The following is a 144,179-nucleotide window of genomic DNA, read 5'->3' on the forward strand; positions in this document are numbered from 1 at the left end:
GTGGTATTTTGATATGACAGCTTGCGATGATTAATGCATTATTACAGATTACAGTGGAAACAACATGATTCAAACAGATATGGATATAAATCCAAGCTGTTATTCATAAGCTGTATCTTTGTGCCTCAGTTTCCTCATTGTAAAATATAGACAATGTGATACTATTGTCTCCTATTGTCATTTATTTATTCAACAGTTATTTATACAGTGCTTTGTATATATCAGGTGCTCAACAAATAATTGCTATGCTCTGAAGCTACAATGGCATTTAAAAACAGACATGATCCTTTCCTTCCTGGAGCTTATGGTATGCAAAGAGACAGATAAGAATGAATGAATCTCACAAATTTATGTTAATTTGTAATTACAATCAGTGCTACAGCTTCTGTTGAAAAGGTATGTCTCCTCCAAGGCCACACCATCTTTCTAGGGCAGGCTTCTACCAATGAGTGGTCAATGCAGGAATATAAGGCCAAGCTTGCTCGCTCCAATTCAGGACAATGCTGAAGGGCCATCCCAGCTTCAGAGCTTTTTGTGGAGTTGGTTAAGTCCTTATTATGACCCCACTGCAGCTCAACTTCTCCCTCTCCCTAATGCTGTTTCTTTCCTTTCCCTCAAAAGTATTGACCACCAGGACACTCCCTAACAAACTTCCGTGTGCTAATCTCCACCTCAGTCTTCTTCCCAGGGGCCAAACATGCAAAAGCAAGTTTGTATGGAATAAATGTAAACATGTTCTGCAATCAAGGGTGGGAAGTCAAGATTCTTCAGCTGAACCTGGGGAGTGGGATATGGGCCCCCACAACCCATTTCTCATCTACTGGTAAACTAGCAGCCAGCAGGCACAGAAGAACCAGGATGGATAGGCAGGTGAGGCTATTCATTGTCCTGACACCAACCAGTCACAGGTCTTGTTTTAACATTTCAGGAAGTGCAATGGTCAGATGTGCTGGGTCAAGGCCTGAAATTGGAAAATAAAAAACATCATGTGTACCTTAACCCTACCTATCTAGAGTGTAAGAGTCAGTTGAAAAGACTGTGACACATTCACAGAAAGAAGCAAGGAGATGGACAGAATAAATAGCCTAGAAACAGCTCCAAGATAAAAAAAAGAACTGAAAAGGAAAAGGTAGGTTATTCAGCACTTTTGGAAAAATAATGTTAGAAAAAAATGCTTAGTTATTTGGAAAAAAGAGTAAAGTTAGATTTTCAATTCCCACTATAATAAATGAAATGAATTAAATGTAAAAGAAAGAAGGTGGATGTAAAACAGAAATTGATTAAAAAAATAGAAAAACTAAAGAAAATATCAAGGGCAGGATGAGTTATCTCTCTTTATGAATTAAAGAATTGGAAGAAATAACAAAAAAATACCCCATACTTGTGTAAGTCTGTCAAATTAGTATAAATCAAAGTGAAAGTAAAACAACAATTACGAAAAAATAAACGCTACAAATAGAATAGAAAAAGACTTAATACCCTTAATATAGAAAAATAATGTATAAATTAGTAAGAAAAATAGCAATAGTATGATTTAAAATAGGAAAGAATATTGATAGGCAATTCACAAAAGGACGATAAAAGGGCTATTAAATATACATAAATGTTTATCATTACTAATAAAAAATAAGTCATAACAATGTAACTATATCAAATCAGCAAATATCTTTAAAATGATTTTACCTATTGCTAATCATTTATCAACAGTAATTGGCACATTTTCACTTCCAAGAATTATCCTTGAGAAATAAACAGAGATAAAGATAAAAGCTTTATTTTTAGAAAATTTATCTGAGTGCTAATTAAAAAAAATTAATTAGAAACAACCTAACACTTCAACAATAGGTAAAGGTGAAATAAATTGTGGTATCTATATACAGTTCTGATGAAGGCTTTGATGTTTTCTAGACTTCTAATAAATAATAGAAATGAAGAAAACGAAGTATTTATAGATATATTCAGTATATGCATCTTATATGATTGATAGTGATTCAAGGAAAATCAAGGGAATGATTATTTAATAAAAATCAATTTTTATTGATTTCTGTGTACTTTAAAAATTTATTCAACATACTTTTGGTGAGTACCTTCTATGTCTCAGGTACTGGCGGGGATACTGTGTAAGCTGCTTTGGACTGTATGGGTCCTTTGGATCTGTAGCTTATGATATGCAACCATATGATATGGTGCTAAACTATGAGGGTAGAACCACACCCAGAGAAGATGTGACTGTCACACTTGGAGTAGTCCTGAGATGAATATTGGGAGCTGAAGTTTCAAGCTAAGGGATTTTCAGCCAATACAATGAAAGCAAAGAACAGTAGACCACAGCAGGCAAAGAACAGACAAATAGTGGTTTGGGGTATTTTGGGAGACAGTATACTATCTCTTGTGCCTGGATTTTTATGTATTCCCATCTAGTTCCATTGCTTGTACAATCTTATTCTGTGTGCAATGAGAGAAACATTGCAGGTCTTTGTACTAATTAGGACGATGTCTTTGAGTAGCAAGGGGCAGGAACCAAATTGAACCAGCTTAAACAAAAAATGGAAAACAATGAGCAACTGCTGTTTTAGCCTAGATTATGTGCAGGTGGATTGTCTGGGAATATAATCCCAGGGAACAGAAGTGAGGGAGAGGAAGAGTGAAACAAAAGTAGGGAAAGATAATACATAGATGTATTATTAAGTTTCCATTTTACATGTGACTGGTGCTGGATACCAGGAGACCTTTTGAGGCATGTTTAAAAATGTGTTTCAGAACTGTCAGCCCAGGGAATAAAAAAATGGTACATACTTATCCATTGGATTCCATTCATTATTAATTATGGTGCCCCATAGGCATTAACTTCCCCTGCACTTCTGAATTGTACCTGCACAAATACTGAGGGGATCCCACAGGTGTTTCATACAATAGTGTCAGAGGAGCAAATGAGAGATGTAGGCTGAGGCAAGGTGCTATCAGTTTGCACCTACATGAAGATGGTTGAAGTCTGAAAAGAACTAGCCCCATATATAAGAGGCAGGGCTTTGAGTATTTGGAGTGATGTACAAGAGATGTCCTATATATAAGTCTGTGTGACTCAAAGAAGAGCAAAGACACAGAAAGGCAGAAATAGAGCTAAACCTCAAAGCAACTGCAACCAGATATTCAAACTCCATCTGGACTTTCTCAGACTCAAATCTCTGTAACTTTTTGGTTGGGCTTCACCTTTTTTGTTTCCCTGTAGGTAGTTTTATCTACAGGGAAAAATCTTATCTCGTAATGGCTTCTACACATTTCGCATTTTACAATTTCAGCTTCAGTAAACAAACTGATAAGCTTAAACCCACGTCTAAAATTCCTAAGGCACAGCTTCCTTGGCCTATTTTAGGTCAGGTATCCATTCTTGAACTAATGTGAATATGGTTAAAGAGAGATTTCATGTAAAGACATAAGGACACTCGTGGAAACCATATAATACGGTAGGGGAGAATCCGTTTCCAAAAGAAGAGCAAGATATCAAGCAGACAATACCAGAAATATGTATCTCATGTCATAAGTGAGGAGGTGCCAGGAAGAGAAAACATTTGATAAAGGATGTAAAGTCTGGAAGTACCTATAGCAAAAGATAAAAATAAAACAAATCAGTCTGAATTAAGCCAGGAGTTAGTGACAAGGAAAAGGATAGAAGTTATATTAATGAGGAATAATTAATAGGCCTTGTGACCCATGTTAGTTTTACATGGCACCCTTATTGTCTCCATTAACAGGAACTTATGCAACAAGCATGTATCTACTTATATATGGTTTTAGAGATGAAGTCCCCTGTCGCCCAGGGCTGGAGTGCAGTGACTATTCAAAGGTGCTGTCATACCTCACTGCAGCCTCAAACTCCTGAGCTCGAGTGATCCTCCCTCCTCAGCAGTCATGTGCCACCACATCCAGCTGCAACAAACATTTATGGTACTATGTGCCAAGTACTGTAAGAAGTGTTGAGGCTGCCAGATGCATAAGACACAGTCTATCCCCTCAAAAAGCAGACATTCATGTGACTTAGCAACACAATACCTTAGCAAATCATGTGACTTAGCAACAGCAATACCTCCTTTTTAAGGAAAACTTTGATTAATGCTTTGAGATCTCTAGCTTCCTGATATTGAATCTAGTTAACAGAATATTAGTGCACACACTCTTCTTTACAGAAGGTCAAATTCTGAGTTTGGGAGCTCTTCATTTGGATTTATTGCTTCATGTCTGATGATAAAAATACCAGAATCAGGGACATGGAATTTGGGCATAGCATAATAAGAAAGCATTGAAACTTGACAGTAATTCTCATTATTTGATTTTTTTTTCTCTTGGATTTTGTCTGGCTTCAAATAATAATGGACAATCTAGTTATTATATTTCATCCATATTCCTGGGTCATGACAGTTATCCCACACCTATTCTATACAGTAAAGCATTGTCAACTAGGACTTCATTTGTCTTTTTCTTGTTGAATACCTAATCATTCTTTAAGACCTACTTCAAATATAAGCATTTATATAAAGCCTTCTGGAAGTCAAATCAATTTCTCTCTCTTCTAGGGTCCCATGTCATCTTCTGTCAATTGAATTGTAATTATTTGTTTGTAATATTTGTCTCTCTCCCTCTAAACACTGAGTTTTTTAAAGGCAGGAACCTCTTCTTATTAATCTTTATTTCCCCAGGACTCAGCACAGTACATGTCATATAGAAAGTTCTCTGGTCTTGGGGAGGAGTGGATGCTGAATTCAGGACATTCCCTCTTTCAGATTAACAGTGCAAAGATGCTCAGTCTAAGTCACCAAAGTTTTCACGACTTTATTCTAAATGAACAAAAGATCCTTGAGAGGTTTCAGTGCAGTTGGCCAACTAACTAGAATGTCACTGATATATCAGACTCTGTATATCAAAAGAACTACTATGTGTTTTTGGTTAAGTTTGACAGCTTCTATGAGAAATTCTATAAGGAATTATAGCATTTGCACAAGACCAAGATAAGGGAAATCAAATATAAATCATGTTATAGTATTCCCATTATTTTTACTATTATTTTATTTTTTAGGAATTAGAGTCTCTGACCTCAGAGAAATTTGTGGTCTTTCTCAAAAGATGCCATCAGGAAAACAATACACAGTAAAAACAAAACATGAAACATAGAAAGCCTTCTGCAGAGGTGAGAGGCGATTTTTTTTCACACATTTTCCCCAACTGATAAGTGATAGGGCACACTGCTAAATCTCCTCTGTTCATTTGAAGGGTGTTTCACATAATAGTAATTTAAACCTATTGTTACCTTGATTTCAGTCCTGAAGGCAGAGTAGTTGTAAACTACTAAGTTAAAAAACAAAAGCAGCTATATACAGTGTAATAATAGCTGAAAAGAACAGTTTTCCAAAAGTGAAAATAGAAAAACTAAAGGATAATCATCACAGTAACAATAGCTTCAATTTATGAGTGGCCTACTGTGTGCCTGACACCACTATCGGTGTTTGTAGTAGGGCATCATTAAAGCTCAAATCGCTCATACAGAAACTGGTTATATTTTTACAGATGGGAAAACCAAAGCTCAGGAGGATAAATAATTTACCAAATTTCACATTAGAAGTAGAAGAGCAGATATATAGATATGTACAACATGAATGAATCTCATAGCTATGGAGTTGAGAAAAAAAAGCCAGCTATGAAAGATGACACAATGAGTACATTTACATAAAGTTCAAAAACAGGCAAAACTAATCAATGCTCAAAAAAGTGTAGAGAGTAGCTACTTTTGTAGAGTGGAGTTTTACTCAGAGGGAGTGTCAGGGAGCCTTCTGGATGACTGGAAATATTCTATATCTTGACATGGGTGGTAGTTCAAAAGTGTATACATATGTGAACACTCATTCAGCTGCACAAAGATTTGTACTCTTTGCTGTATATAGGTTATATCTCAATTAAAAATTTAAACAGTAAAAGTAAGGGTGGAGAAAATGAGTTTAGCTCTATTTAGTTCCAAAGGCCCTCTCATTCCATTAGACACTCTTTCTGCAGTCAGTTTCAAGTTTTAAGTTAAACATAGACTCTCACTCATTTTTCCAGTATACTGCACAAAGAAATCTCCACAGATAATTTAATAAACTATTGTATATAAGTTAATGTAGCAGAATTGTATATTACAAGGAGATTGGTTAGGAAAAGATGATATAGTAAGCTGGGATAACTTTATAAAAAGTTTTGTGAACTTTGTAAAGGAAAGAGTTGGATTTTATTTATATGGGGAACCACTGAGGATATATTTGTTCATTTGTTTCAATTGACAAATAAAAGTTGTATATATTTATAGTGCACAACATGATGTTTTGATATATGCACACATTGTGTAATGACTAACTCATGTTATTTAACATATGCATTATCTCATGTATTTGAGATCTCTGGCTTCATGACATTGAATCTAGTTAACAGAATATTAGCACGCACACTCTTCTTTATAGAAGGTCAAGGTCTGAGTTTGAGGAGCTCTTCATTTGGATTTAATGCTTCATGTCTGATGATAAAAATACCAGAATCAGGGACATGGCATTTGGGCATAGCATAGTAAGAAAGCATTGAAACTTGATAGTAATTCTCAGTATTTGATTTTTTGTGTGTGTGATGGAAATACAATCTATTCTCTTAGCAATTTTCAAATATGCAATATATCGTTACTCACTGAAGTCACTATGATATACAACAGATCTCTTAAACGTATTCCTCCTGTATCAATGAAATTTTGTGTTTTTTTTTTTTTTTTTTTTTTTTTTTTTTGAGACAGAGTCTCACTTTGTTGTCCAGGCTAGAGTGAGTGCCGTGGCGTCAGCCTAGCTCACAGCAACCTCAAACTCCTGGGCTTGAGTGATCCTTCTGCCTCAGCCTCCCAAGTAGCTGGGACTACAGGCATGCGCCACCATGCCCGGCTAATTTTTTATATATATATCAGTTGGCCAATTAATTTCTTTCTATTTATAGTAGAGACGGGGTCTCGCTCTTGCTCAGGCTGGTTTTGAACTCCTGACCTTGAGCAATCCGCCCGCCTCGGCCTCCCAAGAGCTAGGATTACAGGCGTGAGCCACAGCGCCCGGCCAAATTTTGTGTTTTTTAACTAACATCTCCCCAATGATCTCAACCCCTGCCTCACATAACCACTATTTTTTTTTTTTTTTTTTTTTTTTTTGAGACAGAGTCTCGCTTTGTTGCCCAGGCTAGAGTGAGTGCCATGGCGTCAGCCTAGCTCACAGCAACCTCAAACTCCTGGGCTCGAGTGATCCTTCTGCCTCAGCCTCCCAAGTAGCTGGGACTACAGGCATGCGCCACCATGCCCGGCTAATTTTATATATATATATCAGTTGGCCAATTAATTTCTTTCTATTTATAGTAGAGACGGGGTCTCGCTCTTGCTCAGGCTGGTTTTGAACTCCTGACCTTGAGCAATCCGCCTGCCTCGGCCTCCCAAGAGCTAGGATTACAGGCGTGAGCCACAGCGCCCGGCCACATAACCACTATTTTACTCTATTTCTATGAGTTTGGCTTTTTTACACTGCATGTGCAAGTGAGATCATGTGGTATTTTTCTTTCTGTGCCTGGCTTATTTCATGGAGCATGGTGTCCTCCAGGTTCTTCAGTGATGTCACAAAGGACAGAATTCCCCCCCCCTCCTTTTTTTTTGAGACAGAGTCTCACTCTGTTGCCAGGCTAGAGTGCTGTGGCGTCAGCCTAGCTCACAGCAACCTCAAACTCCTGGGCTCAAGCAATCCTCCTGCCTCAGCCTCCTGAGTAGCTGGGACTACAGGTATGCACCACCGTGCCCAGCTAATTTTTTCTATATTTTTAGTTGGCCAATTAATTTCTTTCTAGTTTTGGTAGAGATGGTGTCTTGCTTTTGCTTAGGCTGGTTTCGAACTTCTGACCTTGAATGATCCGCCCGCCTCAGCCTCCCAGAGTGCTAGGATTACAGGCGTGAGCCACCGCGCCCGGCTAGAATTCCACTTTTCAATGCTGAACAGTATTCCATTGTATACATATGCCACATTTTCTTTATCCATTCATCTGTTGATAGACACTTAGGTTGACTTCATACCTTGGCTATTATGAATTATGCTTCAATGAACATAGGAGTGCAAATATCTCTTCAACATACTGATTCCATATCCTTTGAGTATATAGTCGGCAGTGAGATTCCTAGATCATATAGTAGTTCTATTTCTAATATTTCAGGGAACCTCCTTACTGTTTTCCATGATGGCTATACTAATTTACATTCCCACCAACAGTGTACAAGAGTTCCCTTTTCTCCACATTCTCACTAACACTTATTAGCTTTTTTCTTTCTGATAATAGCAATTTTAACAGATGTGAGATAATATCTCATTGTGGTTTTTAATTTGAATTGCCCTGATGATTAGTGACATTGAACATTTTTTATATACCTCTTGGCCATTTGTGTGTCTTCTTTTGAGAAATGTCTGTTCAGGTCCTTTGCCCATTTAAAAAATTCAGTTAATTGTTTTCTTGCTATTGACTTGAGTTCCTGATGTATTTTGGATACTACCTCTTATCAGAAGTATGCTTTGCAGATATAGTCTCCTATTCCATAGCTTGTCTTTTACTGAGGTATTTTATATAAGAAATTTTATGATCATATTTGCTGTCATGGGTGAAATGGATTAGAGAGAAAGGGTGGGGTGAGGAAATGGCTAGGAGCAGAGAGCCAATAATCTCTGCAAAAGTGGGGAGATCTTGGACTAAGAGTTATGACAGTGTGGTTGGTAGATGAAATAAACACATGTTAAGAAAGGCGAACTGAATAGATAATCAGATCAATCAGATGTGGGGAATGAGGGACAGATGAGAGCTGATTGAAGTGGATGGGGGGCTGATTCAGATTGAAGCAGGCTCTATTTAACCACCAGTGAAATAGGAACAAAGTATATTGCTAAAGCTAGGCACATTGTCAGGGCTCTAGCCAACTGATTTAGGATTCAGGGAAGGGTTTTAATCCTTGTAAAAAAAAAAACAAAACTTGATTATTGTTATGGGTTGAATTGTGCCTCCCCAAATTCCTACATTGAAGTCCTAACCTCTAGTACATCAGAACATGACTGTATTTGGAGATAGGGTCTTTAAAGAGGTAGTTTAGTCAAAGTGATGTCATTAAGGTATTCATTAGTGTGGACCTAATCCAATATGGCTAGTGTCCTTACAGGAAGACATTAGGACACACAGACACACGGAGGGAAGACCATATTAAGACAAATGTATACAGACAGGGAGAAGAGGGCCATCTGCAAACCAAGAAGAGATGCCTCAGAAGAAAACAACCCTATGGACACCATGATCTCAGACTTCTAGCCTTCAACTGTGAGAAAATAAATTTCTCTTGTTTAAGCTCCCTGGGCCGTGATACTTTGTTATGGCAGCCATAGAAAATAATACAAGTGTCGCTAATACAAATGTCAACCTGGACCTACCTAAGTCCATTCAAATCAGAGAGGGCACAGGCCATGAGGACTGGGTGCTAAGTCACACAGCTCAGAAAGCAGGCAGGGCCACCAAGGACCCTTGATCAGTGCTCTTATAGGCAAGAACTGGTTCTAAACTCCATACATGGGTAGTGATGGGGCTTCTAATGTTATTTAAAATTTGGTTCTCACTTTAATTCTGATGCTGGGCAGAGTCAGAAGCAAGCATGAACTGATCAACTATCTCAATTTCAAAAATAATTAACTGTATAGCAACATGTAGCAAAAAGGAATGTTAGATCTAGTCAGAATTGACTTGATAAACAATTAAGATATTTGTTCCTACTTGCACATTCTTTGGATATTAGCTTAAGAAAAAATATATAGACACACATCTGTGTGTGTGTGTGTATTTTTAATGTCCAGTCTACATACTAAATACTTTACCTTCACATGCTCTACTATGGTTCAACCACTATTCTTGCTCCCCTGGGTTGCTGCAACTTCCTCCTAATTGGTCTTTCTGTGTCAGTAGGCCCCCTCCCCTCTGCCCCTCCTCCTCCCCAATGAGGATCATTTTAGGCATGAATAGGCACATTGCCACGATTTTCTTGTTTGTATACATTTCTCAAGGAAAGAGATCATCTAGAGATCTTGATAACTTGTCCTAGTCTCCTAAGTCCAATTATGAAGTATAGATCCTTCCTTTGCAATCATTCTCACATCCTTTCTTTCCTTTTACATTTCTACATATCCTAATTCAGGCTCTTGTCAGACCATGCCTGAACTACTGCAATATCCTCCTTAGTTGTTTGCTTACCTCTTAGCTCTTTCTTTGCTACCTAAATTTATTCATTCAGTCAACCTAAATTATAAAAAATTGATAAAACACCTTTAGAAAATTTTGGGTACATGCTATTTTTCTATGTTACCCTTTAATAGCTCCCAACTGCTTATAGTAACAAACTCAAACACTCCTCAGCCTAATGGTTAAGGCTGTGGGAAAATGGCCTTTTTCAGCACAACCTCATTTATAACCGCCCTAACTTCCCAAATCCTCAAACACATTGCCACCTACCAATCCCCCCACACACCTGCCACACAGCCCTGTGCTTCCCATCCCTGTGCTTTTGCTCATATGGTTCCACTCCTTAGCCTCCACCTCTTCTATGTTGCACCTGTCTTTTGAGAATAGCTCAAATTCCAGATGCTTTTGTTCTCATTTTTTCTCCCAGCGTGGCATGCCTTCTTCTCTGCCTACCCATGCTACCCATTTCTTAAGGCCAAGCATAATTTCTAACTTATATTTGAAGTATTCCTAACTATCATGGCATTCAATCCTTTGACAAAGGCTACTACAGGGCAATTAGGTGCCAGATGCTGTCTGAGTCCTAGGGATCATGGTTGGATAACACACAGTGCTTAATTTCGAGGGTGATGTGCTCTCCCTTCTCTTTAAGCTTCTATTGCAGTTACTACTCAAAGAATTGTATATTAATAATGTGATACTTCATGAAATTTCTTCTTTTTCCAATTGCTAATTAAATTTCTATGGTTCAATTTTTTAAAACATGATTTATCTTCTCTAGTTAGGTTGTAAAGACTCTGTTTCCCCTCAAAATATCTAGTTTAATTTGAGAGTGGAGAGAGATACCCTATTATGTATTAGTCTCTTTTTGCTAGTTCTTCTCATGGTTCTTCTAAAATGGTCTAGTGTCCATTTTATGGGCCACAGAAAATCCATGATTTTACAGATATTATTATTTAGCATAAGACCAAAATAGTGCTTATTTAAGTTTTTTTTAAAATGAGTTGACTTAAATATGAAATATTAAATAGTAACATTTCAAATGATAGTTATGGGAAAAACTGCAGAAGTGGTCCTTCAAATGTGTTATATGATAATACATTTATTCCCTACAACAACCTTGCAAATTAGAAACTACAGTTCAGTAACACGTTGGAACTTATTCAAGTCACAAAGCTAATAGGTTGTGCTACAGGATTCAAGTGAAGTTCTCTCTGACTGAAGCTCTCCACACTTTCCCCCTTCACCGTGATACTCTCTTGTAGATAGACAGATTTAGTTTAATTACTTGAATATGGGTGCCTGACCTGTGTTTTTACACTGCACCTCATCTTCTCAAAAGATTTGCTTCAGTTTTCTAAATTAAATCCTTCACCTCCAGAAAAATAAAAGGTGCACCAGAGCAAATTTAGTGTGTTTCTAAGCACATTTATAAAACATACATGGAAAAGGAGTTGATTTCCTGGCTGGCTGAGTGAAACGTTAATTCTGCACCTTGGCACCTCAACCTACAGCTGTAATAAGGGCCGTTATGCCCAAATAGGCCCTTAAACGGAAGACCTGCTGAGCAGAGACCCACTTTCCCAGCCCTGCTCAACTGCCTCAGCTTTTCTGCCAACTGACCAGGCGGAAGCAGCAGCAGGGGAGGAGGGACTGTAGGTAGGTGGGGAGGGGATCATTTTGAAAGCCCTAAATCCCTCGCAGGGAAGAAGCAGCTGCTCCTTGTTTTTCTAAACATCTGTCCCAGGCCGCACCTCACCCTTTTGAGGCTGGAGCCAGTTAAACGTGGATTTGACAAAGAAGCACTTCTGAAGACTTGTTTGGGAGTTGAAATGACCTCAAGTGCCACCCAGAAAGTTTCTTTCATTGACAAGAGGGCAGTTAGGGGTCTTAAGCCGCATGGCTATTACCTTCCTTCATTTTTCTCACAAAACATACAGCTTTAATTGACGGAGGCAGGATTTGTGACATCGCCCAACTCGGACTGTACGTCCTGGGATATTATTTTACAAAACGGAGGTACAGCTAGCGCCCACATTTTAATTTTTGCCCCCAGGAGAGCCACAAGCCTCTGATTTGGAAGAGAAATTATACTGCACACACTATACCATCTTTATGGTAGTACAAGCTGTGCACATCTTGTGCGTGCGGCGTTTATCGCATTTAACAGCGTGTTGCTTTCATCTGACTCCCGTGCCAACACTGCTCCTTGAGAAAGAAGGGGGACCTTATTTTTATTGTTATTTTTTCCCCTAGTATTCAGAATCGTGGCTGGAACCTGGCAGCCGTGAAATAGACTTTTGTAAATGAATGAACATTAATGAAGAAAAAATAAAGGAAGGAGGCGATTCATTTGGTTTGGTGTAGGGGGCGGGGCTCGGCCTGTGATCTGGTCGCCAAGGGAGGCGCAGTCGCAAAGTCCTACGGGTCCGGCTCGCGTCATCACAGCGCTGCCGCGGTTCCACCCGCTGGGACTCCAGCCTCCCAGAGCGAGGGGGCGCGCGTCTGGACATGGTCCCGCCCAAGACGCGCGCAGCCACGCCCCATTCCCCGGGTCTTTCGCTCCGCTAAGTCTGTTCCACAGCCGAGTTACGGTTTGGGGGCGGGGCCAGGAGGGCGCAAGCGCAATAGGAGGCGGAAGTAGGAAGTAGGGAAGGAGAGGGAAAGGGGCCTGGCCAGGCTGCGCCAAGGGTAGCGCGCTCCTCCTCCTCCTCCTAGCGCGGGAGGCTTCCAGAGGCCGTACCTAGGCTAGCCTAGCCCAGGCTCCTCCCCTCCCCGCCCCCTGTCCCAGAGCCGACACTGGCTGCCTTGTCCTCTGCCCGCTGAGATGGCACTCGACCCCGCAGGTATGGGGACGGGAAGCGGGAGTTCTCTGAGGGGTCTCGACCCGGGTCTCGCTCCGCGGGCCGTGCGGGCTGGAGGCCGACCTGGGGAAAGTGCCGAGCTCTTGAGGTTCACCGCTTCCACAACTGTCCTGCGCCTGGCGGGCTCCTTCTTTCGGTCCTAGGTCATCACCTGCTCATTTTTGGGGGGATTTTGGTTAGGTGAGGCTGGATTTGTTGTCTAAGCTGTCTTCCATTTGTGACTTAAAAATATTTTCCTCTTTAACGCGACTAGTCTCTTCGCTGTCCTCTTGCCTCATTGGGGCAGACTCATTTAAACAATATCTCGTGTGGACACTCTTGTCCCTGAAGCATTTGCGTATGGGTGCCAGTCACAATTTTACATTTCTTTTTGGAAGTTCAAAGACCCCAAGTTCATCCTGAAGCCCAACTTAAAAACAGCAGTTCAAAAGATCCATCAACTGTGGCAAGAATCAGTTTCTTTGGAAAAGATCTCCAAAGTCTTGAAAGTAATTTTAACTTTAATGCTTCCACTCACTTCTGTTTGAAGCTGTATGTTAGTCCCCTGGAATTCTTGTCCTTACAGAAGCTCACCTGTGTTATCTTTGCTTTAGGCTGTTTATGTGAAGGTATAGATAGAGAAGTTCACGTTTGGGTAGAATGGTAATTAATCCAATACATTTATTTTTTTTTATGGATATGAAAGTTAAAGACATTGGGGAGGTGAAATGGTTTCAAACCTTTGGAGATTCGGAATTGAAAAAGACATTTTCGAGGCCCTCAGGGAGCATGAAAAATTTGTGTAACACACAAATAGTATATTAGTTGAACACTTTATCAAGCTAAATATTCTCAGTTATCCAACAGTAGTATGGGGTATGGTAGGTTCTATTATCTTCATTTTACAGATTAGGAAACTGAGGCTCAGAGAGGTTAAGTTACTAGTCCTAGCAGGTAGTGGTAAAATCAGGGAGTACTCTAGTTTGAAGCATAAAGGAATTCTTGAACTCATAATGATCATATCAGTTTTGGGCTAGATAATTGGATTAGACATTATGAAGCCGTTAGCAATTGAACTGGGCTTTAAAGGATAGAATTTCCAGGTGTTGGAGTTGGAGAAGAGAAGCAATGAGCAGAGGTGTAGGTAATAAAGTATACTTTGTGATGTTTAGTTTCAGGGTAAATACCCAGATTTGGTTCATGGGGCTAGAAGGGATGTAAATGGGGGGTGGATAAGTTAAGGTTCAAATTGAGGCCCATATAATTCTGGTATTCTGAACTGAAAGTGACCTTCAAAGTAACTCATACAAATGAAGAAACTGAGTAAAGACTTCCATGTGTCTGTATTTGTGTTAGACAAGGACATTTAGAAAAAAAGAAATTCATACTTGCCATCTTCACTTTCCTATCTTCCAGTTACTCTTAGTTCACTCTAATCTTGTGGCATACCCAAGAACACACAGCTAATTAATGGTAGAGGCAAGTCTGGCTATAACCCAAGTAATTTAATTTCCAGTCTAGCACTGGAGACCATGCCACCATTGAGTATTTATTGACTAAACAATAAATAGGCCCTAGTATATAGGACAAACAAGATTCTTACTCCCAGTAGAGCTTATATTCTAGCAGTAGAAGAAAGAAAATGAACACCCTTCCCCCCACCATACACACACTTTTACAGAATGTAATAAACATTATGAAGAAAATAAGCAATATCATGTAAATAGTGAAAAGAGGATTACTCTAGATAGGATGAACAGTGAAGAGCTCTATGAGGACATGTCATTTGAGTTGGAATCTGAGGGATGAGAAAAAGCAGCCCTGTGAAGAGCTAGGGAAAGGGTATGCTAGGCAGTCAAGTAGCAAAGTATATGACTGGAATGTGGGCCTGAGTGTGGAGGAGATCCATGAGGAAAGATGTTGGGAAAGTAGGCAGAAGCTAAGTGCCTGCAAGGCCTTGAAGACTATAATAAAGCATTTGAATTTTTTGTGATGTTATTAAAAGCCTTTGAAGGCTTTCAAAGAGGGCAGTGACATAATTTGTTTCTTCATTACCCTGCCTACAGTGGTAGCGTGGCTCAGAGAGGGGTTAAGTCATGCATGGAAGAAGGGAGACAGGTTAAGAGATAGGAACAGTAGCCCAGGCCAAATATGTGTGTTTCTTAGCCTGAGATGATATTAGAAAAGGTAGAAAGAAACATAAAGCATCAGCATATGTTTTGAAAATGAAATTAACAAAATCTGCTGTTGCCTTGGTTAAGGGTGGTGAGAGAAAGGGAGGAATTAGGGATAATTTCTAGGCTCTTTACTTTAGCAACTTGTTGGATGGTGATAAATCTAACAACATGAAGATAGTTGGAAATTTTCACAAAAGCAGGGATAGAAGCAATGGAAAATAAGAAAGTGAATTCAACAAATTAGATGTTTTCTAAAGTGACTTGTCTGTCTACATTTCAGAATAAAGTACATTGAAGTCAGCTTTTTTTAAATTTCATTTTTGTGTGGTTCAGAAGTTGACTCTTAGACTCTTGTTTTGATATGTTACTTGTTTTTTACAGTCCACAATGATATGTGCCCATAGCAAGTAGATGAGTGGACAATTATGCCAAATGAATTTACATAGCAAAATCTGTTTTCCCATTGTTTTATGTTGTATTTTTTTGAGATCTTTATACAAGTTTGATTTTCATTTGGCAGCAACTTTTGTCTAACTTTGTAGGGTCTATTTTCCTTAAGAAACTCTGAGCCCAACAATGAAATGCAGGCTACATACTTATATGTAGTTTTATTTAAACTATTTTCCTTTTTTTTCTTTAATTCAGGATATTATGGGGTTACAAATATTTTGGTTACATGAAGTGCATTTGCCTCGCTCAAGCCAGAGCCATAAGCGTGTCCTTCCCCCATACAATGTGCCCTGTTTCCATTAGCTGTGGGTTTATCCCCCCACCCCTTCTCCCTATTACCACCCCACCCCTCTACCTGACCAGCAACCAGTGAGTATTACTACTATGTGAGCACCTTAGTGTTGATCAATTAGTACCAGTTTGATGGTGAGTACATGTGGTACATGTTTTTCCATCCTTGTGATACCTCACTTTGAAGGATGGGCTCAGTCACTATCCAGGATAATATAAGAGGTGCTAGATCACCATTTTTTATAGTTCAGTAGTATTACAAGGTATACATATACCACATTTTATTAATCCACTCATGTATTGGTGGGCATTTGGGTTGTTTCCATATCTTTGCAATTGTAAATTGTGCTGCTATAAACATTTGAATGCAGATGTCTTTATTATAGAATGTCTTTTTTTCCTTTGGATAGATGTCTAGTAATGAGATTGCTGGATCAAATGGTATTTCTATTATTAGCTCTTTGAGCTATCTCTAAATTACTTTCCACAGGGATTGTACTAATTTGCAGTCCCACCAGCAGTGTAAGAGTGTTCTAATCTCTCCACATCCACGCCAGCATTTGTTATTTTGGGACTTTTTGAAAGAGGCCATTCTCACTGGAGTTAAGTGATATCTCATTGTAGTTTTGATTTGCATTTCCCTAATGATTAGAGATGTTGAGCACTGAAAAAATAATTTTGCGCTTCGCCTGGAACCAGAGAAGACCTTGTATAGCTAAAGCAATCTTAAGTAAAAGAACAAATTGGGAGGCAGCAGTCTACCAGACTTCAATCTTTACTATAAGGCTATAGTAATCAAAACAGCATTGCATTGGCACAAGAACAGGGATATAAACCTTTGGAATAGGATGGAAATCCCAGATATAAAACCATCCTCATATTGTCATCTAATCTTTGACAAAGCAGATAAAAGTATACACTGGGGAAAAGAATCTCTATTCAATAAGTGGTGATGGGAAAACTGGATATACACATGCAGAAGATTGAAACTGGATCCCCACCTCTCACAAAAATCAACTCATGTTGGATAACAGACTTAAACCTAAGGTGTGAGACCTTAAGAGTTCTGGAAGAAAATGTGGGGAAGACTCTTTTAGACATCAGCCTAGGTAAAGAATTTATGAAGAAGACCCCCAAAGCAATCATAGCAGCAACAAATATAAACAAATGGGACCTGATCAAATTAAAAAGCTTCTGCACAGCCAAGGAAACTGTCCTTAGAGCGAATAGACAACCTGCAGAATGGGAGAAAATATTTGCTTTCTACATATCTGATAAAGGGCTCATAACAAGAATCTATATAGAACTTAAGAAAATTAACAAGAAAAAAATCAAATAACCCCATCAGTAAATGGACAAAGGATATGAACAGAAACTTTTCAAAAGAAGACAGACTAATGGCCAGCAAACATATAAAAAAGTGTTCACTATTTTCTTTTTCTTAAAGTAGGCGTAATAACTGTGTAGGTTTATTAGCTGTAATTATGTTAATTATTTTCTCTTACAATCTGAATGCAGAGAGAAAAGGCTGGAGATAACCCAAAATACCCAGGAAAAGTGGCTGTGAGGAGACATTAAACTGTAAAAAATACTGATGCCTGGGTTGTGCTCCTAGATATTCAGATTTAATTTGTCTGGGATGGGGCCCGAGTCTCCAACATTTAAAAATATTCTAGAGATAGTTCTAATGTGCACATAGAATAGAGGAGAACCGCTGTTCTAAACTATCCTAGTTTTATTGACTTGTCCTTTAGTTTTGTTTTTTTTGTCAGTCTAATCTTCTCCCTATTCCTAGAGGAAATTCTCCTGATGTCTTTTAGTTGTAAATGGGACCTTTGATCTCAATAGCAATGATTCAGAAATACACAGTATAACTTGCACAATCTTATTCCAAGTTATAGCTTCTTTACCAGTTAATAACTCTTTCTACAAAGATTGTATATTTTTAAAATGTGGTCAAATTTAGGTGATTAAAAATTTAAAAGTTTGTTTATTTCTAATGTATAACTCATGATTACCTATAGAAACAATGTTAAAAGTGGTGCTTATGAAAGTATCATTTTCAAAAAGATAAAATTATCACTCATGCAAATACAAAAGGAGTATATGTTGAAGTTTTTCTGTAAATTATCAATTAGTGAGAGAACCAGTAAGATATAAAAATAAGTATAAAACGTATTTGAGGAGCTAGATAAATTGTCAGTTTCATAGATTGCTGCCCTAGATAAAAACTGGTTAATTAACAACAGGGCCATAAGATGTAATCTTTGGAGTTGTATTTCCAATTGTCCGAAATCATTTCTGTCTCTACTTGACAAAGTTCTAGAAGGTAAGCTCTGTCTCTAACAAGTTGTAAAGTAGCCCAGTAATCAAAAATACTGAAAGAACACGCAGTTATGCCTGTACCTATTGCCATGTTCTAGAAAAGTTCTGGGACATGATTATATAGACAGCCCTCAGAAACCTGGTCTGGATAATTTTGATTTTTTACTTTTTCTACTGACTAGAAGTGATTCCTTTCTCCCTCCTTTTTCTTCTTTCTCCTGTTTTAGCAGGATATGAGGTTTCTCTTCTATCCGTCAATTAGCATGGGTTCATTCTCTACTTTTGCGCAGTGGGACAGTGGTAGCCTAAAGGAAGTTTCTGTAATTAAGTTTGTGTGTGTATGTATCTGTGTGTCCCTCCTTGTTCTAGGAATCTGATAAGGGAAGGAAAATGCAGCAGGGATAAGGCTTGGGGTGGAAAGTTGGATCAGAATTTTGTGACATTTTGTGAGAGGGTGCTTAAGGTGTGTATGTTTTGAGAGGATGTCATTATGGCTACTCTTGGAGTATTTGGGATGCAGGGGTTCTTTTAGTGGTTCCTATATGGATGTAGTTACCTTAGCTTGAGGGGTACTAGCATTTATATTTACTGGAAAATTTTACTTTTTAAGTTAAACATATAAACAGATTTGAAGGGTCTTTTTTCTGAGCATTATGTGATTAATATGTAAAAGGTTATGGAGCTGATTCAAAAAATTTTGATTTATCATTGCCTGTATATCTCTAAACTCAGAATATCTTTTTAGACATAAATTATTTTGGTAGTTCAGAACTTAAAAAAATGTTTAATAGCCACATTTTCTATGTTTCTAAATTAAAAGTGTATTTGCCATAGAAAATGCATTGGTTTTGTCTCGTTAGATCAGTTTAACAACCTTCTGATGGGATGCTCTGTGAGATTGGAAAAACACTGGCTTAAGCAAAGAACTTAAGAAAGGACAAGTAGATCAAAGAGGAGTGTGTGCCATGGCAAAGAGGAGTGTGTGCATGGCAGCAGAGGGATTTCAGTTCTGAAGCATGAAATGTCCCGTGAACCACTTCAAGGAATTTGAATTTTATACTAAGAACACTGGAAAGACACCACAAGTTTTTAGGTAAGGGAGTGACAAATAGAACTTTCCTCATTCTTTGTTGATTTGACTTTTGTTTAGATTGATTGAGGGTAACCTCAATCCCAGCTGAGTATCGCACACATGGTGATGTGCCTTTTTCAGGGTATCACATCTGGGGGCACATGATCCCTGACTGTCTCTCATAGGTGATGTTAATTTTGATCACTGACTCAATGTTTTGTCCCATTTCTTTGTTTTTTTCTTTTGCAGTTAATAAGTAATCTATTAGAAGTCCATTTAAGACCATGTAAATATCTGCTCATCCATTACTCCCTTTTGATTTAGTATTCACTGATGATTTTTGTCTGATTCAGTCTTTCCCATGATGGTTGCAAAATGATGGTTTTTCTACCTCCAGCACTCCTTCCTCATTTGCTGGATGATTCTGGACATTTTGTGGTAAGCAAGAGACCACTTCGTTTCCTATTCATCTATTTATGGATTTATTATTGGTATTATTGGTAAGGACTTATGAATTCCTATTTTTTCAATGGTTTATACTTTGTTAATGTACATAATTAATTTTTGTGCTCAAATTTTCCTAGATTTGGCCAGTGAGAGTTTCTCCAAGCTAGCTTCTGGATCCTTGTGATATGGTTTCATCCTTTTTTTTTTTTCCTTTGAGCATCCCCTTTTTTTTGTCACACAAGATAGCACTGGCTCATCTTGTACCTACCTTGGCTGATCCATAGAATTAGTTGTTTCTCTGATAAGCCCTGGTTCCTTTTATTTGGGTACAGTATTAGAGAATAAGATCTGGTCACAAGGTCTGGGTACCACTTGGGTGTTTCATTTGCAAGTGATTTATTAATAGACTGCCCTTAGGGAAGAACATGTAAGAGAATAAGAGAAACAGGGTAGGGGAAGGGAAGAAGCTGAGCGAGGATGTGGTTTTAGGGAATGGTTGTCTAAGCCTAATCAGCACTGGTGTACCATCGTAAATACCATCTTTAAAGGTAGAACCTCGTGGGATTGCCACAAGAGGAATAAGAGCAGAATTACCTTGGCAGTGTTTATACTTTTTCTAGTATTGTTACCTTTGTTCAGGATATTTTTGAGACTTGTAAAACATTTTCCTTTAGACTCTACAGTACACTAATCCTAATGTCCTCATTTTGGCAAATCTTTGTTCTGAAAGTGAATTTGAATTTCAGCCAGAGGTTAGCCAGAGACAATCTGGTAAAAGTGGTAGATGATCATCCTGGGAAATGGTACCTCTGCCATGTTAGTTCGTTTTATATTGTTGTAAAACTATACTTGAAGCTTAGTAATTTATAAAGAAAAGAGGTTTATTTAAGAGGTTTATTTAGCCCACGGTTCTATATGAGAAGCCTGGTGCAATTATCTGTTCAGCCTCTGGTGGGGGCTTTTGTACGCTGTCAAAACATGGCGGAGAAGGTCAGAGGGGAAGTGGGCACGTTCTAAGAGGGACTAAACCCAGGGGTGTTCTGGCTTTATAACCACCCACCCTGTTGGGCACTAATTCATTCCCCTGAAAACCAATCCATTCTCGCTAGAGCAAGAACTGGTTCTCTATCCTTAGAAGGGCACAAAGCCATTTACGGGGGATAAGGTCATCCCCATGACCCAAACACCTCCCTCTGAGGACCCACATTCCAACATCACTACACTGGGGATCAAATTTCAACATGAAATTTGGTGACAAACAAATCACATCCAAACCATAGCCCCTGCTCCCCTTCTCCCCCTAGTAAAGTTATATTATAGAACTGGTTTTCATGTTTACTTAAACTGGCTCTGAAGGCCATACCAACAAAGATAATGTGATTTGAGCACAGGCTGAATCTTTGAAATAAGTGAATAACCTCTCAATATAAAAATAATTTCTTTACCTCATTATCAAAGTAGTACATTTTCTTTATAGAAATCTTACGAAATATCCTAAAATGAAGAAGAACCAGTGGAGATAGGGTGGACAAAGGTATTGAGGAACATTTTTAGTGTTGAAAATATTCTACCATCTTCTAGATGTATAATGAGAGAAAAAATAGGCAGTGTATTGCTAAGACCAGCTATAGGCATCCTATTATTTATCCTTTCTCAGGGATATGCTTCTGTTCCCATAACACTGCTGATCGTCTATCAGATATCAATGGAAAATTGTGGTTGTATGAAAAGATAATCTCAGAGTTTTGCCAAATAAAGTAAATATGAAACTTGTTCATTTAAGAAATTATGGTCACAATGGAGGTTGCAGCACATTTCTAAAACTGGTATATCTTATTGCATAAGATATACCTTTCCTTTTTTGGTATACTTTTAGATTTGTTGTCCTTTTCTAGCATCATCTTGGGTAAAGCAATGTGGGTGGAGGAGGAAGTTTTCACACCTAGCAGTCTGCAGAATCTGAGGTCCAAGAAATAGGTGCTGTTGGGAAATGGGCACAGCTAGTGTGAACAAAGTGGTTTGTTTGTTAACAGAGAAGCTGATAGGACGAAGACGGTCGGATGAAGCATATTGTTGTGGGATATGGGTGGTATTTGACCCAGAAGCTAAGCAGAAATAGGCATATCTAACTCACTGATCTACTTTCTGTATTTTTAAGAGTTTGAGCTTATACCAAATTAGATATTGTTACTGATTGGCCTAATATTTGATGTTTACTCTTTTTGAATGTGTTTTTCAGCCAACTGACAAATTGCTCCTTTTGCTCTTTTTCTTTTTAAAGTAATTTTTCCATGGTAGGAAGCAGAATCAGAATTCCCTTTGGCTTTACTTTCTGATAAAAAAAAAAAAATGAGAACTATGAAGTTTGAATTTTGCTTCTTCAAAGTAATGCTTCTGAAACATAGTCTTAACTGTCTGAGCATTGTTTCCTTATTTCACCATAACCATGGAAGCTCCGTTAATCTGCTGAAGTCCCCTTAACTAGGCCACCACCTTTTATGCATGACAGTGTACTGGAAGGTTTGGGAACCAGGTTACATGGTCTTGTCATTGCCACTTTATCACTTTATCTGAGGTTTGGGCCACTTCACCTCTTGAGCTTCCACGTCTTTATCTGCAAAATGGAATACTCACCTGAGAAGGCTGTTAGGAAGACTATGCATTTATTGCCCTCATCTTCTTGTTTCACAGCCAGAGGCAGGCCAGAGCAATGGGGGGAAGGGTGCTGGGGGAGTCTCTCCTACTATTGATTTCCTTCTTGTTTTTGTGTTGTTAATTCAAGTATGGCTTCAAGGGAAGAAGGTGAAAGGAATGCTGATCCTCACTGTATTAATTTTCCCACTCTGAGACCTCTTTCCCCCCACATTATCCTTATAGCAAGAAGGTATGAACAAATTGGCAAGAACATGAATATCTGGTCATGAACATCCATATCTTTGTGCTGTTTGAGGAGAACTGGAGTCTACCCAGCTTCCTGATGTGTGGTTCTTAGTGAGAACTAACAATCGAGAATCTGGTCTTATTGTGTTGTACAGGCCATCTTCGTGGGGTTCTTAGTAGCTAGTAAAGAGGGACCTACTGACAGAAACTGTTGCTGATGAGAACACTGTTGCAGATTTATTACAAGCATTTTTTCTTGTTTTCGTTTGGAGTAAACAGTAGCACCAAAATGTCTTCAGGAACAAATAAGTGTAAGTAGGAAATTTAAAAAAAAGTGACATTACATAAATAAAAATCAAATTAAACTAGAACATTTTCATTATTGAAAAGGCATACCTTGCCCTTCATGTGTTACATTCTTTCTTCTGAAAGATTCTGTAATATTCTGATTTGCTTCACTGTTGTTTTTGTGGATTCATAGCAAATGCTGTTGTCAGTAGCCTTGTAATCTAGTGCTGCCATATTGCAAGAACACATGAGCCCCAAAGCAAAATCTGAGCTAACAAATTCAGCCAGTGAAAAAGGTGAAAATTGACTTTCAGGTGATGATAGAATGTCAAGAAGTTAGAGCTTTGGAAATTTTCCCTGATTCTTTATCTTTGTATAAATTGATGTGACTATATAGCATCAGACTTTCAAAATTTGATTTTTATTTTTGCAAGCTCTCATACAAATAAATATATTTAATATAACATATATGTACCAGGTTGGCATTAAGGGAATCACTTTGTAATTTTATGAATAAAAAGCGATATATCTATAATATTTATAATGTTGAAGATAGCTTTGAAATATTTATATAATTATAATTATATAATTATAATTAACTAATATTAATAATTGATATTTAGTGGTATGCTATCAAATGGGAAAATATTTAACAGAATATATATATTTTAAGCAATCATTATCTGATTTAATACCAAGAACTTGAGAAATCAAAATCAATATTTATTTAATTCTAGAATTATTTCTTTGCCTAGGAGATTTTACAAGAATGAACACAAGAAGTCTTTCAAGCCATTTTAAAAATGTGTTTGATAGGAGTATTAGAACTTTGAAGTCATAATGTAGGTAAACTTCTATTACAATTTATATATGGAAAAATGGATCAGTATTACAAAGCTATGTCTGTATTTAAGGAATTGATTCAAAATAATGTTGTTTAAGACCTTTGCAAGATCTTTGCTCTACTCCTTGTAGAGCAAAGAGTAGATTCATCAAGATGAATGTTAAATCATAAGTTGTATAGATTAAATAAATCATAAGTAAGTTGTATAGATTAAAACTATATAAGCAAAATGAAAAGGTAACATTTTAAAATTGATTTTATAAAATAGATCAGTATAGCACAATGTCTTCTAATTTGTTCAGTAATTACACTGTTAATTATTTATGCATAATTATGATTTATGCTGTAGGAAAGGAGAAAAGGAATTTGTGGAGATAGTCCCAATTTTATGATGTTCTCTTCAAGTAGACATGACTTTTCCACTCTGTGAGATGTCTCATAGTCACTTCAAATTCAACATTTCCACAGCTGAATTCCTGTCTTACCCAGTCTTTCTTTTGTATTCCCTGTCTCAATGAGAGGTCACATTTTAGTTGAAGACAGAAAATTGGGAGCCCTCCTTGAATCATCCCTTTCCCTCAGCTCCTTTGGGTCCTACCAATCCTGTAGGGCCTCCCTCTGAATCTGTCCTTTTCTCTCTATCCATACTTCCAGTTCCCTCTATAAGCTCAGTCAGTGTTGGTTCCTCCCCCCACACCACCACCCATTTTTTGACAGTTCCTGGCAAAGCAAAGGAAAAAGAAAGAATAAATAAATAGTATAGTGCAGAAGTCAGCAAACTATGGCCTGTGGGCCAAATCTGGTAAGGCCTTCAAGTTAGAAATGGTTAGTAACACTTTTAAAGTGTTTTTTTCTTTGTTTTTTTTTTTTTTTTTCAATAAAGAATAAACATGGCAGATATGGTATGTAGCCTGCAAAGTTTAAAATATTTACACTCTGGTCCTTAACAGAAAAAGCTTGTCTACTCCTGATACAGGCAATGAAAACTGGGATAGAATTGCAGGTGTGGTAAAGAGAAAAAAAATCATGTGAATACCTTCATATCATTTTTTGGAAAATTTAGATGAAATAGATAGTGTCCTTGAGAAATATAAACTTGCTAAAACTGCACCTGACTCAAGAATAAATAAAAAAGCCCTCAAGAATAAATTAAAAAGCCCTTAAAATTTTTGAAGCAGCAGTGGTTAAAATTCTCTTTGTGTCTGTGTATCTCATACATGCATGTACATACATATCCCAGAACCCAAGCCTGGGTAGGTGGTGTAGGGTTCTACCAGAGAAACAATCAGTGGGAGGAAAAAAAAATATGTGTGTGTGTGTATGTGTGTATCTGTATGTGTGTATAATATATATTGAGGGAATTATTATAAGAAATTGGCTTAAGTGATTGTGGGGGCCAGCTGGGCAAGTCCAAAATATGAAGGGCAGGGCAGGCTATTGGGAAAGGCAAGCTTGGAACTCTTGGTCATGAGCTGAAGCTGCAGTTAGCAGGTGGAATTCTCCAAGAAAACTTCACTTCTGCTTTTATGGCTTTTCAGTTGATTAACTCAGACCCACCCAAATTATCTTGGATAATCTTCTTTACATAACTCTGCAAAATACCTTCACAGCAACATCTGGATTATTGTTTGATTGAGTAACTGGAGACTGTAACCTAGTCAAGTTGACCCATAAAACTGACCCTCACAAGTGGTTTCCACCAAACTTTCAAGGATCTAATGATCATCTTTACTTTCCATATACAGTGTTCTGGAGAATATAAAACGAGAGAATGGTCCCTAATTTATTCTCCAAATAGTGTAACTTTGACACCAAAGCAATGCAAAGATAAGACAGGAAAGTCATAGACAAATCTCAACATGAAGATAACTGACAAAAATTCATTCTTTCTGAATGTATGTTTTTCTTGCATAAATGAACACCTAGGAATAGAACATATTTAACTTTATAAATCAACAGTTTTCCAAAGTAGTTTATCATGTCACAGTCCCACCGGTAATATATGAAAATTTCAGATACTCCACATTCTTTCCACCATGTGGTGTTGTCTGTGTTTTTAATTTTAGTCATTCTGGTGGGTGTGAAATGATATAAGGGGTTTCATTTGCATCATATTAATGATTAATAATTTTGACTACCTTTTCACATACGTATTTATAATTTGTATATCTTCTGTAAAGTGTCATTCAAAGCTTTTGCCCATTTTTTATTAAGTTGTGTGTTTTTGTTATTGATATGTAGGAATACTTTATATATTCTAGACTCAGGTCCTTTGTCAGATATATACATATTGTGAACTTTTTCTCCTTGTCTGTGGCTTGTCTTGTAGTTTTCTTAATGGTTGTCTTTGATGAACAGATGATTTTATACTTGGTGAAGTAAAATTTATAATTTTTAAAATTTCTGTTTGGTGCCTTGTTTCTCTTTTTAGAGACCTTTGTCCACTCCAAGGAATTGAAATTTTTTGTTGCTGTTTAATAGTTTTAATTTCTACATTTAGGTCCATGGCAAATTAATTTTTGTGGTTACTGTGAAGTAGCGGTTGAAAGGTTCAGGTTGAATTTTTTTCATGTTTATGCAGTTGTTCTGCCACCATTTGTTGAAAATGATTTTATGTCTTCATTGACTACCCTTGGTATATTTGTTAATAAATTAATTGTATATATGTGGAAGTATTTCTGGGTACTTTTGTTATGTTACTTTATTTGGTTATCCGAATTATGCCAATACTACACCACTTTGGTTGCTGTAACTTTGTAGTAAGGCTTGGAATCAGGTAATTGTAGCAAATCATTCAAATTTGTTCTTCTGTTGTAATGTTGTTTTGGTTATTCTAGGTCCTTTGCTCTTCCTTATATATTTTTTGATTATTTTGTTAGAACTTTGTTTTGTAATAATTTAATACTTACAAGAAACTGAAAAAGTAGTAGTTTCCATTCACCCTTTTTCCAGCTTTCTCTAATGATGCTATCTTACTTAGCCACAGTATATGTATTCTCAATGAGTGTGATATTTCACTCAAAAAGACAAAAATTGATATTGGGGTGGACAAAGACCTTACTCTAATAAATAAAGCATTGTTATAATGCACTGCATAAACATATACAATATATCTGTGATGTTTCATAGGGGGACATTAGGAAAAAATATCAAAAAAGGCTCCTTTTAGGGCAAAAATGAAAAAACGTTGGGACACACGCCTATAATTAATTGTAAAGAAGGAAGCCAGGAATTGGCATTGAATAATACTATTGAGTCAGGTACTTGTCTTAGTCAAATTTCACCACTCTTTACACATACTTTTTTTTGTTGTTCAATAGTAATATGACATTTTATCATATATGAAGATGTAAGAAACTGTGACCACAATCAGCATACAATGTTCTTGCATCATCGTAAAAAAAATCCCTTCTCTTACCCATTAATAGCTATACCTTTTCCCCCACCTCTAACTACTGGAAACCAATGATCTGTTTTTCATCACTGTAATTTTGTTACTTCAAGAATGTTATGTAAGTGGAATCATATGATATGTAGCCTTTGAGATTATCTTTTATTAATTCAGCCTGTTCCCCCTGAGATCTATCCAAGTTGTTGTGTATCAGAAGTTCATTCTGTTTTATTGCTGAGTAATGTTTAAGTGTCTGGATGTACCACTGTTTATTTATTCATCTGTTGAAGGAGTTTTGTGTTATTTCCGGGTTTGGGCTAGTACAAAGAAAACTGCAGTGAACATCTGTGTAGGTTTTATGTGAACTCAAGTTTTCATTTCTCTAGGATAAATACTCAAGAGTGTATTTACTGGGTCATATGGTAAGTCTGTGTTTAACTTTATAGGAAATTATCTTCCAGAGTGGCTATACCATTTTATGTTCCCACCAAAAATGTATGAGAGATCCACTTGCTCTGCATTCTTGTTAGCATTTGATATTATCATATTTTTAAATTTTATCCATTTTCATAGGTCTTTAGTGGTATTTCTTGGTAACTTTAATTTGAATTTCCCTAGTGGCTAATGATATTGTGCATCTCTTCATATGTTTAATTTGCTATCTGTGTATCCTTTTTGCCAAAGTATCTGTTCAAGTCTTTTGCCCATTTCTAATTGGATTGTTGTTTTCTTACTGTTGAGTAAAATGTCTTTTTATACTCTGGATACAAGTCTTTTGTCAAATATGAGATTTTTTCTTCGTATGTGGCTCATCTTTTTATCTTCCTAATAGGGACTTTCATGGAGCAAGATTTTGTAATTTTGATGAAGTCTAATTCATTGATATGTTTATATTTTTTAAGGATCATGTGTTTGGTATCATATATAAGAACTCTTTGCCTAACTCTGGATCAGGAAGATTATCTCATATGATTATTTCTAGAAGTTTTTTTCTTTAACTTTTTATTTTGAAATAATTATATACCCACATGAAGTTGCAAAAAAATACTCTATAAAGTCTTGTGTATCTTTTGCACAGCTTCCTCCAATGGTGAAACCTTATACAAATGTAGTACAATATCAAAACCAGGAAATTGAAGTTAGAACTACAATACTGTTAACTAGATTATAGACCTTTTCAGTTTTCACCAGGTTTTACATGCACTTATATGTGTGTGTATGTATAGTTCTATGCAGTTTTATACCATATTACTGTTCTTATAGGGAAAGCATTCAGTGTTTTACTACTAAATATGATGTAAACTATAGGATTTTCACAGATACTCTTCATTAGGTTAAAGAAGTTCCCTTCTATTTCAAGTTTATTAAGAGCTTTTTTTTTTTTAAATGAATGTGTGTTGAATTTTGTCCAGCATTTTTTCTGCATCAGTTGATAATGATTGTATCGTTTTCCTCTTTTAGACTGTTAATATGATGGATTACATTGATTGAACTTCAAATAGTGAACCAGCCTTGCATTCCTGGAATAAATCCAGTTTGGTTGTGATACATTTTTCTGTTTATATGTTGCTGGGTTTGATTTGTTAATATTTTGTTGAGGATTTTTGCATTTGTGTTCAGGGGGCATATTGATCTATGAGTTTTTGTGTGCATTTGTTTTTTTTTTGTAAATACTGATTTTGATTTTGGTTTAAGAGTAATGCTGGCCTCATAAAATTGTAAAGTTTTTCAGCTGCGGCAAAAAGAAAAGACAGACACAGAGAGAGAAAGAGTGGGGGCCAAACCACGTGGCTTTATTATACACCCCCGGATGAGGTTCTGGGGCCACAAGAGAGGGGTCCCCATAAGTCACCTCCATTTGAAGGGGCTGAGGCCTTTTATACCATTTTGGTGGGCTAGGGACTTTTGGCGGGAAGAGCTAGGGATTTTCCATTGTGACCTTGGGTGATCATGAGAAATAGGAGGGGCTGGCAGTATTTGTGGAACCCAGAAGCCGAAATGTTCTTATCTGGGTGGACATCTGGGTGTGGTTCCTCTCAGCTGGGCCTGGCAGTTTTGTCCTTGGTGGGTGTGGTCTTATGAGCCTTTTCTTTTTTGATCTAGGGAAGGAAGAGGGCCCACCATCAGACTTACAAAAGTGTGTTGGCAAGAGACTGTAGAATTAGTATTATTTGTTCTTTGGCTATTTTGTCAAATTTGTTAGTGAAACCATCTGGGGCATTTTTATTGATCTTTCTGAAAACAAGTTACATTTGAATTGATTATCTGTTTTCTGTTGTCAATTTTATTGATTTCTGATCTTTACTATTTTCTTATTCTTACTTTAGGTTCATTTTATCCTTTTTCTAGTTTTGTCAGGTGAAAGCTTAGATTATTGGTTTGAAACCTTTTCTACTATGAACATTTATTGCTATAAATTTTTCTATGAGCATTGCTGTAGCTTTCTTTGTATTACAAATTTTGATATGTTGTATTTTCATTCAGGTCAATATGTGGTATTCTTTTATTCTTTTGACACTTCCTCTCTGACCTGTGGATTATTTAAAAATGTGCTATTTAATTATCAAGTGTTGGGAGATTGTCCTGTTACCTTTCTGTTACTGATTTCTAGTTGATACCAATTTGGTCAGAGAAGATACTATGATTTCAATTTTTAGTATTCCCTTTGTTTTATATAGTATTTTTTAGTTTATCTCTTAATTATTTTTAGCAGTTATGGTAGAAATTACAATATACATGTATGGTTTATCACAGCTTCCCAGCATTAATATTTTATCATTCATGTGAAATGTATGAAATATAGATATCTTACCACCACCAAAATTGCTTTACCCTCTCACCTTTATGATCTAGTTATCTTTAATACCATCCCAAATACATCAGGAATGGTATAATTTTTGCTTCTGTCAAAATAATTTTAAAAACTCAAGAAAAGTATAGTTTACTGCATTTACCCTTTCTGTTGTTCCTTCTTCATTCCTATTGTCTACATTTTATTTCAGTATCATTTCCTTTCTGTCTGATTAATTTTGCAAATTGGATCTATGGAATTATCTTCTGGTTCTCTGATTTTTTCCCATGTTTTCTCCATTTGGGTTTTCTATATTGATTGTCTGGCACCCTTGCTAAACTCACTTATTCTGGTGGCTTTTTTGTAGATTCTATTCAATTTTATGTAGACAATTGTGTTATCTGTGAATAATAAGAGTTTTATTTTTTCCTTTCCAATCTGGATGCTTTTATTTATTTTTCTTGCCTTATTGTCCTGACTAGAACCTCTAGTACAATGTTGAATAGAAGTGGTGAGAACAGACTTCTTTAGCTTGTTCACTATCTTAGCGAAAAAATACTGTTGCAGCATTAAGTATGATTTTAGCTGTGGTTTTTCTTTTTTTCTTTCTGTAGATGCCACAGATGTTGAAGTTTCCTTCTAGTACTTTACTGATGGATTTTTGTTAAATGTATTTTCTGTGTCTAATGTGATAACCATGTGTTTTTCCTTTTTTAGTTTCTTAATATGGTGAATTACACTTACTGATATTTGAATGTTAAGTGAACCCTGCAGTCTTGGAATAAACCCCACTTGGTCATGACGTATTAATATTATCTTTGTATACATTGTTTATTACTGGATTCAATTAATCTTTTTTAAAGATCTTTACATATATATTCATAAGGGATATAGGGCTGAGTTTTTCTTGTTATGTCTTTGGTTTTGGTGTCAGGGTAATGCTGGTCTCAGAGCACTTTTCTGGAAGAGTTTGTGTAGAGTTGATATTTTTTGATATTTTTTTATTAAATATTTGGTCAGTTCATCAGAGAGGTTATCTGGGCCTGGAATTTTCTTTGTGGGAAGGCTTTTAACTATAAATTCAATTGCTTTAATAGATATGGGGCAATACTGGTTATCTCTTTCTTCTTGAGTGAGTTTTGGTTATGGTTTTTTTTTTTTAGGAATTTGTTCATTTCATTTTAGATGTCAAGTTTATTGGCCTAATCTTTGTTCATAATATTCCCTTATTATCATTTTAAAATGTTTTATCGTTTCTGATGTTTGAAATTGGTGGCCTTTTTTCCCCGATCAGTTTGGCTAGTGGTTTATAAATTTTAATGATCTTCTCAAAGAATCAGTTTTTTCCCTATATTTGTTTGTCTTCTACTTCGTTGACTTATGCTTTGATCTTCATCTTTGCAGTTTTAACAAGTTAATTTAAATGTATGCTTTTCTAATATGCTTTATATATTTCACATTTGTACATCATGAGTTCAATTTTATTCTATCACAATATAGAATTACTTCTTGTGACAGATTTTATTTTATAAAGAAGGTCACGACATTATCTCTTATCCCTCATGCTCTTCTAGAATGTGGCCTTGCCACAAAGAATAAAGTCTAATTCCCCTCCACTTGCGTATTGGCTATCCTTAGTGACTTGAATCAGTATAAGGTAGCAGGAATGGTGTTTCATGGCTCCACGTAGAGAGGCCATGGGTAGGTGCTCAGGACTGTAAACCTGAGCCATTCTAGGCCAGGTGTCAAATATGTAGGTGAAGAAAAGTAATTTTGGAAGAAAATCCTTTAGCTCCAGCTTTTGCAGCTGTTGAAATCAAAACCAGTCATTTGAGCCTTCCCAGATGAGTCCCCTATGACCCATAGAATCCCTAAGCATAATAAAATGTTTATTGTTCTACATCACTTAAGTTTGATTAGTGGTTGTTGCATAACAATAGTATAGTACCTCCTCAGTATACCCAGGGGACTGGTTCTAGGACCAACTAAACTACCCCATCCATATACCCAAATATGTATATACGCAAGTCCTGTATGTAGTCTGGAAAACCTGTGTATATGGAAAGTCAGCTGTCTATATCCAGGTTTGCATCCCCCAAATACTGTTATGTTTGTTTGGTTGAGCAAAATCAGTGTGTAAGTGGACCTGCACTTGTTGTTCAAAAGTCAACTGTAGTGAAGAGATTTCTTCTTTTTCTGTAGGGTTTGAAGGTAGTAAACATACGTATCTGAAAATTTCCTTAACCTCACTCTTTTTTTTTTTTTTTTTTTTTTTTGAGACAGAGTCTCACTTTGTTGCCCAGGCTAGAGTGAGTGCCATGGCGTCAGCCTAGCTCACAGCAACCTCAAACTCCTGGCTCAAGCAATCCTCCTGCCTCAGCCTCTCAAGTAGCTGGGACTACAGGCATGCGCCACCATGCCCGGTTAATTTTTTGTATATATATTAGTTGGCCAATTAATTTCTTTCTATTTATAGTAGAGACCGGGTCTCGCTCTTGCTCAGGCTGGTTTTGAACTCCTGACCTCGAGCAATCCGCCCGCCTCGGCCTCCCAGAGAGCTAGGATTACAGGCGTGAGCCACCGCACCCGGCCTTTAACCTCACTCTTAATTGGTGGTTTAATTGACTTTAGAATTCTTGGCTATAAAGTAATGCTCAGAAGTTTGAAGTTATTTCTCCATTGTCCTGTTGCATCATGTTTGCCAATGAAACATGATGTAAATCTGATTCTCATTCCTTTATGTTGGCAATGTTTTTCCCTTTTGAAGCTTTTAGGATTTGGGGATTTCAGACATTTTATCAAAGTGCATTTAGGTAATCGATGGGCCATTTTGTCTAAGGACTCATGTCTTTTTATTTGTCTCAGTAAACTTATTATAGTACTCTAAAATCTTTAACCCTTTACTCTTTTAACCCTCTTTGGAGATCTTTACTTTTTGATTAATTTTAATTGGTTTCACCCTTTCACTGTGTTGTCCTTTATCAAATTTGTGTGCTTCTTGGCTGTTTTGTTGATGATTTTGTTTGCTTTTTGAGATGCCTTGTTAGCTTCACTGCAAACATAGGTCAGTTCATTGCTGCCTGCATCCCGAGATCGGTGAGGACAGTATAGTACCAGAAAGAATTTAGGTGTTTGTGGTTTTCCTAGGTGTTACTAGATACTGGAAAACTTCCTGGTCTTTTGGGAATAAAATACCTATACTTACTTTTTTTCATCCATGGCCTGAAGGCAGAAGAGAAGCCAACCATTTGTGCTTTACAGAGGTACTTCAACCAATAACTCTTTAGTTTCCTTCAGGGAAGTTTATCACTTTCCATTTTTGCTGCTTCAGAGCAGGAGCAACACCCACTTTTGGCATCAGTTTTTTTCCTGGGTACTATGATTACCTCCCTTAACCTGATGTCTTTTGTTTTTCATTAATGAGATTATTCAACATTTTTGGTTCACCCAGGATACTTACGTCTTGTTTGTTTTTTAGGACTCTCTTAGAAATTAAGGAGCAGGTGGGACTATGGATCAGGTGCTCAAGTCTGTCATCTTAGTCCACTTGTGGAGGCTGTGTTTAAAATTTAGAGATATCTTATATGCTTTGTATATGGACCCATAGTTCTACTTTTTCTTCTGCCACTTCTTTCTTAGGTCTACTTTCATTACCAGGTAGAAAATCTACTCATGTGTTTCTTAATCTTGTATCTCTTCATCTATCCTTGGATGTTAGTATTAATGAAAAATCTCTTTTTGTGAATTATATTAAGAAGAAGATGATGATTTAGATTCTAATCTTGACAAGACTACATGGACTATGTTATCAAGTAAAAATGCCATGGTTTGCATAAAGTTTTGGAAAGATATTGCCTCTGCTGCTTGCATTTTTTTTGTTTGTTTTTTTGTATATCAAAAAATATTTAGGATGATTTTCAGGGACTAAAATAATCACAGTTTTGTCAGGCTGTAAAAGAGTCAGTTTTGAATATATTTGCATAGGCTTTTAAGTAAATGAAAGTGTTTATTTTTCCCCTAATCTGTTGATTCACTTGAGACTTTATTAAAGAAAGATCTTTTTTTCTTCCAGAGCAACATCTTAGACATGTCGAAAAAGATGTTTTGATCCCTAAAATAATGAGAGAAAAGGCCAGAGAGAGGTGTTCTGAACAAGTTCAAGGTAAGATTCAAATATTCATATAAAGATCAAATTTATTTTTAATAATATGATCTGAATTTAATCCTTAGCCTCAGAGTCAAGTAGTCAGTGAATTAATATGTATGAATTGCTTCTCACCCTTTCACTGAAATACAGTATTTCAGCTTTCAGAACTTCTAGCAGTGTTCAATTCATTTACAATTTAAAAATATTCCCCCAAATTACTAGTAAAACATTTTTCCCCCAGAAGTACAGTTATATATTGAGAAAAAATTTTTATGAGTATTTTGAAGAACTGAGTTATTCTGTGATTTTGATAGGGAAAGAAGAAAGATCAAATCTAACATGTACCTGTTTTTCATCTATCAACATATTCATATATATATGTGCGTGTGTGTGTATATATTCTAAGATGATTTTCTTTGGTGTCATTGTCTATTACAGAATTGTTAATGGAATCCCAAAAGGACCTACAATGAGTTTGAGCTTTTTGTTTTATGTTTCTAAGTTTGGAGATATTTATGTAAATGCTTGCACTAGGCACCCACATGTATGTTTTTCTTTGGAAAATGTTTTTTAATATGAAATATTCCTATATTCTATAAATCTAGAGACATTGTTGATTAATATGTAACACTGTAGTGAAAAATGTAAACAAAGCAGTGGAAGATAAAAAATGAGGGAATAATACATTTGTAAGTGATGAGTAACTAGAAAAACAGATGGCAATGTTACTGTAGAAATATCTATAAAAAATAAACAACCTCTTGGAGTGGGCATCAAAAAGAAGTAGTAAACTTTTACTGACATATGCTATTTTTCTGGCTCCCCTTCTTCACTTTTCCCTGTGGGGAGGGACCACAATAATTTTTAGAGAGGATGATGGGCTGTACTTCCACTGCAAGTTTCTATACAGGGGAGCAGGGCTGTGTCAACTCCAAAACTGTGTCATTTCTGTCCCCATCTCTGCTGTCAGCCCTTAGAGAGGACTTTTGCAGTTGATAGATGGGGACAATAAGAGTAGTTCCTTAGATTCTACAATGTGACGGTCATTTCTTTTTCTTAAGTTAAATGACTTATTATGACCTATTCCATTTTTAAATCTATCCATAAGTTAGTAATTTAAAATAAGTAATCATTCTGTAGTTTTGCTTTCACTGTGAATTAGTTGTTTAATCAGAGCACTTTCCTTCAATGCCCACCCCCAAGTGTCAGGAGAAACTAAACCATTGGCACCTGCAAACAGGGTTTGGTGCACATCTGGCATTGGCAGGTGTCATGCTGATAGTCACAAGAGGTATGTTCTCCACTTGCATCATAGAACTTTAAAAAAATATACATCCTGATTCAGGTGAGGGAGGATAAAACTTCAAAATGGATAATGAAATTATAGGGTTAACTTTTCACTACTAGGACAATTTGCTTATTATTGATATCAGTCTAAAGTTATAAAAATAAGTTGTATTTATGCTGTTTTGTAACACATCGTCCTGATACCTAGAATGAAAGAAAGCCAGCTAACTCAATTATAGATTTAATTTTTACTGACGATTCAGATGAAAATGCAGAATGATTGCATGGCTTTAATTTTCAGAAATGCCTTTGTTTACTCTTAGTGAAACTTTGTTTTTAGTTTTAAAAAAAAAAAAGACTAGAGTATAACTTTAAAATATTTGTGTTGCACAACTACTACTTTGTAATAGTACAGAAGAGAAAGTGTTTAATTTTTACTTCTTTATCAAAAGTTGTTTAGGATGTTGATGGTTAAGTTTTGTTTTTTAAATATCTTTACAGTCTGCTGAAGACTTGAAAAACATCTTAAAATCTGTGATTCATTTGGATTATTTCAGTGCATTTGCTCTTATTAGAATGTATGTTATAATTGATTTTTGAATATTTAAATGTCTTATAGGTTATCATAGATTGATTTTTTGGGGCCATATGGTCCAAAATAGTGTTTTAGAGTCCAAAATTGATTATTTTATAAGATAAATCCTTAGTATTTTCCCTGTTTAACCATGTAAATTAGGAAAGAATGAACATTAGTATTGCTCAGGCAGCATAACAAAGCTGCATTTAAACTGAACAATAAGACATAATTTAGAATCAGGACACTTGCATTGTAGTTTATTTACTGTTTATAGCCTTTGCTTTATTAATTATAGGATTTTATATAAAAGCATTGTGCATGCTAATTGTTTGATTCTTGGATAAAGATATAGGAATTTTAATAAGTGATCTGACTTTCTACTAAATGCCTGAAACATGATTATGTAGAAAGCTTTTCTGTTTGATTTTTTTTTTTTTTATGTCATTTCAACACAGCTGATCATAAGAATTGGGTCAGACTGCCAGCAACTTAGGTTTGTGAAGGGAATGGAACAGCTTTTCCAGGGACAAAGAGAAATGAAATCACTTTCAATGAAGGAAAGATGCCTCATTATAGTCACCAACAGCAGTTATTGACAGCTACACTTCCTATTAACAAGGAGCATTTAACTAAGAGTTTGGCTGTTGGATCTTTGGACTTGATCTAATTTGCTAGCATTAATTAGTTTCTTTTGAGCACAGACACTTGGTGCTCACAGCTATAGATTTGGAGGGCTAATTAGGATAGAAAATTGAACAGAATTGGGTAAGGCATTAACCTTCAACCATTACCAGCTGGGACACTGATAAAGACCACAGAGTCCAAATGCTCCCTATTGATGTGAGGAGTACCCTAATGAATATCAATTTCAGCCAGGTTGCTATATTCTTACTAGTTCTGTCTTCATTATAATTTTTTAACCAGCTTACATGATACCTTCATTATACACTATTGGTTTTTACTATACATTGATTTAGTCTAAGTTACATATTTCACCTAATGTTTAAATACAATTAAAATGTCTTTAGCAGCAGATAACATTTAGAATATTTCATCATTATATACTCTAGTACTTCTAAAATTGACTGTAGTCAATAATTACATGATTCTTATTCTACAGTGAATTTGTGTAAGTTCCAGTAACTACACCATTTCAATATAATGAAAACTGTAACCTAATACAAAAAATCTTAGCTTTTGGGTGACAATTAATAAGTAATTATATTATTAAAATAGTGTCAACTTTAGGATCTTTGTATGAAATATGTTTTTAATAATGTAAAGCAAGAAACATAAAAGCATATGTTTCTTTTTGAAGAGAAAAAATAGTGATCACCTGTTCTTTTGGAACTTTGATTTGATTAGTAAAGGTAGCTTGACTTAGAGATTAGATACTTACAGAATTGAGAATACTGTTCTTACTATTGTGGAAATTTTGACAAGATTATAAGCTCTGTTAGTATCAAAAGATGAGTTACTGATTTAAATATAAATATCAACTTTATAGTATTCTTCTTTTGCCAGAAACATTATTGGCAGTGAATAGAGCCACTAAAATAAATGACTAAAGTATATTGGTAATTGTATGGTTCTTAGATAAAGATATGGGAATTTTAATAAGTGATCTGACTTTCTGCTAAATACCTGATACATGAAAGCTTTTCCATTTGATTTTCTTGGTCCACATTAAAACAGTGAACATTGAATGCATGGGGAATGGAACTGAAGGAAAACTTTACAGTGGCTAAATCTCTTTCTTCCTCCTCCTTTCCTCACCTCTGAAAAGCCAAAACAGAAATCCCGTTCTAGCAACTGTGACTATGGGATCATTGCTCTTTCTTGGATCTGTCCCATTAACAAGGCCTGAGGCCCATCTGAGGTCCAAAACAAGTTTATCAGGCATCATATTTTAATGCATTAGTTGTCTCTATTGTGTTAGCATTTGGTAATACTATATATTTGCACATATTTTAGTGTTAGTCAATTATTACATCACCAGGAGTTACCAATTTGTATCTTAGGAAGATGGTTTGACAAACGCTGGAGGGTACTTTCAGCTTTGGGCCTTTTTCTAGCTGTTTGTATTCACTAATTTAATGATTTATATTTTTTATGTTAGTAATGTTTTTTAAAAATATTGTTTGTCTCATATATTGATAAAGAATACATTCTAGTATTATAAATTTTTCTTCTGGAAATAGAACTTCTGTCAGATGAAGAGTCACTGAATGGCTTTGTAAAAATTCCTTGTTATATTTTTTTGCTTTTTTGAATTGCATAGTTGACATTTGATATAAAGTCGCTGTTAGATAATGATGTTTGTTTTAAAAATAATAAGAGCTTTTTTTTTTTTTTATTTGCTATGAGAGATCAAGACCAAAAAAGTACTTTGTCATCAGAGATAGCTTGGAACTTTCTTTAACCAAGCTATATTCTCCTTCTCACTGACTCTTTTCATCCCTTGGGCCTTCTTTTGCCTTATTTTAATGTTTCTTTGATATCTATGTTGCAGTCTTTGATATTTTGTCCAGTAAGTGGGGTATAGTTTTGAAGGAATTATATAAAGCACAAGGAAGCATGGATTGTTTGTTCCTTGGAAACATTACAGAGCTATAGTTAAATAATACAGAAGCTTGATAAAATGCCTCTTCTATCAGTCACAAACAACTGAAGTATGTTATATTTTGCTAAATTCCAAAGATATGTGAATAGATTAAAAAAGAAAAATTAAAATGCTTAGGATATTCTTTAGGAAGTTTGCATGCAGAGAATTATCAAAACTGTTTTGAAACAAGGTGGAGGACTACATAGACTTTTGAACCTGCCAAGAACTTTTCATTTGTTGTTTGAACTATACCATTATTTCACATATATTTTTGTCATTTAACCAGTTCATCAATATTAACTAACACAGAAGTGGAGATGCAACACATCTTGACACTGGGTTTAGATATATTAAGAGGATAATAATCAGCAAGTATGATGAATATATGTTATGTATAAGATTATGTTATGTACCCTAAGAAATACAAATAGATGTAAGGCACAGTTTCTGCTCTTTGGACTTACACTGGACTGTGCCATGGGTCCCCAAGCCCATTCCTGGGTTTGGTGATGTGCTGGGAAGACTCATAGGACTCAACATATAGTTGTATTCATGGCTAAGATTGATAACATCAAAAAGATACAAAACAAAATCAACAAAGGGAAAAGGCATATAAGACAAGTTCAGAGGAAACCAGACACAAGCTTTAAGAGTCCTTTCCTGGTAGTGTCACTCAGATGTGCTTAATCCCTCTAGCATTGAACTGTGACAACACAGGTGAAATGTTGTCTACCAAGAGGGTTCACTATGGACTCAGTCCCCAGTTTTTGTTGGGAGTTGGTCATATGGGCACCCTCTGCCTAACATATACCAAAATTTTAGATTCCCAGAACGAAAGCAGGTGTTCAGGATAAACCACACTGTTTGCACAGTTTGGGCACAGTGAGCCACTCTTATCAATTAGATAATGGTGGGAACCCTCCCAAAACCCAAGTTCTCAGATGCTAGCTAAGGCCCAACCTTGTAAGCAGCCTTTTCTAAGGGTAGTAGTGACATCTACTATGTTAACTCTTTTCTGCACATGGATACAATAAAAGTTAATTAGCAGGAAGTATTTGTGTATGCCTATCAGGCCTGATGTTATGCCAATGGAATCATGAGTAATAGACTTATATCAATGACAAATACAGCTGAATTAAAAATAACTTAAGAAAGTATACAGTAGTCCCTCTTATCCATGGTTTCAGTTACTCACAGTCAACTGTAGTCTGAATTTTGTCATATCATCATAAGAAGGGTGGGTATAGTACAATAAGATATTTTGAGAGAGTGACCATGTTCAACTTTTATTACAGTATATTACTATAATAATATGCTGCAATTTTTCTTTTTTGTTAATCTCTTACTTTACCTAATTTATAAATTAAACTTTATAATATGTCTATATTTATAGGAGAAAACATATTATGTACGGGGTTTGGTGCTATCTGTGGTTTCCAGCATCCACTGGGGGTCTTAGAATGTATCTTTCATGCATAAGGGGGGGGGCGACTATATAATGGTCATTGCTCATTGATCCAGTATTTCTCAGTGACATTTGTCAACTCATACCCCTATTATAGGTATCAGTGACTTATGATCGTCTTCTTTCCAAAGACAGGGCAGTTTCACAGTAACATTATATATAATTGAACACAAATACTCTTGAATAAAATGGCTAGTTTTCTTCTCACAGAGAAAGGTACAATATGTTTTAGTTTCAGATGTAAATGAAATCTTCAAATGCTAAATTTTTAAATGACTAAGTTGGCAGGAAATTGTGTCAGGATAGATGAATATAATATTTTAAACAGTTTATGCAACTTATTTTGAAGGTATATTTGTGAAAAGTCTACATTTGAACACAAAGAATTTCATGTCTTGGAACAAAAATATTGTTAAAATGAATAAATATTATAAAATCTCATAGCTTTTCTACCAGTACTTCATTGATAAGTTTTTATTATTCTAGTCTTCATAGATATTAACTTTCAGTTATTTTGCTTAATAAACTTAAATGCTTTCTTCTTATGAGAAATTAATTTAAAATTAAGTATGACCTTTAAACAGTACCATGGCCTTCTATATAAAATCTGAGTACAAGATCACACTTCACTTAAGCTACCTGATGATCCTCCAGTTATAATTGGCATTCTTTCCAGATAATCAAAGCCTGACACTGATAAACTTGTTGCAGATACTCACAAATAATTACAGTTTGACTGAAATACATTTTTATAGGAATGTTGTATGTCTGTTGGAAAAATAATAAAGGAGGCAGTTTGGTGTATGTGATACTCTGGAATGTATTAGACTGGTAGATTTAGAAACAGTTAAAAATAATCAGTCTTTTATTGGATGGTTAGGGCTGGAATTTGCTTTGAACTGTAATGTACAAAACAGATAAAAGTAGTATTTTATTATAATATCCTTCATTTTGTTACATTTACCAGAGTCAATAAATGACAACAATGTTATTTTATGAAGCAGATTTTAAATCAGACGTTATAGATTACAGTTGCAGCGTAATATATCTCTTTCGAATTTATTTTTGTATTTTTCTCTTTGGGGGGGATGCAAAGTATAGGTAGAATAACTCCTAAATCACATAAAGAAGCAATTCTAAAGGGTAATGATATTTTAGTATTTACTCAGATTTTCAGAATATTATTAAACAGATGATAGAGATTTTATTCTGAGGCCCATAAACAAGTTTATCTGGCATCATATTTTAATGCATTAGTTGTCTCTATTGTGTTAGCATTTGGTAATACTATTTGCACATATTTTAGTGTTAGTTATATCACTAAAAATATATTGTTTAGAAAGCAAATATAGAATTTTGAGATTCCTTTGAGCACTTGAGTGAAACCTTACGGTTATATGGAACATAGTCATTTGAAAATATTATTTATGTATGTCACTCACCATCATATGAACAGTGAATAAAACAGTGTCCTGGAGAACAATAAAATTGAGTAAGAGTAGTGGTGAGTGTTGGTGTTGGTTTTTCATAGGTGGTCAGTATAAGTCTAAATGAGAAAGTGACATTTGGACAAAATTCTTAAGGAGATGAAGGGGTGAGATGTGTAGATATCTCTGAGAAGAATGATCTGAGCAGAAGAAAATAGCATGTGCAAAGACTCTGAGAGAGTAGTGAAGCTGGCATCTTTGAGGGACTCCAAAAAGTTCACTGTGGTTATATTGGAATGAATGAGGAGTAGTGTGAAAAGGGAGGAGTTCAGCAGAATGATTGGAGATAGATTGGAGATAGAATTTAGGGTCTTGTAGGTATGAGGACTTCTAGCTACATAAGAAGAGAAATGGAAAGACAAAGATGGCTTTGAATGGTAGAGAGAGACAGGTTCTGTTTTATAATCAGAACTCACTGCTGTGCTGAGAATAGATGGAATAGGGACAAGGGCAGAATCAAGGACACCAGTAATGATGTGATTGATGTGATTGAAATAATCCAGGTGACAGATGATGGTGGTTTGAAAGGGTGGTAGAAATGGTGGTGAGAATGAGCACATTAGGATATATTAGGAAAGTAGAGGCAACAGAGAAAGAGATGACTTACCGTTATCTGTCCTGAACAAGTGAAAAGGTGGAATTGCAGTTAGCAGAGATGAGGAAGACTGTGTGGAGACATTTTATTATTTTGTCTTGTTTTTGGTGGTTGATAGATTAATACATTTTTGGACATGTTAGCTTTGAAGTGTCTATTAGACATCTCAGTTTAAAACCATTTTATTAGACTGTAGTAAAAATCACTATTTTAAAGGAAAGCAAAGGAGTATAAAATGTACAATTGTGATGGTTCCAATATTTTTCTAATATTTTTGTGTCAATTATTCAAGTTCTCTCTGTGCACAGTCAGTACACATGTTCAACTTGGACAGTGATAGATTTAAAATTGACCTTGAGTTTCCTTTTAAGATTCCACATAGACCACTTCCCTTCCAGAATAAACCATAACTACACTGATTTGTTAACTAAACAAACTATCGTTAAGTAGTATTACTATGTACAATATATGGTCCTTAGTACAGTGGGGAATAGAAACACATAATCTCATACTTCAATAAAGAGAGTAAATTGCCTATTCAGTATCATCTGACTTTTGCTACTATAATAGTCACGGTTAAAATTTAGGTATCTTTATGCCCAGCATAGGGCTCTTTCTATTATAACTTACCATTCGCATCAAAGACAGCAAAAACACGTCATCTGTGTCAATTTTAATCAGTTGGTAATTGCCTAATTCGCTGTGAATGGGATCAATCAGAAAGAACATCATTAGATCAATTAGCTGTATCTTTTATGAGGGGTGGATTTGGCAAGTGATAATATACTTTGCCTGGTAGTTGTCATTTATGGCCTATGTGTTAGTTTATTTCTGGTTATTACTTTTTAGTTACTGGATTGTGTGTGCTATGTGTTATTTATGCCAGACTTTCATCCAGATAGAAAAATTTTCTTCCTACAGCTTAAGCAATTTTTAGTTTTTATTTCAATTTCTGGGAACATTTGCACTATTGTTTCAGATGACACTCTTTCTGGGGCTGTAGCCCAGCACACACAAACTACAGGCCATTTACTTATTAAAACATGCATTCATGCCATTATATTAGTCCATTTTGTTTTGCTATAAAGGAAATAGCTGGCTGGGCAATATATAAAGAAGAGAGGTTTATTTGGCTTACAACAGTTCTGCAGACTGTGAAGAAGCATGGCACCAGCGTCTGCTTCTGGTGAGGGCTTCAGGGAGCTTTCAGTCAAGGTGGAAGGTGAAGGGAGAGCAGGGGTATCATATGGCAGGAGAAGGAGCAAAAAATGACAGGAGGTGGTGCCAGGCTTTTTTAAACAGCCTGCAATCCCATGAACTAATAAAGTGAGAATTCACTCATTATCATGGGAGAGCACCAAGCCATTCATAAGTGATCTGCCTCCATGACCCAAATACCTCCCACTGGGCCCCACATTCAACACTGTGAATCCAATTTCAGCATGAGATTTGGAGGGGCCAAACATCCAAAGCATGTCACCCACATACCATAATAATAGGAGTTACATGTTAAACTTAAAAAAAATATATAGTTTATAGTTAATAATACCTTTTTTTTGATGCTTGGTTTTTTTTACTGAAATTGAAACTTTCTTTTTTTAGTAACAAGGTCTCATTCTGTCTTCCAGGCTAGAGTGCAGTGACCTAATTGTAGTTCACTCTAGCCTTGGACTCCTAGGCCCAAGTGATCTTCCCACCTCAGTGTCCCTAGTAGCTAGGACTATAGGCACATGCCACCATGCCAGGCTAATTTTTAAATTCTTTGTATGGAGGGGATCTCACTATGTTGCCCAGGTTGGTCTTGAACTCCTTGACTCAAGCAATCCTCCCATCTCAGCCTTCCAAAATCCTGGGATTATAGGCATGAGCCACTGCACCAGGCTTCTTTTCTTGATTTTTGTTACTATATATCTTCTTATAAAAAATATCCTTAAATAAAATATTATATGATAATTAATAGTTAATTTTTAACTATATTAAAGATCATTAAAAATTAATATTTAACTATTTTAAAGGTCATTAACAAAAAGTGAACATGCTCATATGCTAACTAAAAAAGGTATAAAATCATATACATGGTATAATCCTATTTATAACAAAATGATACACATTTATATAGGAGAAAAGAAACACATCTAAAATTTAATAAGACATATCTGGAAATATTGGAAAAAAAGGGTAGATTATAGATCATTGTAATAATCATGTGTAATTTTTTCATAGTCTCCTTAGTTTTCCAAATGACTTGAAAGTATACCTAATTTTTTAAAAAAGAAAGCTTATACAATAATACTTATAATAGCTTATTCATTAATAACCAAAAATTGTAAATAGCCTAGGTTTCTGTAGAATCTCTAAAGAAGAAGGGACAGACTAATTGTGGTGTACTCATACAGTGGATTACTCATAAAAGGATATGGGAGGAAGAAGGTGGATTATGGGTCATTTTTATTTTCATGGCTTGTTTTTTAAAAATTTCTCTAATGAATATATTCAGATGCTCCTTGATGTACAGTGGGGTTATGTTCTGATAAACCCATTGTAAGTTGAAAATACTGTAAGTTGGTAATACGTTTAATACACCTAATCTACTAAATGTCTTAGCTTAGCCTAGCCTACCTTAAATGTGCTCAGAACGCTTACATTAGCCTACAGTTGGGCAAAATCATCTAACACAAAGTGTACTTTATAATAAAGTATTGACTATATCATGCAATTTATTGAATACTGTACTGAAATCGAAAAACAGAATGGTTTTACAGGTACTTGGAGTTTGGTTTCTATTAAATGTGTATCAAATTGGCACTATCATAAAGTCAAAATATGGTAAATTGAACCATTGTGTGTTGGGGACCTTCTGTTTTTCTTAAAAAAAAACTATGAAGAATCAAATGTTATATTAACTTTATAGTAGAAAAACCTATAAATAGAGAGGAAGTAAAATTTTGTATATGTCACATACTATAAACATAATAGAAAGATTACAAACTAAGAAAATGTATTTGTAACATATAAGAAATATTTGATACCCTTAGTGTGTAAAGACTTGTTTATTATCAAAGAAGTGATGAACATCTAATTTAAAAAATGAGCAAAGGACACAAAGTTTCTTTCTGATAAGTTACATGTTATTCAACATGAAAAATGTTTGCATTTTCAGTGAGTTAATTGCAAACCACACCCTATATTATTGTATATTTCCTATAAACTTGGTATGGCTTAAAAATACATAATGGAGAAGTTCTCCTTCTGGCATGGCCTAATAGCTCTATCATATAAGACCTGCAGAAAACAACTATAACCTATAAACAAAATATGAAGAACAACCACCTGAAGGCATTGGAGAGTAGACAAAAGTAGAGAAAGTAGAAGGGAGTCAAATATTAAAGGAAGGAAATAACTGTCTGTGAGTTTCTTTCAGGTTGGGTGGCTGAAACTTACAAATCAAAACCAAACCCTTCAGTCTTACTAGTTTGAAGAATATAATGCAGGCCCTGAAAAGTGTGTGTGTGCATACACAAAGTAAACTAAATTGCCTGCTTAAATGAAAAAGGGAAAAAATATTCTTCAGAGAAACAAAATGGAACCAAAACTTTCTGCATAATATCATGTACAATATTCACAGTACAACACAAAATTATTCTGTTTACACAGAAACAGGAAAATAACCCATTCTCAAAAGAAATCAGCAGAGAATAACTTTAAGATAACTCAGATGCTGGAATTAGCAGGCAAGAATTTAAAGCAGGTGTTATAATTGCTTAAGAATGTAAAGGAAAATATGCTTGCAATGAATAAGAACAGAAAATTTTAGCAAAATATGAAGCAATAAAAAAGACCCAAAGGGAAATTTTAGAACTAAAAAATATAATACCTGACTTAAAACTTAAAGAATGGAAATGACAGGAGTCATGAACTTAAAGATAGATCAATAGAAATAATCTAATCTGAAGAACAGAGTAGAAGAACAGTTTTTAAAAATGAGTAGCACCTTAGGGACTTGTAGGACAATAACATAAGGACAACAACCTTCATGTAATTTGAATGGCATACCTGCAATGGTTATAATTATTAAGAACACTGATAACATTCATGAAACACACATCTGCCCAGTGACCTAACATCTCTACCCAGGAGAAGTGAAACTTGTACACAAAAAAGGCCAGTACAATAATACTTATAATAGCATATTCATTAATAGCCAGAAATTTTAAATAGCCCAGGTTTCTTTCAAAAGAAGGGATAGACTAATTACACTCACACAATTTATTACTCTTCAGCAGTAAAATGGAACAAATGACTGTTCATCTCCTCAACAGTAGAGATGAATTTCAAAACTATTATACTGAATGAAATATAAGAGAAACATAAAAGAGTATATGCTCTTTTAAAATATTATGCTCTACAACAGGCAGCATTTTATACAGTGTTCTAGAATAGGCAAAACTAATCCAAGCAACGGTTATACTGTTGGAGTGGGAGTGGGACAAGTATTGATAGGAAAAGGGCATTAAAGGAACTTTCTGGAGTGATTTTAATATTATGTATTTTTTTTGGGTGGTTTATATTGCACAGGGATATACTTTGCTTCATGGAGTGGTATATGTTTCTTAATATTAATGACATTTCATGTCAATGTTATCTAATTAGAAAAATATAGGCAAATATTAAACTCCAGTCATGCATGATGAAATATTTATGAGTAAGAAAACATATGTATAGTACTGAAAATATCTTGGGAAAGCATTTGTTTACATTGCTGGGTAGGAATATAGATCAGTACAGTATCATGAAAGAATTTTGTATTTTAAAAATTAACAAAAATTAATAAATGTGGCTACTGCTTGACCTAGGAATTCTACCATAGTATTTTATCTTAAGGAAATGATCAGAGATGTGCAATAAAATATGCATAAGAATGTTCAACATAGTATCATATATAATATAGAATATTGCCAAAAACTTAGATGTCAGCAGAGTCTGATTGCTTATATAAATTATGGTACAGCCATGGGATATTATAAGATGTATATAGTTGCAGTCATAGTAAGTGTATAGATTGATAATGAGAAGCTAATCACAATGTACTATTTTCATTCAGGAGTTGGCAGACTACAGCCTAATGGTCAAATCTGGTCCACCGCCTATCTCTGTAAACCAAGTTTCATTGGAACACAGCCATGCTCATTTACTTATGTATTGCCTATGGCTGCTTTCACACTACACTGGTAGAGTTGAGTTGTTGCAACAGAGACCATCTGGCCCACAAAGCCTAAAATATTTACTGTATGGCTCTTTACTGAAAACATTTCCTGACCTCTGGCTTAATTAAATTAAATTTTAAAAATACAGGAAGGCTTACCAAAATTAACTAATTCCATGAACTTATGTACGTTTACCATGTACTCAGCACTGCATATAAGCTGTCTACATAAATGTGATTAAAACAGATTCAGTCCTTATTCATATTAAAAGTTTAAGTATGGGAAGGGAGATAGTTATCAAATAAATATCTAAATTAAAATTATGATTAATGTTATGAAGAAAGAATGCTATGAGGAAATGTTAACAGGAGTTACTTCAATGTGTTGATAATACTGGTGATTTAAAAACTTATTCCTTTCTAAGTCTTCTAAGTTTTTCTTTTACATTTGTCAATTATTCATTGAAAAGATAATGAAGATTGAGTAGACAACTAGATATTTGCTTCAGAAATTTTTAAAACTTTTTTTTCTAATACTGCTCTTCATTCACAGAATTAAGTTTGACTTAGAGAATTAAGCTTAATTTCTGTTATTAATAAATATGGAATGTCTATCACATAGTCAATATTGTGAGAAGTGTTATAGAGTAGGAGTCTGAGACTTGCTTTTAAGTATCTTATTGTCTGATGAGAGACAAAGTAGGCATATAAAATAAAATTATATCATATAAAACAATCTATTATAAAATACCTACATACATTAATTTAGGAAAAAGAAAAGCCATTGAATTCTGAAAAGACAGGTCAGACTTAATGCAATATGTGAGGTATCAACTGGATGTCAAAATATGGCTAATGATTTGGATAAGTATAGGGAAACTGGAAAAAACATTTCAGACCATAAGCTCAGATTGAAGACACAGAGGTAAGAATGGGCATAGCTTGTTTATGCAGCAGCAAGGTGGTTGACCTTAGGAGACTGGTGGTGCATTCTGTCAATTAATGATAAATACAGACTGGGAGTCAAGGCTGATTTTGGAGTGTCTTAAAAACCTGAAATAGAAGTTTAGATTTGATTTCTAGTAAAAACTCAGAAGCATCTGGAATCTGTTGTTTCTACCTTCCTTCCTTCTTTTTTTTTTTTTTAACCCCTTCTTTCCTATCTTTTTATTTCCCTCCCCAGCAAAAGACTTTATATAAATAGACTTGAAAGAAGATTAGTTTTGTAGCTAAATAGAAGACAGTTTTATATCTTTGCTTTCTAAGTTTTGACTTTCTTTATTCTTTTATTAATAAAACTAAAAGCTGTTGTGCATTAACAGTAACAATGATGTGTGTTTGCCAGAGCTAAAGGGACACATCCCTTTTCTCAGATTGCTGTAGCATAACCCTTAACATTTATTAAAAGTGTCAGGCATTCTGTATGAGGATGACCACTAACTGCAGTGTAGTCCTTCTACAGAGTTAACTGTGACATAATCTTTTTTTGTTGTTCTTACAGGTGTCATTAGGCATGTATTATTCCTTACCATCTCTGGAGAAATCGATTGGTCAGATTTGTCAGATTTTAAAGTGTAACATTTTGTTTTATTTGAAGTCTCCAAAACTAAAGAAAAGCCTATTGGTCTAAGAATGGCTAAATAGCTAAACAGCAGTTTATTCTCTTAATTTAATGGTGATTGTCTTTTGCTTACATTATGTGAAAGTTCACATTGTCAGGCTGCTGTTTTCTTGCTAATCAATGCCAGTAGTTTGACTCTGCATTGTAATGTAATACCGTGTCTTTACCTTTATAATGCATGAATAAATAATCTGTATGCATTGAACTTTTTAATCCTTTTGATTCTTCATCATAACTACACAACTTTGTTTTTAATGACAAACTCAAAAACAGAACAAATTTAACTCTGAGTTCATATTATTAGATGTTTTCCTTGTTTTAGCTACCTCTACTAGCAAAGCTTAAGAAAACCTGATTTGACTTGACTAAAGGAGACTTATTAGAACATATCCTTCTATAAGATTTCCAAGTCATCACATGCAAGTTCAGCTTCTTGAGTTTCTGAACTTTGCCACGTGATTGCTGCAAAATATTTCCATAGTTCAACATTGTATTCACATCTCCCTAGTCAGTAACACTGCCAAAGAACCAAGTCTTGCATAGAATTAAAGTAATGGGCAGAATCTTTAAACATCATCTTTCCAATGTATTTTATGTAAAAGATTAGGTAAAATTGACTAGTCTTAGGTCAAACCATGGGCTAACACTGAGAACATGATTAGAACCCAGTTCTCTGCAATAACATTATCCTGCTCTTTTAGTTGTCTACTTATTCCTTGAGCTCTTTATGTCATGATTTCATTTCTATTCTGATTGACTTTTACAGGCAGATAGATTATAACACTTTATCATGGTGGAAGACCATACCTTTATTGAATCAGTAGGAACAGTTATATTCTAACTCTCAGATTAATGTGGTTACAGTTCTTGCTTATTTCTCATCACTCATCTACACAAAGTGAACTAGACCATCCTAGAAGAGGAGTCAAAGCTGTATTTGGAAATTTGAAACCTGCTTTAAAAGGAGTTAGATATTCACTGAATCCCAGATTGTGTCAGCACAGGGTGCAAACTTAAATTTAGGATATCTTGCATCTTTTTATTTACCTAGCATATATGCCACAGATGCATTTTATGCCTACCTCATAAAATGTAAACTTTTGAAAATTAGAATATCTGATCTTCTTAAAGATTTAACTAAGCATATTTTTTGATGTACAGTGTGAAAAATATTAAATGTTCCTTTTCCTCTTATTTTGACTTCAGAAGACCATATATAGTGACTTATATATAGTTGAGCTTATTAAGGAGCTCTTTAAAAGGAGCTCTTTAATAATGCCTTAGTACCCTGTGATTTTCAGAGTGGACCTATTTACTTAGTACCTCAGTGATTAGGGCTTCATGCAATTTTTTTTTGTGTTATGTTTTTCTTTAATCTCTTCTATGGTCAAATCTGTTCAGATGTTGAGATTCAAATTGTCATATTCTTACGGTAGCACCTTTACTCTGCCATTATAATTGAAGTGTATTTGATCTTTATCTCTTATACATAGTCTACATCAGTGGTCCTCATACCTCACTGTACACCAGAATTATCTAGGAATTTTTTAAAAAATATCAATGCACAGATTCTCTCTACAGTGAGAGGTAATAGTAATTTTTTCAAAACTCCCAAGATGATTTGGTTGTGTAGCCAAGGTTGAGAAACAATAGATTAGTCAAGGAACAGAATTTCTCCTTAAAGCAGCACATAGCAACAGGCCATATGGATTTTACTCACTTTGTGTATCTTAATGTTACATAATTCACTACCTAGAGCACTCTTTTCTGTACAGACTATACGTTTTTGGTTGTTTTGTTATTGTTGCTGTTGTCAGGGTTTTTGTATATGTTTGCTATTTCTTGACCTTTACTTCCCTTACTTCCATCTTGGAGGTTGAACCCCAGCTCATCTAGGCCAGCCTTCACATTCTTTTCCAATGGGCCAAGGATTCTCAGCAAACTCTTAGGAAATAATAAAGCTAAGTATGCTCTGGCAGCCTTAAGCTTTGGCCTCTTTTTTGTCATATAGGTTATATGGCTACTTCCTTTACTAACCTCGTGGCACACAAACTTCTCCCTCTTCAAGTAGCTTCTCCCTACTCTGTATTTCATCAGGACATTCTATTATTTGTCATATTTCATATATGGAGTCTAATTAAAAAGTTTAGTTTACGAATTTACTGAAGAAAATTATCGTGACATGGAGAAACAGTCTTTAACCAGGCTGCGCGTGTGTTCTCTGTCCTCACCAGGGTGGCAGTTCTGTTACTGAGCACAGTAGATAAGGAGGTACTACTGGTGGCCTGTCCTGCTGGAAAGGAAGGACTTGTGTGGTGACATGTAATACACATTTACATTCAAAATTGTTCATGGATTGAATTATAATTTTGTTCCAGTTAGCAAGTACATATTGTAGAATATGTATATGGATAGGAGAGTTGATCATTTACGAATCTTACTGGAATTTTTAAAAAAATGTGACTTTCTGATCAAGTTATCATTGTAATTCTATATATTGTCCAGGTAAAATCTCAGCTTATTCTTTTATGCTACGCTGTTGGTATATACATTTTAGACTTGTATATGGCCAGGTTTTGAATTTTACTACAGAAGGCTGAATTTAAGATACTATTGTTGAGTTTATAGGGTGGTGGCCTTGCTAGCTAGTATACTTTCACATTGATGCAATAATTCTTTCTTTACTATATCATTATTTTATATGGGCCTATTTCAATACCAGTCCTTCTGCCTTATGAAGTAGAATTAGCCTACTTGGGCAGTCAGGAAATTTCTTGACATTTTAACCTTAGAGAAACATTGGTTTTCCTGTAGTACGTTATATTAGGTAGTTTATGTAGGGTTAATTGTTATTGAAATTGGACTGTTCACCTTTTTTTTCTATGCATTTTAACATTTCATTTAATGAATATAAAGTTATGCAAAGCATTTATATTAAATAAACTTGTTAAGTATGTCTTTCCTATCTGCTACCCAATTCCTACTGAGAGTGTTAATATTCAGATATTCGTTTATGATGTGTGTTATTCAGGAATATGCCTATTTGTACCATAATCTTCATCTTTGAATTATCACTGTTAAAGAATGCCTTCCATAATGATATTTTTCATTAGTGAATGAAATATATCAGTTTTCTTCTTTTTATTTCCTTTTTGTTTTAAAGGAAAAGTTCCAAGGTATAAGGAAGTAGGTCACAGTATCTACGAACTGGTGATGGACTGAAGTATATTATGAAGTTAAAATTGAAACTCAGTTGCCCTCTAGGGGTTCAGTTTTAACACAGCACATGTAAAAATAATTTAGTGAGATCTTGGGGGAAGGGTAGATCTACTGAACAGAGGAATTCTATTTTTCATTTTCTGTTTAGAGTCTGGTCAGCAAATGCTAGTTTTGATCATTATTGTAAATGAGAATATATACCAATTTTTTAACCTATACACAGTTTAAACATCCTGTTTGTTTGTTTTTAAAATCAGGGAACCTGTGCTAGAACAATCCAATCACCAATATTTTTTCAAGTATTATTTTGTGATCAATTCACAGATTTATTTTCCAGCACTCTTTTGTCTCCTCATTGTAACCTCTGTAATCACCTTCCTCCCCTACTCTGCCCAAATCCAAGAACAGACTCCAGTGAAGTGGCTTCATTCTGAATCCTCATTTATCCTTTTATGATACGATCATCATGAAACTTTTTTCCTTTTGGTTTCAGCAGCTTTGATCGGCATCTTTGTCTGGATTGGTGAGAATACTTCTCCCAGTTTGAAATAGAATTGGCTCTCTAGTCTAAATGGCACCCAACTTTGCATTGCTTGAGGTTCACTTAATTCATGTTGGAATCTGTCTCTCGTGCAAGATGCTCTACTTTGTAATTGCAGATATAGACTCTTGCTGTTTTGGTAAGAGGAAGCAAATTTTTTTTTCCGTTACTGAAAATGTTAACAAAACTTTGACTTGCATAAGTGGCAAATATGGAGTTTATTGTGTGTGCAGATATTTAAATGTTTTAAATATTTAAGCTCATTTCTGTATCAAATATGAAAATTCACATGGTTAGATACGCTTTTAAAAGATTTGTGTGTATGTGTCTAATACATGCTCTTTTATTCCCTTTGAAGGATGATCTAAACTTTAACTCTTTTAATGTGCAGTTTTTTTTTACTTCTATAGTTACAATTAACAGTTCTATTTTTTCTTATGATTATGGAAAAACTTTCATTATTAATGGTCAGAATCTTTATTTTTGCCATTAATCTATAATAATTTTATTTTTAAAGTTCAGGTGTTATCTATTTTGCTCTCTGAAAACCCTATTAGGTTTTGATATATAGAAAATATTAAATTGGCTGTTACATAGATTGATGCTATCTATTATGGTAGCCAGTAGCCAACATTGGCTATTTAATTTTAAATTTAAATTAATTAAAATTATATACAATTTAGAATTTAGTCTATTAGTCACACTAGCCATATTTCAAATGCACAATAGCTGTATGTGGCTTGTGACCACCACATTGGAGAATGCAGACACTGATCATTTCCATCATTGCAAAAAATCTATTGGACAGCTCTGATATTAAGATACAAATCTTCTTCAGTATGTTTTAAAAAATATTTTAATATTGGTAGTTCCCATGTAAAATGAATTGAAACATGAAAACATTGTATGTCTTTATGTTTTCTTTTATCAAAAGAATATTTAGGAAATAATTTTAACTAAAACTAATCACATATGAAATGATTTTACCTTTATCTGAAGATTAGCATGTATTTCTGATTATGAGCCAACTGATATCAAATAATTTAATAAAGATTATATATCTTTGAAATGTATAAATACATCTACTTTATCTCCATCTTGTGGTAGAAATATTTGGAAATCTTGTTCTTAAGAATGTAGTTAAAGCTTATTTACATTGACTTACCCTGCTCTTTCTCATTACTGTAAATGTAATTGTGTGTTACGTGTTTAATTTACAAAGTTTCGGGTCTAACTGAAGGAGCCAGTTAAAAATATTTTAGGTTTTTCAATTACTATTAAAGGTAAATCTAGAAATGCTATTGCTACATTTTAAATGTATTGGAATATTAAAACAAGGAATATAAATACTTTAATCATAGTTGAGAGAAAAGAAAGCTGTAGCTGCTTACTTAAAAATGTAGCTTTGTGTTGTTAAAGAGGATTATGATGAATATGTTTATGAGCTAAATCTGTAAGATTTGATAAATTGTTTCTTAGTTTTTTATAGTCTCTATTTTTTAAATATACTGACAGTTCTTTTGTGGATAATTATAGTTGTAAGATTATTTTTGGAAGTACATGAAAAAATGAATATTAAAAAACTTTTTAAACTACAGCATTCTATACTGATACAAAATTTACCTTTCCAAAATATGTACTATAAAATATTTGGTTGGGAAGTCTATATAAAAGGTTTAAGAACTATTTCATATCACATTTATTTGAATCACTTTTTTAAATTTTCTTTTAAATTTTGGTGAATTTTTTTCAACTAAATATATTTAACCAGTTTTTTTGGAAAATAGCATCATTCTTTTATTAAAAATCACAAATGCTCAATTTATAAATATAAATAATATAGAAAAGATCTAACTCACTCTAAAAAAATTATCCTAAATTCTACCATTCACAAATATAGATAATTTCTCTGTGAATATAAGGATTATATTATATACATTATGTTTTGATCAATTTAACAAAAAACAATAAACTAAAAGATTTTCTGGAGTTCATGTAAATGTTTCTTGATAAAGGGTATGTTACATGTCTCCATGATAAGAAAAATACTCTGAAAGCCATTAATAAGTTTGAGTCATTGTGGTTTTTTTAACTCTATATTCTGATTTTGAACAGAGTTGATTGAGTCCGTGCTCTGAAAGTACAATTATACTTCTCCCACCTCCCCTCTTTCAGGTCCTAGGTTTTGTAAGTTGTATTTTTACATTGTCACAATTGATAATATTTATATTCTTTTCTGTAACCATAAATCCAGTGCTTACCACATTGTCTCCTTTAAATTTTTTTTTAATCCAGTGCTTGATTTCATTGACAAGTTTATTTGAAAATAATCTTTGAGTTCTAGAATCCTTGATATATTTCATTGTTGGGAATGAGTGCTTCTTGCCTATACATTTATGACATAAAGAGTAGATATAATACTGTCAGGTCATATTTCCTGTACCTCAGAACTTTTATACATTGCATTAGTATTTTATGACATTAAATGTTACTCTGGAAAGTCTAAGGCAAGTCTGATTTTTTATCCTCACACTACCTTGCACCTACCATGGGTGACTTGATTTTTCTGCTTGGATATTAGAATAATTTTTAACCTTGAATTTGGTAACTTAACTAGGTGAGATTCTTTCTGGAATTTTAAGGATTTTAAAATTAAAATCCTTTTAATTTCTAGATTCAGGATGTTTTTGCATCAGAAAACTTTTTTTAAATCATAATTTTAAATGTTTTTTGTTTTCCATTTTTTGGAGTTCTCTTCCTCAAAGGTACCGATCATCCATGATACTTTGAAACAAGGATTAACACTTGATGTTATTTGCTACCTAACTAATTACTCCAAATCATAGTGGCTTAAAACAGCACACATTTATTAATCTCAGAGTTTCTGTGGGTCAAAAATCTAGGCATGACTTAACTGGGTCCTCTTCAGTCTTTCATAAGGCTGCTATTAACATGTTGACTCCTGGTCTGCAGTCTCATCTGAAGGCTTGACTGGGGAAGGATCTGCTTCCAAGTTCACTCAGTGTTTGTTAGCAGCATTCAGTCCTCCATCGGATGTTGGGCTGCCAGCCTCTGTTCCTTACTATCTGAGCCTTTGCCACATGGCAGTTTACTTCATCAAAGCATGCAAGCCAAGAAGACAAGAGAGAACATCTGCTAACAAGACAAGTCATAATCTTTTGTAACCTAATCATGGAAGTGACATCCCATTCACATTACTATATTCTTGGTTAGAAGCAAGTCACTAGGTTTAGCCTACCCTCACTGGGAGGGGTTTACACAAGGGCATGAATGCCAGGAGCTGGGATCATTGGAGGCCATCTTAGAAAGCTGTCTACCACAGTAGTTGCCACCACACCTTGTTTTCTCTGTGTTTGCATTAACCTTTTTTTTCCCGTTTGAATTTACCCTAATTATATTGAGTCATTTTTATAGAATCTTTCACTTGAATTTTAGCTGTGTCTGTCTATGCTATTCCGTTCTTATTTCTAATGTATTTATTAGCACTGTTATGGATTTGCTTTGGTCTTCGATTTATTTTATCTCTGTCATTTCACTCTGTTTTATCGGCTATTCCTTGAAGTCTACTTTTCTTGAATTTATGTTTTTACTGAGTTCTTATATAGTGTGACATTTGAGATGAATCTTCTTTTCCTTAGGCATATTTGCAGAGTTGCCCTGCTGTTTTTCTGAAAAATTGTGGGTGAATGCTCTTTAACATTTCTGCCACCTTTTTCTGATGTCTGTCTTCCCCTGTGGGCTATATTGTGAGGGCTGAGGTATTCTTCTGTGTACTTTCTTGAAGCCTGGAGGGAGGGGGCAGAGGGAGCACACTAGCCAATGCAGTGTTTCTGTTAAATAGCCTTCAGGAATATTTCTTCTTTTCCTGTGGGGTTACCTTTGGGTTATCTTTCCTATTAAGTGTGGATCCCTGAAAAATGGCATACCCTGGTGGTTTTTCTAACCTCTGCTGAAATCCTTTGAAGGTGGGTAGAGGTTTTTATACTAAATGTTTTAGTTTTGTTTTGTTACTTTTCTTTAGGCTTCCTATTTATGCCCCCACTCTACTTCTCTCAAAAATGAGGAGTGCTGTTAGTGGGAATTCACAGGATATTTTACCTCATTTTTCTCCCCCAGTGCATTGCAGGGGGTGGAATTTGGGCTGGAATCTATGCTGTGCTGAGCTTTGCCAGCATCTTTCTTTTCTTCCCTCCTTACTGCTTTTTGAAGTTTATGGTATGAAACTATTCCTCTTTCATAGCATAGTGGCATCTAGCTAGTTTTTGTCTTTTTAAAATTCTGTTTCTTTATCTTATTGAGTATTGAGAAAAGGTTTATGAGCTTGCAATATACTGCACTTTTTACCCAGAACTGTCTTAAGTATCTTTTGCTGAATTGTTTTATTAGCATATAGACCAGCTTTCTCTATCTAGAAAATTTCTTTTCCTTCCTCTTCCCTATTTTCGCCCTAATCGTTGTTGCTAGGTAAAGCCTTTTGAACAGTTTAGTTCATTTCATTCCCCACTGCCTATAGGATCAAGCCTAAACTCTTATATTTAAGGTTTTCCAAGATTTTACTTTAGCTTACTTTTCTAATCATAGTCTCATTCTCTTTCTGGAGCCGCCTTTTCTGGCTGAATTTAAATATTTTCTACTTTCCCATAGATGCCCTGGGTAGATTTCCAAGATGTGATTAGTACATGATATGGTATTTATTATACATTATGGTTTTTAGACCTTTCAATCTCTGATTGCCTTTCTATAGGAATTTGCTTATTTGTTAAGATCCATCTAAAAATGTGGTCTCCAGAAATTAACACAGATGGGCTATGAGCTCCTTGCACTTGTTATTGGGACATGGATATTAAGATTAGTTTAGATGTTCTGTCATGTTTTATCATATTGTTGAATCACATTGAATTTATAAAATGTCATTGTATTCTAAAATTTGCAATTTTTTTAAATTTAGGATTTATTCTGATAAATTGTACCTTTAAAAATTTTTTTACCCTGCTTGTGCATACTACTGAGATGATTTTGAATCTCAAGTCAGTTCTTTTATTAATATATCATATCCATATAGGCAAATCATGCCATCAGTGATTTCCTGCAAGTTTCTAATAGAAAGAGTAATTTTGTAGGAAAGTAAATACAGTAGTTTCATTATTTTTGCATCCTTTAATTCCAAGTAATTCCATTTTCTTTCCTCTTGTCTAAGTGACATAAGAGATAAAAATTGTGGTTCTGTATATGAGCTCAAGCTGGATGGAGGAGTCAATATTAGAGCAAAGGAAAGCTTTTTCTTTGACTAAGCTACAAGTAGAGGATCTGTGTTTTGGAAGGTGACAGTGAGAATGGGAAGCATCAGAGGGAGCATTAGCAGGACTTTGTGATTGAAGAGGAAGCCACTGAAGAGAAGCATGACGATGCCAAGAGTTTGATTTCAAATGATTTGCAAGGCACAGTGAATCTGGACATGCTAAGTTTGAGGTAAATGGTTGAGAACTATTCAAGAAGATATTCATCTTTTAACAAAAATTTGCTTTGAGTCTTAGGTTCTAGGTTTAAAGCAAAACATAAAATCTTTTAAAAGTATTCTTTTTTTTTTTTAACTCAAAAACCTTTTTAGTCCTATAAAATCTGTGTTAATTTTCCTGCTAAGACCTTTTATATTTTGGATATAAGATTAAATTTGAACTATATGGATTTCACATAAAAGACAATTACTATATTTTGAATAGCTCATATTTATTGGTTAAAATAAATACACAATTTGTGATGTTTTAAAAAAGGCTATTAAAATATTAATGTGTGGTTATGCTTTAATTGTGAGTTCAAAAGCTAATGGAAACTAATATAGGTAAGTTAAAGTCAATAACATAAAGTAATAATACCAGAAATCCTAAATTTGCTCTAGTTGTATTAGTCATTTTTATGAATTTAAAAAAATCATTTTAAGCTGGGGTTTTTAAATCTTATTTTCCCCATCTTCTCTTTAGGAAATATGTTTGTGTTCGTTGACTTGGGCAAAGTAGAGGACTGACTTTCTCAGTGAATGCTGATGTGATTGTTTCTTTATTTGTCATTTTGAAACATTGGCCAATTTTTGCTGTTACTTAGAGAACTAGTTATATTAGAACTCAGGCTTAGGTTATTAACTGAACTCTTCATTCTTTTGTTACCTATATAGAAGTTGCAGAGGTGCTTAGTTTATGTTACTGATTTTTTTAGAAAAACAAAACAAAACAAAAGAATATGTAGGTTCTGGAAGGAGCAAAGAATGCAGTTTTCATATTGTGCTACCATGCAAACACCCTTAGAGAATATTTTTCCAGTGGATACATTTCAACATAAGCCCATTTTGCTCTAAGATTTTAGATCATTTTTTATGTATGTCTTTTCTCTTCAGCCTTTACTTTCATTTTAGTGACATTGTAAAATTAAGCCCTGTCTGATTCTTGTAAGAGTAACTTAGCCACTTTTACATTGGCGTTAACAGCCGTGCATTCTCTTTAGTGGCTGGTGCAATGGCTACCCATATTGTGTTTGGGAATCCATTTGTAGGAATTTAGTCTTATCTACAATTATTCTTTCTTCATGTCCATTTTCCTTGTAAATATTTTTCTATATGTCATGTATAGAATTAGAAACTTCAGTATTTGTGTTATATCATTGTGTTATATCATTGGGCATAAAATTATTTATTGATTTCTTCAAGTTTTTCCCCAAAAGTCTCCCCAGAGGGACCTACCTTGATGACCCTATTTAAAATGCAACCGAGTATGACCTTTGTCTCATAACCTCCCTTACCTCTCTCTTTTTCCATGACTCTTAACCACATTCTAACATATTGCACAATACTGTATTGTTTCTTGTCTGTTTCTTTCTTTTAAAATAAGCTTCACAAGGGCAAAGATCCTGGTTTGTTTTACTTACATAGTCCAAGTACTTGGAATAGGCTTGGAATATGGAAATGTTCATAAAATATTTGACAAAAGAATGACTTAAGACTATAGAGCCCCTTGGTATCTGTAGGGGATTGGGTCCAGGACACCTATCCCTCCCCAGGACACCAAAACCTGTGCACACTGAAGTTCCATAGTTGGCCCTCTGTATCTGCAGATTTTGCATCCTGCCTGTACTGTATTTTCAGTCTACATTTGGTTGTGGATATGGAACCCGGAGATATGGAGTACCAGTGGTATTTACTGGAAAAAAAAAAATCTGCCTATAAGTAGACCCGTGTAATTCAAACTTATATTGTTTAAGGATCCAACTGTTTTGTTTGAATTATTTTTCTACTATTGTAGAGGTTAAGAATTAGCATGTTCTAGACCGGTGCCTTTCAAACTATTCAACTGACCACAGTAAAAAATAGAGTTTAAAATATAACTTGGAGTACATATACATATGTGTTTGTGTATGTATGTATTTATATAGATGGAATGTGCAATGTATTCTAATATTTCTTATTCTATTTCATTTTTAAAAACAAATGCTGTTTGAAATCTACTAAATTTTCATGATCCACTAAAGAGTTGTAGGCTTTAGTTTGCATTAGGCAATAGATAAACCTAAAAACAATTTCATATAAATATAGACCCCAGTTTCCCTTTGACTGATGTGACTGGAAATGCTTTATTTTAATTTCGGATTGATCTTTGAAGTTACTTATAACATTTTAGTTTTCAGGTTTCTATATCTATTAGCTACTGGTGTGTGAAACCTTGTTACAGGAACTATGGATAAGTTATTTGGTAAAAATAAACTTAATTTGTAATATGTGCAGTTTCTTTTGTGTGTTTATTTTTTAACTTTTGAGTTCATTTCCTAATACATGGGAACAAATAGGAGAAAAAATGGAACTGCAAGGCAGCCATAGGATTCATTTTGAGGCTTGAATAAAATTCAGGACCAAGTGGGTTGGGAACAGATTGTTAGAAATCTGAATTACTCTCTTCCCCCAGCTGTTATAAGACTTAACAGGCCAGAAATTATGCATATATTCAGCAAACTAGAATGTGATAGATACCTTCCAGGAAAACTGTAATTCAGAGACTCCTTAAATGGTTGGCTGATTACCATTGTAGCCATATAATATTTTATACTAAAACCAGAAGACTTAAGCAGTGATTTCATCCTGTTTGACATAAAAGTATGATGATTCTTAATTTTAAAGTTTGTACATTTTGAGGAAGCTCTTTTTAGCTTAATGTCAGCACAGCAGCTGCTGCTTGAATTTACTTTGTAAAACACTGAATTATTCATTTCCATAAACAAAACTTCCTTAGTAATTATTTAGCATTAATTTATTTCTCTTTATTTCAATCAACCCTGTTGACATTCTATTTTAAAATTAAAAATATTCTTTGTGGACGCTAGCAAGACTCAGTGACAGCCACTTTCTCTACTTTCTTCTGTTTTTATAACAGAAGATTTACATATCCTGATATGAGCTGTTTTATTTTCATTATTCTAATAAAAGTTACTAATAAAATGACTAAAATTCTTATTTAGAAATGTCTTCTAAGTATCTTCTTAAGAGCAAGCACTGTGATTTTGACTTGTTAGATTTTACCATAATGCTTTATGCATGAGTATATTTAACAGCTATTATCTTGAATTTTAACAATGTAAACTTATAAGAAATATTTTAACTATTCATTTCATCATTTGTACTCAAAATTGATGATTCCTTAATAGACTAGTAGGAAAAAATGGTAAAGATTGTTGTTTTACATTTCTTGGAACTCATCCATCTATCTTTGTAAATGTGAGAATAGACACTTGAATTTTGTGCTACCTTTCTAGTAGCCTATGGTGAGCCCTTACACCTTTAAATTCTTACTATTACTCATTGCATGTGGCCTCCTTGGGCTGTCAGTCTTTTACTGCTATGTGATATTTCTTGTCATCTTTCCACAATTGGTGTTTTTTTTTTTTTTTTTTTTTTTTTTTGAGACAGAGTCTCGCTTTGTTGCCCAGGCTAGAGTGAGTGCCGTGGCGTCAGCCTAGCTCACAGCAACCTCAAACTCCTGGGCTCGAGTGATCCTTCTGCCTCAGCCTCCCGGGTAGCTGGGACTACAGGCATGCGCCACCATGCCCGGCTAATTTTTTATATATATATCAGTTGGCCAATTAATTTCTTTCTATTTATAGTAGAGACGGGTCTCGCTCTTGCTCAGGCTGGTTTTGAACTCCCGACCTTGAGCAATCCGTCCGCCTCGGCCTCCCAAGAGCTAGGATTACAGGCGTGAGCCACAGCGCCCGGCCCAATTGGTGTTTTTATCTTTATTATTTTTTAAATTTTGAGTGTCATTCCTTTGCTGCTCCATTGGAGACTTTTTGAGGTCAGCAAACAGACTATGTGTTAACGCTTAATAAATACCTGGTAGTTTAATAGAGGAGAGAGGAAACTCCTTTATAAGGTAGCATCCACTGAAATGAAACATTCTTACCTCAAGTGCTTCATGGAACATATATTTAGAGAGGTTTAGCCACTGATACAGAATGCAGTCAGCATAGGCTTGAAGGAAATGTAAACTTTTAGTTAAAGGCCCATTTTGAATCCCTGTTTTGGTTCCTGAGGAGAAGTAAATGTACCTTATCCACTGTGATTTGAGGCAGCCTCACAGGATCATGGAAGAGGATGAGGCCTGTGGAATTAAAGATGGGAAAAGTCTCCATTTAATTCCTCTGCCCCTAGGAAAGAGGAAACCAGTGCTGTTTGGAGTAACGATGGAAGTCTTTGCTTTAGTAGTTGTCGAGTGGGTGATAGTTTTTGAAGGAATAACCACACACGCATAATTATTTCAGAGCTGAAATGTTCAAGAAAGCCTTTCAAGCAGGTGACACAGACCATCAGACTTCAACTGGGAGCCATTATACAGACATTTTGTTCTTCTGCTCAGTGTTTTAGAAAACAAGAGTAGCTATTTAAAATTGTGAGATTTTACATAAAGCAGAAATTCTAGCTTTGAAAAAATAGAAATTTTCAGATCTGGTGATTCCGTTTCCATTCTTGCAAGGCAAACAATCATTGGGAATAAAGTCACAGCTGTACCTTTAAATATTGGGAATGTGTTGTATTGGTTCATTATAGTTTTTGTGCTTGCACTGTTAGTTCATGTATTTATTTATGTCACACATATATAATGTATGTATTTATATATATATATATATATATATATATAAAAAGTTACATATATTAGAAATTATGCCTTTAGTCATAAGTAAGAAAACCAAACAGAGATGTCCCTCTGGTTCAAGAAAAATAGGATGGGGTTTTTTGTGAAAGTAAAAAATACCCTTTTGTGTTTAACATGCAAATGACCCAACTTCCAAGTTGCGTGGGGAGCCCAGCCTCAGAGTCTATAAGTCTTGGAGGAGAGTATCATATCTTATCAAGTTTTGATTTTTATGCCATCAGTTATGGTTTATAAATAACTTCTGTGGATGTATATCATAGGATATGAATTTTGGAAATTTTTGATTCCAGATTAATTTGCATAATTCTTGATTCTTCATATTCTTTTATGTAAGGGGATAGATATCTAAGACATCAGACAAAGCACATCTAAGGCAAGTAACATCTATGAATATTTAATATGTGGTTAATAACCTAGCTTGTGGGGTTTAGAAATAGTAATTATACATTTTATATAATATATTTTTATATATAAAATATTTTTATATGTTATATATACATTATGTATAATAAAGATTATATATAAACACTATGCAATTTAGGTGCACACTGAGTACTCTGTAAATTATATTGTTATTTTCAATTCTAGTAAAGTATATATTTAGCTGATTTTGCTTTCTTAAACATATTGTTTAAAATTTGAAAATTTTCTTGTCATTTTCATCTGAATTTTAAGTTTGCTAATAAGCAATCCATCATTTCTGTTCAATTAATCCAACAAATAATTTGAGTTTACTCTTCTTCTCCATCTTAACTTAGAAGGGAGTTAAGGAATAAAAGAGTAGGAAAATCTATTTCATGTTCTCTTCAGTAGTAACAGTTAATAAATATATAAGCATTTTTGGATTCATTTTGCTGCTGCGCAAGGATGGGTCACTGTGTTCTACTTTTTCTAGAAAGTCATATAGAAATAATTTGGTTGTTTCTAGGTATGTGCATACGTTTCAGAGGCAGTGGTGGTGCAAAGAGTATTATACAAAAAGAGCTGTTTCTTTGCTCATCTTATCTGTGCCTGAAAACAAACCTCTTCTCTGAGAGTAATCAATCTTTAATAAGACTGTATTCCTAACTACTTGAGCTGATAAATAGTGAGGTTTGTTTTAAAGAAGTCAAGTTTATTTTATGTCAATTTTCTATTTGCCCTGTATAAGATATATTTAATTACTTTACTTCATCTCTGTGTTCAAATTAATCAGATTCTGCTACATATTGGTGCTCAAATTAGAATAATTCTTTAATCAACTGTGTTATCCATGCCATGGTAGACTAGAATAGAAAAGCTACTCTTGGCATATTGAAGATGCATGCATTTTATTTTCTATTGTAATTTAAAAGTAAAATCAGAAATATTGATTTCTACTTGACTGGAGAGATGATTTAGTTTGAATATCAGTCTGATCTTAATCAGGTGAGAATTAATTGAGTTGGAGGTATTAGATATTCAGTGATGTTAACTGAACCATGATCAATCTAGAGAGAAGCTTTCTTTTGTACTATGTTAGAATTATCAAATAGCTCATGCACTACAATGTAAAATAATCTTTCCATGTTTATCCTTCTACTTTCTTGTCTCATTAAATGCACCACTAAATTCATTCTATATACAGACTAAACCTTTAAAGTAGCAAGCTAATAAATCACAATTTAATAGAAAATTAAAAGCATAATCATTTTGTCATAAAATGCTATTGTTGTCAGAATTTTATCATGATATATTTTCTAGTGCCTAATTTTAAAAAGAAGTGATTAAACCTCTGCTTTTCAAGTATACCTGGGACTTAAAAAAAAAAAATCTTAGTTTTACTTTTTTTTATGTCCAACATTGCAAGAAGAAAGTGAGCAATAGAAAATTATTTTAATGTTTATCTTCAGAAATAAAAATAGAGTCTGTAGCATTATATTGGTCTGAAATGTGACATGGGCTTTTCATTTATTTTAAGAGTGTGATAGCAATATCATAAGTGTTGTGAAAATATAAATGGTGAGATAACACCTCCATAGGACTTGCTCTTAAGTAGTAAAATTGTAAAGTCTTTAAATAAACTGCAGCCAGAACTGAAAGGATCGATTTGGCTTGTTAACTAGGGATACTACACTTATTAAATGTCTAATTAAATTTAGCATAACATGTCTTTTATTCTCCTTTTTTCCTCTTTAAAACTGAGAATTTGGAACTTTTATTAGCAAGGTAGCACATGTTATCATTGTCAGATTTCTTCGATTTTGGCAGTTGGTGTGACCGTGTTAAATTAAAAGAAAGCCAATAGTGTGACTTTTGATAGTGTCATTTTACCTTGGAATAGTGCTTTTCACCTGATACTGAGTATAATGGGAATAGCAGGATCTATGTAGCTATATATTTTGTGAAAAGGAATATCCAAATTTATATTTGAGAACAATTAGCATTTAATGAAATTAAGCCATACATGCAGAAACATCCCTAGAGTGTGATGAACAGAGACTTCTTAGTGAGATATAGTGGGGGTTCCCCACCTAGTTGTTGTTAAACAGCAATTCAGGGAAAAGGGCCCACTTAGGGGAAAAAAAAATAAAGAGAGCGAGCTGGCTTTTTTACTCTGCTCATCAAAGCCATAGCTCCTCTTATCTGGATTCTACTCTCCTTTCTCCTACATCTAAAGCTCACTTGCTCTTTCCCTTCCTCCCTCCCTCTCCCTCCCTTCCTCCTTTTCTTCCTTCCTGCCTTCCTACCTTCCTGCCTTCCTTTCTTTCCTCTCTTTTCTTTTCTATTACATTTGGTAAGGCGTGTATAGAGTACCAAAGCACAATATAAATGTACTTCCATTCTTGTCCCCAGACTGCTAGTTTTTCCTCTGTGAGATGATCACAGTTACCTGTTTCTTCAGTATTCTTCCACAGGCATTTCGTGCATGTACACACACACATATACATGTGTGTGTTCTAAACAAATGATAGTATTCTATAATTTACACTTCTGCATTTTACTATTTTTACTTTAGGTCTTGGAGATCATTTCTTACCAGTGTCCTTTTTTTAAATGGCTGCATAGTATTTCATTATATAATATTAATACTTAAACAGTTGGTGTGACTGTGTTAGATTTGATGGCATCTCCAAAAGCCACACTTACGTAAAAATATCTTTTGCTTTAGATGAGAAAAGATAAGAGAGGAGTGGCTAGTGATAATGTTTTTCTTTTAATGATTCCCCATAAATGAGAACCTATTCATTTATTTTTGTTAAGAATGACATATAAATAGTTATTTTTATATTTGAAGTGGGTGAAAATTTCTACTGTGATTGAATTTGGAGAAGTTATTATCTTTAGGGTGTTTTTTTTAAAGGGAGATGCTAAGCTATTTCAAAGCAAATTGTTAAATAAATTTGACAAATCAGCAGTTACAAGGAGAGTGACCAGGATTTGTCTGAAAACCACACCCCTCAAGAGAGAGGCAGCAATGTTCAAACTAGCTTTGAGTCAGAGGAAGAGAGAAAATACGAGGGCCATTTCCTATAGAAGAGGCAGCATTAGACTTTAGCTTTTTTCAAGCTATAACCCTTCTTCCCAACATCCCCATCAATGAACTGGCTACCTTCTGAGATAAGGAGTTTTCTGTTACCACAAACGTTTAAACAATAACATGGAGTAGGAAGGACTTTCTGAATTGAGAATTTAGATTAAGTGAACTCTAAGGTCCCTCCTCACCTTTCCTATGCTAGAAGTCTAGAACAAGGCAGGACCCATGATGAGTGGTGGTTTAATCCTCATTGTCAGTTCATACTTATCCCCAGAATAGGTTGCAAAACCACTTGGAAGTATGAAAAGTTCAGCAGGTTACTTTATTACTTGCATTACTACAAACACTGATTCTACTTTTGTTTTCCTTTTTGTGTAGGGTACGGGAGAAGGCAGAGCAGCAGGTACTGAGAGGTGGCAAGAAATCTCAGAAGTCTCCCTGTTCAGAAGTGTGTTCAATGTTTTTGTCAGTTGCTTTGATCAATACCTATCAACAAATAGATCTTTAAACACTGGAGACTCTGTGGGGAGCAAAGAGGGAATATAAGAAAAATATACGATATAAACCAGACTCATTCACTTACCTCTCTCTTGCCTTGTCACTTTCTATTTAGTAAATCCCCCACCTTTGGCATTATAATAATAATGCTCATGAATTCTAATATTTGGGGAGACTTAAGGTGTCTCTGCCATGTAGTGTTTTTAAAAAGACAGGGTGATTTGGTGCTTGGCCATACCAGGGTGTGCTTATGTCTACCTTTCAAATTCTGATAGCACTTAAAATCTGAAACACAAAATTTGCACTTCATTACGTACAGTTTGGACAAGCTACTTTCTAATGAGTAAAATCTTTATTTTAAATATTTAAATATATTTTATACAGACTGTGGAAAACAATGTATGTAATCAGAGAGTTGAGGTATCAGATGCAATTTTATTTTATATGGTGCTAAGTTATCATTTGGCAAAAAATCAGTAATAAGATCTACCTTACTTTTCCTGTGGCAGTGATAGAATGTGCTGAGCCAGTGCCACTTACTTCCCAGGTCTCATTTGTGACCTCATGTAAGGTAATTGGCTTGGGTTAAGTCTCTATTCTATGGACATGGAAATTTCTAGTAGAGATAGGAATTTTTCTAATAGTTACAGATATTTTTCAGAAATTAAAAAGACCTGATTCTAAGCTAGTCTGTCATACTATGTGATAGTAGAAATATGTTGTAACCTATTTAAAAAGCTCTGTTAATTCATCTGGCAAATGAAAACATTACTTGGGAAATGGCAAACCAAGAAAAAGGCCTCCCAAAATAAGACAGTTTCTTCTAAAGGAGAAATGAATTAAGAATGATTTTAGTCCCTATTCAATATCATTAATATATTCTTGCCCTTTGGTTTTCCATAAACAAAAATCATCTGTGTTCCCAGTACTACCTGCTAAGTGCTCCTTGTAGGAATCACATTTTTATCTCATTAAATTTATATTTTAATACACTGAGATAATGAATCTGAGTATCCTCCTCAAACCTTTTAATTTCTATTTAAACACCAAAGTTTTATGTTATCTTTTTAAACTTTGTTTTTGGATAAATTCTGAATACAGCTCTGATAAACTGAAGACATAAGATCATAAAATACAGTGTCAAAAAATTTAGATCTGTGTCAAACTAGGTAACAGTAATGGGAGAGATTAACAACACCATATTTTAAAATATAAGGGTGAGTTAAATCAACTCAAGCCTAGTGAAAAATAAGGACTGTAAATCTAACAATCATTCATTTAATTCACTTATTTATTCAGCTGTTTGTTGAATACCAGCTAAGCAGGTAAAGTTTACCAAATGATTATGAATAACTTAGCTTTTATTTTCTTAAATATTTTCTTTTGTTTAGATTTTTTTTTTTTTTTTTTGAGACAGAGTCTCGCTTTGTTGCCCAGGATAGAGTGAGTGCCGTGGTGTCAGCCTAGCTCACAACAACCTCAAACTCCTGGGCTCAGGCAATCCTCCTGCCTCAGCCTCCTGAGTAGCTGGGATTACAGGCATGCGCCACCATGCCCAGCTAATTTTATCTCTATATATTAGTTGGCCAATTAATTTCTTTCTATTTATAGTAGAGATGGGGTCTTGCTCTTGCTCAGGCTGGTTTCCAACTGATTAGATATTTTAATAGGCTTAAAAATGATCGATGGAAAGAAAAATATGCTATAAAATATGGATGATAACTAAGCCTAAAATGATCATAAGTTTCAAACCATGAAGCAATAGCCAAATCATCACCAGCTATCTGTTTGCATCTCACCTGAAACATAGGGAACTAAAAATGTCTGGAGCTGTGTTGTCTGACATAGTAACCACTAGATACATGTGTCTATTTTAATTTAATTAAAATTATTTAAAATGAAAAATTCAGTTATTCAGTCTCATTAGGCACATTTCAGGTGCTCAGTAATCACATGTGGCTGACTAGTGGCTGTGCTATTGGAAAGTGGAGAGAACATTTCCATAATCACAGAAAGTTTTATGGTACAATAGAAATCTAATGCAAGCCATATATACAATTTTAAACTTATAGTAGTCACATTTTTAAAATGTAAAATTAATTTTGAAGATAAAATCAATTTCATTATTATATTCTGTCTAATATATCCAAAATAATATCTTTTCAACATGCAATTAAAAATTGTTGATATATTTTACATGTATTTTTTATCCTAAGCTTTCAAAATACAGTGTAAATTGTATACTTACAGTACACTGTAATGCAGAGTGGCCACATTTCAAGTGCACAGTGACCATAGGTGACTAGTGGCTACCATGTTGCACAATGCAGGTCTAGGGGGTTATAAAACCACATTGACCTCATGATGATACAACTATCTGGTAGTATTGAATTCTGTCATGTGTCTGCCACTATATTATAAACATATTGAAGTTAGGAACTATACTTTAACGAACACTTAGGGCAATATTAAATGACCATCTTAGAGAACAGAAAATAAAACCTATGTTTAATGCATCAGAGATAAGAAGCAAGGATTTTTGTCTGCTCTAATCCCCTCCTTGGCACATTATGTGAATCAGACATATTTCTGGACAGCAGTATGACTTAAAATTTTAACATAAAAACTTTTCACTCTTCCTCTTAGTAGATGTCTCAGCAGCATTTGATAATACTGACTATTCCTTCCTTAATCTAAACTTTCTCAGAAAAGACAGTCATCCAATGGGCATCCTTTATTTATTTAGTTTTTATATTTTAAAATCATAATCAAAGAATTTATAGAAAATAAAGGGATAGTGACTTTAGAATTATAATAAGAATTTAAACATAGCAAGTCCAAATTTTATTCCATGTTTTTCTTGTTTTAATAGTTTTATACTTGAAATAGTCAATATCTTTTGAATGCTATAGCCTTTGAATGCATCATGAACGTGGACCATAACTATCTTATAGATTTTGACTCCAGATTTCAACTATATCTCTAAATAGGTTCTGGTTCACCGTGAATCCGAATTCTTCTTGAGCTTGCATCTTTAAAGTGCAGTATTTTGGAAAATGTTAATTCCCCTTTGCCATGCAACCTTACATATTCATAGGTTTCAGGGATTATGACTTGGACGTCTTTGGTGGCTATTATTCTACCAATTGTGTTGAATGGAAGCTAAAAAAAAAAAAAAGGAGAAAAGATATAAACCTTTTTTGTAATATTTTCATGAACAATACAAAACTTTGGGCAATATATAAGAAAAGTTATGTAATAATGAAGGTTTATTTCACTGCTACATTATCCTTCTGTGGAATTTCATTATTCTGTTTTCTTATTATTTAGTCATTTTGGCATAGTTGGAAATAAATGACAAGTCATGATGAAATAACTTATAGTATAATGAAATAAAATGTTTCAAAATACAGGAAAAATTATGATCAATAAATTATATATTATATCTTAGATTTATACCAAGATTCAATGAGCTTATTTGATAGAATGAGTTTTATTGTATTAAAAATGTCAGCTTTCTTTTTCTTTTTTAAGAGGTCTTTAGAAAGAATATTATCCTTGTAATAGTTACAAAACTACTCTTAAACTAAAAAGCTAAAATTGGGTTTAGCAGACCATGGTTATACTAGGGTCAAATACTTGGTTTCTTTGATTTCTGTGATCCTGCATAGTTGTCTGTCTCTTTCCAGTCTCTTCTTTCCTAGACCCGTAAATATTGGTATATCTCAATGGTTGTCCAGGGCTGCTTTTCTTTTCATTATTTTTCAGAAGTTACTACTATCAAAATGGTATTTTTGGGCCAGGTGTGGTGGCTCACGCCTATAATCCTAGCTCTTTGGGAGGCCTAGGCCAGAGGATTGCTTGAGACCAGGAGTTCGAAACCAGCCTGAGCAAGAGCAAGACTCCCATCTCTACAAAAAATAGAACAATTAGCAGGGCATAGTGGGATGCACATGTATTCCCAGTTACTTCGGAGGCTGAGGCAGAAGAATCCCTTGAGCCCAGGAGTTTGAGATTGCAGTGAGCTGTGATGATGCCACTGTACCCTAGCCTGTAGCCTAGAGATAGAGGGAGACCTTGTCCTAAAACAAAAACAATATCTTCAGACATTCTTCAGACTCATATAGCTAACCGCCTTCTGGACAAATTTACTTGGATGTTTCACAGGCTCACTAGCTGAACATGTCCTAAACTTACTATATAATCTATATTCTATCTTCCTCCACTAGCCCCGACCAAAACAGAACAAAATTGCTCTTCCTTTTCTGGGGTGTGTGTGTGTGTGTGTGTGTGTGTGTGTGTGTGTGTGTGTTGTGTGTGTGCGCGTGTGCGTTTTATGTGAAATTGTGCTTTTGTTTGCTTGTTTTTCTGATATTTTTTAAGTCACCAAACATGCCATCATGCACCCAGCAAGAAATTTAGGAGTTATCCTTGACTCCTTCATCTATTATGCTCATAACTAATTCTATTCCAAGTCCTGTTGGTTTTCTAAAGTTTGATTTATATTCTGTCCATTCCTATTTCCATTGCCATGTTTTTTTGCTATTAAGTTATTTGCACGCCTTACATATTTTGGAGATTAACTCTTGATGAGATGTATGGCTTGCACATGGTTTCTACCAATCCATAAGTTGTCTTTGCATATTGTTGTTTCCTTTGCTGTGCAGAAGCTTTGCAGTTTTTTGTTTTTGCGATTTGCACTTTTGGGATGAAATTCAAAAAATCGTTAATCCAGACTGATGTCATATAGTTTTTTCCCTGTGTTTTCTTTTGGTAGTTTTACAGTTAATGGTCTTACATTTAAGTCTTTAATCCATTTTGAGTTGATTTTTGTATATGGCATGAGATAAGGATCCAGTTTTTTTTTTGTTTTTTTTTTTTTGTTTTTTTTTTTGAGACAGAGTCTCGCTTTGTTGTCCAGGCTAGAGTGAGTGCCATGGCGTCAGCCTAGCTCACAGCAACCTCAAACTCCTGGGCTCGAGTGATCCTTCTGCCTCAGCCTCCCGAGTAGCTGGGACTACAGGCATGCGCCACCATGCCCGGCTAATTTTTTTATATATATATATCAGTTGGCCAATTAATTTCTTTCTATTTATAGTAGAGACGGGGTCTCGCTCTTGCTCAGGCTGGTTTTGAACTCCTGACCTTGAGCAATCCGTCCGCCTCGGCCTCCCAAGAGCTAGGATTACAGGCGTGAGCCACAGCGCCCGGCCAAGGATCCAGTTTTATTCTTCTGCATGTGAAAACCCAGTTTCCCCAACACCATTTGTTGAAGAGACTATCCTTTTCCCATTTCATATTCTGGCATCTTTGTTGAAAATCAATTGACCATGCATATGTGGTTCATTTCTGGACTCCCTATTCTGTTTCATTGGTTGATGTGTTTTGCTGCCCTTTATCATGCTGTTTTAATTACTACAACTTTGTAGTATAATTTAAAATCTGGTAGTGTAATACCTCTAGCTTTGTTCTTTTTGTTCACAGTTGCCTTGGTTATTTAGTGGTTTTTTTAATGATTTTATGTGACTTTTAGGATTCCTTTTCCTCTTTCTATGAAAAATGACATTGGAATTTTGATATGGATTGCATTGAATCTATAGCTTGCTTTGGGTAGTATGGACATTTTAGCAATATTAATTCTTGCAATTCATTGTGAAAATTATCAGAATCAAAATAGAGACAGGGAATACCATGAAGGGAGGGGTTTTTACATATCTATGGCTGATAACAACAACTATCACCTCATACACTATTGGTGGGACTGCAAACTAGTACAACCTCTATGGAAAGGAGTATGGAGATACCTCAAAGAACTAAAAGTAGAACTACCATTTGATCCAGGAATCCCACTACTGGGTATTTACCCAAAGGCAAAAAGACATCTGCACCTAAATCTTTTTTTTTTTTTTTTTTTTTTGAGACAGAGTCTTGCTTTGTTGCCCAGGATAGAGTGAGTGCCCTGGCGTCAGCCTAGCTCACCGCAACCTCGCGCTCCTGGGCTCAAGCAATCCTCCTGCCTCAGCCTCCCGAGTAGCTGGGACTACAGGCATGCACCACTGTGCCCGGCTAATTTTTTTCTATATATATTAGTGGGCCAATTAATTTGTTTCTATGTATAGTAGAGACGGGGGTCTCGCTCTTGCTCAGGCTGGTTTCGAACTCCTGACCTTGAGCAATCTGCCTGCCTCGGCCTCCCAGAGTGCTAGGATTACAGGCGTGAGCCACTGCGTCTGGCCTGCACCTAAATCTTTATAGCAGTACAATTCACAATTGTAAAGATGTGGAAACAACCCAAGTGTCCATCAGTATATGAGTAGATTAATAAAATGTGGTATATGTATACCATGGAATTCTGCTCAGCCATAAAAAAATGATGAACTAATATCTCTTGTATTAACCTGGATAGAACTGGAGACCATTCTTCTAAGTTAAATATCACAAGAATGGAAAAGCAAACACATATGCTCACCATTAAATTGGAGCTTATCAATCAACACTTATGTGCACACATGGAAATAACATTCATTGGAAATCAAGCAGGAGGGAGAGAGGAGGAAGGGATGGGTAAATTCACACCTAACTGGCACAATGCATACTATCTGAGTGATGAGCACACTTATAACTTTGACTGTAGTGGTACAAAAGCAATTTATGTAACCCAAACATTTGCAACCCCTAAATAGTCTGAAAGTTAAAAAGGCAGGGGGTACTATCATAAAAGACTCTGCAAAAAACCTCAGTCTTATACCAAGCCACCACAGCCTTGCAAAAAAATTACTTCTGCAAGGACATCTGCCTAGCAACTGCCTGTTCATCTTTGGACTGATGCCGTCTTTATTATTGATCCTTGTAGCCAAAGATAATTGTCTCAAAACAACTTACATAACCCTCCTCATTTTTCCTTTAAAAACTCTATCTTTGCCTCCCTGAATGTTCCCACATTTTCCCCACTGTAATGCCCATTCATGAATAAATATCATTTATTTTTAGAGTCTCCCTCTCTGTTATTTAGGTATGACATCATGAACATGGGATATCTTTCCATTTATTTGTATTAAATATCTTTTTCCATTTCTTTCCTTCATTAAAGTTTTATAGTTTTCAGTGTACAGGTCTTTCATCCCCTTGGTTAAATGTATCCCTAAGTATTTTATTTTTTTAAGCTGTTCTAAATGTGACTGTTCTCTTGATTTATTTTTGAGTAGCTCATTGTTAGTATATAGGAACTCTACTGCATTTTGGGTATTGATTTTGTATCTTGCAACTTTATTATATTCATTTATTCTAAGAGTTTTTTTTGGAGTACGTAGGATTTTTTTATACATAAGATCATGTTATCATCAAATAGTGATAGTTTTATTTTTCCTTTCCTATTTGTATGCCTTTTATTTTTTTCTTTTGCTTAATTGCTCTGGCAAGGACTTCCAATATGTTGAAAAGAAATGGCAAGAGTGGGCATCTTTACCTTGTTCTGAATCTTAGAGAAAAGTGTTTAAATTTTTCACCATCGAGTATAATATTAGCTGTGGGCTTCTCAAATATGGCATTTATTGGGTTCAGGTACATTCTTTCTATACTTAATTTGATAGAGTTTTTTTAATCATCAAAGAATAATGAATTTTTCAAATGGTTTTTTTGGGGGCATCCACTGGAATGTCCTTTATTCTGTTAATGTGATATATCATCTTTGTTGGTTTGTATATGTTGATCCATCCTTTCATCCCGGGGATAAATCCTACTTGATTGTGGTGGATGATCCTTTTAACCCTTTGCACTTGGATGTCAAGTGTGGATAATGTCGAGTGGATAATGAGAAAAAAGCGAGTGCAAAGGGTTAATGTCTTGAATTTGGTTTGCTCTAGTGTTTTGTTTAGGATTTTTGCATCTATGTTCATTAAGGATATTGGCCTGGTAATTTTTTCTTATAATGTCCTTGTCTGGCCTGGTATGAAGGTCATGCTGGCCTTATAAAATAGCGGGAGAATTCAGTTCTTTTAAATTTCTTGGAAGAGTCTGGGAAGGATTATCATTAGTGTTTCTTTAAATGTTTGGTAGAATTTGGCAGTGAAGCCATCATGTCCTGGGCTTTTCCTTAATGAGAAACTTTTTGTTACTGATTCAACTTCTTTATTCATCGTTGGTCTGTTCAGATTTTCTATTTTTTCATGATTCATTCTTGGTCGGTTGTATGTGTCTAGGAATTTATCCATTTTTTCCTAGGTTACCCAGTGTGTTGGCATATATTATAGTTCAAGTAGTCTCTTGTATTCTTTGTATTTCTGTGGTATCTGTTTTAATGTCTCCTCTCTCATTTTTGATTTTATTTATTTGAGTCTTTCTTTTAGTCTAGCTGAAAGGACTGTCAGTTTTATCTTTTCAAAAACCCAATTCTTAGTTTCCTTGATCTTTTGTATTATTTTTCCTGCTCCCACAGAGCAGGAACCCTCTCTTTCTTACCCAACATGGAAACCCCAGCATTGCTAAGCACAGAGTAAGTACTTTGAAAATGTTTGTTGAATGAATGAATGATATTTTATGAGCCTCTGAATAAGTACTGAATAGCCAAATGAAAATAATTAAATATTTTAATTTATTGCATGAGCTAATACATTAATTACTTCATTGTATAGTGCCTAGTATGTGGTGAACACAATAGATATTAGCTATTGTTGTTGCTATTGTGAAGACAAGAATGTAAGTGATTTTTTTGGTTCTACTTTTATAATTAAAGAAAAAACTAATGTAACATTTACAGATGAATCATTTCTTTAACATTAAGGTAACAACATGATTTAGTAATTTCCCATTTTTAGTGTTGTAGATTTGCCTTTGGAAACTAAAATATTTTTAAAGGGGTGAGTACAGTGAAGAAGCCGCTATTTCAGTGTATGGCTCTTAGAAAAGATGCTATCATTTCTGCATATTATGTTTTTCCATTTGAACTATTGAGTTTATGGATTTTTGGAAAATTATCCATGGAACTCTTCTTTTTCTTTTTTTGGTTATAATGTTTACTGGAAAAGACTCAGTAATAATATGCTTTTTCAACTTACTTCGACTTGTCCTAATTTACTTCCCACCCAGTCATGAATTTATTTATAATATTTGGCTTTGTCTATAGATTGGATTGGATTTTTTCCAAACCTTGATTTCATTTAGCTGAGCAGTCATTAGAAAGAAGAGGACAAAATACTGTCTTCATTGTCTATGCTGTGATTCAGGCCTTTACCATTGCATTTGAAACTGGTGAGCTCAAAACTGAGGGTGACCTCCTGTTGTCTTCAGGCACTTTTTACTTCACAGCTTCCAGAAGGGATGATGATTACTGAGAGCAGCACAGCACTTAGGCATTGTCTACAGGGACCTGACATTAGACTGTTCACTACGGAAATCTTCACATAAAAGATAGCTTTTCTTGAGAAAATTTAGTTTTAGATTTCAATTTATATTACAAATTTAAAACCATACATACCTTTGTCTAAAGGGAAATCTAACTAAAAGTTGGCATCTAGACCTTCCCCAAATTTTATCATTTTTAGTCTTATATTTTTAAAACCTCTTATGATTCAATAACTGGTCAAAAGGTCTTTTCCATGTTATTTTTACATTACATCTCTGTTGTTATTCAGTTTTATATAAGGAAATAGTTTTGTGCTTAAGATTTCCATTTGTAGAGTTGTTATATTAATATAATATGTTTAGGGTGATTTTTAAGTGTGCCCTACTATGTTCTTTAATAAACAGGACCTCCTAAATGTTTTTTATTTAGGTTAATTTGAAGTTCCATATTTAAAGGTAAAACCCATTATGATGATGGTGTACTCACAGAAATATTGCCTATTGTTTACATAGGCAATAGTTTTATAGTTAAAACTCTGAATTTTATATTAGTACCCAAATATATCTTTGGTTTTTACAATGCTTGAAAAAAATAGGCATTTTATAAACACCTTACTTGTTAAGGAAATTAAAGTATGAGAAAGTTAGAAATAGCTGCTATGTCTAGAGATAGTTGTGAAAAAATTTATTTTTAAAATCAAAATAATGGTGAAATAAACAGAGTGGTCCTAATCACAGAAATGAAATAATGGCGATTATTTCTTTTAATTAGGTATGTTTTTAAATTATCATCTCTCAGTAAATGCTTAAGCCTCACTAGATAACTTCATTTGCAAAATAATAGGTTGTTTGAAACTGCCTGTATGCAGAGAAAAGTATAAAAGATCAATTGTCTGATTTTTCTAGTTCCATTCATAGCTGTTGTTCCATAAGTACTTATTTTTGGTTCAATTAAGGGATCTTATTATTGGCATTATTTAAATATGAAAATATTTCCATACATTAAATGAATTGAAAACAAATCGTTTCAGGTCATTATTTCTGTTACTGCTTTTATATGGAGGCTCTCAAAAAGTTTTTCATATAGTAAACTGGAAATCTGTAGACTACTTGTATTTAATTATAATATGAATAATTATTTTGTCTATTATCTTAATTAGACTAAAGTTAGGAGACGACTTTATCTTTTTTTGTTTTGTCCTAGATGTTCTTGATCCAAATTTTATTATATCCAAAGAATGTTTTTATCAATAGTATATTATATTAAGTACTTTTTTAGAGAAATGAAGAGTTTACAAAAAAAAGAAATGAAAGGTCATACTCTTAGTATTTTAAAGGAAAGAGGTCTCACATTTCTTTAAGCTCTGGAATAACTTTTAACAATCTCTCCACATTCCTACTCTGTTTATTGACATTCATTGGTGTTATCTTAAGATAGACTTAATTGAATGAAATTCTATCTTTATAGTCTTTAATGGTAATTTAAATTATTGATAGATATACAAGCTCTTTAAGATTTAACACAAAATTGAAAGATGGAAACAATTTAAATGGATTTGTTTCAGAGTACCATTTTAGAAATCATTTGGCAGTCTTAGCAACATCACTATTATATGAGTATATGCTAATGTAGGATGGGAGAAAAATCCTCATTAAAATCTTGTCGCTAAACAAGTGACAGAAACTTTATAAACAGCTTGAGGCTTCAGGTTAGTCATAGTTACTCCAGAAGAGATTTGGACAAGTGTGAAAATATTTAGACTATGTCTTTGTTGTGATCGGAATACATAAATGCTATCTTCCATCAGTTCCCTACCGAGAACATTTTTATTCATATTAGAGAAAACATATCTTAAAACAATGCAGTGCCTAAGCATTCTTTTGGGAATTTCTCAAGTCAGTAAAAGTATGGGGTTTGTTAAATTCAGAAAGTAGACTTTTGAAAATACCCATTGTATTTTTGTTTTCCAGAAAAGGACAGGGGTTTGGTCAACTAGCACAGCAGTCTCCAACCTTTTTGGCACCAGGGACTGGTTTTATAGAAGACAATTTTTCCAGGAACAAGGGTAGGGGGATGGTTTGGGGATGAGTCAAGCACATTACATTTATTGTGTACTTTATTTCTATTATTATTATTACATTGTCAGTTGCCACTCGCTGATAGGGTTTTGATATGAGTCTGCAAGCAATTGATTTATTATGGTCTCAGTGCAGTCAAACCTCTCTGCTAATGATAATCTATACTTGCAGCCACTCCCCAGCGCTAGCATCACTGTCTCAGCTCCACCTCAGATCGTCAGGCATTAGATTCTCATAAGGAGTGCACAACCTAGATCCCTCACATGTATAGTTTACAGTAAGGTTCACGCTTCTATGGGAATTTAATGCCACTGCTGATCGGACAGGAGGTGGAGCCCAGGTGGTGATGTGACTGATGGGGAGTGGCTGTAAATACAGATGAAACTTTGCTTGTTCACCCACCACTTACTCCTACTGTGTGGCCCAGTTGCTAACAGGCCACAGACTGGTACCAGTCTGCAGCCTGGGGGTTGGGGACTGCAGATAGGCAAAATTCATGATCTACTGATCTTTCTTCTGAAAGTTACCTAGGTGAACTAGTCTGGTGTAGGTACAGTGAGATGACAGAAAGGGTAAGGTGGTACAGGGGAATTTATCACTCCTTATTGAACATGCCAGTTCTCTTAAAGAAGCTTTTTGCCAGATTTAGTCAATTTTGGATTAACTTTATGTACATATTCCAATTCGGGGTTGCCCATGTCTTAATTTTTAGTTGGGATAATCTTTGCTCATATAAAGGTAGGTCTTAGCATCATGCTATAAGTAAAAAAATTAACATGTAGGAATAGATTGACTTTCCAGCGTGAAAGTTAATGGATTTTTTGATAGCCACAGAGCCTCCCTTCAGCATCTCCACTGATAATGAGTGGGCTGTAAGTCTGTTTTGTCTTTTGAGTTGTAGGGATCCTTAGTCAAAGTGCATAAGGAATTTCTCTTGGTTTGCTTTGGCCTATGTGCCCAGCTCATTGGAACAAGAACATTTGTAGTTGGAATAAAGAAGATACCTGATTACATTCAGAGTCTAACAGGCCAAAGTGGGAACAAGAGAGCAAATGGTGGGAATACCGAGACTAGTGAACAAGAAGCTAAAGGAAGCTAATCCTGTGTGTCTTTGAAGGGGAATACCACATGTCACTCAATGTCATATGATCATGTACAATAAATTATTTGAATTAAAGTTACTTCTTACATCCTTTTTTCTTGTTCCTATTCTACCAGTTTTTTTTTTCAAATTATGACTGTGGTGCAATGGGTGGATAAAAATATCTATGCTTGTCCCAGCAAAGCCCCCCAATGAGTTTCTTACGCATTTAACAAATCTCAGTCATATTTGCTTGCTCCTGGTTTAAAAATATTTTTGTTACATATTATAGGTATGTATCTTCATGAAGACTCCTGAAATTATCTGCTTGCTTTAAGATAATTATAAATAATTTATATTCCTCAATAACTGGAAGGATAACACATAGCTCAAGAAAAAGGGGGGATCTTGATAATTTTGTATTTAAAAAGTTATAAAAGATATAAAGAAAATATAATTTTTTACCTATAGGTTCTTTGTGAGGATGATGTCATATTTTAAGATCTGACAGGGAAATAGTTGGTTACTTACAGTAGATTAGAAGTGGCAGAGCCTGGAACTAGAGCAGCCAGTGGTCAGAAGGAAGGACCGAAATAGTTTAGGAGAGTAGCTGCAAAAGGTGAGGAAGAAAGGATATTGTCCTGTGGAAGGGAAAGGTAGGACTGAGTCTGACCCAAGGCAAACACAAGACAGAGTAACAAGTGGCCCTGCTGTGGGTAGAATGTGGCACTAGGCTTTTCTGGGTTGGTGGTCCTGAGACGGCAGTATAACAAAGGGACCAGTACAATTTAAAATGGAAATTTAATAGAAAGCCATCTAAAATTTCTGGGGCATCTAGAGCTGATGGGAATGAAATGGGGGTCCTGTTATTAGAAGTTCATGCACCATGGCAGGATTGTATAAAAGAAAAAGGGGCTGGGCATGGTGGCTTATGCCTGTAATCCCAACACTTTGGGAGGATGAAGCTGGACGATTGCTTGAGCCCAAGAGGTCAAGACCAGCCTGGCCAACATAGTGAGACATCGTCTCTACAAAAAAGTAGAAAAATTAGTTGGGTATGCATACCTGTAGTGCCAGCTACTCGGGAGGCTGAGGCAGGAGGATCACTTGAGCCCAAGAGTTTGAGGGTGCTGTGAGTCACGCTGTTGCACTCCAGTCTAGGTGACAGAGTGAGACCCTGTCTCTAAGAAAAAAATGGGTAGGGATGCCTTGATGCCATCAGGTGGGGACCCACTAGCTTTGCCATGTACTGAGGAGAAACACAGAGACTGGACACCAGGTACTGATGTCTGGAAACAATTCCCCTTTGACTCTTATTTATTGCCCCTAGAATATATAGTCATGCATTGTACAATGACTTTTAGGTAAATAACAGACCACATATAAGACAGTGGTCTCATCAGATTACAACATCACATTTTACTGTACCTTTTCTGTGTTTAAATATGTTTAGATACACAAATACCATTGTGTTACAGTTGCCTACAATATTCAGTACAGTGACCTGCTGTACAGGTTTGGAGCCTCAGAACAACAGACTATACCATACAGCCTGTTTGTGTAGTAGTCTATACCATATAGTTTCGTGTAAGTACACTCTATGATGTTTGCACAATGACAAGATCACCTAATGATGCATTCCTCCGAATGTATCCCTGTCATTAAGCAGAGCGCGACTATACTGTCTTTCTCTATTAGTAACCCTACTCGGTCTCTACATCTAGTTTATCTCTGTGAAGCCTCCGCACCCTTTATCTCAGAAGAAATCCTCTTTCCCTCCTTAGATCTTTTATTTATGCACAGTGAACAACATTCATCTTATTCTACCTTTTACTAGTGTACATGTCTTTTGTTGAGCATTACTGTGTGCCAAGCACAATCTAGTTAATAGATGATAAATGAAGAAATATTTTTAGAGCTGTTAAAAATTATATTCATGTAATTCATGTAATTACAAGTCATTTTTTTTCCTTCTAAACATTTTATTTCAGATTTTACCGAATGTTGCAAGAACTCTGGACTCCTTATGGTAGTAAAATGCCGAAAAGAAAACTCTGCATTGAAAGAATGTCTAACTACTTAGTAAGTAGTAACCTCAGTGTTTGTACTGTGTGTGTGTGTGTGTGTGTGTGTGTGTGTGTGTGTGTGTGTGTGTGTAGTAGGTAAAAGAATGTTATTTAACTCATTATATGTAATGTATTCTGTACCTACCATACCAGATTTGTCATATTGTTGGCTGAGTCTAAAGTTCAGTATGTTGAAGATTATTCTTTGAAAAGCAACAATGCTTGAGGAAGCATTGTTTCCTCTATGAAAGTCTTTCCAAGTTATGTTTGTCAGCAGTGTATTTGATTAAGAAGATGAAGTCAGCAAAGAAACATATATGATTTTTTTTTCACATGATTTAATAAATCCTTTTTGATGAACAGGGGTTGATCTATATATAGAATATAGTATGGACTGATTTTTGTCTATCTCTTCTAATGGAAAGATAACCAAATTAGAAGATCTCTAAGACCTTTTCCAGCCTTGTGATTTGTTGGATTAGTATAATTCCTAGGAAATTTATAGTAAATCATATGAATGATATAAAAGTAAATTTATAGTTTTGAAGTTAATCAAATTAATTTGAAAAAAATTCTTAAATATCACATTCACTAATATTTTGTTGTAGTTCCTTAAATCTTTAATTAAAAATATGTGAAGTTCTTTGAAGTCATGTGCTTTCTATCTTATCTGCCCATGTTTTATTACCCACATTATTGACAGCTAATATTGCAGAATACTTTAGTGAGTATAGTTAACTGATAGTTGGAGACCTTAGTTTTGCTAAGCCCTGTTTCCTTTAATACTGTACACCTCTAGCCTGTGAAGTATATATGTCAGTGTGGAATGACATTTCCTTGGGTATTAAATAAAAATGCAGGTAATGATTACCTGAATCCTATGTGGGTGTTTTTTTTTTCTTAAATAACATTTGTACATAAATTTATAGACTTTTTTTAGAATGCTGGAGTTGAAAGAGACTTTAGAGATTATCTGAATTCATCTCTACATTTATAGATGAGGAAACTCACACGCAAAGTTCATGTTTTTCCTCAAGTTACTAATATCAACATCAGCCCTTATTATTGTCCAGGAACCATACTCAGTGCTTTACCACAGAGGAGGGAAAGTTTATGCTTTGACTTACTCTTCTTCCACTTTGTTCTCTGATGCTTGCAAAAGGTATTTAATGAGTAAATGAATCTTTCAAAGTATTGTGTGACTGAGTTGTTAAAATCTGTTTTATATATTGAATAAAGAATTTTTATAACTCAATTCAGTCATCATAATTAATTATAATTCCTATTTTGATCCTTCCCCCCAGAGGAGGCAGCTCTAGAGCAGAGCAGACAGGAGTACAGACTGCAGAGAAGGCAGCCTGGGCTCACTTACTGCACCAGTGAGAGCTTAGCTGGCCATGTGGCCTTAGGCAGGTTCCTCACTGTAAGGAAGGATAATTAAACCTCATGGAGTGATTGTGAGGCACCGTATGTAAACACATATACTATGGTGCCTGGCACAAAGTATTCAGAATATGTTAGCTCTTTTTTGATTTGTGTTTATTATTATTTGTTATCTGAATGTTAATCATTTGAAGATCCTTCTATCTCCCACCCTTTAGAAATACAAGGAGAAAATAACAGGTTCTAGTCCATTCTGGGAAAAGGGTTGGGAAGGGTGGGAGGAGGCTGCTTCTGTTTGTTGAGAAGAGAGATAAGCAGTGAAAGAAACTAAGAGGGATGTGACATTTGCTAAAAGTAAATGAAAAGCTATCAAGGAAAATTTTGCTTGACCTGAAGTCCTAAAATATGCTAAGAAATAGTTTTTTTTATCTTTAAATAAGAAAATGCTCTGCTTTGTTAATTATTATTGATATTCCATGAAATGAATGTAACCATTATCCTCTTATCTTGAAATATGGTTTGTGCTCCTTTATTTTTATCTCTCACCTTCATTCATTCCTCAGTACACTGTGACTAGATTTCTGCCCTGACTCCACTGAAACTGCTCTTCCTAAAGGTTCTGATGGGCTCATGGTAGCCAAGTCCAACAGGTAGTTCTTAGTTGGCCCCTGACAATCCCTTCTTAAAAATCTCTATTTGGCCTCCCTGATAACACTCTTTCCCATTTCCCCAACATCTCTCTTTACTTTTTCTTAAATAAGCCTTTTGCACTCCTACCTCTGTCCTTCTTTTCAGCCCTTTCTTCCTTAACCACTTCGGTACGAGCGTCGACTATAGTCAATAGCCACAGATGAACACGTACAGCGACTTTAGCAGACAGCTGTGATAGGAAAGCGCACAGCCAAGCGTCAATTTTAGCCGACAGCCGTGAAATGACTTTTCTAATTTTTCATTTATCAAAATAAAATTGTGAACATTTAAAACTAACATAATGAAAACATATGTATATGTTACCTATTCTGATTTACAAGTAAAGCTGCCTGTAAAGTAAAACAAGCTTTCAGTGCTTTAAAGCTTTCCTCATCACACAAGAGCAAAAGGGATGTGTTGTCAATGCACAGCACAAACTATCATGCAGACTATGAGTGCTGGCTGTGGGCAAGGTTTTGCGGCTGGGGAGTGCTGTACCGAAGTGGTTAATCTACTCCTTAAAGTTGGTGTTTCCCTGGGTTCTCTTCTTATTCTTGAATCCGAGAAAGTTCAGTTTGCACCTGTGGATTCAATAACTTTCTATAAAAAATGACATTTCTGTATCTTTCTTCAAGTCCAAAACAGAACTCAGCTCATTTTGCTCTTCATCATGTCTGTGAATTATGCAGTTGTCTAGACTCTGGGGTCTTGTCTACTAACTCTAATTGGTTAGTTTCCATCGATTTCCTAAATCTCCCCATATCCATTTCTTCCTTTTCATTCCTATGGCTCCTTCTTTGACCTAGGCCCTCATCATTTTTTTGCCTGCATTATTTTAATAGTTGGACATCTTGCCTCTAACCTTGCCTGCCCTCTTTCATCCTATCTGCCACATGCTGTCACATTCATCCAAGACACAAAACTGATTTTACAGTTGCTCTATTGTGTCCCAGTGCCTTCAGGATAGAATTTAATTTCTTAGTATGGCATAAATGGCCAGTTTGGCTTTTGCCCATTCCATCTTCATCGTAGGCCCTGTATCCTCTGTGTGTAATCTGCTATAGTGATACTAATCTACTTGCAGTTCTTCCTGCATCACAGTTTTTCATCTATGTGCCTGTCCACATGTGCCTTCTATGTGGATTTCTTTTGGTTCAAACTGCAATTCAAACATTTCTCCTTGATATCTCTGCCTTCCCTATTTCTTCCACAGTTCCATGGTTTATTGGGCAATACATCTATCATAGCACTTTGTATACTTAATTGTAATCGTCTTTACTGGTCTGCCCCATAACACCATGGGTTCCTTGAGGATAGGAGCTGTTCATTGCTGTCTTGTGATGGTGCTATGTAAAAATGGATCACAGGGTCTTTAGTTTAGTAGCATGTTTATAGTGAATGTGACCATTAATAAAAGTCTGCTTCTAAAGATTGAGCCTGATGAACTAGATGTCTGAATATTATTAAATTAAGCTTATATTAAATGCTTACAAAGTTATTAAATTTAAAATATTTTCATTTTCTTCTTGTAGCTATAATGATCCAGTCTTTTACGAAGAATGCAAAATGGAATACTTGAAGGAAAGGGAAGAATTTAGAAAAACTGGAATTCCTACCAAGAAAAGGCTACAGAAGCTTCCCACGAGCATGTAGGCAAATATTCCAGTGATACTCAGGAACTCTAATATTTATGGAAGTCATTCATAGTATAAATCAATGGAAATAAATAAATCAGCACTCAAGAATGTGTGTTTGCTTCATCCTAATTATGGAATATTAATTTTACCTGAAATAAAGATTTTTTTATTTCAAAGTGTTTATTGAATGGAATAAATACTGTAATGGGATATGGTTTCCCTGGTCATTCTGGATTTTTTGTTTCTCTAGAACTATAGTTCTATAGTAGTGATACTGATTTCTAGAGTTCCATCCAATTACTTTCTTATATTGAATGAATCTTATATTATGAATCTTATATTACCTTCATCCAATGTATAATATGCTAATGGCTAATCATGGGGGCCAAAAGTATAAAGAAATGTAGGAATAGATAACCTTCAAAGGTATTAATAATAATTAGGCACTATAGCTGAATGGCTGTGAACCAGAATCCTTCATGGTTCTATCACTTATTAGCTAGGCAACTACGAAGTAAATCTCAGTTATTGTGAGGATTTACTGAGAGACAGTGCCTTGAGACATCGTAAATGCTCTTTAATTGGTAGTTGCTGTTATTAGTAAGTAAAGGCTTATTTGGAAACTGTCTCAGTCCATTTTCTGCTGCTATAACAATACCTGAAACTAAGTAATTTATAAAGAAAAGAAGTTTATTTGGCTCATAGTTCTGGAGGCTGGGAAGTGTAAGGGCATGGGCAGCAGCTTTAGGCAAGGGCTTTAGTACCACATCAAACCATGGCAGAAAAACAGAAGGGGAAGCAAGTGTATGCTAGAGTCCACAGGAGTGAGCTGAGCTTGCTTTTATTAATGCACTCTCTAGAGAACTAACTTACATTCACAATAATGGCATTAATGGCAGAGCCCTCATGACCCAATCACCTCTTAAAGGCCCTACCTCTTAATAGTGTTACACTGGCAATTAAGTTTCTTACAAACTTTTAGGGGACACATCAAACCATAGCAGAAACATAAGGAGGTAAGTACTTATATGAATTAACTTTACTTACATCTTTGATGGAAAGTTTTCTAGAATGTATTATATGTTCTGTTAACATGGCTACTGAAAGTACTTTAATCTTTCATTTTAAAAAGGCATCTTTATAAGTGTGATTTACTATTTTATAATATAGTAATGGACTCAGGAGGTAGTATAAAAAATTTCTGTCCCAATGGAAGGAATTGAGCTTTTATGTTAATAGTTGTTCTTTTTTCCCCCATGAGCTATTATTAACTCTTCCACAGCCATTGTAACCAGTTTCCAGGTAAGTAAATTTCATGTGTATTTTCACACAGTCCTCATTAAAATCACAAATAGAAATTACTACCCACTAAGATAAGATTTAACTTTGGCCCTAATCCCATGAAATAGATCTGAGAGATTTTTCTTTTTTGAAAAGGGCTTAGTTAAATATGACCCTAAAGAATCAATGGACGTTCAAGTTCTACACCAAAGAATTATTTTACCCTTATCTGAAATACAAAGAAACCACATTTTTCTAGGCCACAGATCAAAAGGGAGGTATATTACTAGAGCGGACAAAAACAAGACAAATAGAGAAATCTAGAGGCCACACAGCATAGAGGCAAACAAGCCTTTATTTCTCTGTTGGCCTTTTGGTATTGGTGCATTTCCTTAGAGCATGGGACCTGAATTCTTTTTAAGAAGCTAGTGAAATATATACAATCTGTGACTTTCATTTATAATTTTGATTGAAATCAAAAGTAGCCAACTTCATGTGGAAAATTCCCTTATATAGATGTTACTCTCCCCACAGATTCTAGACAAATTACACATCATAAAAAATATATTCATCCAGCTGGGCGCAGTGGCTCTTTCCTGTAATCCTAACACTTTGGGAAGCCAAGGTGGGGAGTGGATTACGTGAGAGGGATCACTGGAGATTAGGAGTTCAAGACCAGCCTGAGCAACATGAGACCCATCTCTACAAAAAAATAGAAAAATTAGCCAGGTGTGGTAACATGTACCTATAGTCCCAGCTACTCAGGAGGCTGACCCAGGAGGACTGCTTGAGCCTGGGTGACAAGAGTGAGACCTTGTCTCAAAAAAAAAAAAATTCTATTTATGTCAAAAACTAAACCATTCATCATAGACTTCAGAATACCCATGCCTATTCTCATTCAAGACTACTCCATGTGGAACATCTGCTTGTATTTTGCTTGTTCACTGGTACCTCTGCTTATATTATTCCACTTTTAAATGACAATTCAAGAGATTTTTTTTTAATCTCTTAAGATTTTACTTTCTCAAGTAGCCTTTCAGAATAGGGTCATTAATTGATTTTTACATGATTTAATTCTTTAGTTCTTTCAGTCTCAATTTTCCCCCTATTTATTTTGGTTTTCTAATGTTTCACATAGGAATGTTCCTGCCCTTATGAATTCAGTTCCATTTGACAGCAACTCAATAAAAGAATCTTCTTAGAGATGTAAATTTTACTTACATTAATATGGGGGCAAGAGGAATACGTGGCTTCGTTGTTTGTGTTCTGTTGAGTTATGGATGTAGTGAATTATGTTATCTTATAAAAAGAAATCTAAAGATTAAAAAAAATTTCAAGGAAAGCACTTTGAACCAAGTTTCAGCTAGTATGCAAGAGATCAATATAAAATTTTCAATTTTAAATAGACTATAAGCTACACGTAGACCACCCTCATTTTTTTGAGTATTAACTTGCACAGAGATAATCAAGTATACATTTTAAAAACTGGCTGGGTAAAAAAAATTCTTGATTAATCTTTCCTTATTTAAGAGGTTTATACATAATTTATCTAGCACTTTAAACCGTCAAGAACATCTACCACTGACTTTCTAGGATACCTATTTGATAGCTATCATCACTGTATAGCTTAGATGAAAAAGAAAATTCCACTCAAAGGAAGTTGGTTTAACAACACAAATGTCTGTTATATGAATCAAATTAACAACCAACAATTAGTACAGACCTTGGAATATATAGGCAAGGACACTATTTCATATTCATTTTCAATTTCAAAAAATAATTTATTTTAAACAATTTTTTATCATCGTTTAAAACCTTAATCAAGCCAGTATCTAATAAGACTTGGTTTTAAAAAAGGCAAACTAGTGAGCTATATTAGAGATTATATGTAATATACAGCCTATGCAGCCACATGAGAAATAGTTTTTGCTGCTTTGTTATTACACAGGTAGTTGCTTCCTTCAGCTAAAGCCTGGAGTCTTGTATTTGTTTTATGCATATTGGGTTTTGTTCTATTACTTGGCAGGAGATTGTACTCCCTGGAGTCAGCTGTGTTCACTGGTCAGAATAAATTCCAGCATCTGATACCAATTCTGTTAATCACAGACAAGCTTGAATAAGATAATAGAAAGACAAAAATATCTGGTGAATGGTGAACATTGTCTATGAATGTATGCTATTCGGTAGTATGGTAGAAGAGATTTGAGATATTCTTTTGAGTTCAAGATATATGAAACTGTCTATCAAAAAGGAAGAAGTTCTCTTACATGGAACACTTTGACCCAGGCAAAAGGTATATGAACCAAGTAATACGTTACTAATATTCTTAATACCTCCACCCTGAAAGAATTTAGCTAAATTTAATTATGAAGCCATCTTTGTTATTTCCTTACTTGTTTACAAGTGGTTGGCCACTTAGAGATTTTGGGGACATTTCATGATTGTAGTGTATCAATATAGCTCAAAATTTGATTTCTAGAATTAAAATTCCTAATTAAAAATCACTTTCTCAATACATAAACTATTACATTTCAAAACAAAGTCTAACAATTTATAAACTGCTCTACATAACAAGCAGCTATAGCCCCTTGGAAGAAAATGATTTTATATGGTTATACATTTAGGTTTTCATTATGGACCATTAAAGGGTCAGATTAGACTGAAACCTGTGTGATGCTCTTTCTACTTCTAATTGAATGGTGTATAGAGTTATAATCACTTATTTGCACACCACACAGTTTTTCAAATACTTTATCATTTTATTTTCAATTAGGACTTGAGGAATGTAGTGGGACAAAGTTGGCTTCAATGATCAGGTTATTTCAAGTCTTAGAATTCAAATTGCAATTCTAAATTTTATCAACAAACATTGTGACTAAAATATTTTAAATCTTGAACTTTGAAACACAATAATATATAGAAATGGTGTAACCTAAGATGCTTTTATTCCATTATAGTATTTTTCATATCTTTATGTGTAAATTCAACAGAAATATAACCTATTCACATTGCCATTTGCTCTATTATGTAATTTGAAGCAACATATGTGGTTTTTCTCCTATATTAATGCATTTGTTTTTATGAATACCATTTCACATACTTTGTAAAACCATGTCAAAAATTTCAAATTCCATCCTTTATCTGAGAGGTAAAATATTACAATTGTCATTAAAGGTAGAATTGTCTTTTTTAAACACCTTAAGTTTATTTATTAATTAGTATAGTAGCATATATCTGATTCTCAGAATATGGAGCTAGATGGTGCTCTTTCATCCTGGAAAATCAACTACATAATATTGTACAGTATGTTCAAATGTATATACTGAAGAACTCTGCAAAATTTTAACAAAATCCACTTTGTTAAATAATTTCTGAACCACTGAGAAAGATAGTGTCCTCATGATCAAATCATGAATCTCCTCAGAATTAATTTTTAAAAAGGCAGTTTTGATTATGTTGATCCAAGTAATGCAGTGGTGGCAGGTTAGGTAAAGGCAAAGTTTTACTTTTAGTTTCCCCAAATGCTGTCTCACTTGATTTAGGAGGGCTTGGAAAAACCCAGGAATTATCTTCCAGAGAATTTCTGCCATAAGAGTTGTGTTCCTGAAAGTATGTACCATCATTAGGAATGGATCTCTCATTATCTGTCCATGATTGGAGGATTGCTTTCTCTGATAAAACCTTTACATCTGGTAAAGTAGAAGATGTAGTATGACAAACAGCCTTGCCATTTGGTGAGAGAGGGGGATGTCTTGTATATGTTGCAGTAAAATTCGTCAAGTGCAGTTTTGTGCTGTCTTTCCCAAGGTCTTCAATGCATCCTACTGGGACGCAGGCTAAAAAGAAAGCACAGGCTAAATGTCAGTTTCATGGCATTTATGATCATAAAATACTATAACACTTCACTTATTTGGTTGAATTCTAGAGCTGGTAATGAAATTAACATTTCTAAGTTATTGTGATCACTGAGGCACTATGACTTGGAGATAAATGACAGATGGCCTGAGTTCTAATCCTGGATCAGCTATTTACTGACATTGTGACTTTAGATAAGTCACTTAACTGCTCTAGTTGTCATGTTTCTCATATGCAAAATGGATATAGTAATCTTGTACCACCTATGTCATAGAGCTTTTAAAAGATGAAGAATTGCCTATTTAAAAAAGTTAGAAATCAATAAAGTTAAAATATAAAGATCCTGTTCTTGGCTCTTACTGTGACTAGGAGAAGGCTTGCAGACTGTTTACATGTCAGTGGGGACTGAGACAGCTGTTCTTAAGTTTTAGCATTTTTTAGTTAAATATAATATTCCTTTGCTTAGTCATAGGCAGTCCAAAAGTAAATTTTTTCAGAAATAATTATATTTTGAATTTGTGAGACTCAAATGAAGTTTTAATAAATTTCAAAGGCTTTATGGATAAAGCACTTAAATAAAAGTTGTAAAATAATCCTGTTTCTTGAAAAACATATATAAGCAAATGTTAATTCCACTATGGTCACAGTACAGGTCAAGTAAAAAACAAGCGAACAAAAACATGTTTTGTACACATGCAATGGCGTAGAAGAAGATTGCTCTAAAGCTATTATTTAGCCATAGCCAGCACATTGGTAATACAGGTTTCTCTTCTTCCTCCAACCCAATCTACCAGGGTGGAAAGATAAGTTTATCCTCAGCCCAAGAAGGATGGCCAAGTGTAGTAACTAAGGTTTGACTCCACATAGTTTTAGAAGGAACAAACTGAACCACATTATAAATAATCTAATTGCCCTTTGTCTTGGGAGGGTAAATAGGAATGGAGGAGCATTGGAAGTAACAGTTGTTCAAGCTTCTCAAGAAAGGTGATATGTAGGTCAGGAAAAAAGGTGATCTACTCTTATCTCAGGAAAAAAAGGTGATCTAATCTTATCTCTGGGAACCATTTTATAAAATAACATTGCCTTTTTCTTAGAAGAGTGGATAGAGATGGGGAAAATTGGAAAGAAAAGTGTTCAGCTTCTGGACAAAGGTGATACAAAGGTCAGGGAAAAAGGTGACCTAGTCTCATCTCTGTACTGCTCAAAACAATGAGTTCTGTGGTAAGGAGTGGCAACCTCAAGCTTGCCACTGTTCTAGGCAATGTTCCAAAGCACGAAAAGATCTATCATTAACCAGCTAGGAAGAAACACAGGGATGAGCCACTTCCATGTGTGGAAAGAGCATTTCTCCATTATTACTCTTTGGAAGTTATATTTATTATGTAAACAAAGAGCCACCCTGAGAACTCACTATAAAATTACTCTGAGTCCCTTTAAAGAAAAGTCTTATTTCTACTATATACTTATAGTTTCATATATACTCTGACCACTGGAAAATTCAAGGACAAATTTAGGAATCATAAATTGAGGCTTGCTAAAACATAATATTATTTTCCCTGACTTATAAGTAACCAACTCTCCAGACACTGAAAGGAATTCTAAATTCAGTTTTCCCTTCCCATGTGCTACATTTTCCCCTGCTAATAAACACTCCAGAGGAGAACTATTTATGAAACACAATTCTCTTGTGCCTTCTTTAAGACATCTGAGGTGCAAATAACAATTTTAAATTAGATGGTGATTATTTTTTATAAAAAGTCAAATCTCATTTCTTTAAAAAGTAAATTTTAGGGCATTCAAATTTATATTACACAATTTTTCAGAACTACACCTACTATGTAATGCTAGGTACAAATACACTGATTTTTATAAGGTATAAAAATAGCTTCGGCAAAAGTAGCACTACTAGTTAACACAAAGCTCAAGAGAAGTTCAGTCAAGCAGTTAAATATGAGTCAAAACAATGAACATTTGGTTGAAGGGGATAACGGGAAAACACCTAGTCTCCATTCTAATCTGCCATCCTTTATAAAAAGAAAAATTAAGTTTATAAAAACTGTAAACAACCAAATAATGAATCAAAGTTATTTTTTTGTTTGTTTCAAAACAAAAAGCTAGGTTTTTGGTGTATTCTGTAGCACTGGAATGAAAAATTGTTTTTGGTGTCTTTTTTTATATATATATTGAAGTAGTTGTGGCAAAAGGTCAACTAGAGCAAACTTAACACCTCAGCCTTATACACATAAGCAACACTTGGTTGAGAAAAGCCACAAGGGGAAAAGAATACAGTACTGAAGAAAAAAACACATCAGCAACACCTTTATGTGTGAAGTTGACCAGTATGAGACCGAAGCCAAAGCAGAGAATGGGTAGGCTGTGAACATACTATATATACTTTGGCTTATCAAACTCATTTGATGAGATTTTGATAAGATACGATAGCTAGTTGTTCTTCAAGCAGTTTCGCTGGAATCAGTGGTTTCCGGCAAAGAGTGACTTGCCTTTCTTGATTGAAGTTGAGGTTTTCAGTTTTCTTAGTAGTTCAGCTTGTACTTGAGTCACCAGATGCAAATTAGACATTTCTCTCTTCAGTTCCCAGTATGCATGCTGCATATTATCACTGAAATACAGGGTTTAAAAAAAATCATGCTTTTTATGGACAAAAGGAAATAACTTTAAAATAGAAACAAACAGATCAAGATTTCTACTCCAATTAGTTTTGATGTGATGTAAATTAAACAATTGAAAGATTTAATTAGGATATTATAAATGAAAAGATCTTATAAAAATAACATTGTCCTGATTTGTAACAATTAACTATACTAAACAGAAGGATATACTAAAAAGAAATATTCTGATTAATTCCCTACAGATCTCTACTCAAAATTGAGATTTCATTATATCCTATAATGTGCAGTGCTGTTAATATAATTAGTAAATAATAAGGAATATGTTCTTTATTTACAAGTCTGATCAATAATACAGTTTCATTCATTCATATATGGATTATAAATTTGTATTTATTTTTTGATTATTTTTGACACTGTGGATTGAAATGATATATCAGTTGCTGAATGTATACCCAAGTCCACATTAAAATAAAATTTAGGTTTCATGCATTACATTCTTTATGTTTGACTGGGCTGTCTCATATTGTTGGTTCTAAACCAATGTGACATGACAGCACAAGACATGAAGAGCCAGATGATTTCCTGGTAAGGAAAAAAGCAGCTAGACAGGGAGGATTATATGAAACAAATAAAAACTTCAAAAATGCCTCTCCTATTTTTATAATTAAAAAAAAATTATAATTAATTTTTTTTAAATTTATCTCAATTACTGATAAATTATAAATTATTTTAAACCTAACTTTTATAGATTTTATTTTCCATTAAACATTCTTATTTGGACATCCATGATTTTCTCTTTAAGGTTTTTAATTGCTAACTAAATGAACTGAACTCTTCGGCATATAGTCTCATTTTGTTATATAGGAATACACAAAATATTAAATATAAAAATAAATGATCTCATAGCATTCAAACAACCATTATTGTCCCTTAGAGATATCAGTGTAATTTCAGTAGTACAGAAAACAAACTAATCACATGTCACTTCATGCTTCAATTTTTGTCTAACCATAAATAAAAACTCAAAGGAGGTAGTACTCTTGAAAACTAAATCTAATATTCCAATTACAGAAGCAAAAGACATATTCAAAAACAGTATTATTTTGAATTAGGTAAGGTTAAATACCTCTTTTTGTCAAAATATTCCCATACAACTCAAACTATAATTCTTTCAATACAAGAAGAATAAACTTTATGTTGCTTTTGTGAAAAATCTGTTTTATTCTGTTATAAACATCATTTGTTTTCCCATAGTGTATTAAAAAATCACAGGGCTTTTTGCAGATCTTTGATAGGTGTGAAATAATTACTTCACAAAAATTAGTTAACTATCTCTACTTTACCAGTAAACATCTGAGATGTTTGCTACCATGAATGTTTCACATAGGAACCTGTCTTAAGTGTGAAGAGAGTTGTTGGTTCCTTGGTGCAATTCTGGGCATTCAGTATGCTTTTCAAAGAGTTACTCACAATATATAGCAGTTAAGTGTAAACACTGTACATGTGCTAATTCATGCAGTCAAGATATGAATCATACAGTATAAAAATAGTTTATTATTGGTGTGAGATGGTAAATCAGTTTCTGTCTTAGAGAAAAGAAAAGCAAATATTCAAGATAGCATTTGAGTACTGAAATATCAAGCATATCTAATCATTCAAAATAACTAAGCACGTAAAATAAAGAGAAACAATTATAACAAAGGTGTTAGCACAGTGTCTAATGTACATTTTTTAATTCAATTTGATAAAGACTGCTTCAAACTTAGGTTAAGTTGAAAACTAAGTCATTGACTTTAACACACATCTAGTCTTTTTTGTCTTTTGGCTTTAATGTCATCTGAATTGACAACTACAGATACAAAAATCTAAAATTATTCCTAAGTATAAGCTCTCCCTCTTGTGGCTAACAAAATAATTGCAGTTAGTGTTACCAACATTATAGTGAACATTAAAGTGTGTAAAAAATATTTTTAATTCTATCTTCTTGAATAAAATATTTAAATCATTACTTGAGTGATATTGAAAAAGGCAAGTTGTCATCCCTGAAACTTTTAGCAGGGTTCTAACTAATCCTTTTTACTTATCTAGAGGTATTTTTGAGACTATGCATAGCTTACCCTTCCCACCCTCACCCCAGTTCCCCAACTGTGAGTGTAAACTTAGTTAAGATTTGCTTTAAATACCACACAACAAAAATCCTAGTAATATATAAAGCTGTCTATAAAAATCTTATATAACTACTTAAATATTGAAATGCAACACTAAAGCATCCCAAAACTGAGAACCTTGAAAAATAAAATAGATGAAAGAAAAATAATGATGCCCAAGCATTTCAAGCACTTCATCCACATTCTCACACCAACTTGTCAAAGTCAGTAACCTCATTTTACACATGAGGAAACAGGTTCAGGAGTCTACTCCCATCTACCATGTTGCTGTTTACAGCCATCTTTTACCTATCCAGTGTAACGACCAATTGCTGCCCTTTTAGAGTAGGCATTTTTCACATCATCATCGTCATTATCATCTATTTACCAAGCACCTACAATATGTTGACTGCCAACGAAATCTTCTCAGCCCCAGTATAAATCTTCACACCTCTGACTTTTAAATATAATGAAACCTATTCACATCTCAAAAAGGGGGGTACGTGTCCTGCTTACAAAGTAAAACTTAAATGACACTGTATATTCAACTCTTTCATACATAAATACGTATTTTTTTATACAAGAAAAATCTACTTAATTAACTGAGTTTCTACTTCTGTCATACATATTTTTCTTTAGCTTTTGAAAATTTACTGAACTATCTGTTCCCCCAGAGGAACTAAAATTAAAATACAGGAGGATATTCTCAGCCAAGAATTATAGACTTAAAAATGTGTATTTTGACAATTGTGATTCCCCCAAAGAAGTGGGTTTCAAACATTTTTGACTGTAAGGCATAGCACACGTAAGAGTTTGATAACACTAACCTAATCCATATTTTCTAAACCAGGGATTTATATTTTAAGAAGTCATTTGTAACATAGTTCCACAATATAAATTTACAGATGATGAGCAAAAGAAGTACAGTAAACTCCACACATAGGATCTGGTTTAACAACTAAAGCCACCGACTTAAAGCCAACATCAAAACAGGACACTGGCAGGACAATGGCTAAATTTCTGAAAGGGCTATTATTGCTAAACAATGTTTTATACAGTGAGTACCATATAAAAGACCTCCAGTAATTAAAAGGTTCACTTTGTCTAAGGGAGACAATATAGTACCTCATTTGCCTGATGATGAAGGAAATACAAAAGACAAATGTTCCAAAACGGTAGTTTCCCAAATAACTGAAAAATAATCCTTAAAAATATCTAATCCTTTAGTTAATGGTTTTTGGAAACAGTCCCCTAATATAGTAAACTTAATTTATCACCTAAATTGTCCCACTTAAAAGCAGATGAAATAACTTATAAAGATTAATAAAACACTAGAATATAAACTAGAAATAAGTATAAATGATGAGGCGAAAAAAAACGAAACAAAATGCAGTAGGGGAATGAGGCTAACATAAAAATGCATAATATAAAGTTTACCAAAAGGAAGCTACAAATGTGGTTGTAATTTTCTAGTGACTAACCAGAAGAGGGAAACCTAATCAGTTTTGCAGTTCATACTGCCTACATAAGATAAATACAAACAATTTTCAAAAAACCCCAAGTGTACTTGAGTCCTAAAGGAGCCATTTAGGCCATTTAGGACATGCTATAATTACACAGTTCTTTAACATACCATACCTTTGGTATGGCTTTAATACAAAGTAACCTTTAGATGGAACTTAAGGCAATTCTTTCTAAAACTTTCTCTGAGCTGATCCTCTGACTTGATAGTGAGCTTTAGAGAATTCAAAACTGCACTTTGAAGCCACAATTATATCTTCGCAGCCTCAAAAACTGGCTTTACCTACTTGGGCCCTTCAAACTCCCCCAAATTCTGGCATAGAGATTCTTCACTATACTGTTAATCATTTCATCCCTTCAGACATTTTTGGGGGGTGCCAGCTTTCCGAGACACTCTCAGTGGAAGTTATCCAAATTATGTAAGCCCCCATGAATGACAGCATAAGTCCAATTCTATATCATGTGCTTCTAATATACTATCTATATAGCCCCTTAATTTGATCTACTCAGATTCTAACCCTACTTTCAAAAATGATTTGAAGTGGCATATAAAAATGACAAATATAGCAAAAGTAACAAGAGGAAACCTAGGCTGACAGGAGAAAACTCTGACAAAAGATAATTTTAAGAAATAGTTTATGTGGACATTGTACTAAACACATTGTTTAAAAAAGAAAAAAACTTCCTTGGAATCTTAGATAAAATTTGAAGGCATAATTGAAGTACTGTTCAAACAGCAGAGTTAGATGCAAAGAAACTGTATGGCCAGATCACAAAACTTAAAATATTTACTGCTGGTGCTTTATAGAAGTTTGCCAACCTCCAATCTCCGATCTCAAATTGTTTTCCTTAATTGATCTTGATCATTTCTCTCAAGCAGGTTTTTGATAAGAATAGGTCTGAAACAATTCACATTATTTACTTAGGTCAGTAAAGTCAAATGATCAAACAATGAAGTCAAGTCAGTATTTCTTATTGGATGGAAGGTATCCACGGCTATCCTAACGTGGTACCAACAAAAATTATTACATAATTTAAAACACAGAACTTCTGAGTTAAGTAAAAATAATAGGTATTTGAGAAAAAGAGCTGAAGTAGATGAACTCTGATAGCTACTTTTGTTCTTATCCTAAGAGGGAATAATTTTCTTGAAATTCACACTATCCCAAGATTATAGGGTGGTCTGTGTTTGCCCTTAAGACAAAAGGATATTACTGTATATAGAAATGACTAATTCTTTTTTTTTTTATTTCGGCATATTATGGGGGTACAGATTTTAAGGTTTCAATAAATGCCCATTGCCCCCCCTCCCCCACAAGTCTGAGTCTCCAGCATGACCATCCCCCAGATGGTGCACATCTCACTCATTATGTATGTATATGCTCGCCCCCCTCCCCCCTCCCACCTGCCCAATACCCTATTACTGTAGTACCTATGTGACCACTTAGGTGCTGTTCAGTTAATACCAATTTGCTGGTGAGTATATGTGGTGCTTGTTTTTCCATTCTTGGGAAACTTCACTTAATAGTATGGGTTCCAGCTCTAACCAGGAAAATATAAGATGTGCTATGTCACCATTGTTTCTTAGAGCTGAATAGTACTCCATGGTATACATATACCACATTTTATTAATCCATTCTTAGATTGATGGGCACTTGGGCTGTTTCCACAGCCTTGCAATTATGAATTGTGCTGCTATAAACATTCGAGTGCAGGTGTCTTTTTTGTAGAGTGTCATTGGATCTTTTGGGTAGATGCCCAGCAATGGGATTGCTGGATCAAATGGTAGAATCATTTGTATCGCTTTAAGATATCTCCATATTGCTTTCCACAGAGGTTGAACTAGTTTGCTGTCCCACCAGCAGTGTAGGAGTGTTCCTCTCTCCCCGCAACCACGCCAGCATTTATTGTTTGGAGATTTTTTGATAAAGGCCATTCTCACTGGGGTTAAGTGATATCTCATTGTGGTTTTGATTTGCATTTCCCTGATGATTAGAGATGTTGAGCATTTTTTCATATGTTTGTTGGCCATTCTTCTGTCTTCTTTAGAAAAGTTTCTGTTCAAGTCCTTTGCCCACTTTTTGATGGGGTTATTTGATTTTTCTTCCTGATTTTCGTGAGTTCTAAGTATATTCTAGTTATCAGTCCCTTATCGGATGCATAGGATGCAAAAATTTTCTCCCATTCTGTAGGTTGTCTGTTTACTTTCATGACTATTTCTTTGGCTGTGCAGAAGCTTTGTAGTTTGATCATGTTCCATTTATTTATTTTTGTTGCTGCTGTGATTGCCTTTGGGGACTTCTTCATAAACTCTTTGCCCAGGCCGATGTCTAGGAGAGTGTTTCCAACTTTTTCCTCTAGAGTTCTAATAGTTTCATATCTTAGGTTTAAGTCTGTTATCCAGTGTGAGTTGGTTTTTGTGAGAGGTGAAAGGTGTGGGTCCTGTTTTAGCCTTCTACAGGTGGCTAGAAATGACTAATTTTTCATGTAAAAAAATCAGGGTTTATTACAGAATACTTCCATATAGCTTAGTTCCCTAAAATCATATCTAATACTGAACATTCAGAAATTCCATTTAAGGCATCCCAATGTGCACCTTTCTACCAAAGTTCAAGCCTATTGTTGATTAAGTAATAGTTAATTTTTTTTATAAATATATTGTGATCAGAAGTCACATTCAGTATCCAAATAGTATCCATTCATTTCATTTTAAAAGTTAAATCATAACAGAAATCTAGGTACCTACACAAAGTGACCTGTGGAAGAAATCGTGTATTATTTCAATGTTCAGGAATGTTCATACCTTGAAATGCTTAGTCTTTGGAGATCTCTGCTTTTCAGATTGTCTTCTTGATATGGATCCTTCATTTGGAGAAAAAAGTTTAAAAGTTGTAATTTTTGCATTTTATTTTGTCTCACTTCTTTATTACCAGAGACATATTTTAGCTTTTAGAGAATACATCTATAATTATATAGCATAAAATGAGATTTCACATTCAATTTTAATGAAATTAACTCCAATCTACACAAAATATTTTTAATCACTTCCAATTATTTAAAGCATTAATACTTTGACTTCCTTTAAAAAATAAAATTGTTCTCATAAAATATATTTCTGAGAACACCGATCTAAAGTCTATATTCAAAAAAGTATAACAAATTTATCACATTACTACTGTTTTTTCAAGGTATTGCTGAATGAATTCCATGGGAAAATGGAAGTTTTTTGGTATTTTTCTTTTTCGTACTATTATAAAAAAGTATCAGAACTTTAACAAGTTACTGTTTTAAAAGATCAGCATATAAATATCCTCCTTCCACGTAGATACAAAATGACCTGGCAAAGAAAACATGAAGTCCCTTTAAAGTTTTAGGGGTTTATTTATGTTGTAGATATTCAGACAACACTGTAACACTCTTGTTTGCAATTCATTCTCATTTAAAAGTATGTAACAAATGAAAATAACTATTACAGGTACTAATTCTACTGGCAGAAGTAGTCACTATAAGCTGAAAGAACAAAATTTAATTTTATTATCTCTTATTTACATAACCTAAATTATATGTCTTAAAGTGGAATATTAAAAAGGTGCACAAGGACTTCATAAGTATTCTGAACTTTGGAGCATAAAAATCAAAATTGCTTCATCTTATAGGAATTAAAGCATTTTTTGATCTCTGATTTTTTTTTTTTTTTTTTTTTTTTTTGAGACAGAGTCTCGCTTTGTTGCCCAGGCTAGAGTGAGTACCGTGGCGTCAGCCTAGCTCACAGCAACCTCAAACTCCTGGGCTTGAGCGATCCTCCTGCCTCAGCCTCCCGAGTAGCTGGGACTACAGGCATGCGCCACCATGCCCGGCTAATTTTTATATATATATATATCAGTTGGCCAATTAGTTTCTTTCTATTTATAGTAGAGACGGGGTCTCGCTCTTGCTCAGGCTGGTTTCGAACTCCTGACCTCGAGCAATCCGCCCGCCTCGGCCTCCCAGAGAGCTAGGATTACAGGCGTGAGCCACCGCGCCCGGCTGATCTCTGATTTTAATATTGTAAAAATTAAACTACATCTTAGGGAGCCCTATGGAGAGGGGAAACAACTGGCTCATGAGTCAGGGGGGGTTGACTACTAATAAGACACATATCTTTGGACATTCTTCTTTCCCGAAAGACATTCTTCTTTCTATAAAGAATGAAAGAATCAGACCAGATCGCTTTTCTTAGTATCATTAATTTAAAAAATGTGTAGTGTATACTTAAACATAAATGTTCATTGAAAAACTTCCTCATTTTTAAAGCCAATGATATAAAAAATTCTGATAGTTTGGGTGGGAAAATATTTTTCCAGTTACCATCTAATTCAGAAAATCTAATATAAATCAGCAATAAGCTCAAATGGATTATCTCTAATATTCAAAGTCCCTGTTTCTGGCCAGTAATCAGTTTGCCATTCTAAAGGCTGTAATGGGTCTGTTTCCCAACCAGTGCAATATGATGTGGGAGTTTCACATAAACAGCGACCCATGGCTACAAAATCTTGGGAAACAATGTTCAAGGTATACAGGTTCTTATACAACAGAACTTCTCAGAACTTTTAATGCACTATAGCATATTGTGAATCTTTAAATAGGCTATTATTAAGGACCTTAGATATCTTCTAAACCAACTCCATTTTACTGACCCAATGTTTCTTATATTTCTTTGGCCCCAGAATCTGTATTTCTCACAGGATCAACTGTTCTGACTGTACATAGCTGTAAATAGGAATACTAGGGGGATACAGCAAGTCTAAAAGGCTCATAATGGAACTGCCCCTGGAACCTAACACAAAACACTAGTTAACTGAATTCACTAACTAAATACTTCACAAAAACCAAAAACATACTATTATGTCCATGTACGATGCTATTACATACTTCAGAAGGTATCATAAAATATGCTTCACAGAAAGTACCATCTTAAAAATATTTATAAATATGGGTAGAGTAATGCAAGCATAAATTTCTCTCCCTGACTTACTTTCAGATTCCCATATCCAAGAGGATTCCAATCAACAGTGCTTCTGAAACAAGATTTAAAAGTACACATCCCACGACACCAAGATTTCAACTTGGAACCCTCGATTAATTGGTATTTCTACGCTTCCTTTTCCTGGTTCATTTTTTTATATTAGTTGTGAGCAGTTTTTACTTCACAGCCTCACTCCACCCCTAATAAAATGCCTGTGAAGATGGGGACCATGTTTTAAATATTTTTTTCAATATTTCTCCCTTCAACTCTTAAAAGTTTCTTGTCTCTCTTAATTTCTTTTTTTTTTTCTTTTTTTTTTTTACCCGAAAGAGAATGGAGTCTCTCTTAATTTCATCATCAGTTAAAGAAAAATGATATCTAAAGTTTCTTTGTCTTCTAAAAGAAAGTTTCTGTGATTGCTTGTTTATAGATGAATGATGATAGATGAATTTAAATTTATAGATGATAGATGAATTTAAACTAAAAGCAAATTCATTCTCTAGCACCATCTAGTGGAAAAGAGTAACTAATGAATTAAGAACCAAAATTTGAACCACACATATAAACACAAATACCTTTCTCGATTACGCTAATTAAGTTTTTTTAAAATGCACTCATTTACTGAATATACTATTTACTGGGCACTACGCTAACTGCTTTACATACCCTAATTTAACATTCATGAAAAAATATGTATTTAATGTATACTTTACAGAAAACAGAAAAAGTTTCAAAAAGTTAAGTGACATTCCTAATGTTACTCAGTTAATAAGCAACACCATAATTATTATCCAAGTTTCTATGACTCCATGGTACTGCTTTCTACTCTACAATGAAACATCCATTATTTGGATATCTAATAATTTGATAAAAGTTATCTAATTATTTCAAGTAGAATGTATACATTGACAATTATAATTCAGAGCTCCAAGGTGATCTTTTCTTCAAGCACATCTTCTTTAAAAGAGGCTTCTCAGTGGCTATGGCAACTGAGTTTGTGGAAATGGATGCTGAAAGGCTCTAAAGGGACTGTATTGTGTGGCCACAAGTTCAAATCTGGGAAGATCAACTTCAAATGTCAAGTAGGAAAAAAACTCATTTTGACTCTTGCAGGAATTGACAGTAATTTTTGTACTGTTCCCCCTTTATCAGGACTGAGCTCCAAAGCAAGTTCTCATTGCCCAGTTCACAGTAACGCAATTGGTCAAGGCCAAGGCAGAATGCTATATTATCTCAATACCTGGCTCATTCTTTTTCGTGGTCATCTCTCATAAAGAATACATTATAAAAGAGAGAATTGTCAGCTTCATCTAAGGACACTTGAGATTCAGGGCAAAATCTGGCTGGCAGTCAGGAAGTATGGGAGAGGAGATCCTCTTTCAGGCAGTAGCATCCCAGAGGAACAGGGAATAAGAAATAGTTTCTCAAGATTGTTGGAATGCTCTGGTAGGCAAAATGGTTGAGCTGAGAAACAATTATATAACTGGTTTACCCCTTAGTCTGAAATACATGAATGCATAAAATGGCTATTTCCTCTACACTACTAAGCTTTTCAATTTCTTGTAACAACTATTTTTTTTCCTTGTAACAACTATTTTAAAGTATGCATTTGGTGCATTGCTCTCACACTCCCTGCTTTGTATCATTTCCTCTTTTATCCTTAGCACTGTCATGACATCAGAAAACATATATATAAGCTTGTTAGAATCCAAGGTATTAGTAAACAGATTCTTGGTAAGGACATGAGAAGCAGATTGTGTTTTAGATGATGACTTCAGGCTAACCATATTTCAGCAATGCAGCAGGTTTTTGTGCTTATTTTTTTTCCCCAATTCTTAAATTCTCAGCTCTTTGCCGAAAGTTGTCCCCAAAGTATTAGTCTTCTGAAATTAGGTGGGCTCTGTAAAGTTTTCTTTGTTATTATTGGTTTTTCTTAAAAAAAGAAATTCTAAAAATCAAGTTGTCTCTTATGATGTCTAAATTAATCAATTAAGTTAAATAAAATGGGAAACTTAAAATCTGAGAATTCTCTTTAAAGTTTAAGGGAAAAAAGATAAGGAAACTAAAGGAAAGGGAATTTGAAAGAACAGCTACAATAAATAAACTAATATGCTTTTAAAAATAAACCTTTTTAAAAGACAAAATTATATAATCCTGGGATCAAACTAAAAGTATATGGTGTGTCAAATTTTAGCAGAAATGATTAAAAAGGAAGATAAACACATATTTTTCAAAGAACAGAATATTACCTCAATAGTTACGATTTATGTTAACACTACGGTTTAACACATACTTAGTTATAAATCCTACAAATAATGCACAAAGAATACTGAATTTCTCAATGTAATAATTCTGTAGTACCGTTTGTTTGGCTTTTTGTAGTTCTATTTTGAGATCACTACATTCTTTCCTCATCAGTTCCAGCTCTTGTTCCAAACCATGGATTTTCAAGTCACAGCTCAACTTTTCCACCTCCCAGTTTGATGAAGGTGGATTTAAATTCCTCATCACTACAAAAAGGATAGATATCAAAATTATTATCTTTGCTTTCTACATTGATTACAATTCTAAAAAAGTTATGCTGGTAAAATGTAGATAAAAGAAAAACTAATATAAAACATGAAAAGCAATAGTTTTTTAAAAATAGTAATTACTTCCAAAGTCTATGCTAATGATAATAAAAAAATCTAGCAATCTTGTTTTACAATATATTAATCACCTAATTTCTCAGTTTCTATATAAGTTAAAGTTCTAATTTGTCATTCTGCTTTTAAAAGATGCTACGCTAAAATCAAGCATACACTAAAATTGCAGACAGATCAATAATCTGTTTTATAAAAGTCAAGGTTTAGACTGTGATAAAAAGAAAAAGCTGAATAAACTGAGGTTTAGCTAATCATTCCATCAAGTCTCAAAGTATACACTTTGATCAACAAACCTATAACATGATCTCAAAATAATTTTATTCATAAACATGACACTATAGAAATTCAATTTAACTGGATACTACTTTATCTTTGATTTAGTACTGCAGTCTATCTACAAAAAGCCCCAACTAGCTACCACAAGAGATCTTATCTCAATCTCTCAAAAGGTCTCTCAGAAGCTTACTCTTCTTCAGCTTATCTAATCAGAATGTTCATGGGAATAGGCTGTTATCCACATCCTCCAGACCTATCTGTGCACTCCAACATGTCATCTCTACCTTTTAACAACCTACAGACAGAAAAGCAAAGTAATTCTAACTATTCCATGATAGTATGTCTAACTGTGGACAAGATGTTCAGTAAGAAGGAAAAGCCAGGACATATCAGTGGAGTAGAAGTTTTGACTTCTACTGCAAATAATTCTGGGTTCTACTCCTTCGCTCCTCTACTTCATCACAAATGAACCCTGAATAAAAACCATCAAATTTTCTCATAGACAATTTACAGCTAAGAAAAAGTTAAAAGGAGTTGACACTGTGTGAGAGCAGAACAGAAATTAACATAAGCCTAAAAATTAAAAAAGTTAAGGCTTTAGCCTTTTCTATAACAGATATAGAAAACTGATGATAGATATAAAACGTAAATGGAAAAATGTATTAATTCTGTTAGAATATTTATAACAAGCAAGTGGCATACCCTGCTGAGTTTCCACCTCTGTCCTTAGCTGGAGGAGTTCTACTTCTTTAGACTGTAGCTGTTCATTCAATACTTTCAAAGATTCAGAGTTGTCTTTATTCTAGTTAAGCAGGGAAAATGCCAAATTACATTCAATAAAATCTGTAGTTTGGTATTATATCTTAATTTTCAGGTAAACATTGAAAAAACTCACTCTAGCCTTTAAAAGCAAGGTAAGAAAATGAACTCAGTTTCTCACTAATCTTTGTCTTTTTCTAATTGAGGAAATTATTCTTCATTTTAATTCTACCATGTCGTGATTTTTCAAAATAAGTTAGTGGTGTTAGATGTATTTAAGTTCTAAACATCATTACATAATAAGTATTTATATTGTACAAAATAACTTACAAATATTACTAAAAATTTCACTTTTGCTTTGAACATATATATTTTAAAACTGTAATTATTATATTAAATGTAAATATTTAACTTATTTCTAATTTCAAACCTCTTAAAGAAGAAAACTCATTTGCAATATAAAAATTTCACTCTTTTCAAACCAACTTACCATTTTATCTAATTTGCTCTTCAAATTATCTCTATCAATGCAAACCTCTCGATATGCATGATAGGCCTTATTTACTTGTTCTCGTCCCACAGAACTTGCTTCTTCATCTAATCGAGCTCCAATAAGCTAACAGTATGAAATGAAAAGAGAAAGCTCAAAAAGGTATTATGCAGGAAAAAAAAGTCTTCTGATGGCTTATCTTAATTTTTATAACACAGGGATAACGCCTAGACTATAATTAGGTGAATATTTCATTTTCATGCAATAAATCTTTACTGATTAAGAAACTAAAAAGATTATGAGTATTTTTAAAAGTCTTCTATTCTATGCTTTTACTTATCAGTATTTTAAACTTCATGGTATTTGTTTTATAACATGAAGCATCACAACTACAATAGAGTACACCATTCTTTTAAAGTGGTTAGGTATTTTCCTAGTCAGTAGTATCTAATTTCCATATTGGAAAAAGTATCAAGTTAAGGCAAAATTGACTTTTTAAGGAATAAATGTGTTAGTTCATTAAATCCTGTATTTTTCCAGAATAGGTATTAATAACACTGTTGGTCCCCAAGTACAGAAATATTTCGTATGTTAACCATACACTAAATCCCATTTTTTTACTGAACTTTAAAATAAATATTAACTATGAGCTCCAAAATGTTATCTTCTCTCACTCTATCCCAGTATGTTACAAATTTACTTAATTGACCCTAAATTTAAAAAATCATATGAATGTGAAGAAATTAGGATTATTTTTACAATTGACTCCTCCTCCTTTTACCTCCCCCAAATGAATCAAACTTGACCAAATCCCATCCTTAAGTTTTTCTATACAAGATCATTCATTTCCTTTGTGCTTACAATCCACTTCTTTTACCCTTTGTGAAAACTGCTGTTTGTAAGATATGTATACATAGATCTAATGTGAAGAAATACAAACAAATTAAAACCTTAACATTCAAAAATAAATGGATGGTTGAAGACAACTTCCCAATACACAAAGCCAAGAAGATCTGGTGATTATATTGAATCAGCTACCTTATTCATATATTCTGTAACATTTAGGTATGTCAGTACTGTGCGTGAAAAGGTAAACAGAAAACATTAATTTATCAGTTAAAAGCATAATTCCTATTATGTTAAAGAATAAAAGACAATGTTGAGTAAAGAAGATTTCATTACTAGTGAAGACATTATTAAACATATTAGAACAATATCCCAGAAGCTTCCTCCTTTGATACTTAATTTCCTTTGTTGGCACATTTTTTTTTTTTTTGCACAAATTTGAAAATTCTGAATAAAATACATACAGCTATGAAGGTAAGGCAATCTGAAAAAATTTAACTCCTCCAAGTTGTTAAATCCTCTTCTACAAATATTCACCAAACCCATGGTATGTGTTTTGAGATTAGCAGTGAGTTATCTTTGGAAATTTAGTACCACCATGGAAGACAGAAAGGAAAATATTTAAAATTTGAAGTATTCTTTATTTTATAAACCATAATGATGGTAGAAGATAAAATTACCTTTTCTTCCAAAAATCTTATTCTTTTCTTTAATAAAGAGTTCTCTTTTTCTGAATCCTTAAGACGTTTTTTGATGTCTTCATATGCAGTAACAAGGGCAAAATGGGAAGCAACAGACTCATCTCCTGAATATATTGAAATTGGAGTCACTGTATCTCTCCTGTGGGCTTTTTCATGATTCAGAATGCAGATATCATCTTCTACCAGTGCATCCATGACAGCTATTATTTAAAAAGAAAAAAAATTATATACAAATATCTCATTGAATAAATGAGCAGAAAAAAATATATTTAGAATAATGTGTATACTGGCACAATGTTTAAAAACTGCTTTTTCTTTCAGAGGCAGTATAGCATAGTGGTTAAAAGAATAGACTCTAGAAACAGATTGCCTGGGTTCTAATCCAAGCTCTACTATTTAGCATCTGTGTGATTTTGGGCAAGTTGCTTAATCTTTCTGCCTCAGTTTCCTTATTTACAAAGCATGGAAAATAATAGCAAATACTTCACAGAGTCTTAAGAATATTAAATAAATTGCTATCTATAAAGCAACCATGATCTATTAATAATAATCTAATCATAATAATAGATTAGAACCATAATCTATTAGTAAGTTCTATAAAAATCTATGAAATATCATTTTGATTAAAATGATCAAAATTTTTAAACATTTTATACTCATGTATTTCTTCCTCATTTCCATTAGATTAGTAGCAAGTTTTATAGCTTCCCAAATTATAAATTTTCAAAAATTATTTGAGCACAATTCATTACAATATATTACAGAAGTTTTAATACCTACTTTACTATATTCTTTCCATACCACTAATTGGTTCTATGTGTCGTGTATTCACAATAGAAAAGAAACAAACTGATTTGAGTGCCCACTATGTCACAGTACCATGTACTATATTCTTTTAATATTATATCATTTAATCATCCAAACAATTCTATGAGGTAGGTCTCATCTACATTTTATAGATAGGCCTTAAAAACATTAAGTATCTTCCCCAGTACAATCTAGAACATTACCTGTATCTACTTTGCTCATCACTGTGCCCCCAACTTACCACTGTATAGAAGTTGCTCAATAAATATTGAATGAAGAGTGGACAGATTAGGATTAAAATTAAACTCTGACTCCAAAATCTAAGAGGCCAGTTACTTTTATTATCTAATGAAAAATATATTTGCTCTGTATATCTACCTTTGTTTTTAAGTTCAGCACTACTTCTCTAACTCAGAGTTGTGTTTCTGAAAAACACAATGGAAGGAGAGATTGTGGCTGATATATTTTAAGACCTTATGGGAAAAACAAGGTAAGAGGAGACTACAGGTCACCTAAGAGAACCTAAAAATTCCTTTTAAATATTTTTTTAGTTTAAAATAAAACACTAAATATAGCATTCTAAATAAAGACTATCAATGGATTTCATTATCTTAGTAATTAATGTCACCAGAAAAAAATTTTTTGCTACTCCCAGCTTAAAATAAAATATGCTTATTTGGTAGTATCAGTCACTGTTCAACATTACAGATGAAGAAACTGAAGTAGAAGGAATTTAAGTATTTTTTCCCAAAGTAACGGAGTAAGTGGAGAGTTGAGATGTAAACATAGGCAACTTAACCACAGAATCCATGTTTCACTATGCGTGCTTTTCTCCAAAATGTCTGATCTCCTTCCCTGTGTCTATTAATAATGCCTATAAAGTTTGTTTTATTTCAGACCACATGAATACTAACAAAAGGTTTTGTTTGTGTTCTTCTGGGTGTGGTCTTCTATCATTGTATTTTTACTTTTCTATAATAATTATAACTACAAATTTCTAATTGCTCTCAACCAAAGCCAGAGTTTGGAAAGTCTAAGTAATTCATGTCTATCTAGGATTAAAGGAAAAGTAGGCAAAAATAAATGTGCATATTACAAGTCTCTTTTTTTTTTGAGACAGAGTCTCACTCTGTGGCCCGGGCTAGAGTGTCCTGGTGTCAGCCTAGCTCACAGCAACCTCAAACTCCTGGGCTCAAGCAATCCTCCTGCCTCAGCCTCCTAAGTAGCTGGGACTACAGACATGTACCACCATGCCTGGCTAGTTTTTTCTGTTTTTAGTTAGCTAATTAATTTCTATTTTTAGTACAGACAGGGTCTCATTCTTGCTCAGGCTGGTCTCAAACTCCTGACCGTGAGTGATCCTCTGACCTCGGCCTCCCAGAGTGCTAGGATTACAGGCGTGAGCCACCACGCCCGGCCACAAGTCTTGAGTAAATAGGTGAAACCTGCCATCTAATCAATTTTCACCAACATCAACTTAACATTTAACTACATAGAACAAGTCCTGTTCTTAAGTTAGAATCTTTCTCAGTTTATGACTGAAGTCCCAAAACAAGAATGGACTATGAGTCAGCAGTCTGCAACCTTTTTGGCACCAGGGACCGTTTCATGGAAGACAATTTTTCTGTGGACTGAGGTTGGGAGAGTGGGATGTCATGGGCAGGGGGAAGGTGGTGCAGAGCTCAGGCGGTGATGCATAGCCCACTTCCTAACAGGCCATGGACCAGTATTGGGCCATGGACCAGTATTGGGCCAAGGCCCAGGGGTTTGGGACCGCAAGATTTCGTTATCTATTGTATACCAAAAAAGTGGCAGATTCTCAAAACCATAATTAACTGCTTCTGACGCAAGCTGTACTTTCTCCTAATGATAAAGAATTTAAGATTTCTTCCTCTACAGAGAAAATTTTTCCATCTCTGGATACAACTCTAACTCAAAATAATAGCAAACATAATTCCAATCATGCTGCTTATAATCGAAACCCTCATTACTTCCTTGCTAAAGGAAAGTATGAACTGAAAGTATGCATATATATCTCCATATAAAACTCTTACACAAATACACACACAATATCTTAAAAGTAGAACAAGTACAATAAAGCGTAGATGGTTAAGTGGTAAGATGCAGTCTAATTTGAGAGGTAAAACTGTGCCAATAGTAGACATCTGATTTAAGTAACTTAAACAAATGGGCAAGATTTATTTTACTTGAATGATTTTTTTTTTCTAAGGACACCTGAGAATAAGAAATAAACATAAACTGCCCTACAAAGTCAAAACAGATGCCCCACAGTTTGTGTACTTTAAGGATCAGAGCCTATATACTTTTGCTTTACACAAAGGTCTAGCCAGCTCAGCTCTATGATTTCCTTATTTGTTCATTTATCATAATTTTTTTTTATCATGGAATAATCATTTACTCTGCAAGGAAAACCAAGTATGACAAACAGTTGTGCAGAAAATAATTATTATGCTATAAAGGTAGGTGATATATTTGAAACAATACAGAATGCTATGGGGATAAGGGATGGGGAAGAGAAGTGCTTTCAAAGACAATACCACAAAAAAAATCAAATGACTCTTAAGCCTGTACTCTAAAGTGAAGAGGATGGTTATTTTCACTGTACTGTACTTATTGTACTTAAACATTTATGGTCTGCTAACTTCCAGCAGAGAGAGTCAGTTCAAAGACCTGAGTGTAAGGTAAAGGGTTAAGAAGGGGAGAAGCAGGAGATCAAATTAGATAGACAGGATGGAAACAAACTGAGAAGATTCTTTATGATAGAGAGACTATTGATTCTGGTTCTTATTCTGTGGGATATTAAAAAGGTAGACCTGGACATAATTAAAAAATTATGAGTATGAAGAATACTTACACACATTTATTTTAAAAAATTCACAACCAAATGAACTACTTAGCTTTGTGCTAAATGTTTATAAATATTAACCCATTGAATTTTCATGACTACCCTATAAGGTAGAACATCTCATTTAACCCATTTCACAGATGAGAAATCTGGGACCTAGAAAGGTCATGAAGCTTAGCCAGGATTAGTATATAGCAGAACAGTATGTAGCAGAAGCACCTGGATTTCAGAGACTAAGCTATCACTATTTTTACTATTACTAGTTTTCCCTCCCTAATGAATCTTTTACAAAACCTTACATTCATCAAGAACTACAAAACTAGGAACCCCTCAGAAGGTTTCTAAATACTTTAGAAGGAAGTGGGTGTACATTTTATACAATAATGTCACATTTTATACAAGATTTTTTAGAAAGACATTTTTAGAAAGACAAAATGAGCAGACTCATTTATAATTAAGACTGTAAGTATTTTATATATTTTTATCTATTGCCTTTATTATTTACAAATCATCAAAAAGGTGCATATGTATAGTCTCTCTCTAAATATAAAAAAACATTATCAGCATAAAAAAGATTTTTCAAGTTTTATACCATTATTCTATATATGTATTCTACGTTCTATAAACACTACTTGGAACACACTAGAAAGCAGCATGAAAATTGCTTATCTATGGTAAAATTTATTTTAAAAATAGTCATATATTAAAGCATAACTAAGAGAAAATAAATCCACTGGCACCACAGATATACATCAGGTTTTATTATGTTTTAAAATAACTGTCATTTAAATTTGTTATAAAACAGAAAATGAGAATTTTGATTTCTATCCCTATAAAAATAAATATGAAATCACAAGTATCAGAATATTAATACTTACCATATTACTCTGTACAAACCAGACCTCTGGAGATTAAAAGCTGTAGGGCCAGGGAAAATGAGATCTTAGAAAGAAACCAAATAATACAAGGTGGATATCACATTATATTTATTACTATATGAAAGGAATACTTTTAGCAAACTGACAAAGGAGACTATGTATAGTCTTTGTTTTTACTGCTTATGCAAGCATCCTTCATCATTCTTCAAATTTATTTCTATAGAGACATAAAGGGAGCTGCAGTAGTCTGCCTCACAATAAAGATTTAGTTTTACACATTTTTGTTGCACTGAAATATCTCTTTGTCTGTATCCAAATCAGCTGGTCCAGGAAGTTTGATTTTCTGGTTAAATGTTAAAAGTATAACCTGGCTATTAAGATACTTAAACTAGACCAAGCTAGTTATAACATTTAACACTTAAGGAAACTTACCTATATTATATCTAATCTTATTTACCATAATTTAAATTTTCTTAAAATAATAAACCTTTGTTTACATTAATCTTTCAGAAAATGAGTACGATGAGAATATCATTACCAAAAATGAGAGTCACCAAAAGATTAGACAATATTTTAAATAGTCTTGCAATTGATAACATTCACTTTCAAAACTTAACAAATGACAAAACACTGTCCCAAAACAAGCTTAATCAATAAAAAGCACAAAAATCAATCATAGATGCATTCCACAAGGACATACCAACATTCCAAGAGGCTGGAGATGACCTACTAGGGCAGTGTTTGACAAAGTAAGGTTTGGACTACTGCTTTAGAATTGCTTGGAGTTCTATTAAAAATGTGATTGCTAGGCTCCACTGCAGATCTATACAAATAAGAATATCTGGGTTGAAAATCACAAACTGCACTTTCAGTAAGTACCCTAGGTGATTTTAAGTTTCATTCCAATTTAAGAACCACAAATTTAAAGAGAACAGAGGTAAGTCACTACTACATGATTTACAAAATTCTAAGTATAACTACTATTCTTGAACATTTGTAGGCATAGGTAGTTTTATGTTATGATTTGGTAAACATTCCTAACTTTTACATGAACTTTTTTTTTAATATTATATAGAAAGTAATCTCTGTTTATCCTCATCTCATTGCAATAATATTGGAGGGTTATATATAGCATATTTATAGGCAAATATATCTATATGTAGTCATGCAATTATTTTATGTATTTGGCAATTAAATTTTGTTTCTTCTTAGAGGTTTACTTAATTATAAATTAGAAGAGAATTAGAAAGGATTGAGGTAAAAGATGTTGACAATTATTGTTGAAAACTGAATTTCCCAAGAATGATAAAGGAGAAAGAAGGGCACAATTTATCAAATAAGGTGAGAAGAAAAGAGAAGCTTGGGCAAATACAGGGGGGAAAAAAACGATTTAAACATTATTAACCAGGATTATTTTAGATCTTAAATTTCAGTTTTTGCTATGAACAACACTGAGTGGACACTCAGTTTTTTATATGTTACAGATACAGGGGTTTGGGATAGTAGAAAACATATCTTCTGACACCAGAGTGGTCTATTTTTAAGACTAAATATGATTATCCTGTCATATTTCATCATCATATCTACTATTTATTGATCATTTACCATATGCCAAGCACTAATGCTTTTACGTGCATTTTTCTACTTTTAAGGTAGGTATTATCATCTTAATTTATTAACGAAGTCTTAGAAAAGTTAAATATCTTACCTATATCGACATAACTAATCAGTGTCAAAACTAGGATGTATACCTAGATAAGCTGCCCTTTCAATCTACATTTCTAATATGATATTCTGAGAGGCAACACAAAATGGATTCTGATTTTCCTAATAAGAATCTGGACAGGCAGAACTCTATGGGAGAGAGAATACTGGCCCAGGATTCAGAAACCCAGATTCTAGTCTAGGACCTGCCACCCTGATTACAGATTAGTTCACTTTATCTCTCTAGATCTAAATTTTCCAATGTATAAAATGACAAGGTTAGACTACATAACTAAGATGCCACCTTCCTAAATTGTAAAGGCAAAAGTTTAATCCAAATACAGAATGGCAACCTACACAATTATTCACATTTATGCCAGGAACTGAGCAAAAGGTACAGTACACGTATCACCTAAAGTCCACGCCAAACTTGTCAAGAAAGGTATTATCACTGCCAAATATGAGGAAATAGAAGTTCAGAGATAAGGTAAATTTGCCTATAATCACACTAGCAGTATGTGACAGAACTTGGGACAGAACCCAGGTTTATATTAGGGGTTCTATAATCACACTAGTAGTATCTGACAGAACTTGGGACAGAACTCAGGTTTACATTAGGCTCTTTCCTCCATTCTACATTGCCTCCTGAAGTGAATCTTATTTAGAACCTCTGAGAAAGCTAGGATATTCCTGAACCCACTTCGAACAATCAGTCATGGAGCAAGGATTAAGTCTTACATAGGATGGATACATCAACACTTACTCCTCTTTTCCTATTTGTAAGGAAATAATCAGGGGCAGAAATGGCCTAACTAGTTTTATAAAGGAATCATCAAGTGTCTCTTTTCAAGATACTATGGGATAATCTATATACCTTGGCAATCAAATGCCCTATAATTCAGTGTGTCCAAAAACGTACTCAGCAGCAGATATACAATACAAAAAACTCCACTTTTGTTTTTATGACCCTCACTGGATTATCCTACTAACTGCATTAGTCCAGAAATCAGTTTATATGACCAGGGAATCCTAAGACTTTTTCAGGGATAGCATAAGTATGAAGAGAAGTCTACTTCTTTTCATTCCTTTCATAAAGTAGTATATCTCAATGAAAATGAGCACCTGTTATAGATTAAATGTTACCAGTGTTATCAATAATTATTTTCTAACAGTGATAAGACAACCATAATTTGATTCAGAATATAAGTGCATAAAAAAGAAAATAGTAAGTCACGCTGGTTCTATTACCTCATAGATTATAAAAAATGTCACATCATTTTACTTACTAATCATGACAATGTTCTGTGTTGGTAATTAATAGTAACTAAGTATTTATGGTATACCAGGCAGTGTGCTTCACCTTTAGGGAAACTATCTCATTTGTTCTTCATAAGAATTCATTAAATCTATGTAACACCTAGCAGGTGGGTAACAATCTCCCCATATGATGGGAAATGAGACATGCGACCCTTAGAAAGTGAATGAAAATCAGGCAGCTGACTGCAGAGCAAGGATAACTCTTAGAAATTATGCTTTGGTGCCTTGAAGAGTAAGTATTTCCACAATTTTAGAGATAGGGAAAATGAGGAAGAAGTTTAGCCTGTTACCCAACGTAAATGGAAAATTAAACACTCAGATACTGGTGTTCTTGCCTAACCCAGTACCATTTCACATTACACTATGCTGTCTCTTTAATATTTGAACTTAACATTTGCATATGACATCACATTAAAATTTTTTAACCATTCTGTAAAGGATGCACCATTCCCAATTTACAGGAATGACCACAACAGGTTGGGCAATTCGATATGGCGTTTTTAGAAAACCGAAACTTAAATTATGCCTTGAGATCTAGCTCAATCCAATTTAAAATTCCAATAATTTCAAAAGAAAACGTTTTCTGTGCTTAAGGAGCAAAGGTCAATTTTAATCCTGGTACATCTATTATCTCTGATCACTTTAGCATATTTCCAGTACGTCCTGGAGCAATTTACGTTTTGATCTGTATTACAGTTTCCATGTGTATTTTATCTCACTTTCGAGTATTGGAGTTTCTTGTGTGTAGGAACGAGGGTGTTGGTTTACCTTGCATGTCATCACTCAACAAATAACTGAAAACCGGAATGAATACTGTATTCAGGTTAGACACACTGGAGAAACGACGAATACCTACTGTTGGTCCTCAATTAAAGTACAGAGGGTCGTTATTCACTGCTCGGATGCTCCAGGCAGTACCGTCCTAGCCACAGGTCCCTCTTTCCTTTCCGATATAAAGCCATCTCAATGAATGGGGGAAAAAGTCTCCCAACATCTGAAGGCGCCCCAGTAAATGAGAACACGGTAGGAAAATGAACAATAGAGGGAGAAGGAAAGTGAAAGACCAAGAAGGGCCTGGAACAGCTAGGGTGTGGAGGTGACAGGACCAAGGGATGCCCAGGGGTGGGCCGCTCCCTAGAGGAGGAAGCGCGGGAGGGGGTGAGAGAAAAATGACGTGTCTCTTCACACGAGTAACAGCGGCAAAGGTTGGTCCCGGGATTGCCCGCACCCCCATCTTCGTCTGGGCCCCAGCGAGTCACTCACCCCGAAGCCAGGCTATGTAGGGCCGCCCCCAAGGCCGCCGAGTTTCGATTCCCTAGTGTTTGGAAACGGACCGAAACAACCCAGGTCGCCAGGGGTCACCACGGGCTTCCGGTTTCCTCGAAGACACCGCCGCTTCCCCACCGAAGGCAGTCGCACCAGGTGCGCCGCGGAGGGAGTCCCATTTCTTCTGCCTTGGCTACGCCAGGCCCGGCGCAGCCCTGTCCTTCGGCAGTGGCCTTGGAGGTTCTGGAAGGAGGGGCGAGCACAGGCAGGGGGCCGAGCAGCCGCGGGAGAAGGCCCGTTACCCGGCAACGCGCGCGCGAGACCCAGGCCCTCCGGCGCTGGCCGGCCTCGTCAGGACCCACACGGCCCGGCGGCCGCGACGCGCGCCGTGGAGGGGAAGCGCTGTGGAGGGGGGCTGGGAGGGTGGACCCGCAGCTCACCACCGGAAAAGGGGCTGCCGCTGTCCGCGGGCTGGGCGCCAGGGCCGCGCGAGGAAACCGGAAGTCAGGCCCGAGGGAGCCGTGAGGTTGTTCGGGAAGCTGGGCGGCTGCGAGGGGGCAGGCGGGGCTGGTCTGGGGACAGCGTACTACGTGTCCCGTGAGCCTCCGCGGCAGGGCGGGGCCGTGGCGACGCGAGGAGGCGGAGGCGGAGTGTTGTTGGGTAAGAGCGTTACCCCAGCTTCGGCGGTCGGTGCGAGGGCCGCCTTCAGAGGCGCCCTCTAGCGCGTCCTTTTCGCCCGGTGTCCACTTGTGGGTCCCCCTGAGCGTGTGGTACAAACTTGCTTGGCTTAGCGTTGTCGCCTAGTGGCTGGGAACTGGGAGGCCTGTTAGATGCGCGGCTGGGGGAAGCCCTTTGACCCCCGCTAGGTAGCGTCTTTACCGGGCGCGCTGCGAACTCTCGGGCGATCATTTGAGGCGCAAACTCGGGCCAGTAGCTCAGGGTTCCATAGTTAACTCACAAACTGAAACGCGAGTTCCGGCACACTGCTCAGTTTACGGGATGGAAGACAGAGGTTGGCAAAGCTTTGGGCTTGTACTTGGCTTCGTTAGAGTTGCCACCACCCTTGGTTGTGTCTCTGCAGTCCCCAACCTTCTGGCACCAGGGACCCGTTTCATGGACAGTTTTTCCAGGGACGGGGGTGGGAGGAGGGGAAGTTCAGGCGGCGATGGGAGCATTGGGAGCGGCTGTAAATACCGATGAAGCTTCCCTAGTTTGCCTGATGCTCACCTCCTGCTGTGCTCCCCCCCCACACACAAGTTGTGTGGAGGAGGGTGGGGTGGGCAGAGCTCTGTGGCCGGGTCCCTAAAAGGTTAAGATGGATACGATTCCCCGGCCCGGGGGTTGGGCAGTGCACTTTGAAGTGGTAGTCCTGGCCTGTGGAGTCAAGAATAGTTGAATTTGTTACAATCTTTGGGGGTTGCAGCCAGACGCAGCCTTTGTAGCTCTAGGCTACTACTGGTTCTCAACAAATGAGTAAACGAGAGAGAGCAATAATCACAGGAAATTTATCCTGTTTAACTGCCAGTTAGCAATACTGAGTTCCTCATCACCCGGTTAAAGAAGTATTTTATCAACTTGTGGCTAAAGTATCAGCTCAACTGCCAGTGCAATAGGTATCTGGATTCAGCTCAAGGGTTTACTTGAAAATACATTTATATTGTTGTTAAGCCTCTCTCTCTCTCTCTCTCTCTCTCTCTCTCTCTCTCTCTCTCTCTCTCTCTCTCTCTCTGTCTCTCTCTCGCTCGCTCGCTCTCGTTTAGATTTAAGTGAAAATTCACAGCTGTGTTACAAAGACCACAAAGTTACATATTTAAAAAAATATTTAAAAATCTGTATCTGCGTAATAGTTTAAAGAGGAGATTCATTTGCTTCAGTTTATCGGGCTGGAGGATGGAAGAGAGCAGTATTTTTAATACTTTGAGTACAACTCGGTCCTTAACTTTTCAATTGCTTCCATGATGCGCTTTCCGAATTCTCAATTTAAAAGCAAACCATCAGACGTGTATGTTTTGGCTAGTGAAGTTTCCAAGAATGTTAACAAAATCAATTGAGGCATCCCAAGGCATCAGAAATAAAGTGATCATCTAGTTTTTAATTTGGAGGTGTAGAAATGTTTTCTATTATTTGAACCTTCATTCACAATTTAGAATAATTTGAGAATTGTTGAAAAGGCAGGGAAATTCATAATTTTTTTCTCTCAGGGCAAATAAACATAATGGCATAGCTTAGTATTTTGAAGTTTATTTGGTAAGAGAGTCTATTTTTATTTTAAAATATACACCTCTCGATTATAACTATTTAAAAATGGGTTTGGTAACAAAGTATTTTTTGACCAGAATGTATGTTTTATTATTTTAATTTTTCCTTTTTGATTATTGAACCCCTGCTAGGTTATAATGAAATATAATTCAGATATTCATTGCATTGAGCTGAAAATAGTCACTTTCTGCCCACTTAGATCATCTGCTTGAATTAACTTTAGCAAATAAAATAAATTGTTAGAGAAGGTTTGTCTCACAGCTTAGTTATAATCATGTGTTTTGTTACAAGCTTGCTGCAGAAGAAAAGACCTCTACTAAATCAATTAAAAGATAGGGTCTTAGGGACATTTTATAGGAAAAAAGGATGGTTAGATAATCGTCATGAAACTGGATAACAGAAAAAAATTGGGGGTCTTAACTAATAACTTAATGTTAACTGGTAGCCAGCTGGTCAGGTGAGTGGTTGGTTTTCCAGAGCATCGTTAGTCCATTGAAGTTTATTAGAAGATTGCATAGGCATTTTTTTCCCAAGAGAGATTTGTCAATTATATTATCCAAAAAGTTCTTTCCCAGGCCAAGTTTGGGACAGTATCTTTTCTTTTCTTTTAAACCATTGTTACATTTTCTGTGGCTACAAATGTAGCCTGACATTTTCAAAACAATTCACTGTTTAAAAAAATATATAGTTGTTACAGAATGGCCATTTTGGACTGAGTTGAACACACTCCACACCAGGTACCTTTCTAAGGGTCCTGCTTACAGGTTGTTATGAATAAAAAATAAAGATATATTACAAAAGCTCCTTCTCCATCTTTTGCCACCTCTCCCAACCCTCTCACTAAGGTTCGGATGTTCTGGATCTAGGACAGGGCTCCTGAAGGATATGATGTTGACTGCAGTAGTTCCCTTTTTCACCAGGGTAGGTTGGATTAAGGCAATGCTTGAACAAAGAATGTGAGCCCTGGCACAACTCATAACTGTGGTTCAGCCTGTTTCTCTTATTTGTAGGCAATCCTGCATCTTTGGAGTGACTTCAAATCTTATTTATGTTTAATTAGGCAGCATGTAAAAACAATGAAAATTTCTTTTTTAAAAAGTGTGAAGTCTATTTCTGAGCTATGAAGAATATTTACAATAAAAATGTAATTTTTGAGGACAAGTTTTGAAGTGAATTTCAGGTTAGTGATTTAAACTGTATATTAATTTAATTTGATTAAAATCATATCACCCTAGGGGTCGTGTTTTCTGTTTCAGTGTTCTGTATTCTGAGTACTTTGTTCTGGTAGACCCTGGATAGATGTGGCTCTTTATTGTCAGCAAAACAGAACTTACGGTGTTAAAACCACTAAGTTGAAATAGCAGTGTCTGTCTTTTCATATTAATATCAGTTTTAATGTCATTTCATCAGTTGTTTTAGAAGCATTCTTCCTGTCTTCTTGCATATCACATGTCCAGGGTAAGATCTTCAGGTTAAGGGAACTATCTCAGTGGCAGAGATAAATGCAGATTCAAGAATATTACCAAAAATGAAAAATCTGGTATCTGGGCATATGAAGTCTTTCTTCCCTCTCTCCCTCATACCCCGCCCCCCTTGGAGAATGCTGAACTAGACAGCTTTCTGCCTTCCTCTTTTCTGACTCTCACTCTACAGATAAAGCAATACCATTACTATCACCTACATCCTGATAGTGGTTAGAAAGTGAATGACTCTAATGATGAGGCAGTTAATTTTGCAAAATTGGCGTTTTTCAGTTGTTTTTGAAAATGTTGCAGAAGGACCACATTGAGTTATCAGGTGATCATTAAGAATAATTTTTAATGATATACCCCTATATGACTTTTGGTATGTAATTCAGGAATTTAAAAAAATGATTATTGATGTAACCAGAAATATTTCTACTCTCAAATATTTGGAATGGGTGAATACAAAATGTAAAAATAGAATTAGCCTGAATCTTGTTTCTTCCTAGTAATAAGTAATATTCATTTCTGGATACATGACCTTATTGGGGATGACGGTGGAAAGTTCTTGTCCATTTATTTATGACATACATTTCCAATAAAAGCTTTCTTTTGATATTTTATAATCATTATAATTGGTTATATATTGCTATTGATCAATAATGTTCTAGTAATTTAATAATCAGTTTAAACTATATGTACCTATAAAGAAAATAAACTTCTATTTCCTATATAAAATGAGAAGAGAGAAAGAAATAATTATATTTTGAAGTTTTCATCTACATTATAAAAACCAAGAAGACAAAGCCAGCTTTTCAGAGGAAAGGTATTTTATAAAGATACAAAAAATATGATAACGAAGGATGACATTAAATTTCAGTAATATCTTTAAAAAAAATTAAGCTACATTTTTCAGAGAAGTTATGTAGCAAGGAGAATGAAATTTTCCAATCCCATTGTGCAACTCACACAATATAAAAGTGAGATTTTTGAGTTGGTGTAATGGCTAATGTTATGTATCATCTGGTCTGTGTGCAGAACAGGGTGCCCAGATACTTGTTTAAACATCATTTCTATGGTGTCTTTAAGACTATTTTGGGATGAGATTAGTATTTGAATTAGTAGAACTGAGTAAAGCAAACTTATGGGTGAGCATCTTCCTATGCCTGAAGGCCTGATTAGAACCAAAAGGTGGAGGGAGAATTTACTCTCTCTTTGAATATTTGAGCTGGGACATCAGTCTTCTTCTGCCCTTTCACTGGTATTTAAGCCATTTGCTCTCCTGATTTTTAAACCTTTGGCCTTAAACTGAATTATACCACCAACTCTCCTGAATCTCTTGCTTACGGATTAGAGATTACAGGACTTAGCCTCCATTACATGAGCCATTCTCTCTCTCTTTCTCTCTCTCTCTCTATATCTATGTCTCCGTCCCATTGGTTCTGCTTCCCTCTAAAACCCTAACTAATACACTTTGTACTAATTACAAAACTAGACATAATTTCTGAGAGTAGAGATTTTGAATTATCTATGAATAAGTAAGTACTCAATTGATTCTTAAAAGTCCCCCCAAAAGTGTGTTTTTGATTTAGTCACTGAAATTATTAATCATTTTCTCCTGACAGTCATTCTGTACCATTCCTTTTTGGCTTTAGTAATTCCCTCCCCCTCACCCCATAATCAAATTGTTCACCCAGTTTTATGGATTCTTATGGGTTATACTCCTTAGCTATCTGAACTATTACAATAGTTTAGTTTCCAATCTCTGTTTTTAAAATTATTTTTGCTTCCAACTTATTCTTTATATTCACTTCAAACTAGTCTTTAAAAACTATAAAATCATTATGCTTCTCTTAAACTCCTGAAGTAACTCCTTAACATTTTTGAAAGGACCTTCTTACTTTAGCTTAACCTGTTTTCCACCACTCTTATACACTGCCAACTCAGGCACTGAAATTGGATATCTGTAGGCATTTATAAGGTTTTCATTCAGGTTACCCTGATTATTTTTTTACAGTATTTAATTTCATAGGCTACCATTGATATTTTAAAAATAATTTTAAAATTCTCAGAAAATTGAAGAATCCCAGAAAAATTCTCTGACCTCAGTTTGAGAATTATGGATCTAGCTCTTACATGTTTGTCCTTAATGAAAACATGTTTGCAAGGAAATCCTACATGTCTGAGTAAGAAATATAATCAGAATACATTGAGTCATAATTTTTTTTGGAATATATACCAGTAAGGTATCATCACTATCTCAACATGAAATGTTGCCTTATAGAATTCAAAGCCACATATTCCTTTTGTGCTTGGACAAAAACAGCTTTTCTCCAAAGACCATCCAAAACTAACGTCAGATTGTTCTCTGAAATATTTTTAATAAAATAGGATTGTTACCTAAATATTATGGTCAAAAGTTGCAAGAAGAATTCTTACCTCATTTCCCCACCCACCAATCCTTTTTCTGGAATAATCCAAATTTTCTATTTGAAAAATGTTTCCTTTTGTTTTTCTGACTATTCAACGTTTTTATTGTCTCAAATGAGAAATGTTCAGATACGTAAACTAGATAAGTTTAAGGGTGAAAGAAAAGACAACTATTACTGCCTAGAAATACTTAACTATACATTGAGAAAACCATTGATATGTTGAGTATAATAACTATGGTCACTGCTCAAAACTAAATAATAGAGTTTCAGAAGCCAGATTATCCTTTTACTAGTATTATTTTTCAGTTTTTATTCTTAGTACTGTTTAAATGGAAATGGCCGGATCTACAATCCACATCTCTTCGTATTTTGAGAATTTATTTATTTATTTTTGAGACAGAGTCTCACTTTGTTGCCCAGGCTAGAGTGAGTGCCGTGGCGTCAGCCTAGCTCACAGCAACCTCAAACTCCTGGGCTCAAGCAATCCTGCTGCTTCAGCCTCCTGAGTAGCTGGGACTGCAGGCATGTGCCACCATTCCTGGCTAATTTTTTCTATGTATTTTTAGTTAGCCAATTAATTTCTTTCTATTTGTAGTAGAGATGGGGTCTTGCTCTTGCTCAGGCTGGTTTCGAACTCAGGCAGTCCACCCGCCTCAACCTCCCAGAGTGCTAGGATTACAGGTGTGAGCCACCGCGCCCAGCCTGCATTTATTGATATGAGTATATTGAGGCATCCTGGCATCCCTGGAATGCTGACTCCCACTTGATCATGGCGAATGATCTTTTTAATGTGTGGTTGAATTTGGTTTGCTGTTTTTTTGCTGAGCACTTTTGCATTTATGTTTATCAGTGATATTGACCTGTAGTTTTCTTTTTATGTTGTATCCTTGCTTGGCTTTGCTATCAGGGTAATGCTGACCTCATAGAATGAGTTTGGAAGTATTCTCTCTTCATTTGTTAAATATTTTGAGTTAAATTGGTATTCATTTTCTTTAAATTTTTGGTGCAGTTCAGCTGTGAAACCATTAGGTCCTGGGCTTTTTTTTTTTTTAATGAAAGACTTATTATTGCTTTGATCTCATTACTTGTTATTGATCTGTTCAGGTTTTCTTGTTTCTTCATGATTCAATCTCGGTAGATTTTATATATCTAGATAGTTATTTTCTTGTAGGTTTTCTAATTTATTGGCATATACTTCATAATAGTCTCAAATTATCCTTTGTATTTCTTTGATATCAATTGATATATATTCATTTCTGAATCATTTATTTGGGTCTTAGCTAAAGTGTTGCCAATTTTGTTTATCTTTTCAGAAAATCAACTTTGCATTTTGTTGATCTTTTGTGTTGTTTTTTAGTTTCAATTTAATTTATTTCTGCTGTGATCTTTATTGTTTCTTTCCTTCTATTAATTTTGCATTTGGTTTATTCTTTTCTAGTTTTTTATGGTGCATTATTAGGTGGTTTATTTGATGTCTTTTTACTTTTTTGATATAGGCATTTATTGCTATAAACTTCCCTCTTAGTACTGCTTTTTCTGTACCCAAAGATTTTTGGTATGTTGTCCTTCCATTTTCATTTGTTCCAAGAAATGTTTAATTTCTTTCTTAACTTCTTCATTGGCCCATTGATTATTCAGTAGCCTATTGTGTAATTTACATGTGTTTGTGTAGTTTCAAAGTTCGTCTTGTTATTTATTTCAAATTTTTATTCCATTGTAGTCAGAAAATATGCTTGTTATGATTTTAACTTTTTTGAATTTTTTGAGACTTGTTCTGTGTCCTAACATATGGTCTATTCTGGAGAATGGTCCTTGTGCTGGTAAGAAGCATGTGTGTTTTGCAGCAGTTGAATGAAATGTTCTGCAATTCTCCATTCTATTTGGTCTCTTAAGTAATTTAACTCTGGTATTTCTTTGTTGATTTTACATCTGGATGATCTGTCTATTACTGAGAATGGAATGTTGAAATCCCTACTATTTTTGTATTGCAATCTATTTCTCCCTTTAGATCTGTTAATATTTGCTGTCTATGATTGGGTACTCTGGCATTGGGGGCATATGTATTTATAATTGTTATATACTCTTGCTGAATTGACTCCTTTATCATTATATAGTGACATTCTTTGTCTCTTTTGACAGTCATTGACTTGTAGTCTATTTTATCTGATTAAGTACAGCTACTCCTGTTCTTTTTTGGTTTCAGTTAGTATGGGATATCTTTTTCCATCTCTTCACTTTAGTCTGTGTGTATCAGTGAATTATGTTTCTTGAAGGTGGCATATGGGTTGGATTTTTTTTCCATGTCTATTTAGCCTCTGCATCTTTTAATTGGAAAATTAATCCGTTCAATGTTATTAATCCATTCAATGTTATTATTGTTCTTTGTTTTCCAGTTGTCTTGTAACTCTACTCATTCTTTCATCCTCTCTTACTGCTTTCCTTAGTGGTTACATGATTTTCTCTGGTAGTATGTTTTAATTCACTGCCTTTTATTTTTAGTGTATCTATTATACACTAAAACCTATGTATTATAGGCTTTTGCTTTGCAGTTACCATAAGGCTTACAAAAAAACTTATAGAAATAACAAGTTATTTTAAATAGATGACAACTTATCTTTGATCACAAAGAAAAGAATAGTCACAAAGAAAATACTAAAAACTCTATACTTAACTTTCTATCCCCACCACATTTTGACATTATTATCTCAATTTATATCTTTTTAATTTCCTATTTCTTAACAAGTTGCTGTAGTTATTATTTTTGATAGATTTGTCTTTTATTTGTCATACTGGATATATAGTGGATTATAATTATGATATTAACATATTCTGGATTTATCTGTTTACTTACTTTTACACAGGTAGGTTTTATACCTTTCAATGTTTTCTTGTTACATGTTACTGTCTTTTTCTTTCAGATTTAAGAAGTCCCTTTGGCATTTCTTGTAAGATGAGTATAGTGGTGATGGATTCCCTCAGTATTTGTCTGCCTGGGAAAGATTTTATCTTTCCTTCATGTTTGAAGGATAGATTTACTAGATACAGTATTCTTGGTTGGCAGTTGTTTTGTTTTGTTTTTTCTTCTTCTTGTTTTCTTACAACATTTTGAATGTGTTGTTCTATTCCCTCCTGACCTGTATAGTTTCTGTTAAGAAGTCTGTTGCCAGACAAATCAGAGCTCCTTTATATGTTATTAGCTTCTTTTCTCTTGCTGCTTTTAGGATTCTTTCTTTATCCTTGTCCTTTGAGCGTTTATTACAAGGCTTGAGGGAGCCCTATTTATGTTGAATCTGTTTGTGATCTCTGACCTTCCTGTACCTGGGTGTTTATATCTTTCTCTAGGTTTGGAAAGTTTTTTGTTATTAAACAGAAACCTTTGAATAGGTTTCTATTCCTTCCTCTTTCTCAACTCCCTCTTGAATACTAATAATTCTGAGATTTGCTCTTTTGAGGTAATTTTCTATATCTTGTAGGTGTTCATTGTTTCTTTTCATTCTTTTTTCTTTTTTTCTTCTCTGATGATGTGTTTTCAAATAGTCTGTCTTTGAACTTGCTTATTTTTTCCTCTGTTTCATACAGTCTGCTATTAAGAGCCTCTAATACATTTTTCAGTATAGCAAATATATTTCTCAGTTCCAAGATTTTTGTTTGCTTTTTAAAAATTGTTTCAACCTGTTTGTTAAATTTCTGTGAGAAATTTCTGAATTGCTTTTCTGTGTTGTATTGGAGTTCTTTGAGTTTCCTTAAAACTGGTTTTTTCAAATTCTTGATCTGAGAACCTATACATTGCCATCAGGGTTGGTCATTGGCCCCTTGATTTGTCCGTTTGGGGAAATCATGGTTCCCTGTTTGAGGTTTCTTGTGGACATACATCTGTATCTTTGCATTGAAAAAATAGTTATTTATTCCAGTCTTCACTATCTGCCTTGTTTTGTTTGTTTATTTGTTTTCTTGGATATGTTTGCTGAGAGGTTCTTTGCAATTTACCTGTTTTGAATTTCTTTTATGCTAGGTTACTGCCATCTTTTTGATACTAAATATCACTTTAGGCTCAGATTTGCCTCGGCTAGCAAACGTTTGAAGCACTGCCCATCCTGATGAAGGAGGTCCTAAAAAGGATACTCCAGCTGTGTGGGAGAGCTAGCTAGGAGTTCATGCCCAGAGAACCGGTGGAGTATGTCTCCTACAGGTGGTGCTTCTGAACAGCCACTTTTATTTGATGTCTCCTTTGGCCAAGATACTGACCAGAGTTTATAGGTTGAGTATGCTAGTTTCATCTCCCTCCTTTGTCTTTGGCTGCCCATCAGGGGTTTTTCTGCCTACAGGCACTCATGATCTTTCCCATTGTTTGAGGCAGGGACAGTTTCTCACAAGGGAATCCAAGATGGTTCAGAATCTGGTTGTCCACCTTAGTCTCAACTTTTTCCAATGTAGAAACTATGAGTCTGGAGGGAATCTTCCATATCCATCTACCTGGCAAATTGGGGGAGAGGCATTGTGAACATAGAAGTTCAGTTCTCTTACCATCTGCTTAAAGTTTTTTCTTTTCTCTCTCACCGCAGGGGTTGTCTTTCCCAATGATTTGGGTTCTGGGATATTGCTTGTGATTATCTTGACACAGGATGTTTGTTTTTGTTTTTCTGGGAGGAACATGGGGGAGTGAAGCCAGATTCTTTCTACTCCCTTTTGGTGATGTCATTCTCATTTCAGAATCTATTTTGAAATCTTTTGTCCACTGATGACTTCATAACCCCTTTTCTCTATATAATTTTAATAGAAGGAAAAATAGGAATAAATCAGTTTGTAATCTTAAACAGGACTAGACAATTTGTTTCTTTAATAATATGTTATGAACATTTTTTTCCATGTTTATAAGTATCTGCACTCTTTAAGCATAGGCATGATTTTAGTATTCTAGTTGAATTATATTATATATTCCTCAATTATGTATTTAGACAGTTTTAATGAAACTCAAAGTGAAATATAATGATCTTCTTTCTAATAATGGAGTCACTAGATGATGACTTTTGGTATTTTATTAGTGATTAGTTTAGAAACCTTTAGTTCATTTCTTTACAAGGGGAAGAATTCCAAATTATTCCTATTCTTGGCTTGTTATGTTTACTTTGTATATTTAGATGTGATTCATTGAAGAACCTTGCTCTTCATGTGCAGTTAAAGCCACTTCCATTTTTATGTACTCATTTTAAAACTCTTTAGTGATACATTTCTTTTTAAAATATTTGTGTAATAATCCTTGAAACAATTATTATATAGTTATTCACTAGAATTGAGAATAGGAATATTGTAACTTTCTATTTATTAGGATTATGACATTTCTTTCACAAAATAAGGAAAATAAATGACTATCATTTTGAATAAAGTTGAAATTTTCTAATTAGATTAGCTTGAGATTCTATTTTTGTGTCTTAGAGTTTAAAGAAAGTGGTCAACTTAATTGAAGACCGTTCTTTCACATTAATGGAATAAAATTTTATAGCCTTAAGCAAATCAACTGTCTGAGTTCCATGATAATATAACTCAGATAAAGTCCACTAAGAATGGGCATGTGTGGGGAAAAAAAACAGTCTGAAATTTATATTCTCCTTGCTGAGTCTATGGTTATAATTTTTTCTTATTTATAGTATAATATATTTGATAGACTGTCTGAAAAATTTAATTATCCTTGTTGGATTGGTTTTATTCTTAGAAATCTTGATTTTTAACTGGAGTATTGGCAGCCATCCAATATAGACCCTAATTATGGTTATTTGTTGTTATTTAAATCATAATCTAAATTTGTAAATCATAAGGCATTTGAAAAACTGCATATTTTGTATTGTTATTTTATATGTTAATTTTATATTTCTTTTAATTTATATCATTCTCTATATGTTTATAAACATATTACAAGATGCATATTCTAAAAATACATTGACTATGATGTTAAGTGTTTAAAGTTAAGGTTTACAGATATTAAATAGCCACAACACTAGTAAAGCTTATTCTGCTGTAACTTTATTAACCAAAGTTCTTTTAAAATTTATTTCTTTAATTCCAAATTCAATATACTTGATATCGTGTATTTGCATATAAGAGCAAAAGATTCTCAGGGTGAGGATTATGATGGCATTATACATATTATTAGAAAATGTAGCATGGGAAGTGTGATAAAAGGAAATGGGGAGATGCTGATAAAAGAGTACAAACTTGCAGTTATAAAATGAAGTTCTGGTGACCTAATGTACAGTGTGGTGCCTTTATTAATAATGATATATACTTGGAATTTGCTAAGATTGATTTTAATTATTTTTGCCAGAAAGAAACAATAGGTAACTATAAGAGGTGATGGATATAATTAACTTGATTGTGGTGATTATTTTACAATGCATGTGTATGGGAAACATCATGTTATATACCTTGATATATACAATTTTTGTCAACTATACCTCAATAAGGCTGGAAAAAAGGGGAAAATGGAAAAAACAAAAAGAAAAGAACATAACTGAGGAACTAGTAATGCAGAAGGGGGAGTAGAGAATTTTTGAGGAAGATACGAAAAGCCAGAATGGATAAATCATGAAACATTAGAGCAGAACAAGTTTTAGAGATTATCTAGGCCTATTCTCCTTGCATTACAGATAAGAACATTGAAGCCTTCTGCAGATTATACAATTAGAAAGTTGTATAACCAACTTATAAAAATTACACTCTTGACTCCAACTCCTGATCTTTTTCTACTGTCTCTAAAATATTATGAACTTTTAATCCATAACATTAAAATTATCTTACTAATCACTTCAAGTTCTCTTTGGAGGTAGGCGGGGCACAAATAAATACTATTCTTTTAATCCTGTTAATACTTTAAAAATGGCACTATGTAAACGTTTCATTTTTAAAATGAAGGTTTGACTGAAAACACATTGTAAGTTCAGTATTGCAGTCTTATAATCATTGTTTATAAGAGATATTATCTAGAAAGTGAAAGTAATAAAAATTGAAATTATAATCCCAAAGTGCCCCAACTTTGAGGACACTGATATAGATACTGGTTTCCTAGAACTCAGAAGAGTAATCTATGATAATTTGTAACTAAAAGTGGATACACTTTCTGTAAAAACAATGTTGGAAAGCAAAAGAATAATGACACTTTGGAAGAACAATCATTATTTTTTTCATTCACATACAAACAATAAAAACAATTCCTAATATAAGTAGCCAATTCATCTTCATTCCCATTTTGTATGTATGTATTCATACTATCTCATTAAATTCTGATATTGTTCAGAACTCTTTGGGTGTGTTGTAATTTTACCATTTGGGATACATCAGTCACAAAATACATATATATTATAATAAAAATTGATGCTTAGCAAGAATTCATATTGACTGTATGCCATCTTAAATACCTTTGTTCTATTGAACAACAGAACTGTGTAATATTTCAATTCAAGAAGAATTGATCCTATTTTCTAATTTTTTCAAACTCTACCATAACATTTAAAAATACCATTTATGGAATACAGAAATCTTTGGAGAATTTATGTAAAATCCACATGGGCTTTTCTTATTTTTTTAATTGAACTCATGAATTTCACCTTAAAGCTGAAAATACCTATATTCATTTTCCTTTATTAAGTTGTTTAGAACTATTTAGTAAGACTCTGGAAGCCTTTATTGTCTCTTTAATAAATTCAACTTAACTAATAATGCCTTGTAATGCATTGTTACAAATAAAAATTGCTCACTACTTCCTTATCCGTCTATTAGAATATGAGGTCTGTCCAGAAAGTATCCAGCTATGTAATATGAAAAATAGAAACATTTATAAAAGAAGCTACAAGATACAAGAAACATTATACATGAGACAATAATGCCTCAGTGCCCTTCAAAGTAGGCCCCTTGGGACCTCACACAGTTCTCCCTGTGTCTGTTAACCTAACCCATACACGTGTAACATTCTCAGGTATTCTGCTTGTTGCAGGCCTTCCAGGACAGTGGATCACTTTCAACAGATTCTCAACCATCTTTGAAGCATTTTGCCACACTCATTGCATCTTCCCTGAAAGCCTTCTGAATCATCTGAATAGTTTCCATGGAGGAATGTTCAAACTTAATGCAAAATGTGATGCAGATTTGTTGCTCTACTCAGTCATTTTGAATGCAGCAGCCACACAGTACACATATTCACTCAATGGCAACTAGCGCCCCACTAGTACAGTGAAGTAGTTATTGTTCACACATGCACATTACAATCCACTCTCTAGACTGTCACATTACATCAATATCATGCAAACCATTCTTGTTATATTAATAATGGCTTGATATTTCCAGACAGACCTCATATTTAGTCAGTCACAGATGCTACACAGAAATAGGGAGGAAATTGAACAAAATTAGGGAAATAAAATGAAAAAATTCCTACAAGTAAAACACTATTCAGGTATTTGGAGATCAACACACAGCAATGTTTCTATCATGAACTTACTCATTGCTAGAGTTACAAAATAATGTCTCTACCCTCAAAGACTTTACAGTCTAGGTATGGGAGGTAGGCAGTACACATCGCTATAATGTGAGGTACAGTAAGTAAATAACAGAAGTTGGAGGGGGGAGGAAGGAAATGAAGATCAAGCAGGGAGAAATTGCAGCTGGTTGAGAATAACCTCCTTTTTCCAAAATCCACATGTATTTGATTGATTATCAATTTTCATTATCCTTTCAGAAAGCTTCTTATATCCATCTTATTTCTACATCATTTCTGCTAGTCTAAGGAAGTCCTCATCATGTTTTATATGTACTTTTTAGTAGCTTTCTTATTAGCTGATTAGCCTGTTTCTAATTCCTCTGCATCTCTTCTAAAACACAAATTAAATGTAAGACACTGTCTTAGTCAGTTTGAGCTGGTATAACAAATTTCCATAGACTGAGTAGATTGAACAATAGATATTTATTTCTCACAGTTTTGGAGGCTGAGAAGTTCAAGATCAAGGTGACAGCAGATCCCATATCTGATGAGAGCCTTCTTCCTGGTTTTCAGATGGCTTTTTTCTCATTGTATCCTCACTTGGTAAAGAGCAGAGAGAAAGGAGCAAGTTCTTTGCTGTCTCTTTTTGTAAGGACACTAATCCCATGATGATGGCTATACCCTAATGACCTATTAATAATTACCTCCCAAAGACCCCATCTTCAAATATAATCACCTTAAGGATTGGGGTTTTAACATATGAATGTTTGGGGAGAGGATACAAACAGTTTATAGCAGATACCAATGAAATAAATAATTTGTCCCATTATCTCATGTACTAATAACAAAAAAAAAGCTAAATTAAACTGACACAACACTTTGAATTCCTAGCATTTGTATGTTATAGTTAATTTTAAAAGTTCCTTTGAACTTATTTAATCACATATTCTTATCAATTCTCACTTTTTGTATGCATAAAGGAAATATAAATATAATAAATTGGTCATGGAATTCCTCAAGCTTACTTATATAAGAGTAATTTTCCTAAGTTACTTTTCAATTCAGAGTCTTTGATGTACATTTTCCTCATAATATTGCTGTGATCTGTATATTTGCATCCCCCCAAATTCATATGTTGATATCGTAACTCCAAAGGTGATAGTATTAAGAGGTGAGGGTCTTTGGGAGGTGATTAGGTCATGAGGACAGAGCCATCATGAATGGCCTTAATGCCTTTACAGAAGAAGCCCAAGAGAGACTCCAGATACCTTCCACCATGTGAGGACACAGCAAAAGAACAGCCATCTATGAACCAGATAATAGGTTCTCACCAGACGCTGAATCTGCTAGCACCTTGACCTTCAGTTTCACATTCTCCAGAACTATGAAAAATTGCTCTGGTTTATAAGCCCCCCCACCCCCCAGTTATCATGTTTTGTTATAGCACTGTGAGCATAAGACAGGAAATTGGTACTGAGAAGTAGAGATGCTACTGTAACAAATTCCTAAAAATGTGGAAGTGGCTTTAGGACTGGGTAATATGTAGAGGCTCAAAGAGTTTTGAGGGTCATGCTTTAAAAAGCCTGTATTGCTGTAAACAGATTCTGGTGAGGGCCCAGAAAGAAAAGTGTTGTAGACAAATCTCCAATTTTCTTTGAGAATATCCAAGTAATTCTAAAGAGAATACCAGGAGAAATATGGAAGTAAAGGCCATCTGATGGAAGGACATTCTAAGAAATGAGGAACATGTTGTTAAGCAATGGTGAAAAGGCCATCCTTGTTATCAAGTGACAAAGAATTTGGCTGAATTGTGCTTATATTCTATTGTTTTGTGGAAGGTAGAACTAGGAGTGACGAAATTGGGTATTTGGCTGAGAAAACATCCAAGCAAAGTGTTGAAGCATGATTTGACTCCTCTTGATTGCTCATTGTAAAGTACAAGAAGAGAGAAAGACAGAATTGTTAATCAAAAGGAAACCATCACTTAAAGATTTGGAAAATTCTTAGGCTATTCATATTGTAAAGAATGAGAAAGCATGTTCAGGAGAGAAGACAAAGGATGTGGCCAAAGACCAGCTGATAAAGAAATTAGCTATCTCAACAGAAGCCAGGATTGATTGTCCAAGAAAATGAAAGAATGACTTTGAAGGCAGTTCAGAAATCATCAGGGTTTTTGAAATGCTTAGTGGTGGTGGTTCAGTTAGCATGAGAAAACAACCACACTTTTCAGTGAGCTTATACTTTAACTCACCAAATCCATTCATGTACAGGCAAGGACAAGTAGTACATCATCAATTTAGGAGGTCCATCAGAAGACACATTGTGATTGCTTAGATGGACATTGGAGATCAACACATAGCAGTGACACTTTGGAAGAGCAGTCATTATTTTTTTCATTCACATACAAACAATAAAAACAATTCTTAATATAAGTAGCCAATTCATCTTCATTCCCATTCTGTATGTATTTATTCATACTGTCTCATTAAATTCTGATATTGTTCAGAACTCCTTGGGTGTGTTGTAATTTTACCATTTGGGTAAATGTACCCAAATTTTACCATTTGGGTAAATTAAAATGTAATAATGTGTGCCTTGGAAACTATAAAATAAATTATCTGGTTTTTGTGATGCTCTTGGTTTAAACAGGCAATGGCTCCTCTTTGCCTCCAGGATAATTTCTATTAACCTAATATCATAAATAAGGCCCTTCTGAGGTTTATTAAGTTATTTATTATTATTATTTTTTTTTAGAGACAGGGTCTTGCTTTGTCACCCAGGCTGAAGTATAGTGGTATGATTATAGTTCACTGCAGGCTCAAACTCTTGGGTCCAAGCAATCCTCATGTATAAGCCTCTCGAGTAGCTAGGACTACAGGCACATACCATCATACCCAGCTAATTTTTATTGTTTGTAGAGATGGGGTCTCATTATGTTGCCGAGGCTGATCTAGAATTCCTGGGCTCAAGTGATCCTCCTACCTCGGCCTCCTAAAGTGCTGGGATAACAGGGGTGAACCACTGTGCCTGACCTCTTATGAAGTTTTTTTCAGCCTCATCTGCTGCCACTTTTGCTTCCCTTAAAAAGTTTCCTAACTATGTTTAACAGCTCAATATCTTTGCACATGCTTTGCACTTGTACACTTTCATGCCTGTAAACAGGTACTTTCCTCTTCTTACGTGCCCCTTTGGTCCTCTACCCTTTCACAGTGAACTCCTGCTTATCCTCTCAGGCTCAGTTCAAATGCCAGCTACTCCATACATCCTTCATGGAGCCTTCCTTTTCCCCAAAATTGTTTTCTTATTTGTGTTTTCCTAGGCATTTGTACATATATTATAACATTTATCACATTGTGTTACATATATCATTTTATGGAACTTGGCTTTATCTGTTTCTGTTTGTAAACACAAGAATAGGGATTTTTTTCTTGTTCATCTTTTGTCCATAGTCCTTAAATCAGTGTCTAATATGTAACAGAAACTCAATATATGTTTGACTTAATGTCTGAAGTCATTTATTTATTCAAAACTATTCATTGAGTATCTAAAGTATACAGTATACTGTACTAGAAGCTCAATATAGGGAAATAAGTAGTACTCTTGTGGCCCTCAGATAAGGGACTAGAGATTTAGAGTGGTTAACTAAATTAATTAAATTCCCTAGTAAAAAGTGGTGCAGTTGTCTGACTGAAAATTAAGTATCCATAACCATTCATAATTATAGTCTTGAATGAATGTACAACTCTTGAACTTAGGGCTGTATAATTTTAAATAGCCATTCCATGTTTTCTATTTTCTACAATTAATTTTTTTTGGTGCTCTGAATAGTCTAGTTCAATATATTAGCTAAGTTATAAAACAGAAAATTAAAAACAGAAGTCAAGTAAAGAAAATGTTGCACTTAGCATAGCTTTGCATTTGTCAATGTCTTTATAAAGTGTGGGCTACTTACGTATGATTATATAGAAACATCTTCAAAGATTCTAGCATTCTTGTGACCACATTCTCTTCCTCTTTGTCATTTGCATCTTCTGTATGTGGCAGTAATTTTGAAAACCAACAAAGTGTTGCAGTAAAGGTAATAGGAACAATAAGCATCTGATTTAGAAAGAATAGGCATTTTATAATCTGTGTTTTAAATTGTATTAGCCTGAATAAAATGTGTCAAATCTAAAATACCAAGAGGTTTAAGTTAGATGCAATTGAAAATGAGTATCACTATTAAGTAATAATGACATTTTCTTAGTGTTAATCTACCTTCTCAGTATTATCCATCATGAGACTCAACTTCCTAAGAAAATCTGAAAACTTTATCTGCCATTTCAAAGTAATATTTTAATCCCCTTAACATTTTATAATAGACTATTATAATGGATTTTCATAAGCTTTCTATTGATATAGTGTCACAAACTTAGAGTACTTCATTGGTTTCAGGATGGACAAAATCCCAGGCAATTAACAGTAATCACTTTCCACTTCCTTTTATATCTCTCACAATTTATTTATTTATATTATTTATATTGTATAGTTTTGTCAAGTATTGCTGTTTCTTTGTAGCAATTTTTTTTTTTTTTTTTTTTTTTTTTTTTTTTTTTTGAGACAGAGTCTCACTTTGTTGTCCAGGCTAGAGTGAGTGCCGTGGCGTCAGCCTAGCTCACAGCAACCTCAAACTCCTGGGCTTGAGTGATCCTTCTGCCTCAGCCTCCCGAGTAGCTGGGACTACAGGCATGCGCCACCATGCCCGGCTAATTTTATATATATATATCAGTTGGCCAATTAATTTCTTTCTATTTATAGTAGAGACGGGGTCTCGCTCTTGCTCAGGCTGGTTTTGAACTCCTGACCTTGAGCAATCCGCCCGCCTCGGCCTCCCAAGAGCTAGGATTACAGGCGTGAGCCACAGCGCCCGGCCTCTTTGTAGCAATTTTTAAAAGTGATTTAGTTTTGTGAGGAATAGCTTAATCTAGCTAATATAATTCTTACACCTGTTTAGTCAAATGTAACCCTATATTACAATATGGTAAAGGTAAATGAAAAACTGAAGGGCACCTTTGTGAAACTCTCTTAGTTATGGCACTTCTAATTTTTCTTGCATGAAACTTCACGTCCCATTTAAAACATAGGACCAGCTTACATATGATCTGAATGAGAATTACAGTGTCAGTTTCATATAAGTATTTGTAAAGCCCATTTTTCTTACTTATTAAATAAAAATTAAAATAAATGGAAGGTCCTTGCATGAACTTGCAATTGATAACTTATTCTTTCTAGGACTGAACCCCAACTCCTTTCCCTCAACTCAGTTGTCTACATAGACTCCCAATACCTGCCTTAGAATTAGGATCTTCTGCATCTCTCTTTATATTTGATTTTTGAGTAGGTAGTCCCTCACTCAGTGACAAAAATGCCATGCCCTCTTACTACTTTGTTCACAGATCTCTTAGGGTTTATGAAGAATAGATGATCATGTCCTGGAACCTACAGCTAGAAGAAAGCCTTGATAAAAATAATTTTACTTTCTTCCACTTTTGATGACCAGATTTGTGCTTTAGTATTGTCAAAAGTCATAACAAGATAATGATGTCTGGTATTACTACTACTATTTAATAGTTTTCCTAGAGCTAATGTAAAAGTAAAGAAAACCAAATGCATTTTTTAATATTAAAGACAGCATTGTCAGTATTTGCAGGTGATACAATCATCTGCCTGAAAATTTCAAAAGGCTTACAAAAAACAACTAGAAATGTTCAAAACTCAAGTAAGAAAATGCTATAAAGCTTCACTGAAGAAAATTAAAAGAAGACTTATTCCCATAAGGGAGCCAACTGTTGAAGAATGAAGAACAATGAGGATAAATTGTTCCATAAGATATTAAAACAGACGATAAGGCAATCATAATTGGCACAGGGAAAGACATATGAAACAAAAAGAACTCATATAATATAGATCCCAAGAATAGATTCATGTGTACATATATGAATTAGGATTAAATAAAAACCCATTTCAGATCAATGACAAAAAGATGAACAATTAAATAAATGTCAAAAAGTAAAGTTAGAGTCTTCCATCTCATTATTCACAAACACACAAAATATTCCAGATGGAATATATTTTTAAATATAAGGAGTAAAATGTTAAATATATTAGACAAATATGGGAGGTTTTGTTTAAAAACTTGGGATAGACAAGCATTTATTCAATAAGACATAAGATGCAGGTAATATAAAAAATTTAAATGTCTGTGTGATAAAAGATAAAGTTAAAAAACATGTGAGAAATGCAGGAAAATGGTTGCAACATATATAACAAAGAGTTAATATACAGACTATATCAAGATCTCCACCAAATCAATATAAATAAGTCAATCAAATATAAAATGAGTATATAATATGAACAGTTTTCCAATAAAAGGAACTACAAATAGTCAATAAAACCTCACTAATAGAGAAATGTAAATTAAAACTATATTAAGATAACTCTCAGTCCTTTAGATTTGAAAAAATGAATGATTATTAATATCCATTGTTGGCTACCAAATGGACAAACTGTTGGTCTTATACACTGCAAGTGGAAATATAAATTGGAATAATCTGCTTTTAGAGGGCAATACGGAATTGTCTATTAAAATAAAAAATGTGCAAACCTTTTTACCCAGCATTTCTACTTCTGGCTATCCCTCCTAGAGGCATACATACATACTCAAATACATAAAGTGATAAGTGTGCAATAATATTTGTTACAATATTGTTTGTACTAGCCAAAAAAATTGAAAATAACTCGAACTTCTTAAGAGTCAAGTAAACTGCTAGATTAATTCTATGGAATTCTATGCAGAGTTAATAGAACTGAGGTGACTTGATATGCATGAGCAGGGAAAGATCTCTAAGACACAGAAACATAATTGCAAAAAGTTAAAAAATAGCAACTTCTGTGTTTATATTTAAAAACACAAATATGTACATACATAGATCTAGAAATAGTTCATGAAAGGAATAAATGTGGTTACTTTTGAGGAAGGATGTATGTGAAGTTAAGGGTAGCTTTATATTTAAATAGAAAAATTAAATATTTTATCATTTTTAGAGGATAAAAATAGTTTCTATAATATTTAAAAATCTAATCAGTTAAAACTACAAAAAAGTAACAATGCCAAGTAAGTCCTGAAACTATGTTATTTCTCTTTTTAAAAAAATCTTCTTTATTATATCACAAAGGGAAATTTACTTCTTTTCATTAGAATCAGGGAAATACTTCTTCTTCTAAGTATTTGAGCATGCTAGGTATCTGGGCATAAAAAAATTAGAAATACATTCAAGTGTTAGCATTAATGCAAAGAATGATAGAATGGAAGATAGTTTGGGAATGAAACTATGAGAGCATTTAGCCTTAATTGGCTATATTAGCCATTTAATTGCAGTTGACTTTGGCTTAGTAGAATCAGGTCTGAATGGATAAATTATTTCATTCTCTAAGAGGCCACTGGGCCAAGGAGAGAGAGGAGAAACCAGGCACTCCCATGCACCCCTAGGACAAATCCCACAAATCTGCTGCAGCCTGCTGTAAGATCAAGGCGTGGGCAGGCTACACATTCCACAGCTACTTGCCCACATTGCCCCAGGTTAAAGGAGTTCTAGTGTCTCTGGTGGCAGGCCCACAGTTGCTGCCACCACTGCACACATCTGAGCATTCCAGCAGTGATTTGGAGACCACCTCACCTCTTGCTATCACAGCCAGTGCCTGAAGGTACCACTGGCAGGCCTGAGGACAAGTCTGTTGGCAAAGACCCATCTCCCCAGTACTCAAGTATGTCATCTAAGGACACAGAAATTGCCCAGTCAATCATCATTAGCACCTGTTCACTCCTCCCAGGGTCTGAGGTTGGTCTAACCAAACCTGCTAATACTACCACAGCTGACACCCAGGGGATTAGCCCACCCAACATGTCATAGACACCACCAGCACCAGCATGGGCCTGTTGGGTTCCAGTGAGTTACTCCATCACTTCTACTGCCATCATGTATATCACATCAGCTACTCAGGGGCCTGGGAACCTATTCACATGCCCAGCCCATTGCTACCACTATCAGCATCTGAGAAGGCCAGCTGGAGTTCCAAGAATTAGCCCTCCAGTAGCAACTAATACCAGTGCCAGCATAGCCATTCTGGGTTCTAAGAACAGACACACTTCATTCACCACTGCCACCATGGCAGCCCAGATACTCCATACCTGGTGTCCACTTCACTAATAACAGTATCCTAAGCAACCAAGGAAATCATAAATATCACTGACCCTGTATGCTGCTGAAGAAATTACACAGGGATAGCACTACTGCAGGCAGCCCAAACCAAAGCCAAAGCATCCTATTCAACTAACAATGTATATAAATTTTCAGTCAAAACTCCTCCCCTATGAAAGCAATTTAAAAAAAAAAAAAAAAAATGGAAGAAAGGACTGCTCTACCAGATCCACAGATATCAATGGAAGGACAAAAGAGACATGAAAAATCCAGGAAATTTTACACCACCAAACAAACAAAACAATTCTCCAGCAATAGATTTCAATTGAAATTCTAATAAAAAATCTCCCAACAGAATAAAGCCCTAGCCCAGAAGGATTCACAGCTAAATTCTACCAGACCTACAAAGAAGAACTGGCACCCATTCTACTGAAACTGTACCATAACATCAAGGAGGGAGCCCACCCTAACTCAGTCTGTGAAGCCAGTATCACCTTGATACCAAAGCCAGGAGAGGTTATTTGGGTTTTTTGAAACAAACAAACAAAAAAAACACTATAGACCAATACCCTTTATGAACACAGATGCAAAATTCCTCAAAAAAGTACTAGCAAACCAAATTTAACAGCACATCAAAAAGATAATCCACTATAATCATCCCTGTGTTTCATCCCAGGGATGCAAGCATGGTTTAATATACACAAAACAGTAAATATTATTTATCACATAAACAGAAGTAAAAACAAAGACCATATGATCATCTAAGTAGATGCAGAAAAAGCATTTGATAAAATCCAGCACTCCTTCATGGTAAAAGCCCTCAACAAACTAGGCATAGAAGGAACATATCTCAAAATAGTAAAAGTTGTATATGACAAATCCACAGCCAACATCATATGCAATGGGGAAAAACTGAAAGCATTTTTCCCCAGAACTGAAACAGGACAATGGTGTCTACTGTCACTACTTCTAGTCAACATGATACTGGAAGTACTAGCCACAGCAATCAGGCAAGAAGAAATAAAGGGCGTCCAAATTGGCAAAGAGGAGGCCAAGCTATCCCTGTTTGCTGACATGATCTTGTATCTAGAAAACCCTAAAGACTACCAAGAGACTCCTAGAATTAATAAATAAATTCAGTGAAGTCTCAGGTTACAAGGTCAATGTACACAAATCAGTAGCATTTCTCTATACTAATAACAGTCTAGCTCAGAGTCAAATCAAGAACTCGATACCATTTACAAAGAAATGGTGCAAAGAAAATAAAATACCTAGGAATATACTTTACCAAGGAGGTGAAAGACCTCTACAAGAAGAACTACAAAACACTTATAAAAGAAATCACAGATGAGACAAAAAAATTTAAAATTACCCCATTCTCATGGATTGAAAGAATCAACATTGTTAAAATATCCATAATGCCCAAAGTGATTTACAGATTCAATGCAATTCCCATCAAAATACCAATATCATTTTTCACGGATCTGGAAAAAAATAATCCTAAACTTCATATGGAACCAAAGAAGACCACCAATATCCAAAGCAGTCTTTTTTTTTTTTTTTTTTTTTTTTTGAGACAGAGTCTCGCTTTGTTGCCTAGGCTAGAGTGAGTGCCGTGGCGTTAGCCTAGCTCACAGCAACCTCAAACTCCTGGGCTCAAGCAATCCTTCTGCCTCAGCCTCCCAAGTAGCTGGGACTACAGGCATGCGCCACCATGCCTGGCTCATTTTCCTATATATATTAGTTGGCCATTTAATTTCTTTCTATTTACAGTAGAGACGGGGTCTGGCTCTTGCTCAGGCTGGTTTCGAACTCCTGACCTCGAGCAATCCGCCCGCCTCGGCCTCCCAGAGAGCTAGGATTACAGGCTTGAGCCACCGCGCCCGGCCCCAAAGCAGTCTTAAACAGAAGGAACAAATCTGGAGGTATCACAATCCCTGTCTTCAAATTATACAAGACTATGGTAACCAAAACAGCATGAAACTGCTATAAAGGTAGAGACAAAGACTAATGGAACAGAATAGAGAACCCAGAAATAAGATCATATAGCTATGATCAACTGATTTTTGACAAAGCCAATATACACTGAAGAAAGGATGCCCTGTTCAATAAATGATGCTGGGAAAATTGGATAGCTACATGCAGAAGAATGAAACTGGATCCTTATCTCTTGTCATATACAAAACTTAAGTTGGATTAAAGACCTACATATAAGACTTGAAACCATAAAAAAAATTCCTCTAGACATTGTCCTGGCAAAGTATTTATGAGTAAGACGCCAAAAGCAAATACAGCAACAACAAAAATAAATAAATAGGACTTAATTAAATTAAAAAGTTTCTGAACAGCAAGGGAAATAAACAACAGAGTAAATAGACAACCTATGGAATGGGAGAGAATATTTGCAAACTATACATCTGACAAAGGGCTAATACCCAGAAATTACAAAAACTCAAATCATCAAACAAAAACAAAAAGCCAAATGCCCCCATTAAAAAGTGGGCAAAAAACATGAACAGAGTTTTTTCAAAAGATGTACAAATGGCCACATGAAAAAATGCTCAATACCACTATCATCAGGGAAATCAAATTAAAACCACAATGAATTTACCACCTTACCCCAGTAAGAATAGCTATTATTAAAGAAACAAAACACCACCACCACCACCAATAGATGTTGCCATGGATGCCAACAGTGAAAAAGGAACACTTATACATTGTTGGTTGGGATATAAATTAGTACAACTTCTATGGAAAACAACATGGAGATTTATCAAGAAACTAAAAGTAGACCTACTGTACAATCCAGCATTCTCCCTAGTGGGTTATCTACCCAAAGAAACAGAAGTCATTATATCAAAAAGACACCTGTACCTGAATGTTTATTGCAGCACAATTCAGAGTTGCAAAGATATGGGATCAACTTAAATGTCCATCAATGGATGGGTGGATAAAGAAAACATGATATATATCTCATGAAGTACTATTTAGCCATTAAAAGAATTCAGTCATGTCTTTTGCAGCAAAATGGATGGAACTGGAGGTCATTATCTTATGTAAAACATGCCGGGCACTGAAAGTCAAATATTGCAAGTTCTCACTCAGAAGTAGCTGTTAAAAAACGTGGACACAGGGATGTAAAGAAGGGAATGATGGACAGTGGAGAATTGGAAGGGTGATGGGGTGGTAGGAGGTAGAAGATGAGAAATTATTTATTGGATACAGTGTACTTTATTCAGGTGATGGATACCCTAGAAGCCCTGACTTGACCACTACACAATCTATACATGTAACAAAATTGCACATGCATAAATGAAGAAAAGAATTGTGAACTTTATAAAATAAATTTTCAAATGTAAAAAAGATTCCATAACATGTTGAATGCTCATCATATTTTTTAGACTCTGGCAGAAGTTTGCTACCCTGCGTATATATCAGAATCACTTGAGGGATTTTTATAAGTGCTAATTCTTGGATAGTAGTCCCAGATATTTTTACTCAGTTCATCTGGGATAATTCTACAACTTCTGCCTTTTAAAAATGTTTCCCATATTATTCTAATGAGCAGCCAGTATTGAGAACCAGTGGATAAAACATAATTTTTCTAGTTTCAGATATGATCATTCTAAGTTTAGCTTAACTTGAGGTCATTTTCTAATTTGATAGTGCTTTCTACATTTTATAATCATGACAGTATATTTCATTGTAGGGAAATCACCATCATAACATCTTTAAGAATAAAAAATAATAATAAACCAAGCCACTCCACTTTTTCTTTCTTTTCTCTTCCTATTCTTGTCACTTTCTTTTCTATAGACTAGAATAAATATTTTAATGTGACAATGTATATAAAAACATGCCTTTTTTATCTGTTAACAATTTTACTTTTAGGAATTTATCAATTTATATATGTAGAGATGTATTCAACACTTTGTGAATAAGGATGAGAGTAGAAACCATATTTACCTTCATTATCACACTGTTCCCATTGCCTGTCAAAGTGTCTGCCCTACAGTATACACTCAGTAAAGATTTGTTGGCTGGCTGGCTGACTGACCAAAGTTATTTATTCAGTGTTCTCTATAATTGTATTCTGAATGCCTAACACAAAGGATATCACTAAAATAATTTTTGGTACATCTACATAATGAAGAACTGTGCTGTCATTAAAAATTGCATTGTAGAAGAATATTTCATGTAATTAAAAAATATTCACAATATATCATTTGGTGAAAAAAGGCAAGCTGTAATACAGAATATGCAATTAAATTCCAAAATATGCAATTTTAAATTCCTAAAAAAGTGTGTACAGATTACCAGTTCTGGCAATATAGTTTGCCATATCTGGCAACATAAATCACATATTAATAACATGAATACCCTCACTCTTGTCCCTGATACATGTAACTAGAAGTGATAAAATATAAGAAATATCCTTGCTTGCATCAACTAACCACAGAGAAAGTAAGGGAAAATCACCAAGGAAGAGAATTAAAAACTAGAGAAGTTAGCAACTGAATTGCTGCTGTTTCTTTCCTTTGGGAGTAGGAAAAAGGGAGATGAGGGATGAGCAATTGATAGAGCCCATAATCTAAGAGTTTGTGTTTTGATGGCTACTGATGACAAGAGATGGGGTTTGGAGTGCTAATCAGGTGAGAAATTGGATCTGAAACAACCTGCTTATAGCCCGGTCTCTCAAAGGGCTACACACAGTGAAAGAGAGAGTAGATTTAAAACTTTGTTTAAAAATTAGAACAAAGGAATACAAAGAAATTTGTCTGCCTTGACATGGGCTCTGCGAATCCATTACCTCTAGAGAATTTGAGATTTAAATTTATATTACCTGTTTGCAATAGGAACTTGTTCACATCCAAAAAATTAATGAAAAATTGATCCCATGCCAGTGATGCTCCTAGGGCAGGTGGCAGAAGTAAATGCAAAACCTCCCTAAAGGAATACATCTCATCTCAAGCCACAAAGTATTTCTCAGATAAAATCTGTTTAAAGT

At 34.7% G+C, this 144,179-nt stretch overlaps 2 protein-coding genes across 5 annotated transcripts; one reads left to right on the forward strand and one right to left on the reverse strand.

The window, feature by feature from the left end:
* The first annotated feature begins 12,916 nt into the window (after positions 1-12,916).
* CMC1 (C-X9-C motif containing 1) lies at positions 12,917-85,543 on the forward strand. Its single transcript, XM_012786804.2, has 4 exons — positions 12,917-13,142; positions 34,168-34,257; positions 81,535-81,625; positions 85,215-85,543. Exons 1-4 carry the CDS (start codon positions 13,124-13,126, stop codon positions 85,333-85,335), a joined length of 321 nt encoding a protein of 106 aa, XP_012642258.1. The 5' UTR covers positions 12,917-13,123; the 3' UTR covers positions 85,336-85,543.
* Positions 85,544-89,528: 3,985 nt separating this feature from the next.
* Positions 89,529-116,465, reverse strand: AZI2 (5-azacytidine induced 2). Of its 4 annotated transcripts, none has more exons than XM_076005880.1 (8): positions 116,382-116,465; positions 107,455-107,675; positions 105,929-106,054; positions 105,382-105,481; positions 104,120-104,268; positions 99,557-99,615; positions 92,957-93,075; positions 89,529-90,436 (listed from the first exon to the last, which is right to left on the reverse strand). In XM_076005880.1, exons 2-8 carry the CDS (start codon positions 107,668-107,670, stop codon positions 90,027-90,029), a joined length of 1,179 nt encoding a protein of 392 aa, XP_075861995.1. In that variant the 5' UTR covers positions 107,671-107,675; positions 116,382-116,465; the 3' UTR covers positions 89,529-90,026. The 4 variants fall into 4 exon arrangements, with proteins under 4 accessions (XP_075861995.1, XP_020136463.2, XP_075861998.1 ...); XM_020280874.2 differs by having other exon boundaries at positions 116,311-116,449; XM_020280902.2 differs by lacking the exon at positions 89,529-90,436 and adding an exon at positions 97,574-97,652 and having other exon boundaries at positions 92,960-93,075; positions 116,311-116,449.
* Positions 116,466-144,179: the final 27,714 nt, after the last annotated feature.

This window comes from Microcebus murinus, chromosome 1, assembly GCF_040939455.1.
Source record: "Microcebus murinus isolate Inina chromosome 1, M.murinus_Inina_mat1.0, whole genome shotgun sequence".
In the NCBI taxonomy this organism is placed as follows: domain Eukaryota; kingdom Metazoa; phylum Chordata; class Mammalia; order Primates; family Cheirogaleidae; genus Microcebus; species Microcebus murinus.

What these genes read in the sequence shown, in the direction of transcription:
- CMC1 (XM_012786804.2), top strand. An exon ending in GTGTTCTGAACAAGTTCAAG is followed by an intron (nt 34,258 to 81,534) that starts GTAAGATTCAAA and finishes ATTTTATTTCAG; the next exon opens with ATTTTACCGAATGTTGCAAG. An exon ending in AAAGAATGTCTAACTACTTA is followed by an intron (nt 81,626 to 85,214) that starts GTAAGTAGTAAC and finishes TTCTTCTTGTAG; the next exon opens with CTATAATGATCCAGTCTTTT.
- AZI2 (XM_076005880.1), bottom strand. Translation starts at nt 107,670, where the DNA reads ATGGATGCACTGGTAGAAGATGATATCTGCATTCTGAATCATGAAAAA. An exon ending in TAAGATTTTTGGAAGAAAAG is followed by an intron (nt 106,055 to 107,454) that starts GTAATTTTATCT and finishes TCATACTGTTAG; the next exon opens with CTTATTGGAGCTCGATTAGA. An exon ending in TACAAAAAGCCAAACAAACG is followed by an intron (nt 99,616 to 104,119) that starts GTACTACAGAAT and finishes CTCCAAATGAAG; the next exon opens with GATCCATATCAAGAAGACAA.